Source organism: Pristiophorus japonicus, chromosome 10 (assembly GCF_044704955.1).
Source record: "Pristiophorus japonicus isolate sPriJap1 chromosome 10, sPriJap1.hap1, whole genome shotgun sequence".
Lineage (NCBI taxonomy): Eukaryota > Metazoa > Chordata > Chondrichthyes > Pristiophoridae > Pristiophorus > Pristiophorus japonicus.
Genome location: NC_091986.1, coordinates 52448281 through 52592459, shown reverse-complemented (window position 1 = coordinate 52592459; position 144179 = coordinate 52448281). Strand labels below are relative to the sequence as shown.

At 45.2% G+C, this 144179-nt stretch overlaps 2 protein-coding genes across 4 annotated transcripts in view; one reads left to right on the top strand and one right to left on the bottom strand.

Moving 5' to 3' along the window:
• The window catches only part of atp11a (ATPase phospholipid transporting 11A), a 302794-nt gene extending 282891 nt beyond the window's left edge, over positions 1-19903 (bottom strand). For all 3 annotated transcript variants that reach the window (XM_070891812.1, XM_070891813.1, XM_070891815.1), the window contains exon 1: positions 19688-19903. In XM_070891812.1, the coding sequence (XP_070747913.1) occupies positions 19688-19726 (39 nt within the window). In that variant the 5' untranslated portion in view covers positions 19727-19903. The remainder of the gene's footprint in view (positions 1-19687) is intronic.
• Positions 19904-54904: 35001 nt separating this feature from the next.
• tubgcp3 (tubulin gamma complex component 3) lies at positions 54905-132168 on the top strand. Its single transcript, XM_070891811.1, is given in 23 exon segments — positions 54905-55114; positions 57468-57575; positions 59977-60044; positions 68584-68661; positions 72814-73028; positions 76127-76296; positions 77824-77942; positions 80478-80603; positions 81143-81211; positions 96983-97115; positions 98724-98890; positions 102097-102207; positions 103463-103571; positions 104172-104361; positions 110644-110779; positions 111922-111990; positions 113491-113626; positions 121909-121997; positions 124297-124428; positions 125436-125550; positions 125553-125575; positions 129469-129585; positions 131713-132168. Coding segments are annotated over 23 exon segments (2718 nt in total). The 5' UTR covers positions 54905-55038; the 3' UTR covers positions 131875-132168.
• The last annotated feature ends 12011 nt before the right edge of the window (positions 132169-144179 follow it).

The window sequence follows — 144179 nt, the reverse complement described above, 5'->3', positions numbered from 1 at the left end:
CATACAAATTGGCCAGAAATAGCAGCGAACCCGGGGACTGGGAGAAATTTAGAACTCATCAGAGGAGGACAAAGGGTTTGATTAGGGCAGGGAAAATGGAGTACGAGAAGAAGCTTGCAGGGAACATTAAGAAGTTTCTATAGATATGTAAAGAGAAAAAGGTTAGTAAAGACAAACGTAGGTCCCCTGCAGTCAGAATCAGGGGAAGTCATAACGGGGAACAAAGAAATGGCGGACCAATTGAACAAGTACTTTGGTTCGGTATTCACTGAGGAGGACACAAACAACCTTCCGGATATAAAAGGGGTCGGAGGGTCTAGTAAGGAGGAGGAACTGAGGGAAATCCTTATTAGTCGGGAAATTGTGTTGGGGAAATTGATGGGATAGAAGGCCGATAAATCCCCAGGGCCTGATGGACTGCATCCCAGAGTACTTAAGGAGGTAGCCTTGGAAATAGTGGATGCATTGACAGTCATTTTCCAACATTCAATTGACTCTGGATCAGTTCCTATGGAGTGGAGGGTAGCCAATGTAACCCCACTTTTTAAAAAAGGAGGGAGAGAGATAACAGGGAATTATAGACCGGTCAGCCTGACATCGGTAGTGGGTAAAATGATGGAATCAATTATTAAGGATGTCATAGCAGTGCATTTGGAATGAGGTGATATGATAGGTCCAAGTCAGCATGGATTTGTGAAAGGGAAATCATGCTTGACAAATCTTCTGGAATTTTTTGAGGATGTTTCCAGTAGAGTGGACAAGGGAGAACCAGTTGATGTGGTATATTTGAACTTTCAGAAGGCTTTCGACAAGGTCCCACACAAGAGATTAATGTGCAAAGTTAAAGCACATGGGTTTGGGGGTAGTGTGCTGACATGGATTGAGAACTGGTTGTCAGACAGGAAGCAAAGAGTAGGAGTAAATGGGTACTTTTCAGAATGGCAGGCAGTGACTAGTGGGGTACCGCAAGGTTCTGTGCTGGGGCCCCAGCTGTTTACACTGTACATTAATGATTTAGACGAGGGGATTAAATATAGTATTTCCAAATTTGCGGATGACACTAAGTTGGGTGGCAGTGTGAGCTGCGAGGAGGATGCTATGAGGCTGCAGAGCGACTTGGATAGGTTAGGTGAGTGGGCAAATGCATGGCAGATGAAGTATAATGTGGATAAATGTGAGGTTATCCACTTTGGTGGTAAAAACAAAGAGACAGACTATTATCTGAATGGTGACAGATTAGGAAAAGGGGAGGTGCAAAGAGACCTGGGTGTCATGGTACATCAGTCATTGAAGGTTGGCATGCAGGTACAGCAGGCGGTTAAGAAAGCAAATGGCATGTTGGCCTTCATAGCGAGGGGATTTGAGTACAGGGTCAGGGCGGTGTTGCTACAGTTGTACAGGGCCTTGGTGAGGCCACACCTGGAGTATTGTGTACAGTTTTGGTCTCCTAACCTGAGGAAGGACATTCTTGCTATTGAGGGAGTGCAGCGAAGGTTCACCAGATTGATTCCCGGGATAGCGGGACTGACCTATCAAGAAAGACTGGATCAACTGAAGAATGAGAGGGGACCTCATAGAAACATTTAAAATTCTGACGGGGTTAGACAGGTTAATAGAAACAGAGAAAATAGGTGCAGGAGCAGGCCATTCAGCCCTTCTAGCCTGCACCGCCATTCAATGAGTTCATGGCTGAACATGAAACTTCAGTACCCCCTTCCTGCTTTCTAGCCATACCCCTTGATCCCCCGAGTAGTCAGGACTTCATCTAACTCCCTTTTGAATATATTTAGTGAATTGGCCTCAACTACTTTCTGTGGTAGAGAATTCCACAGGTTCACCAGTCTCTGGGTGAAGACGTTTCTCCTCATCTCGGTCCTAAATGGCTTACCCCTTATCCTTAGACTGTGACCCCTGGTTCTGGACTTCCCCAACATTGGGAACATTCTTCCTGCATCTAACCTGTCTAAACCCGTCAGAATTTTAAACGTTTCTATTAGGTCCCCTCTCATTCTTCTGAACTCCAGTGAATACAAGCCCAGTTGATCCAGTCTTTCTTGATAGGTCAGTCCCACCATCCCGGGAATCAGTCTGGTGAATCTTCGCTGCACTCCCTCAATAGCAAGAATGTCCTTCCTCAAGTTAGGAGACCAAAACTGTACACAATACTCCAGGTGTGGCCTCACCAAGGCCCTGTACAACTGTAGCAACACCTCCCTGCCCCTGTACTCAAATCCCCTCGCTATGAAGGCCAACATGCCATTTGCTTTCTTAACCGCCTGCTGTACCTGCATGCCAACCTTCAATGACTGATGTACCATGACACCCAGGTCTCGTTGCACCTTCCCTTTTCCTAATCTGTCACCATTCAGATAATTGTCTGTCTCTCTGTTTTTACCACCAAAGTGGATAACCTCACATTTATCCACATTATACTTCATCTGCCACGCATTTGCCCACTCACCTAACCTATCCAAGTCACTCTGCAGCCTCATAGCATCCTCCTCGCAGCTCACACTGCCACCCAACTTAGTGTCATCTGCAAATTTGGAGATACTACATTTAATCCCCTCGTCTAAATCATTAATGTACAATGTAAACAGCTGGGGCCCCAGCACAGAACCTTGCGGTACCCCACTAGTCACTGCCTGCCATTCTGAAAAGTACCCATTTACTCCTACTCTTTGCTTCCTGTCTGATAACCAGTTCTCAATCCACGTCAGCACACTACCCCCAATCCCATGTGCTTTAACTTTGCACATTAATCTCTTGTGTGGGACCTTGTCGAAAGCCTTCTGAAAGTCCAAATATACCACATCAACTGGTTCTCCTTTGTCCACTTTACTGGAAACATCCTCAAAAAATTCCAGAAGATTTGTCAAGCATGATTTCCCTTTCACAAATCCATGCTGACTTGGACCTATCATGTCACCATTTTCCAAATGCGCTGCTATGACATCCTAAATAATTGATTCCATCATTTTACCCACTACTGAGGTCAGGCTGACCGGTCTATAATTCCCTGTTTTCTCTCTCCCTCCTTTTTTAAAAAGTGGGGTTATATTGGCTACCCTCCACTCGATAGGAACTGATCCAGAGTCAATGGAATGTTGGAAAATGACTGTCAATGCATCCGCTATTTCCAAGGCCACCTCCTTAAGTACTCTGGGATGCAGTCCATCAGGCCCTGGGGATTTATCGGCCTTCAATCCCATCAATTTCCCCAACACAATTTCCCGACTAATAAAGATTTCCCTCAGTTCCTCCTCCTTACTAGACCCTCTGACCCCTTTTATATCTGGAAGGTTGTTTGTGTCCTCCTTAGTGAATACCGAACCAAAGTACTTGTTCAATTGGTCTGCCATTTCTTTGTTCCCCGTTATGACTTCCCCTGATTCTGACTGCAGGGGACTTACGTTTGTCTTTACTAACCTTTTTCTCTTTACATACCTATGGAAACTTTTGCAATCCGCCTTAATGTTCCCTGCAAGCTTCTTCTCGTACTCCATTTTCCCTGCCCTAATCAAACCCTTTGTCCTCCTCTGATGAGTTCTAAATTTCTCCCAGTCCCCGGGTTCGCTGCTATTTCTGGCCAATTTGTATGTCACTTCCTTGGCTTTAATACTATCCATTATTTCCCTAGATAGCCACGGTTGAGCCACCTTCCCTTTTTTATTTTTACGCCAGACAGGAATGTACAATTGTTGTAGTTCATCCATGCGGTCTCTAATTGTCTGCCATTGCCCATCCACAGTCAACCCCTTAAGTATCATTCGCCAATCTATCCTAGCCAATTCATGCCTCATACCTTCAAAGTTACCCTTCTTTAAGTTCTGGACCATGGTCTCTGAATTAACTGTTTCATTCTCCATCCTAATGCAGAATTCCACCATATTATGGTCACTCTTCCCCAAGGGGCCTCGCACAACGAGATTGCTAATTAATCCTCTCTCATTACACAACACCCAGTCTAAGATGGCCTCCCCTCCAGTTGGTTCCTCGACATATTGGTCTAGAAAACCATCCCTTATGCACTCCAGGAAATCCTCCTCCACCGTATTGCTTCCAGTTTGGCTAGCCCAATCTAGGTGCATATTAAAGTCACCCATTATAACTGCTGCATCTTTATTGCATGCACCCCTAATTTCCTGTTTGATGCCCTCCCCAACATCACTACTACTGTTTGGAGGTCTGTACACAACTCCCACTAATGTTTTTTGCCCTTTGGTGTTCTGCAGCTCTACCCATATAGATTCCACATCATCCAAGCTGATGTCTTTCCTAACTATTGCATTAATCTCCTCTTTAACCAGCAATGCTACCCCACCTCCTTTTCCTTTTATTCTATCCTTCCTGAATGTTGAGTACCCCTGGATGTCGAGTTCCCAGCCCTGATCATCCTGGAGCCACGTCTCCGTAATCCCAATCACATCATATTTGTTAACATCTATTTGCACAGTTAATTCATCCACCTTATTGCGGATACTCCTTGCATTAAGACACAAAGCCTTCAGGCTTGTTTTTTTAACATCCTTTGTCCTTTTAGAATTTTGCTGTACAGTGGCCCTTTTTGTTCTTTGCCTTGGGTTTCTCTGCCCTCCACTTTTCCTCATCTCCTTTCTGTCTTTTGCTTTTGCCTCCTTTTTGTCTCCCTCTGTCTCCCTGCATTGGTTCCCATCCCCCTGCCATATTAGTTTAACTCCTCCCCAACAGCACTAGCAAACACTCCCCCTAGGACATTGGTTCCGGTCCTGCCCAGGTGCAGACCGTCCGGTTTGTAATGGTCCCACCTCCCCCAGAACCGGTTCCAATGCCCCAGGAATTTGAATCCCTCCCTGCTGCACCACTGCTCAAGCCATGTATTCATCTGCGCTATCCTGCGATTCCTACTCTGACTAGCACGTGGCACTGGTAGCAATCCCGAGATTACTACTTTTGAGGTCCTACTTTTTAATTTAGCTCCTAGCTCCTTAAATTCGTTTCGTAGGACCTCATCCCTTTTTTTACTTATGTCGTTAGTACCAATGTGCACCACGACAACTGGCTGTTCTCCCTCCCATTTCAGAATGTCCTGCACCCGCTCCGAGACATCCTTGACCCTTGCACCAGGGAGGCAACATACCATCCTGGAGTCTCGGTTGCGGCCGCAGAAACGCCTATCTATTCTCCTCACCATTGAATCCCCTATCACTATCGCGCTCCCACTCTTTTTCCTGCCCTCCTGTGCAGCAGAGCCAGCCACGGTGCCATGAACTTGGCTGCTGCTGCCCTCCCCTGATGAGTCATCCCCCCCAACAGTACTCAAAGCGGTGTATCTGTTTTGCAGGGGGATGACCGCAGGGGATCCCTGCACTACCTTCCTTGCACTACTCTTCCTGCTGGTCTTCCATTCCCTATTTGGCTGTGGACCCTTCTCCTGCGGTAAGACCAACTCGCTACACATGCTACTCACGTCATTCTCAGCATCATGGATGCTCCAGAGTGAATCCACCCTCAGCTCCAATTCCGCAACAAGGACCGTCAGGAGCTCGAGGCGGATACACTTCCCGCACACGTAGTCGTCAGGGACACCGGAAGTGTCCCCGAGTTCCCACATGGTACAGGAGGAGCATAACACCCGACCGAGCTCTCCTGCCATGACTTAACCCTTAGATACACTTAAATTGGCAACAACAATGTTAAAAGTTACTGACTGATATAAAAAAGAAAAAGAAAAACGACTCACCAATCACCAGCCAATCACTTACCCCCTAGGCTGTGACGTCACCTTTCTGTTTCTTTCTATTTCTTTTTTGCCTTCTCCCTGTAGCTGCACAAGTACGCCTTTTATAGGCCTCTGCTGATCCCCGGACTCACACCTCACCAACGAACTCCCGACGCCTCTCGCGGTCTTTTATAGGCCTCTGGTCATCCCCGGACTCACGCCTCACCAACGAACTCCTGACGCCTCCCGCGGCCTTTTATAGGCCTCTGCTGATCCCCGGACTCACGCCTCACCAACGAACTCCCGACGCCTCTCGCGGCCTTTTATAGGCCTCTGCTGATCCCCGGACTCACGCCTCACCAACGAACTCCCGACGCCTCTCGCGGCCTTTTATAGGCTTCTGCTGATCCCCGGACTCACGCCTCACCAACGAACTCCCGACGCCTCTCGCGGCCTTTTATAGGCCTCTGCTGATCCCCGGACTCACGCCTCACCAGGTTAGATGCAGGAAGAATGTTCCCAATGTTTTGGGGAAGTCCAGAACCAGGGGACACAGTCTAAGGATAAGGGGTAAGCCATTTAGGACCGAGATGAGGAGGAATTTCTTCACCCAGAGAGTGGTGAACCTGTGGAATTCTCTACCACAGAAAGTTGTTAAGGCCAATTCACTAAATATATTCAAAAAGGAGTTAGAGGGTATGGTGAGAAAGCAGGAATGGGGTACTGAAGTTGCATGTTCAGCCATGAACTCATTGAATGGCAGTGCAGGCTAGAAGGGCCAAATGGCCTACTCCTGCACCTATTTTCTATGTTTCTATGTTTCTATCATTAATAATACAAAAGCAAAATACTGCAGATGTTGGAATCTGGAATAAAAACAGAAAATGCTGGAAATCTCAGCAGGTCAGGCAGCATCTGTGGAGAGAAAGTAGAGTTAATGTTTCAGGTCGATAACCTTTCGTCAGAACTGGAGAGCGTTCGGAAAGAACAGATTCTCAACAAGCACTGAAAGGGTAAGAAAGAATAGGTTGGGTCGGTTGGGTCAAAATTCTGTGTGTGGGATCCCCGAGAACAGTAACACTCTCGGGGATCTCCGAGAACACACTCTCAGGAATCCCCAGAGAACAGTCACATTCCCGGGAATCCCCTGAGAGCACACTCTCAGGAATCCATGAGAACAGTAACATATTCCCAGGGATCCCTGGAAACAATAACACACTCCCGGGGATCCCTGAAAATCCTTGGTGTCCTATTTGCCTCTGAGCGGAGTTTTCGACCCCATATTCACTCCATCACTAAGACCGCTTACTTGCACCTCCGTAATATTGCCCGACTCCACTCCTGCCTCAGCTCGTGCGCTGCTGAAACCCTCATCCATGCCTTTGTTACCTCCAGACTCGACTATTACAACTCTTTCCTGGACAGCCTCCCACCTTGCACCCTCTGTAACCTTCAACTCATTCAAAACTCTGCCTCCCGTGTCCTAACTCGCACCAAGTCCCATTCACCCATCACCCGCTGTGCTCGCTGACCTACATTGGCTTCTGGTCCATCCGACAAAGGCTCGAATTATTAAATTCCCATCCTTGTATTCAAATCCCTCTCTATCCCTGTAACCTACTCAAGCCTCACAACCCTCTGAGATATCTGCGCTCCTCTAATTCTGACCTCTTGAGCATCCCCGATTTTCATCGCTCCACCTTCAGCTGCCAAAGCCCTAAGCTCTGGAACTCCCTGCCTAAACCTCTCCTCCACCCTACCTCTCTTTCCTCCTTTAAGACGCTCCTTAAAACCTCTCTCTCTGACTAAGCTTTTGGTCATCTGCCCTAATTTCTTATGTGGCCCGGTGTCAAACTTTGTTTGATAACACTCCTATGAAACGCCTTGGGGCACGTTACTACATTAAAGGTGCTATATTAATGCAAGTTGTTGTTGAATACTGGACTGATCTTAGTTGGTGAAATGCCCGGTCATTTATATTATTGTATCCTTGGAGGTAGAGATTAAACATTTTGTATTCGAGTGAAACCCATTGTTCAGTTTCCCACTTCTAATGATATACATTTTACTTTGAATAAACTTAATTTGTAATTTATAGCCCGAATCGCCTGTTCTGACAGCGATTTTATTCTTCTGCTATGCAAAAACTCAACACAATTGATCTCATGTCAATTGAGAGAGTAACAGTAAGCACGGTTTCTGTAACACCTTATGACAAGATACTGTGTATACAACCCAAGTCATACTTGGGTTGTGGGGACCAGAGATCGCTTACAGGAGAAATATCTGCTGGAATATTAAAAACTAAACAGGACCTGCTTAGGTCATTTGCATTTCAGATATGTTCTGTTACAAAACATCTATAAAAGTATCACATTTTATACCGCAAAAGATATTTTGAGTTTCTTCAGATTTATGTGTTGAGTTCTTCACAGTTTCGAGATGGTCAAAGATCCCACGAAGGGCCTGAGGCGGAGGCTTCAGTTTTGTGCCGGGCATTCTGCTTGCTGTAGTGCACACTGCTTCTTCACACCAAGTTGGAACTGATTAAAGAAAAAAGGCTTCATCCATTATTTAGAGTAGAATATGATGCAGCTGCTAAGTGATGTGAAACTCACTTAAACCAACAGCAGGAACTGCAATAAAAAAAAAAGCAAATTACCGTTTGGCATCAAGAGATCACCCTGAACCATCCCCGGTAATTGGCAAAGGTAGCAGGCATGATGTGTGAATGTTGGAGAGAAGGGAACTCTGACTCGCTGATCAATGGAATTTGTTGCATGCAGACAAGTGGAAATGGAACTCGTTCTCTCTCCACGTACCTCAATGCAATAAATACCGTTAATTATCAGTTTGAGACAGGGCTCCTCTGAGCTTTGTTTTACAGCACAATGGACGGAGAGTCAGGACTCCACGAACTTCTATATTTATGCATTTATAGTTCAAAGCTAAAATAAGTAGAAATATTCATAATTAGCATTTAACCATTTCAGAAGTGCAACATCCACTATTACGGTCACTGTCACACTTGCCGCGGGCACAAGGTCATATCAACTCTGTCACTGTGGCTCAAACATGCCACAGCCGTTGGATTTATCACACACCCATCTTCCAAATCCCAGCCTCATGTTAAGTGAGCTCAATAGACATCATGGATCAGTCCCATTGCACTTGGTCAGAGCAGGTCTGTCTCTCCTCCCCACCTGCCACCCCTTAAAGTCTGGGAACAAAATTTAAACTAATGCACACAAGGGGCCTGCAGCTGCTTGGAACCATTCATCTTTTTTTAAATAATTCACGGGATGTGGGCGTCACAGGAACAACCAGCATTTATTGCCCATTCCCAAGAGAAGGTGGTGGTGAGCGGCCTTGACAGCAACCGAGTGGCTAGCTAGGTCATTTCAGAATCAACCACATTGTTGTGGGTCTAGAGTCTTAGATCGGCCAGACCGGGTAAGTACGGCAGATTTCCTTCCCTAAAGAACATTAGTGAACCAGATGAGTTTTTATGACAATCCAGCAGTTTCATGATCATTACTGATATTAGCTTTTTATTCAAGATTGAATTTAAATTCCCCAGCTGCCGTGATGGGATTTGAACTCACGTCTCTGGATCATTAGTCCAGGCCTATCGATTATTAGTCCATTGACATAACCACTATCCACCCGTACCTGTGAGGCATAACACTGCAGCATTTGTATTTTCAAATAAAACATTTTTACACTTTAAAAAAACTGAAGTTAAAAAATTCATCCCTCCCCCCACACAAAAGTGGAATAAATATATTTACAACATAGAAACATAGAAAATAGGTGCAGGAGTAGGCCATTCGGCCCTTCGAGCCTGCATCACCATTCAATATCATGGCTGATCATTCCCTCAGTACCCCTTTCCTGCTTTCTCTCCATACCCTTTGATCCCCTTAGTGTAAGAGCCACGTCTAACTCCCTCTTGAATATATCCAATGAACTGGCATCAACAACTCTCTGCGGCAAGGAATTACACAGGTTAACAACTCTCTGAGTGAAGAAGTTTCTCCTCATCTCAGTCCTAAATGGCCTACCCCTTATCCTTAGAATGTGACCCCTGGTTCTGGACTTCTGCAAGCCATTTAGGACCGAGATGAGATGAGATGAGATCAGCCATGATCTTATTGAATGGTGGTGCAGGCTCGAAAGGCCGAATGGCCTACTCCTGCACCTATTTTCTATGTTTCTATGTTTCATTATCTGAGCAGTTGCGGATGGAACTGAACACTGTGCAATCATCAGTGAACATCCCCACATCTGACCTTATGATGGTTGGAAGTTCATTGATGAAGCAGCTGAAGATGGTTTGGCCTAGGACACTGCCGAGGAACTCCTGTAGCGATGTCCTGGGGCTGTGATGATTGGCCTCAAAGAACCAGAGCCATCTTTCTTTGTGCTAAGTACAACTCCAGCTAGTGTAAAGTCTTCCCTCCGATTCCAATTTTACTAGAGGCCCTTGATGCCACACTCAACCAAAAGCTGCCTTGATGTTGAAGGCCGTCATTCTCAGCTCACCTCTGGAATTCAGATCTTTTGTACATGTTTGGACCAAGGCTGTAATGAGGTCTGCAGCTGAGTGGTCCTGCAGGATCCCAAACTGAGCATCGGTCAGGAGGTTATTAGTGAGCAAGTCCCGCTTGATAGCACTGTCGACGACACTTCCATCACTTTGCTGATGACTGAGAGTAGACTGATGGGGCAGTAATTGGCCAGATTGGACTTGTCCTGCTTTTTGTGGACAGCACATATCTGGGCACTTGTCCAATTTGCGACAATTTCCAATTGTCGGGTAGATAGATGCCAGTGTTGCAGCTGTATTGGAACAGCTTGGTTAGAGGTGCGGATAGCTCTGAAGCACGTCTTCAGCACAACAGCCGGGATGTTGTCGAGGCCCATAGCCTTTGCTGTATCTGGTGTGTTCAGCTGTTTCTGGGTATCACATGGAGTGAATTGAATTGGCTGAAGACTGGCTTCTGTGATGGTTGGATGATCAGGAGGAGACCGAGATGGATCATCCACTCGGCACTTCTAGCTGAAAATGATTGCCTCAGCATTGACTTTTGTACTCGCGTGCTGGGCTCCACCATCATTGATGATGGGGATCTTCATGGAGTCTCCTATTCCCGTTAGTTCTTTAATTGTCCACCACAATTCACAACTGGTCTGATCTGATCAATTGGTTGTGGTATCGCTAAGTTCTGTCTATAGCATGCTGCTTCTGCTGTTTAGCATTTATATAGTCCTGTGTTGTAGCTTCACTAGGTTGGTAGCTCATTTTTAGGTACGCCTGGTGCTGCTCCTTCTATACTCCGCATTGAATCAGGGTTGGTTCCCTGGCATGATGGTGATGGTGAGGGATATGCCGGGCCATGAGGTTACAGATTGCTGTGGAATAAAATTCTGCTGCTGCTGATGGCCCAGTTTTGAGCTGCTGGATCTGTTTTGGATATATCCCATTTAGCACGGTGGCAGTGCTACACAACGCGATGGAGGGTCTCCCGAGTATGAAGATGAGATTTCGTCTTCACAATGACTGTGCAATGGTCGCTGCTACCAATGCTATCATGGACAGATGCGACAGTTCGATTGGTAAGGAAAAGTTCGACTAGGGTTTTTCTTTGTGTTGGTTCTCTCACCAGCAGCTGCAGGTGCAGTCTGCCAGCTTCGTCAGTTGTGGTACTACCGAGCCACTCTTGGTGATGGACATTGAAGTCCCCCATCCAGAGTACATTCTGTACCCTTGCTACCCTCAATGCTTCTTCCAAGTGATGTGCAACATGGAGAAGTACTGATTCATCAGCCGAGAGACTTCATGGGGTCCGCAGTCAATGTTGAGAACTCCCAAGGCCACTTCCTCCCAGCTATAAATCACTGCGCCGCCATCTCTGGCGGGTCTGTCCTGCCGGTGGGACAGGACATACCGAGCATTATTGATGGAGGAGTCTGGGACATTGGCTGAAAGGTATGATTGTGAGTATGACTATGTTACATTGATTAGTCTGTGGGACAGCTCTTCTAATTTTTGCAGAAGTCCCCAGCGGTTAGTGAGAAGGACTTTGCAGGATGACTGGGTGCGGGTGTCTTTGTCATGTCTGAATCCGATGCCGAGGTCAATGATGGGTGGTCCGTCCAGTTTTATTCTGCTACTTTGTTGTAGCAGTTTGATACAACGGAGTGGCTTGCTAGGCCATTTCAGAGAGCAGTTAAGAGTTAACTACATTGCTGTGAGTCTGGACCTGACCAGGTAAGGACGGCAGGTTTTCTTATCTATCGGACATTACAACAACAAAGTATATTTATATAGCACTTTTAACATAGTAAAACGTCCCAAAGTGCTTCACAGGAGTGTTATAAATCAATATTTGACACCGACACACGTAAGGAGAAATGAGGGCAGGTGACCAAATGCTCGGTCAAAGAAGTAGAGGAGCATCTTAAAGGAGGAGAGAGGTCGAGAGATGGAAATGGTTAAGACAGGGAATTCTAGAGCTTAGGGAGGGCACAGCCACCATTGGTTGAGCGATTATAATCAGGGATGCTCAAGAGGGCAAAATTAGAGGAGCACAGATATCTCAGGGGTTGTGGGGCTGGAGGGGAGGAGATTACAGAGATAGGGAGGGCGATGCCATGGAGGGATTTCAAAACAAGGATGAGAATTCTGAAATCGAGTCATTGCTTAACAGCGAGCACAGTGGTGATGGATGACTGGGACTTGGTGCGTGTTAGGTCATGGGCAGACGAGTTTTGGGTCACCTCACATTTACATAGGGTAGAATGTGGGAGGCCAGTTAGGAGTGCATTGGAATAGTCAAGTCTAGAGGTAACAAAGGTATTAATGAAGGTTTCAGCAGCGGATGAGCTGAGGCAAGGAGAGTGACGGCCAATTTACGGAAGTGGAAATAGGCGGTCTTAGTTATGTTGCGGATATGAGGTCAAAAGCTCATTTCAGCGTCAAATAGTGAACCATTTGGGTTTTTACGACAATCTGGTAGTTTCATGGTCATCATTACTGATATTTGCTTTTTATTCCAGATTTATTTAATTAACTGAATTTAAATTTCCCAACTGCCGTGGTGGGATTTGAACTCATGTCACCGGATCACTGGTCCTAGTCTATAACAAAATCACTATGCTACCACACAGCCACATGGCCCAGGAACCGTTTGGGGTGGGGTGGGGTGGGAGAATAGAGAAAGACCATCAGTCTGCAAAGGGTCCATTCAGCCCGAGTGCTTCCCAATATTGCTGTGCCCATGTGACAAGAAAAACATTGGACTTCAAATTGTACCCTGGTTTGGTTATTTTATAACATGCTGAGTGGAACAGCAAAGAAAGAGTAGCGTTTAACGGTGGGGAATTCTGGAAGGGCTGTTCATTATCTGGTGATTGAGGAGGAATTCTGAATAAGCTATCCGGAACTGAGACACCTTTATATGATCAAAACCTTTTCAGTTGTTACAGAAACATTTGGTAAAATGGAAGTTACTTCCATCTTTTCAAGTTTTGGCATCTTGTGTCAAAAGCTGCCCAGTCCCATCTGCACTCTGTATCAGTAAGTAAACCTCTGTTCTGAACTTCACTCTTTGCTAAGCTAAAACAGATATTACATCAAAGGTATTAGAGCAGGAACATGTAAAACAGATTATTTAACGCTGTATCTGCAATTGAAAGAGTAAAAGCAGGAAGCCATAATCTAGCTCAAGCGCTTTTGTGTAACAGCTGGTATTCCTGGTTTGCTGAGAAATGGTCTATTTTCTTAATTGTCACCTTATTCATCCACCTGGTCTCGGTGGCAAATAAAATATATCTTTGAAACACACCCAATTAATATAGAAATACAAGCCAAAAAAAGAAAGCATACACAAGAGAGAGTGTACAAGCGAGTGGGAAAAAAACAATGTGCATTTCATTACCACCGGGTGTCCCTAAGAGTTTCATAGTCTAATTAGAATTTTTGAAGTGTTGTCACTGTTGTAATGTAGAAAATGCAGAAGACAATTTTGCGCAGAACAAGATCCCACAAACAGCAATCTGTTTTAGTGATGTCGATTGATGGATAAATATTGGCCAGAACACCGGGGATAACTCCCCTGCTCTTCTTTGAATAGTGACATGGGATCTTTTACATCAACCTGGGAGAGCAGATTAATGTCTCATCCGAAAAACGGCACCTCCTGTAGATACTGGATTCTTTTCCCTTCAATCTGTTTCAGCGAATTCACTGACACACGAACACTTTTAGTCTTAGCAACATAAGACCTTTATTCTTTTCTCCGGCCGGGACCTGTTAAGATAAAGGGAACACCCTCGATTTGAGCCTGTCCACCTCTCTCTTGACAAGTCCCGTAACAGTACAAAAGCTCAATTTTTATACATTGTTACAGCAGAACATATTTGAGTGACACTCAGTTTATACAATCATTGGTCGGCTTCCCCCATAGCATACCCAATTGCAGGCTAACAACTCTCCAAATAGGGCGGGCTCCAGGGATGTGTTTATAGTTTCGATTTTACATAGCATTTCCTTATTTTATGGCTGGTTATTAGCAGCCCCTCGTCTGTCTCATATCTGACTTTGCTTTTTCGCGTAACTCGTGTTTGACCAAAGCTCTGAGTAACCCCTTTTTATGTCGACATTGCAAATATCTCAGCTTGACATTTTCTTTTAGCCATTTTCCCATGATCCTATTCAACTGACACATTCACAACTCTTCTATTTCACATTCTCACTCCGACAGTGCAGCACTCTCTCAGTACTTCACTGAGAGTCTCAGCCCGGATTATATGCTCAAGTCTCTGAAGTGGGACTTGAACTCTTCTGACTCAGACGAGAGTGCTACCCACTGAGCCACGGCTGACTGGGAGTGCTATAAAGACCAACAAAGAGGATACAAAGAAAGTAATATTAGCTGCAAAAAGGGAATATGAAAATAAACTTGTAACAGATATAAAAACTATTCGACTTAATCTGTCTATTAAAGGGATACATAGGGAAAGGATGGGGTGGGCCAAATGACCTCTTGTGCTGTAATTTCTGTTAGTCTATGATCTGCTGCCTGGTGATGGCATTCAGTCTGGACACCATCTACTGCCAGATATGTTGATACACTGTTGTCATTGGAGGTGCCTTAACTGGGAAACTTCCTTTATACACACCTCAAGTAGTACATCCATTGCACCAGCCACAAGAGAGGAGGTAGAGTGTCGCACCCCCTACAGCCTGTGTTGTGTCTCCCCATTAGGTGTGCTATCCTGTTGTTCACCTGTCACTACTCAATAATGCATTGTTGGTTAATAGAAATTGCTTATGATCCACAGTTGTGGTAAAAATGGTGCTGCCTTAGCCACATGCACTGATTTAATTAGAAAATGCCTTACACACACACAATACAGATAAATGTATTTCACATGTGTATATTTACTTAAATATCTCCCACCATTCAGTAACCAAGGAAGTAAAACAGCCACAACCAGCAAAAATCACACACTCTCTGCTTCCTTTTGTTTTACCAACAACGCATAAAAAAGGTCAAAGCTCACATGCATGCACCATGTGGATACAAGAATTGAGATCACATGACCAAGGATGGTGTCTTTATTTATATACTAATCAGAAATGCAATTAGCCACATCTGGATTTCCCAAAAAAAGAGTTGTGGCTAGTATTAGGCCAAGGGGGCCATCAGCCGGTCCAGGCAGCGGGCGGTCGAGGGGGTCGTTCAGCCTGACTGCCTGCCTCTCTTCCGCGCCTACATCCGGGCCAGGGTGTCCCTAGAGATGGAGCACGCGGTGTCCACCGGTACGCTCGCGGCCTTCCGCGAGAGGTGGGCACCGGAGGGACTGGAATGCATTATAACCCCTGGCAACCAAATTTTAATTTGATTTTATTTATTTTACAGTTTAATTTGTTTTAATTGCCGGTTTTAGTGTCCCCCTCCCCTTTTATTAGGGGCACTTGTAAATTATATGATTTTAATGCCCAAAAAAAAAAATCACAAAAGGAAAAAAAAAAACACAAAAAAAAACACAAAAAAAAGAGGGCAGGTATAAGTGTCTGGAGTGTCCCCCAGATCGGGGGGGCACTTGATTTAATGTTTATTTTGTCTCCCCCTAAAAGAGTTGTGGCTAGTATTAGGCCAAGGGGGTCATCAGCCGGTCCAGGCAGCGGGCGGTCGAGGGGGTCGTTCAGCCCGACTGCCTGCCTCTCTTCCGCGCCTACATCCGGGCCAGGGTGTCCCTAGAGATGGAGCACGCGGTGTCCACCGGTACGCTCGCGGCCTTCCGCGAGAGGTGGGCACCGGAGGGACTGGAGTGCATTATCACCCCGGCAACCAAATTGAGCTAGCATCTATTGTTTTTTGTGGGAGAGAATTCCACACTTCTATCGTAACCCAAAGCCATAACCAGCTGTCCTGCCACATTCAAACAGGGCAAGAACTTCCTGCCACCCACAGCAAACAACAGGACAAGGACATCTGCTGAGCAGGAATGGATAATGCACAGTGTCTAGAGTTAGGAAAAGGCCAAGTGTTATGCATCCCTTTCTGCAGGTCCATCTCCCCCAAGCTCACAACTTGACCTCAGAATGTGTACATTCCCATCCAGTCACCACCAGGCTCCAGGTACCACTACAACCTGGTGGCCAATGAGAACCCTCCAACTGACGCCCCCTGAGATGTGAGCCTCCTATAACAGATCTGAACTTGCTGTCTGGAAACTGCGCCCAAGCACAATAACTGGCGAGTTGTACAGGATCCACAGTGTAACCATCTGCAACTATGTTATACAAACATCAGTCAAATCAAGGAAGCAAAATCCCAAACTTCCTGTTGCTGTCACAGCCTTGCAATAGAAATGGAGCAAGCAAGTTCTCCAATCTCATTCTTGTTGCTGCAAGGAGCTGCCAAATTGCTAGAGATTGGTGGCAAAGTCATGTTCAGGTTGCTCTCCTGTTATAACCATCTCCAAACAGCTGCAGTAAAGACATGAACAAACAAGAGACAACTGAAAATGCTGGCATTTTGTTCTTTGTAGCCAATTATCTGTAACACTGCAATCTTCAAAAGGTTTGCACAATGAAATCAATGTCAAAATTAGCAGTCAGCCAGAAAGAACAAACAGACAAACAGACTAATGCTGTCCGATTAAAGCTGCTTGTCTTAAGAGTATTAACTTCGCATTGATGGAAAATGCCAAGTAAATTTTCACCACCAGTGAGGTTTTGAGCAAAAAGACCAAGTTTGCAAGCCAGTTCAAAGCAGATTTGGTTTACTTAGTTAATAGTAAGACAAAAATAGTCAGTGGTTAACCAGACCAATAATAAATGACATGTCTTACACACTAACTCGCAGCAAGATTGTGCAGGCCCCTCAGTTAATCGCTTGTCTGATCCTGCACTAGCAATTTGTAAATTATTACATCAGTACCAGATTGGCAGCACAGGCCCTGTCAGCAGTCAGTAGCATTACATCCAACAGAGTAAAATATTGCTTTTAATCTCCAGCTGCACATCAGTCTTGTTCCACATTATCATACACTAGTAAAGTGCATCTCTTTCTGGTACTCACAAGGAGAATGATTTATCTCATCACTTTGTGCATTCAGAAATGATAAAATAGTGTCAGATTAGCTCAGTGGGTAGCACGCTCACCTGGCTCAGAAGGTTGTGGGTTCAAGCACCAGTCCAGCACCTGAGCACATGATCTAGACTGACACTTGCAGTACTGAGGGAGCGTCGCACTGTCGGAGGGGCAGTACTGAGGGAGCGTCGCACTGTCGGAGGGGCAGTACTGAGGGAGCGTCGCACTGTCGGAGGGGCAGTACTGAGGGAGAGCTGCACTGTTGGAGGGGCAGTACCGAGGGAGCACCATCTGTGCTCTGAAGTGAATGTAAAATATCCCACAGGACTATTTAAAGATGGGTAGGGGACTTCTCCTGGGTACCTTGGTCGACATTTATCTCTCGACCAACATCTCACTGCACACAACAAGATCCCCAAAACAGCAAAGTGAATGTTACTTCAAAAGTAATTAATTGGCTGCTCATCGCTTTTGGTCATCCTGAGGATGTGAAAGATGCTGTATAAAAGCAAGTTCATCCTTTCTTGGAAAGGACCATTTCACTCTTTTTTGGTTGCCGATCATATGATCGGCAACCAAAACGGCAGCCTGTATTTCCCTTACACCGCGGAAGGTTTTAGCACAGAACCTGATTACTTTGCCAGCATTAATACAACTTTTCAACTGTCACTTATTTCAAAAAGATATAAAGCTGCGGTGCCTGCTGGTCAGGTCCTCAATGTGTGCTGTGGGGAGTACTGGAATTATGCTCCAATACCACTCATCGTACATTTTGGAAAGAGATTACTGTATATTTCCTTTATTCAAAGTTATTTTTATTACTGAGTTTCAGCCACTAACCCCACCAATAATTTCATAGAATCATAGAAATTTACAGCACGAAAGGAGGCCATTTTGGCCCATTGGGTCCGTGCCGGCTGACAAAGAGCTATTCAGCCTAATTCCACTTTCCAGCTCTTGGTCCATAGCCCTGTAGGTTAAGGCACTTCAAGTGCACATCCAAGTACATTTTTAAAAAATGTGGTGAGGGTTTCTATCTCTAACACCCTTTCAGGCAATGAGTTTCAGACCCCCACCACCCTGTGAGTGAAGAAATTACCCTTCAAATACCCTCTAAACATCCTACCAATTACTTTAAATCTATGCCCTCTAGTTGTTGACCCCTCTACTAAGGGAAATAGGTCCTTCCTATCCACTCTATCGAGGCCTCTCATAAATTTTATACAGCTCCATAAGATGTATAAGAAATGTTATACAGCTCCATATTGAGGACATCCCTCAGCCTCCTCTGTTCCAAAGAAAACAAACCTAGCTTATCCAATCTTTTCTCATAGCTAAGATTATCCAGTCCAGGCAACATTCTTGTAAATCTCCTCTGTACCCTCTCCAGTGCAATCACATCTTTCCTGTAATGTGATGACCAGAACTGCACGCCGTACTCTAATACTTCCTACAGACATCGCCTATTTCTCAACTCTACCTTCACCAGATCGCTACCCACATTCAGCTAAAAAAGGGACACTCGCATAAATCTTGAAATTATTGACAACACTTTTAAGATTGTGAATTGGTCGGATTCTACTTTATTGAGCCCGGGATGAAAAGCAGTTAAGAATCTCACACTGCTGACCAACAGGATCCAGATTGTTTAATATACAATTTGTGTCACATTTAATCGGGTAGAACAGGAGGCTGGGAAAGTGGGGCAACTCGTTGGTGTGAGAAAGGCGGACGATGAAATAAGCTTATTCACTCACTGGGGGGAGATTTTTCACTGCTTTACATCCAGGGCTCAATTTACAAATCCGACCAATTCACACGAGTCGCCAAAAATTACAAGATTTCTCGGGAATATTTTTTTTCCAAGGCCATTATCAAAAATTACACAAGGCTTGCCCTCCAAGCTGTGCCTTGTGCAAAGTGTAAACAAGAAGCCATTGGTACAGAGTCCGATCCCCCACTTCACACCTTTCACACCGCCGTTCAGACAGAGCCGCGGGCGGCGACATCGCCGATGCCCGCAGCCTCTCACAACACGTTTCAACATGGGGACAAGTTTAACCAGAAAACAATCCGCAAATGCACAACAGGTCGGCGACTTTAGCAAAAGTACCTTCCCGCGGCCACACTCCCCGCTTTGGGTGTCGGTCAGAGCCGCTCCCTGAAGCTCCGACACCGGGAATGACTTCACAACCTCGAGCCAAAGCGGAATGTGGGGAAGTTGGAGGCGGATTCGAAAAGGAATAACCCCGGAGATCTAGACTGGGCTGGCAACCCCGGTGGCGGTTGGGGGGTTCCCGGTTCCCACTCCCTCCCGCTGCGGGCTGGGATTTTCCCGGGCTGGGAGTCACTGTCCCTCTAGTCGAAGGTCACTCACCCAGCGGCGGATCGCGGTTCGGAGCCCGCTCCAGTCCATCGCCGCTCCAGTTCCCGGTGCGCAGCGCTCGGCTCTAATCCGCTGCCACACGGCGCATGTCCCGGCTCCACCCGGCTCTTCCCCGCAGCCTGAAGCTGTACCTGGCCGGAGTCCCAGAGCCCCGCGGTGGGGCAGCAGTGGCGCAACAGACAGATGCTGACTGATTCGCGGCGAGAGTCCCTGGGAATCTTGAAATAAAATCTAACAAGAGGGCGGGTCTACTGCCTCTAATTATTAATATTTAATATTCGCAGCGCTGTCCTATTGCTGTTTGCAGCCAATCACAAGACCTGCTGTCTCAGAAGGGCAAAGACTATTGTGTGACACACGTTTTGGGTCAGAATTTACTGTAGAGTTACATCTATTTACAGCACAGAAACAGGTCATTGGGCCCCTGGTCCATGCCAGTGTTTTGGCTCTTCCCACCCCTCTCCATCTCATCCTATTAACATATCCTGCTATTCCTTTCTCCCTCATGTGCTTATCTCGCTTCCCCTGTAACCACCTGCCGGTTTAACTTCTTGCGGCGTTGCATTGGAACTTGCTGTCAGTGGGAAATGAAACAACGCAGCGCCCTCTACAGGGCAAGCAACTGAGTCTCTTCTTAACCAATCAGATTGAAGAATCGTTGATGAGCAGCGCTGAGACATTCACTGTTCTAGATCAGATATTCTCTCATGTTTAAGAATGCTTATAAGTGGACTTTGTGTCCGCTATGACCCGGAGTGCACCTTTACACCCTTACTTCCCAATGTCTAGTAAACAATGACGTCGGGACCGTAACATAGACATCTGCTGCATGTACTGGATGCTATGATCTCACATGTGCCACCACTTGTTCTTTCCTGTCTTTACAAAAGTTGGACTAAAAAGCACACTCGTGAGATGAGGTATCGTTATAAACCAACAAACTGATTTGAAATGAAATATACAGTATTCAGTGTGAGTTTCGATTCCCTACTATTAAGAACATAAGACCATAAGAAATAGGAGCAGGAGTAGGCCATTTGCCCCCTTGAGCCTGCTCCGCCATTCAATAAGACCATGGCTGATCTGATCATGGACTTAGCTCCACTTTCCTGCCCGCTCCCCGTAACCCTTTATTCTCTTATCACTCAAAAATCTGTCTATCTCTGCCTTAAATGATCCAGCCTCCACAGCTCTCTAGGGCAGAGAATTCCATAGATTTACAACCCTCTGAGAGAAGACATTTTTCTTCATCTCAGTTTTAAATGGGTGGCTTCTTATTCTAAGACTATGTCCCCTAGTTTTAGTTTCCCCTATGAGTGGAAGTATCCTCTCTGCATCCTCCTTGTCGAGCCCCCTCATTATTTTATAAATTTCAATAAGATCACCTCTCATTCTTCTGAACTCTAAATATTCTGTATAGGCCCAATCTACTCAACCTATCCTCATTCCATAAAAATAAATAAAATATGCATCTGTACCACTGCTCTTATCAAAACTCAGTTACAAGCTAACTGCCACTGCCTTTCAGGTAGAAAGATTGTGGATTCATCTTACTGTGCTATTGTTGAGCCTCAATGTGTCTCTGACTGATTCACACTGACCCTCTTTGTCTCTACAGCAACACTAATTGCTGTAAACTAAAACATTCTCGCTCTGAGATGGTTACAGAGTTGTTATTGTGGCTTTAAAAAATGTTAATCGAAAAGTATGACACCAGGGCGTGTTACCACAGCATAATGCAGAATCTGTACCAGAGCATCATGGACAGGAATTCTTGTACCATTTTTAATATATGAACAGTTAGTATTGATCATGGAAAGTTGTTGGACTCAGGGGTGGAGCTTTGTCTTCATTCCCTGGACTGTAATCTGATGAGTGGATTGGTTGTCTGTAATAAAACCCGCATGACTGCGATGGAATGAGCGACCGCGCAACTTGGAGAGAACGTAGCTCTCTACCTCTCCTTTCTGATGCTACTTAAAACCAACCTCTTTGGCAAGCTTTTGGTCACCTGCCCTATGGGGCTCGGTGTCAGATATTGTCTGATAACATTCCTGTGAAGCGTTTTGGGACGTTTTACTATGTTAAAGGCACTATATAAATGCAAGTTGTTGTTGGGTGGGAACCTGCTTCTGTGCGATTCTTGCCCGTTTGCAGTGGCCTTTTAAAATTTTGTGGACTAGGGGGCTAGGGGGCGGTGGGGGAGGGGATTCATGGACAGATCTGCCCAGCTCCCCATTAAACCAAGGAAGTGTGTTGGGGAGTGGGGATTCTCAGGCTTCCTAGGAATCCCATCGATTAACTCCATCGACAACTCGCCAGCAGGGAGCTGCTGTGAGTCTCACAAGAGCCTCCGAAAAAGTCGAAAACTTTCATTAAAGAAAGGGAATTGGTCCTGGAATAAATCAATTGCTTCACTCTGAGGAGAAAAAACGCAAGGAGCAAACATTCCTTTTCTGATACTTTTTCTTCTGCCAAAAATGGCCTGTGGGCGGGGATTGGTTGTGGGCGGGGTTTTTGGTTATGGGTGGGGTTTGGGCTGGGGCGGGGATCGTGCTGTTGCTGGGGTTTGGGCTGTGGGCGGGGTTTTCTGTTGTGGGCGGGATTTGTGCTGCGGTCGGGGTTTGGTTGATGGGCAGGGTTTGAACTGTGGGCGGAGTTTTATGTTGTGGGCGGGGTTTGTGCTGTGGGCAGGGTTTGGGCTGTGGGCGGGGTTTGGTTGGTGGGCAGGATTTGGGTTGTAGGCGGGATTTGGTTGGTGGGTAGGGTTTGGGTTGTGGGTGGGGTTTGTGTTGTAGGCGGGGTTTGGTTGGTGGGCAGGGTTTGGGCTGTTGGCAAGGTTTTGTTGGTGGGCATGGTTTGGGTTTCTGGGCGGGGTTTGGTTAATGTGCAGGATTTGGGCTGTGGACGAGTTTTGTTTGGTGGGCAGGGTTTGGGCTGTGGGCAGGTTTTGGTTGGTGGGCAGGGATTGGGCTGTGGGCGGAGTTTGATTGGTGAGCAGGGTTTGGGCTGTGGGCGGGGTTTGATTGGTTAGCAGGGTTTGGGTTGTGGGCGGAGTTTGTGTTGTAGGCGGGATTTGGTTGATGGGCAGTGTTTGGGTTGTGGGTGGGGTTTGTGTTGTAGGCGGGGTTTGATTGGTGAGCAGGGTTTGGGCTGTGGGCGGGGTTTGATTGGTGAGCAGGGTTTGGGCTGTGGGCGGGGTTTGATTGGTGAGCAGGGTTTGGGCTGTGGGCGGGGTTTGGTTAGTGGGCAGGGTTTGGGCTCTGGGCGGGGTTTGATTGGTGAGCAGGGTTTGGGCTGTGGGCGGGGTTTGGTTAGTGGGCAGGGTTTGGGCTCTGGGCGGGGTTTGATTGGTGAGCAGGGTTTGGGCTCTGGACGGGGTTTGATTGGTGAGCAGGGTTTGGGCTGTGGGCAGGGTTTGGTTTGTGAGCAGGGTTTGGGCTCTGGGCGGGGTTTGATTGGTGAGCAGGGTTTGGGCTATGGGCGGGGTTGATTGGTGAGCAGGGTTTGGCCTGTGGGCGGGGTTTGATTGGTGAGCAGAGTTTGGGCTGTGGGCGGGGTTTGATTGGTGAGCAGGGATTGGGCTGTGGGCGGGGTTTGATTGGTGAGCAGGGTTTGGGCTGTGGGCGGGATTTGGTTGGTGGGCGAGCCTTTGACCCTGGCTGTGTAAATTATCCCATCCCCAGGATCTCTCCTGCTGGGGCAGGAGGTTCTTTTGTGCCACACTCTCGGGTCCGCCAGTTTATCCAGCACAATCACTGTCCCAATTTTGCACAAACTCCAGCATGGTTGCTATTAGGACGCTAACGACCAGAACAACAACCAGCACCTCATGTTGCTGGTTACTGCTGGAGACTGACTTTTATTGGATTTCTTTGGGTGTGGCAGATTTCATAAATAAATAGTCAGCTGCACGAACTCTTGATTTTATTTATTTATTGCAGAGTGAGATTTTGAAAGTTATAAAAACAGCAGCCTCTTAACGTTCACAGGTTTTAAACTGAGGTAGATCGTTGTAGGAAAATGGGGAGTAAACCTAACAACATAGAATCGGGTTAAAAGTCAAATTCCTTTGAATTTGGGATTTCTTAAAAAGACGGTAATATTTATGGTATAATCTTTAACACTGAGAACCTGCCTGCCTCGAGCACCGTAATAAAAGCATCGAACCGTGCAGGCACCACATAAATTGGTTAATTCCCAAGAAAGCTTTTGAAAAACAAATCACTGACTTTCCCTTGATTTTCAATCAGTAATCCTTTACAAGGAAAGCCTTCCTGTAAGAGCATGATATGAATGTCTGAGATGAGACGATGAGACTTACATTACAATAAATGTAGCAAGGGCCTAAAAGTGTTTTGAAAGAGAATCCAAGGTAAATCATTTCTTTTGGATCCCTTTACCCGAGTTTCAGAACGACAAAGACTGAGGACATTTGGTCAGCGAGAGAAAGACTAAAGAAGATAACAATCTTGGAGCCGACAATTTCAGCCAGATAACCTGATGCGTTCATAATAAAGGATGAAACTGAGTACTGTGTACAATGAGCAAGTGTGACCTTAGCTCCTTTAATGAGACTCCAGAGTGCAGGTACCTCGTGGGCGGCCTGCTTATATACCATGTTCCCAAGGGATGCTGGGATCCCTTCGGACTCCAACAGGTAGGCCCTCTGGTGGTAGTGTAATACATGTTGCAAGGGGTTAAATACTTAACATCACTGCCCCATAAAGTCAATAGTACACTTATTTACAAGGTGAGATGATCTGGGGCTTTTCGCTCCCTTGTCGCTCGTCTCGGTACATATGCGGGTGTGGATGAGTTGGTTAGTTCTTCACCGGGCTGCTGGGGATGGTGAGTTTGGCTTCATGGTCAACCATGATGTCAGTTGCCACTTGTGTGTGTGTTAGAGGGTCAAAGTTGGTGGTGCCTTTTTCAGGTTGTTCGTAGCTGTTGGTGAACCGCAATTTGATTTGGTCCAAATGTTTTCTGCGCGTTAGTCCATTGGCCAATTTGACCTTAAGCACACTACTCCCCTCTTTGGCTATGACTATGCCAGCAAGCCATTTTGGACCATGTCCATAATTGAGTACAAACACAGGGTCCTTGACCTCAATATCGCGTGACAAATTTGCGCGGTCATGGTACACACTTTGTTAATGCCGCCTGCCCTCCACGTGATCATGGAGATCAGGGTGGACAAGAGAGAGCCTTGTTTTGAGCACCCTTTTCATGAGCAGCTCGACTGGGGGAACCCCAGTGAGTGAGTGGGATCTGGTGCGGTAGCTGAGCAGCACTCGGGATAGCTGGGTCTGCAGGGAACCTTCCGACATGCGTTTCAAGCTTTGCTTGATGGTCTGAACTGCCCGTTCTGCCTGGCCATTGGATGCGGGCTTGAACAGGGCAGATGTGACGTGCTTGATCCCATTGCGGGTCATGAATTCCTTGAATTCAGCACTGGTGAAACAAGTTCCATTGTCACTGACTGGGGCATCAGGCAGGCCATGCGTGGCAAACATGGCTCATAGGCTTTCAATAGTGGCCGTAAACGTGCTTACAGACATTATTGCACATTCAATCCATTTTGAGTAAGCATCCACGACAACCAAGAACATTTTGCCGAGAAATGGGACCGTGGATCTTCGACCACAGTTTGGAGGGCCACGACCACAAACTTAGTGGTGCCTCTCTGGGTGCATTGCTCAGCTGAGAGCAAGTGTTGCACTGGCGCACGCATCACTCTAAATCTGAGTCGATGCCGGGCCACCACACATGGGATCTGGCTATGGCTTTCATCATTACAATGCCTGGGTGAGTGCTGTGCAGTTCACAAATGAACGTATCTCTGCCTTTCTTGGACAAGACCACGCGATTGCCCCACAACAGGCAGTCCGTCTTTGCGCCTGTGGAACGGCTTAATTGCCTCCTGCATCTCCACTGGGACGCTGGACCAGCTCCCATGGAGGACACAGTTTTTTGCCAAGGACAGTAAAGGATCCTGTCTGGTCCAGGTCCTGATCTGGCAGGCCTTAACAGGGGACCTTTCATTTTCGAATGCGTCATTACCATGAGCAAGTCCGCAGGCTGTGCCATTTTCACCCCGGTGGTGGGTAATGACAGCCGACTGAGAGCATCAGCGCAGTTCTCTGTGCCCGGTCTGTGGCGGATTACATAGTTATATGCCGACAGCGTGAGCGCCCATCTTTGGATGTGGGCAAAGGCATTGGTGTTAATCCCTTTGCTCTCAGAGAACAGTGATATGAGCGGCTTGTGGTCAGTTTCAAGCTCAAACTTGAGACCAAATAAGTACTGGTGCATTTTCTTTATCCCATAAACGCCGCCAGAGCCTCTTTTTCAATCATGCTGTAGGCCCTTTCGGCCTTGGACAAACTCCTGGATGCATAAGCGACCGGTTGCAAAATCCCCGATTCGTTAGCCTGTTGTAACACACACCCGACCCATATGACGACGCATTGCAAGTTAGCGCTAATCGTTTACACGGGTTATACAGGACAAGCAGTTTGTTAGAACACAACAGATTCCTGCCTTTCTTAAAGGCAGCCGAATGTGAATTCCCCCATACCCAGTTATCTCCCTTGCGCAGTAGCACATGCAGGGGTTCCAGCAGAGTGCTTAACCCAGGTAGGATATTACCGAAATAGTTAAGGAGTCCCAGGAACGACCGCAGCTCCATCATGTTCTGTGGTCTCGGCACATTCTTGATGGTCTCCGTCTTGACGTCGGTGGGTCTGATGCCGTCTGCTGCGATTCTTCTTCCCAACAACTCGACCACCTGCGCCAGGAAAACACACTTCGAGCGTTTCAACCTGAGTCCCATGCAACTAAGAACCTCTTCCAGATTCTTCAAGTGCTCAATGGTGTCCCGACCTGTAACCAGGATGTCGTCCTGGAAAACCATGGTGCGAGAAACCGACTTTAGCAGGCTCTCCATGTTCCGTTGGAAGATTGCCGCGGCCAACCGAATCCCGAACGGGCATCTGTTATAGATGAACAGACCTTTGTGTGTGTTGATGCAGGTGAGGCCTTTCGAAGACTCCTTCAGCTCCTGCATCATGTAGGCCGAGGTCAGGTCCAGCTTGGCGAACGTCTTCCCTCCAGCCAGGGTCGCAAATAGGTCATCTGCCTTGGGTAGCGGGTACTGGTCCTGTAGCGAAAAATGGTTAGTCGTTACTTTATAGTCCCCACAAATTCTGACCGTGCCGTCCTCTTTAAATACTGGGACAATCGGACTGGCCCACTCGTTGAATTCCACTGGCGCGATGATGCCTTCTCGCTGCAGCCTGTCCAGCTCAATTTCCACTTTCTAGCGCATCATGTACGGTACCGCCTGTGCCTTGTGGTGGAGGTACCCCCGAGAAGCTTCCAATGCCTGGCTCGAACAACGATGAAAACCTGCTCAGAACCTGGGCACATGAGGCGTCGTCGATGGACGAAAGCGCTTGGATGTCGTTCCAGTTCCAGTGGATTTTTCTCGGCCAGCTTCTGCCAAACAACGTGGGGCCATTCCCTGGCACAATCCACAGTGGGAGTTCGTGTACTGCTCCATCGTAGGAGACTTTGACTTCTGCACTGCCAATTACAGGGATTAGTTCCTTGGTGTAAGTCCTTAGTTTGGTATGAATGGGGCTGAGCTTGGGCCTGTGTGCCTTGTTGCCCCACAGCCTGTCGAAGACCTTTTTACTCATTATGGACTGACTCGCACCCGTGTCCAGTTCCATAGATACTGGAATTCCGTTCAGTTCAACTTTCAACATTCTTGGTGGACATTTCGTAGTGAATGTGTGCACCCCGTACACTTCTGCCTCCCCGGTACGAGTCTCTAATTCAGCCTGATCCACAGTGGATCTATCTTCCTCTGCAATGTGGTGGTTTGCAGGGTTTGCAGGGTTTGCAGCTCACCTGCACATTCGCTGGAGGTGTCCCATTGTTTTGCAACCGTTGCATGCATAGTGCTTGAAGCGGCATTAATGGGGCCGATGATCACCTCCACAGCACCAACAAGGTGTTAACTGCCTCGCATTAATGATTGATGGCGGACTCTGGGTCATCTGAGGTCGAGCAGCAGCAGCTGGCATGTATGTTTTGCCATGTATATTCCTGCTCGAAAATGACGTTACTTTGTGCACAGTACTGGCCGAAACTTCTTTACTCTGCGAGATCTGTTTGGTGTTGTCGCTGGTGGACATAAATGCCTGGGCTATCGGTATGGTTTTACTTAGATTCGGAGTTTCAACAGTCAACAGTTTGCGAAGGTTTACCTCATGGCCAATGCCCAGTACAAAAAGGTCTCTCAGCATTTGTTCTAAGAATCCCTCAAACTCGCAATGTCCTGTGAGGCACCTTAGTTCGGCGACATAACTGGTCCTCCGACCGTTGACACGTGTAGAACCGGTATCTCGCCATCAAAACGCTTTCCTTAGGATTGAGCTGCTCACGGACCAGCGTACACAATTCTTCATAGAATTTAGCTATTTTACCGGAGCTAGGAGGTTTTACCGGAGCTAGGAGATTCTTCATGAGGCCATAGGTTGTTGGCCCATAGACAGTAAGGAGGATCGCCCTTCGTTTGGCAGCATTCTCGTCCCCTTCCAGCTCGTTGGCCACAAAGTATTGGTCGAGTCTCTCCATGAAGGCCTCCCAATCGTCCCCTTCTGAGAACTTCTCCAGGATACCAACTGTTCTTTGCATTTTCGCGTGGTTGTTCGTTACCTCATCGCCAATTGATGCGTTCATAACAAAGGATAAAACTGAATACTGTGTACAATGAGCAAGTGTGACCTTAGCTCCTTTGATGAGACTCCAGAGTATGGGTACCTCGTGGGTGGCCTGCTTATATACCGTGCTCCCAAGGGATGCTGGGATCCCTTGGGACTCTAACAGGTAGGCCCTCTGGTAGTACTGTACTACAGGTTGCAAGGGGTTAAATACATAACATAACCAATATGAGTAGGAGGAGAATCTCAGCAGTGAAAAGACCCAGTGTGGTTCAGAGAGAGGCCTCGAGAACTGTGACCAATTAGTTTGGTAATGGTTAAGATGAAACAGAAAATGTTGTCTGTCGAACTAAAACCAGTAAGAGAGGATTCCCTGAAAAAATTTCAACAGAGGGACAGCACCAGATTGGCATTGAAGAGGATTCAACGCTGACTTGATGGTCTGACCATTTCTGTCATAAGTCTTTATACTAAAACTGATATTATTTACTGATCTGTCTATTCAACTTTAATCAGAGGCGTCATCTGCCTGCTCAGATGGATGTAAAAGATCCCATGATCTTATTTGCTATATAAATGCAAGTTTGTTGTTGTTCTGCACTGTTTTCCAAACCTTCTACTTTTGTGTTATCAGCAGATTTGAGATTACATAGCATTCCATGGCTACATCACACTTACAGCACAGAAACAGGCCATTTGGCCCAACATGTCCATGCCGGTGTCTCTGCACGACACGAGCCTCCTCCCACCCATCTCCATCTAACCTCATCATCATATCAACAATAACTTATATTTATGTATTGCCTTTAACATAGTAAAACTGCTACAGAAAACAATAAGAATAAAACCGGACGGACCACCCGGCACCGACTTCATACATGATTCACCCAGCCCAGTCGACCCTGCAAAGTCCTGCTCACTAACATCTGGAGACTTGTGTCAAAATTGAGAGAACTTCACACAGACTAGTCAAGCAACATAGTCAAACTCACAGAATCATACCTTTCAGCCAATGTCACCATCCCTGGGTATATCCTATCCCACCGGCAGGACAGACCCATCAGAGGTGGCAGCACAGTGGTATACAGTCGAGAGGGAGTGGCCTTTGGAGTCCTCAACATTGACTCTGAACCCCATGAAGTCTTATGGCTTCAAGTTAAGCATGGGCAAGGAAACCTGTTGCTGATTACCAAATACCACCCTCCCTCAGCTGATGAATCAGTACTCCTCCATGTTGAACACCACTTGGAAAAAGCACTGAGGGTAGCAAGGGCACAGAATGTACTCTGGGTGGGGGACTTCAATGTCCATCACCAAGAGTGGCTCGGTATCACCACTACTGACCGAGGCCTGAAGGACATAGCTGCCAGACTGGGTCTGCAGCAGGTGGCGAGAGAACCAACACGAGGGAAAAACCGACTTGACCTCGTCCTCATCAATCTATCTGTCGCGGATGCATCTTTCCATGACACCATTGGTAGCTGTGACCACTGCACAGTCCTTGTGGAGACGAAGACCCATCTTCACACTGAGGACACCCTCCGCTGTGCTAAATGGGATTGATTCAGAACAGATCTAGCAGCTCACAACAGGGCATCCATGAGGTGCTGTGGGCCATCAGCAGCAGTCGAACTGTACTTCACCACAATCTGTAACCTCATTGCCCGGCATATCCCTCACTCTACCATTATCATCAAGCCAGGAGACCAACCCTGGTTCAATGAGGAGTGCAGAAGAGCATGCCAGGAGCAGCACCAGGCATAGCTAAAAATGAGGTGCCAACCTGGGGAAGCTGCAACACAGTGTCATGTATCTCACATTACTGTATATAACTGTATCTTACCATGCTATACATGACTGTAACTGGATATGTCCTGTAACAATAAGCATACCTCACCACCAGGGGTGCACTTGCAGGAGACACTCCATACCTGTCCCACTGAGGTATATAAAAGGAGGTCTCAGGCAAGTGCAGCAGTGGAGAGCTGTGAATTAAAGGTGCAGCTCCTGAGTGACCTTGACTTCAGCATATGTCTCGTGTAAGTCAGTACATTAGAGTCAGGACTTAACAGTGGCGACGTGTTACGGGATCACAGAATCCACAGAATGGCTACCAACAGCTCAGATGAGAAATACAATGCTGCAGACAATCGGGATGACTTTATAGAAAGGCTCCAGCAAAGCTTTGTGACGAAAGACTGGCTGCGCGACGATAAGGCAGACAAGAGAAGAGCCCATTTCTTGACCAGGTGTGGCTCGAAAACATACGCTTTAATGAAAGACCTACTGGCACCCGAGAAACCAGCAAGCAAGTCATTTGAGGAGTTGAGCACACTGGTGAGAGACCACCTGAAGCCAGCGAGCAGCCCACACATGGCCAGACACAGGTTCTACAACTACAGACGCTGGGCCAAAGCATACCTGACTTCGTGGCTGGCTAGTTCATGTGAGTTCCCCAATGAACTAAGGAGAGAAGTACTGAGAGACTTTTTTATTGAAGGAATAGGCCACGCAGGCATATTCCGAAAGCTTATAGAGACTAAGAACTTGACTCTCGAGGCAGCAGCACTGGTCGCACAGACATTCTTGGCAGGTGAAGAAGAAACGAGGTTGATCTATATTTCGGGTACGACAACCAACGAGGCATCGGAACAAGGGGTTCACATTGTGAAACAAACCGCTACCCCCACACACAGACAAAGGCAGGAGAGCAGGCCTTCAACAGCAGACAGTGGCGCCAGAAGCCATCAAAATCAAGGGCCACATGAACGGCCGATCACACCTCATCAACCCACAATGCGAGCAATCAACAACAGATTGAGAGAAGCTCAAGGGAGATTAGCCAGACGCAGCTCATCCTTCGGAAACAATGGAAACGGTCTGTGTTGGAGATGTGGGGGAAGGCACACAACCAGGGTGTGTCGATTTCAGCATGCCGTTTGCAGAAACTTCAACTACACAGGGCATCTGGCTCGCATGTGCAGAAAAACAGCAGCTCGGCTGGTATACGAATCGGAAGGGTCGGAAAGCGGACCAGAAGACGGTTGGAACAGTGCACGGGACGCCGAGGTACAGCGGGTTAATACGATCAATGTCCACTGTTCTTACACCAAGATGCCTCCAATTATGATGAGGGTTCTACTCAACGGGATACCCGTCAACATGGAACTGGACACGGGGGCCAGTCAATCCCTCATGAGCGTTCAACAATTTGAACAGCTGTGGCCGCACAAAAGCAACAGACCAAAACTCACAAAGATCGGCATCAAACTAAGGACCTATATTAACGAAATCGTCCCAGTCCTTGGCAGTGCCATGCTCTCGGTCACAGACAAAGGGATGGTGCACCGACTTTCCCTGTGGATTGTCCCCGGGGATCTCCCAACCCTGTTGAGGAGAAGCTGGCTAGCAGAACTTAATTGGAAATGGGATGATGTTCACGAAGGAACGGACCTCCTGCTCAACAGTTCTAAGCCGTTTTGAACATCTCTTTCAGCCAGGTGTGGGCACCTTCAAAGGGGCTAAAGTTAGAATCTACAACACACAGAATGCCCGACCAGTCCATCACAAGGCTAGAGCTGTGCCTTATGTGATGAGGGAAAAGATTGAAAATGAACTGGACCGGCTTCTGTGGGAAGGCATAATTTCTCCCGTGGAATTCAGCGACTGGGCAAGCCCCATTGTCCCCATCATGAAGCCTGATGGATCCGTGTGAATCTGTGGGGATTACAAGTCGACCATAAACAGAGTCTCCCTACAGGACCAATACCTGCTGCCCAGAGTGGAGGACCTATTTGCCACGTTGGCTGGAGGAAAACTTTTCTCTAAACTTGACCTCACATCTGTGTATATGACGCAAGAACTGACCGAAGAGTCTAAGCTACTCACCACCATCAACACATATCGAGGCCTTTTTGTGTACAATCGATGCCCATTCGGCATCAGGTCGGTAGCTGCTACATTCCAGCGCAACATGGAGAGTCTGCTCAAGTCCATCCCGGGGACGGTTGTGTTTCAAGATGACATACTCATCACGGGCAGGGACACCGACTCTCATCTCCGCAATCTTGAGGAAGTACTAAGTCGATTGGATCGGGTAGGCCTAAGAGTTAAGAAATCCAAGTGTCTGTTTCTCGCACCTGAGGTTGAATTTTTAGGCAGAAGGATTGCCACTGATGGAATCCACCCAACAGAATCCAAAACCGAAGCAATTCGCCTGACACCCAGGCTCCGGAATGTCTCGGAACTGCGTGCCTTTCTCGGGCTACTCAATTACTTTGGGAACTTTATGCAGAACTTGAGCACGCTGCTGGAGCCTCAGAAAGGGGTGCGATTGGTTTTGGGGGGACGCCCAAGAATGCGCCTTCACTAAGGCATGCAACCTTCTATGTTCCAAGAGTGTTTTAGCCTTTTTTGACCCAGGTAAAAAGTTAGTCCTTACGTGTGATGCATCAGCGTACGGGGTCGGGTGCATTTTACAGCATGTCAATGATGCGGGTAAATTGCAGCCCATTGCTTATGCCTCCAGGTCACTTTCACGGGCAGAGCGCGGATAAGGTATGGTTGAGAAGGAGGCACTCGCGTGCGTGTATGGTGTCAAAAAGATGCACCAATAACTTTTCGGGGCCAAGTTTGTATTAGAAACCGACCACAAATCCCTCACGTCCCTACTATCCGAGTGCAAGGCAAACAACGCCAACGCCTCGGCGCACATTCAGCGGTGGGCACTCATGCTGGCGGCTTACGACTACACGATAAGGCACAGACCAGGCACAGACAACTGTGCCGATGCCCTTAGCAGGCTACCCCTGGTGACCACAGAAGGGTCCAACGAACAGGACTGTGAGATAGTCATGGCAATTAATGCCTTTGAATCCACAGGTTCGCCCATGACGGCTCGCCAAATCAGAGCCTGGACGACCAGCGACCCCACATTATCTCCAGTTAAAAGATGCGTTTTAACCGGTGACTGGGCAGAGGCTCGTGATGCCTGCCCCGAGGAGGTCAAACCCTTCCATAGGCACATGCATGAACTTTCACGACAGGCAGACTGCCTGATGTGGGGCAGCCGAGTAGTTTAGCCCTTACGAGGCAGGGAGGCGTTTGTCCGGGAGCTCAATCCCGAGCACCCGGGGATCGTCCTTATGAAGGCCATAACCAGATCTCATGTCTGGTGGCCTAGCATTGACGCGGACTTGGAGCTCTGCGTCCGTCGGTGCACCATTTGTGCCCAACTCAGTAATGCCCCCTGGGAGGCCCCCCTAAGCCCCTGGCCCTGGCCCACCAAACCGTGGTCACAGGTGCATGTAGACTATGCGGGCCTATTCATGGGCAAAATGTTCCTTGTAGTCGTTGATGCATTTTCAAAATTTTAAACTCGAGCACCACCTCCACCACTGTGGAGAGCCTTAGAACCATGTTTGCAACGCACGGCATTCCTGACATATTGGTCAGTGATAATGGTCCGTGCTTCACCAGCGCAGAATTTCACCATTTTATAGTTGACCACGGGTATAAATCATGTTAAGACGGCATCTTTCAAGCCAATGGCCAGGCGGAGCGAGTAGTGCAGATCATTAAACAAGGCATGCTCAGAATCCAAGGTCCCACGCTGCAGAGCCGCCTGTCGTGACTGCTGCTGGCATACAGATCTCGTCTGCATTCGTTGACTGGTGTTCCCCCCGCGCAACTATTGATGAAATGAACCTTAAAGACCAGGCTCTCGTTAATCCTCCCAACATGCATGAAATTGTTGAGGCTAAGCGTCAAAAGCTAACTGAGTACCATGACCGAAATTCGAGGGGGAGGTGGAATGAGATAGGGGATAAAGTGTTTGCCTAAACTATGACCGGGGTCCCAAATGGCTTGCAGGGACAGTAAAGAGGGAAACAGGCTACTGGTTGTACAAATGGACAATGGCCAAATCTGCCAGAGGCATGTAGACCAAGTAAAAAGTAGATTCACTGATAACACTGAAGAACCATAGGCAGACTACAATGTGGAACTCACACCACACCTGGTGGACAGACAGGTGGAACAACCTGAGGAAAGGGCAGTCTCAACAGGCAACCCAGGCGAGATACCAGCAATCACACCGAACGAAACAGACAGCTCAGGCGAGATACCAGCAATCACACCGAACGAAACACAGGCACCAAGGCAAACAACTGAACCACAACTAAGACGCTCCACGTGAGAGCGCAGACCACCTGAGAGACTGAATCTATAAAGGCAATAAGACCTTGGGGGAGGGTGATGTCATGTATCTCACGTTACTGTGTATAACTGTATCTTACCATGCTATACATGACTGTAACTGGATATGACCTGTAACAATAAGCATACCTCACCACCAGGGGTGCACTTGCAGGAGACACTCCATACCTGTCCCACAGAGGTATATAAAGGGAGGTCTCAGGCAAGTGCAGCACTGGAGAGCTGTGAATTAAAGGTACAGGTCCTGAGTGACCTTGACTTCAGCATGTGTCTCGTGTAAGTCTGTACATTCGAATCAGGACTTAACACACAGGACTGCATGCATGCTAAACAGCGAAAGCAGCATGCTATAGACAAGGCTAAGCGATACCACAATCAGCGGATCAGATCAAAGCTCTGCAGTCCTGCCACATCCAGTAGTAAATGGTGGTGGACAATTAAACAAATAACGGGAGGAGGAGGCTCTATGAATATCCCTATCCTCAATGATGGTGGAGCCCAGCACATGAGTTCAAAAGACAAGACTAAAGCGTTTGCAACCTTCTTCAGCCAGAAGTGCTGAGTGGATGATCCATGTTGCCCTCCTCCTGACGTCTCCACCATCGTAGAATCCAGTCTTCAGTCAATTTGATTCACTCCACGTGATATCAAGAAACGGCTGAGCACACTGGATACAGCAAAGGCTTTGGGTCCCGACAACATTCCAGCTGTGGTGCTGAAGACTTGTGCTCCAGAACTAGCCACGCCTCCAGCCAAGCTGTTCCAGTACAGCTACAACACTGGCATCTGTGGAAAACTGCCCAGGTATGTCCTATTCACAAAAACAGGACAAATCCAATCCAGCCCCATCAGCCTACTCTCAATCATCAGCAAAGTGGTGGAAGGTGTCATCAACAGTGCTATCAAGTGGCACTTACCAATAACCTGCGCACCGATGCCCAGTTTGGGTTACGCCAGGACCACTCAGCTCCAAACATGGACAAAAGAGCTGAATTCCAGAGGTGAGGTGAGATTGACTGCCCTTGACAACGGTTCAAGGTGGCTCACCATCACCTTCTCAAGGGCAATTAGGGATGGGCAATAAATGCTGGCCTAACCAGTGACGCCCACATCCCAGGGTCGAATAAAAAAATCTAAGGGCATTTCACAGGAGCATAATCAGACAAAATTTGACAAAGACTGTAATGAATGTAATGACTCAAAAGACTTTTTACTGTAAACTGCCTCAGATGCAAACCTGATCCAACTTTATTCGCTCCCAAAGTAACCCACGTGACATGGTACCCGCGCTTATATACCAGTGACCACACACGTGCGCGTACAGCCTGATGACCTCAGACAATGGCGTCCTCTGGTGTCTGGTGACCCCAAGCATAAATACATAACAGCATCCCCTTTCAAGATCTTAATATCAGATTTTTTACAAATTAAGATGGCCTGGGACTTTCCGCTCACGAGTTGATCGTCTCAGTTCTAGGCGGGCGTTCTGGTCAGCTGTGACTGAAGGCTGAGTAATCGATCTGATGGGAGTGGTAATGACCACATCAGAGACTGGAGGTCCAGTTTCAATAATGACAGCAAAGTCCTCTGATGAATGAACATTGGTTGGTTGGTCACTGACTGCATCTTCCTCAAGCAGTTCTGTTCATCCGTGTGCCGCAGTTTTATCTGATCAACGTGTTTCCTGCATGTTTGTCCATTGTTGAGCACGCCAATAAACACTCTGTTACCCTCCTTGGCTGTAACAGTACAGGGATGTACAATTGTTGTAATTCATCCATGCGGTCTCTAAATGTCTGCCATTGCCCATCCACAGTCAACCCCTTAAGTATCATTAGCCAATCTATCTTAGCCAATTCATGCCTCATACCTTCATAGTTACCCTTCTTTAAGTTCTGGACCATGGTTTCATTCTCCATCCTAATGCAGAATTCCACCATATTATGGTCACTCTTCCCCAAGGGGCCTCGCACAATGAGATTGCTAATTAATCCTCTCTCATTACACAACACCCAGTCTAAGATGGCCTCCCCTCCAGTTGGTTCCTCGACATATTGGTCTAGAAAACCATCCCTTATGCACTCCAGGAAATCCTCCTCCATCGTATTGCTTCCAGTTTGGCTGGCCCAATCTATGTGCATATTAAAGTCACCCATTATAACTGCTGCACCTTTATTGCATGCACCCCTAATTTCCTGTTTGATGCCCTCCCCAACATCACTACTACTGTTTGGAGGTCTGTACACAACTCCCACTAACGATTTTTGCCCTTTAGTGTTCTGCAGCTCTACCCATATAGATTCCACATCATCCAAGCTAATGTCTTTCCTAACTATTGCATTAATCTCCTCTTTAACCAGCAATGCTACCCCACCTCCTTTTCCTTTTATTCTATCCTTCCTGAATGTTGAATACCCCTGGATGTTGAGTCCCAGCCCTGATCATCCTGGAGCCACGCCTCCGTAATCCCAATCACATCATATTTGTTAACATCTATTTGCACAGTTAATTCATCCACCTTATTGCGGATACTCCTTGCATTAAGACACAAAGCCTTCAGGCTTGCTTTTTTAACACCCTTTGTCCTTTTAGAATTTCGCTGTACAGTGGCCCTTTTTGTTCTTTGCCTTGGGTTTCTCTGCCCTCCACTTTTCCTCATCTCCTTTCTGTCTTTTGCTTTTGCCTCATTTTTGTCTCCCTCTGTCTCCCTGCATTGGTTCCCATCCCCCTGCAATATTAGTTTAACTCCTCCCCAACAGCACTAGCAAACACTCCCCCTAGGACATTGGTTCCGGTCCTGCCCAGGTGCAGACCGTCCGGTTTGTACTGGTCCCACCTCCCCCAGAACCGGTTCCAATGCCCCAAGAATTTGAATCCCTCCCTGCTGCACCACTGCTCAAGCCATGTATTCATCTGCGCTATCCTGCGATTCCAACTCTGACTAGCACGTGGCACTGGTAGCAATCCCGAGATAACTACTTTTGAGGTCTTACTTTTTAATTTAGCTCCTAGCTCCTTAAATTCTTTTCGTAGGACCTCATCCCTTTTTTTACCTATGTCGTTGGTACCAATGTGCACCACGACAACTGGCTGTTCTCCCTCCCATTTCAGAATGTCCTGCACCCGCTCCGAGACATCCTTGACCCTAGCACCAGGGAGGCAACATACCATCCTGGAGTCTCGGTTGCATCCGCAGAAACGCCTATCTATTCCCCTCACCATCGAATCCCCTATCACTATCGCTCTCCCACTCTTTTTCCTGCCCTTCTGTGCAGCAGAGCCACCTACGGTGCCATGAACTTGGCTGCTGCTGCCCTCCCCTGATGAGTCATCCTCCCCAACAGTACCCAAAGCGGTGTATCTGTTTTGCAGGGGGATGACCACAGGGGACCCCTGCACTATCTTTCTTGCACTGCTCTTCCTGCTGGTCTTCCATTCCCTATCTGGCTGTGGACCCTTCTCCTGCGGTAAGACCAACTCACTACACGTGATACTCACGTCATTCTCAGCATCGTGGATGCTCCAGAGTGAATCCACCCTCAGCTCCAATTCCGCAACGCGGACCGTCAAGAGCTCGAGGCGGATACACTTCCCACACACGTAGCGCCCAGGGACACCAGAAGTGTCCCCGAGTTCCCACATGGTACAGGAGGAGCATATCACATGGCCGAGCTCTCCTGCCATATCTTAACCTTAGATACCCTTAAATTGGTAATAACAATGTTACAGTTCACTTACTGATATAAAAAAGAAAAGAAAAGCTACTCACCAAACACCAGCCAATCACTTACCCCATTGGCTGTGACGTCACTTTTTGATTACTTTCTACTTCTATTTTGCTTTCTCTTCCGCTGTAGCTGCCTTTTATAGGCTGCTCCCGCGTCTCACCAACTGCCGCTGGCTCTCGATCTCCCGCTGGGCTTTTATAGGCTGCTCCCGCGTCTCACCAACTGCCGCTGGCTCTCGATCTCCCGCTGGGCCTTTTATAGGTCGCTCCCCTCTCACCAACTGCCGCTGGCTCTCGATCTCCCGCTGGGCCTTTTATAGGCTGCTCCCGCGTCTCACCAACTGTCGCTGGCTCTCGATCTCCCGCTGGGCTTTTCTAGGTCGCTCCCCTCTCACCAACTGCCGCTGGCTCTCGATCTCCCGCTGGGCCTTTTATAGGTCGCTCCCCTCTCACCAACTGCCGCTGGCTCTCGATCTCCCGCTGGGCCTTTTATAGGTCGTTCCCCTCTCACCAACTGCCGCTGGCTCTCGATCTCCCGCTGGGCCTTTTATAGGTTGTTCCCCTCTCACCAACTGCCGCTGGCTCTCAATCTCCCGCTGGGCCTTTTATAGGCTGCTCCCGTGTCTCACCAACTGCCGCTGGCTCTCGATCTCCCGCTGGCCTTTTATAGGTCGCTCCCCTCTCACCAACTGCCGCTGGCTCTCGATCTCCCGCTGGGCCTTTTATAGGTCGCTCCCCTCTCACCAACTGCCGCTGGCTCTCGATCTCCCGCTGGCCTTTTATAGGTCGCTCCCCTCTCACCAACTGCCGCTGGCTCTCGATCTCCCGCTGGGCCTTTTATAGGTCGCTCCCCTCTCACCAACTGCCGCTGGCTCTCGATCTTCCGCTGGGCCTTTTATAGGTCGCTCCCTGCTGCACCTACAAACTAACATTTTGGGATTCATGCACAAGGACCCCCAGGTCCCTCTGCACCGCAGCATGAAGCAAGATCCGTTGTCGCTCACCACAATGTCAGGCAAATCATGAGTAGCAAACATGACATGAAGACTCCAATAGCAGCTATAGATGTACTGGATGACATAATAATACACTCTATCCACTTTGAATATGCATCCACCACAACAAAAAACATCTTTCCCAGGAAAGGGCCCGCAAAATTGATGTGGACCCTCGACCATGGTTTACATGGCCACGACCAAAGACTCAGCGGAGATTCCGCTGGTACTTTACTTAGCTGAATGCAAGTAAAGCACTGATGTACACATGATTTCAGATCAGAGTCAATTCCAGGCCACCATACATGAGCCCTAGCAATGGCTTTCATCATGACAATACCAGGAAGAGTGCTTAGGTAATTCACGTACAAATTTTTCTCTACCTTTCTTTGGCATAACAACACGATTAACCCACAGTAAACAATCTGACTGAATGGACAGTTCATCTTTGCAACGGTTGTAAGGTTTGGTCTTATCACACATTTCCATTTCCAGACCAATCACCACTGAGGACACAATGTTTCACAACCGATACAATAGGGTCATGGCTGGTCCAGATCCTAACTTGTTGAGCAGTGACAGGGATTCCTTCATTCTCAAAAGCATCCATTACTAACAGTAGATCTGCAGGTTGAGGCGTCTCCACCTCAGGTGTGGGCAACGGCAGACGGCACAATTCTCAGTGTCAGGTCTATGACAAATAACATAATCATAGGCAGACAATGTCAATGGCCACCTCTGGATATCAATGCCCACCTCTGGATACGGGACAATGCATTGGTATTAATACCTTTGTTTTCCGAAAACAATGAAATGAATCGCTTGTGATCCATTTTGAGTTCAAAACAAAGACCAAACAGACATTGATGCATCTTTTTGACCTCATACACATAGGCCAAAGCTCCTTTTTCTACCATGCTGTAAGCTCTTTCCGCCTTTGACAAATTTCTCGAAGCATACGCACCAGGTTGAAGTTTACCTGACTCATTTGCTTGTTAGAGTACACAGCCAACCCCATATGATGAAGCATTACAGGCCAATACAAGACACTTACACGGATCATAATGAACAAGCAACTTGTTTGAACAGAGCAGATTCTTAGCTTTCTCAAAGGCTCTATCTTGAGACACACCCCAGACCCATTTGTCGTCTTTTCTGAGTAGCACGTGCAGTGGCTCTAACAAAGTGCTCAATCTGGGTAAGAAATTACCAAAGTAATTGAGTAGCCCAAGCATTTTTGATGGCCTTGGTTTTCAAATCAGTAGGCCTGATGCCATCAGCAGCAATCTTCCTACCCAGGAATTCAACTTTAGGTGCCATGAAGACACACTTCGAACTTTTCAGCCTGAGTCCCACTTTGTCCAGACGATGTAGGACTTCTTCAAGATTGTTCAGATATTCAGTAGTATCGCGACCTGTGACCAGAATGTCATCTTGAAACATGACAGTTCGAGGAACGGACTTCAGTAGACTCTCCATAATTCCTCTGAAATATGGCTGCAGCCGAACGAATTCCAAAAGAACACCTGTTGTAGACAAACAGTCCTTTATGGGTGTTGATGCAGGTGAGTTCCTTCGAAGTGTCGACAAGCTCCTGTGTCATATAGGCCGACGTCAGATCCAGTTTAGTGAATGACTTTCCACCAGCTAGCATGGCAAACAGGTCATCAGCCTTCGGGAACGGATACTGATCCTGTTTCGAAAATCGGTTGATCGTAACCTTGTAGTCTCCACAAATCCTGACAGTGCCATCACTGTTCAACACAGGAACAATGGGACTGGCCCACTCGTTAAACTCGATTGGTGATATAACCCCGACACGTTGGAGTCTGTCAAGCTCAATTTCAACCTTCGCTCTCATCATGGAGGGTACAGATCGAGCCTTATGATAGCTAGACCTTGCAACAGAATCCAGGTAAATCCGCACCTTAGGTCCAGTAAAATTGCAAATGCCCAGTTCAAACAAAGAAGGAAACTTCTTCAATGCTTGAGCACACGAAGTGTCATCCACCAATGACAACGTTTTGATATCATTCTAATTCCACTTGATTTTCTCAAGCCAATTCCTGCCGAACAGCATTGGACCATTACCTGGGTGATCCATAACGGTAGATCATAAACCACACCATCATATGACACCTTGACTACTGCACTGTTAATCACCAGTATGAGTCCCTTAATGTAAGTACGCAACTTGGCATTGACTAGACTCAGCTTAGGCTTCACAGCCTCAGTGTCCCACAGCTTGTCGAATGTCCTTTGGCTCATTATCGACTTACTCGCACCCGTGTCCAGCTCCATTGATACAGGCACGGCATTCAGCTTCACATTAACGATTATCGGCTGGCTCAATCCCAAGAATGAATACAGACCATACACTTTCTCCTCGGGTTGTGTATCCGGGCCAGCACTGGACTGATCATCATCAGCAATGTGATGAGCGGCAGTACATTTGCTCAGTTGTGGGCACATTCTCTGAAGATGCCCCACTTTTGAACAGCCATTACAGGCGTACTGTTTATATCAACACTGATGAGGCTGATGATTGCCCTGACAGCACCAACAGGGTGAAATCGGATTCATACCAGTTGACTTTGAGCAGCTACAGGTTTCACATAAGCAGTCGAGTAGGCCCTGCCATAAGCAGCTCTGCCTGCAGCACCTAACAGACCACATTGCGGTACTGGAGCTGCGGATGGATTTACTCTGGAGCATCCACGATGCTGAGAATGATGTGAATAGCACATTTAGTGAGTTGGCCACACCGCAGGTAAAGGGTACACAACCAGATAGGGTATGGGTGACCAACAGGAAGAGCAGTGGAAGGAAGGTAGTGCAGGGGTCCCCTGCGGTCATCCCCCTGTAAAACAGATACATCGCTTTGGGTACTGTTGAGGGGGATGACTCATCAGAAGAGAGCAGCAGCAGCCAAGTTCATGGCACCATGGGTGGCTCTGCTGCACAGGAGGGCAGGAAAAAGAAGGGGAGAGCTATAGTGATAGGGGATTCTATGGTAAGGGGAATAGATAGACGTTTCTGCGGCCGCAACTGAGACTCCAGGATGGTATATTGCCACCCTGGTGCAAGGGTCAAGGATGTCTTGGAGTGGGTGCGGACATTTTGAAGAGGGAGGGTGAACAGCCAGTTGTTGTGGTGCATATAGATACCAACAATATAGGTAAAAAATGGGATGAGGTCCTACAAGACGAATTTAGGGAGCTAGGAGCTAAATTAAAAAGTAGGACCTCAAAAGTAGTAATCTCAGGATTGCTACCAGTGCCACGTGCTAGTCAGAATAGGAATCGCAGGATAGCTCAGATGAATACGTGGGTTGAGGAGTGGTGCAAAAGGGAGGGATTAAATTCCTGGGACATTGGAACCGGTTCTGGGGGAGGTGGGACCAGTACAAACCGGACGGTCTGTACCTGGGCAGGATCGGAACCAATGTCCTAAGGGAGTGTTTGCTAGTGCTGTTGGGGAGGGGTTAAAGTAATATGGCAGGGGGATGGGAACCTATGCAGGGAGACAGAGGGAAGTAGAATGGGGGTAGAAGCAAAAGATAGAAAGAAGAAAAGTAAAAGTGGAGGGCAGAGAAACCCAAGGCAAAAAGCAAAAAGGGTCACATTACAGCAAAATTCTAAAGGGCCAAAGGGTGTTAATAAAACAAGCCTGAAGGCTCTGTGCCTCAATGCGAGAAGTATTCGGAATAAGGTGGACGAATTAACTGCACAGATAGCAGTTAGCGGATATGATGTAATTGGCATCACGGAGACATGGCTCCAGGGTGACCAAGGCTGGGTATTCAACATTTAGGAAGGACAGACAGAAAGGAAAAGGAAGTGGGGTGGCGGTGCTGGTTAAAGAGGAAATGAATGCAATAGTAAGGAAGGACATTAGCTTGGATGATGTGGAATCGGTATGGGTGGCGCAACGGAATACCAAAGGGCAGAAAACGCTAGTGGGAGTTGTGTACAGACCACCAAACAGCAGTAGTGAGGTTGGGGACAGCATCAAACAAGAAATTAGGGATGCGTGCAATAAAGGTACAGCAGTTATCATGGGCGACTTTAATCTACATATTGATTGGGCTAACCAAACTGGTAGCAATGCGGTGGAGGAGGATTTCTTGGAGTGTATTAGGGATGGTTTCCTAGACCAATACGTCGAGGAACCAACTAGAGGGCTGGCCATCCTGGACTGGGTGATGTGTAATGAGAAAGGAATAATTTACAATCTTGTTGTGCGAGGCCCCTTGGGGAAGAGTGACCATAATATGGTAGAATTCTTTATTAAGGTGGAGAGTGACACAGTTAATTCAGAGACTAGGGTCCTGAATTTAAGGAAAGGTAACTTTGATGGTACGAGACGTGAATTGGCTAGTATAGACTGGCGAGTGATACTTAAAGGGTTGATGGTGGATAGGCAATGGCAAACATTTAAAGATCACATGGATGAACTTCAACAATTGTACATCCCTGTCTGGAGTAAAAATAAAATGGGGATGGTGGCTCAACCGTGGCTAACAAGGGAAATTAAGAATAGTGTTAAAACCAAGGAAGAGGCATATAAATTGGCCAGAAAAAGCAACAAACCTGAGGACTGGGAGAATTTTGTAATACAGCAGAGGAGGACAAAGGGTTTAATTAAGAGGGGGAAAATAGAGTATGAGAGGAAGCTTGCTGGCAACATAAAAACTGACTGCAAACACTTCTATAGATATGTGAAGAGAAAAAGATTAGTGAAAACAAACGTCAGTCCCTTGCAGTCAGATTCAGGTGAATTTACAATGGGGAACAAAGAAATGGCGGACCAGTTAAACAAATACTTTGGTTCTGTTTTCACGAATAACCTTCCGGAAATACAAGGGGACCGAGGGTCTAGTGGGAAGGAGGAACTGAAGGAAATCCTTATTAGGCAGGAAATTGTGTTTGGGAAATTGATGGGATTGAAGCCTGATAAATCCCCAGGGCTTGATAGTCTGCATCCCAGAGTACTTAAGGAAGCAGCCCTAGAAATAGTGGATGCATTGGTGATCATTTTCCAATAGTCTATCGACTCTGGATCGGTTCCTATGGACTGGAGGTTTGCAAATGTAACACCACTTTTTAAGAAAGGAGGGAGAGAGAAAATGGGTAATGATAGACCAGTTAGCCTGACATTAGAAGTGGGGAAAATGTTGGAATCAATTATTGAAGATGAAATAGCAGCACATTTGGATCGTGATGGGATCGGTCCAAGTCAGCATGGATTTATGAAAGGGAAATCTTGCTTGACAAATCTTCTAGAATATTTTTAGGATGTAACTGGTAGAGTGGACAAGGGAGAACCAGTGGATGTGGTGTATTTGGACTTTCAAAAGGCTTTTGACAAGATCCCACATAAGAGATTGGTGTGCAAAATTAAAGCACATGATATTGGGGGTAATGTACTGACGTGGATAGAGAACTGGTTGGCAGACAGGAAGCAGAGAGTCGGAATAAACAGGTCCTTTTCAGAATGGCATGCAGTGACTAGTGGGGTGCCGTGGGGCTCAGTGCTGGGACCCCAGCTATTTACAATATGCATTAATGATTTGGATGAGGGAATTGAGTGTAATATCTCCAAGTTTGCAGATGACACTAAGCTGGGTGGCGGTGTGAGCTGTGAGGAGGATGCTAAAAGGCTGCAGGGTGACTTGGACAGGTTAGGTAAGTGGGTAAACGCATGGCAGTTGCAGTATAATGTGGATAAATGTGAGGTTATCCACTTTGGTGGCAAAAACATGAAGGCAGAATATTATCTGAATGGCGGCAGATTAGAAAAAGGGTAGGTGCAATGAGACCTGGGTGTCATGGTACATCAGTCATTGAAAGTTGGCATGCAGGTACAGCAGACGGTGAAGAAGGCAAATGGTATGTTCGCCTTCATAGGTAGGGGATTTGAGTATAGAAGCAGGGAGGTCTTACTGCAGTTGTACAGGGCCTTAGTGAGGCCTCACCTGGAGCATTGTGTTAGTTTTGTTCTCCTAATCTGAGAAAGGACGTTCTTGCTGTTGAGGGAGTGCAGTGGATGTTCACCAGACTGATTCCCGGGATGGCGGGACTGACATATGAGAAGAGACTAGATCGACTGGGCCTCTATTCACTGGAGTTTAGAAGGATGAGAGGGGATCTCATAGAAACTGTCATGTACGTAACCACAATGTAACACCACTGTATTACTGTATACACTCAACCTAGATGCATAACTTGACCACAAGCGGTGAACTTGTGGGAGACACTCCTTACCTGGTCACACAGCTATAAAAAGGGAAGTCCCACATCTTTGGAGTCCTGTAAATAAAGAGAGAAGGTCACAGAGTGACCCTGTCCCCAGAATCTGCCTCGTGTGTTTCATGCTGTAGAGTAAGGACTTTACATTGGCGACGAGAAATGGGAATTCACGGCCCACGAGAATGGCCACCAGTAGCACAGAGGAACGTTACTGTGTTGGGGAAGACTGGGACGATTTTGTCGAGAGGCTTCAGCAAAGCTTTGTTACGAAAGAATGGCTGGGGGATGCAGCGGCTGACAAGCGAAGGGCTCATCTTTTGACCAGCTGCGGACCAAAGACTTACGCGCTCATGAAGGACTTACCAGCACCCGAAAAGCCGGCGGACAAAACCTTTGAAGAACTTACCAAATTGATCGGGGAGCACCTCAAACCGGCGAGTAGCATATATATGGCCCGACACAGATTCTACACCCACCGACGTCGTGAAAGACAGAGCATACCAGACTTCGTAGCGGAACTCCGGCGTTTGGCCAGCCTCTGTAAGTTCACAGACGCCTGCAGGGGGAAATGCTAAGAGACTTCTTTATCGAGGGCATCGGTCATGCGGGAATTTTCCGCAAATTAATTGAGACCAAGGATTTGACCTTGGAAGCAGCGGCTCAAACTTTCATGGCGGGGGAGGAAGAGACGAAAATAATATACGCGCGCAATTCTGCCTCTAACACGGCGATGGATCAGGGAGTCAACATCATCAATGCGACTCAGAGCCCCGCAGGCAGGCAGGGGTAGTCCGACATTCCCCAGGTAGCAATAGACCCCAGAGTAGGACTTCAACAGAGACAATGGCAGGCTGAACGGACATTCACGCCATCACAGTGGACAATGCAGCCCGGGATGGGGCCATTCACACCCACTAATAGGGTAGTTAAGAGCAGTCAAAGGGACAGTCAGCGCATAATCTCTGCCCATCGTCCCTTTGTTCCCAATAATGGAAACCTTAACTCATGCTGGAGGTGTGGGGAAAAACACTCAGCTAGATCTTGCAGATTTCAACAGTTTGTCTGCAGGAATGCAATCTCAGTGGCCACTTAGCTCGAATGTGCAGGAAGTCTGCAACCAGACTAATATATGAGGCGGATGGACCAGAAGAGGGTTCTTTAAGGCAGGATGACTTTTGTGGCAAATCGATGGACGCCGAGGTTCAGCGGGTCCATGTGGCGAATATTCACAGTTCATACACCAGAACGCCACCAATGATGATGAGGGTTTTATTAAACGGTATCCCTGTATGCATGGAACTCGGCACTGGGGCCAGCCAGTCCCTCATGGGCGTTCAGCAATTTGAGAAGCTATGGCCACTTAAAGCCAGTAGGCCCAAATTAGCACGTATTGAGACACAATTACAGACTTACACTAAAGAAATCATTCCGGTGCTAGGCAGTGTTGGCTGTCACACACAATGGGTTAGTGAATTGGCTGCCACTCTGGATTGTCCCGGGCAATGGTCCCGCACTGTTGGGGAGGAGCTGATTAGTCGAGATGAACTGGGGGGATGTTCACGCAATGTCATCTGTGGAGCGAAGTTCGTGCTCACAAGTCCTACAACAATTCGATTCACTATTCCAACCTGGCATAGGGACTTTCAAAGGCACTAAAGTAGTGATACACATCATCCCGGTCGCCAGGCCAGTGCACCACAAAGCCAGCGCGGTGCCGTATGTGATGCGGGAAAAGATCGAGAGTGAATTGGACCGAGAGTGAGAGTGTTGAGAGAGGGCATCATCTCGCCTGTTGGGTTCAGCGACTGGGCGAGCCCCATCGTTCCCGTCCTAAAAGAGGATGGCTCTGTCAGGATCTGTGGCGACTACAAGGCCACCATCAATCGTTGTCCCTACAAGATCAATACCCGCTCCCGAGAGCGGAGGACCTCTTCGCTACGCTGGCAGGTGGCAAGCTGTTCACCAAGCTGGACCTCACTTCAGCCTGTATGACCCAGGAACTGGCCGCCGAATCTAAACTACTGACCACCATCACCACGCTCAAGGGACTGTTCATTTATAACAGGTGCCCGTTTGGCATTCGATCAGCGGCCGCGATTTTCCAACGAAACATGGAAAGCCTGCTTAAATCCATTCCTGGAACGATCGTATTCCTCATCACGGGTCGAGACCCCGAGGAACATCTCCACAACCTGGAGGTGGTGCTATGTCGACTGGACCGGGTAGGCCTGCAACTCAAGAAGTCTAAATATGTGTTCTTAGCTCCTGAGGTTGAGTTTCTGGGCAGGAGGGTTGCTGCAGATGGGATTCAGCCCACCAAATCCAAAACAGAGGTGATTCGACGAGCACCCAGGCCCTGCAACACATCAGAGTTGCGTTCATTCCTGGGACTGTTGAACTACTTGGGGAACTTTCTGCCAAACTTGAGCACGTTGTTAGAGCCGCTACACTTGCTCCTGCGTAAGGGTTGCGATTGGTTTTGGGGGGACTGTCAGGAACGGGCTTTTGATCGGGCGCGAAACCTATTTTGTTCAATTTTGTACAGGGGTTGTTGACCCTGTACGACCCTTGTACAAAATTGGTTCTGACATGTGATGCATCGTCCTATGGGGTTGGGTGCGTGTTGCAGCAGGGCAATGCTGAGGGTCAACTATAACCTGTGGCTTATGTCTCCAGGTCGCTCTCTCAAGCAGAACGGGGATATGGGATGGTCGAGAAGGAAGCGCTTGCATGTCTCTATGGTGTAAAAAAAATGCATTAGTACCTCTTTGGTAGGAAGTTTGAATTAGAGACGGACCACAAGCCATGAACATTCCTGTTGTCAGACAGCAAGGCTATCAATGCCAACGCATCAGCTCGCATACAGCGATGGGCTCTCACGCTGGCTGCTTATGACTACTCCATCCGGCACCGGCCCAGCACTGAAAATTCCGCTGATGTGCTCAGCAGGCTTCCACTGGCCACCACTGAGGGGGCAGCGGAGCAAAGTGCCGAGATGGTCATGGCTGTCGATGCCTTTGACAGCGCAGGCTCCCCCATCACAGCCTGCCAGATCAAAATCTGGACAAACAGAGATTCCCTCCTATCCCTGATTAAGAAATGTGTCCTGACTGGGGATTGGGCGCCTGCACACGGAGCATGCCCTGAGGAGGTCAGACCATTCTACAGACGGATGGATGAGCTCTCCATCCAAGCCGACTGCCTACTATGTGGCAGCCGGGTAGTTATGCCCCAGAAGGGCAGGGAGGCATTCATCAGGGAGCACCCAGGCATTGTGCTGATGAAGGCCATTGCCCGGTCACACATTTGGTGGCCTGGAATTGATTCAGACCTGGAATACTGTGTTCGCAGGGCCCCCAGGGAGGCCCCGCTCAGCCCGTGGCCCTGGCCCATCAGGCCATGGTCACGCATTCATGTTGACTACGCGGGCCCGTTCATGGGTAAGATGTTCCTTATTGTGGTAGATGCGTACTCGAAATGGATCGAGTGCATCATTCTGAATCCATTCACGTCATCCACCACTATTTGCGATCTTTGCAACCCATGGCTTGCCGGACATCCTGGTTAGTGATAACAGCCCATGTTTCACAAGTTACGAATTCCAAGAGTTTATGTCGTGCAATGGCATCAACCACGTCAGGACTGCGCCGTTCAATTCGGCCTCCAATGGCCAGGCAGAACGTGTGGTCCAAATCATTAAGCAAGGTATGCTCAGGATTCAAGGACCCTCCTTACAATGCCGCCTGTCGCGTCTCCTGCTGGCCTATAGATCCCGACCGCACTCGCTCACGGGTGTCCCGCCCGCAGAGCTACTAATGAAACGGACACTCAAAACTCGGTTGTCCCTCATTCACCCAGTCCTGACCGACATAGTTGATGGCAAGCGCAAGTCACAAAATGAGTACCATGCATAATTCGAGGGGAAGATGTATAGAAATAAATGATCCTGTATTCGTCCTCAATCACGCCATGGGGCCTAAATGGCTTGAGGGCACGGTAATTGACAAAGAGGGGAATAGGGTCATGGTGGTAAAACTCAACAATGGTCAGATATGCCGTAAGCATCTGGACCAAGTAAAAAAAAGGTTCAGCATCGACACGGAGGAACCTGAAGAAGACCATGAGATGGAGCTAACAACACCACCAGTGAATGAGCAACAAGAGCAATCAGAAGAATGCACAGTCCCTGCGGTCAGCCCGGACAGGCCGGAATCACCACAGGTGACAGACACTACGTAAGTGTCCAACAACCAGAGGCCCAACTGCGGCGCTCCATGAGGGAGCGTAGACCACCTGAAAGACTAAACCTATGATCCCAATAAGACTTTGGGGAGGCGGGGGGGAGGTGATGTCATGAATGTAACCACAATGTAACACCACTGTATTACTGTATACACTCAACCTAGATGCACACCTTGACCACAAGGGGTGAACTTGTGGGAGACACTCCTTACCTGATCACACAGCTATAAAAAGGGAGGTCCCACACAGGGTCATCGTCTTTGGAGTCCTGTAAATAAAGAGAGGTCACAGAGTGACCCTGTCCCCAGAATGTGCCTCGTGTGGTTTCATGCTGTAGAGTAAGGACTTTACAGAAACATATAAAATTCTGACGGGACTGGACAGGTTAGATGCAGGAAGAATGTTCCTGATGTTGGGGAAGTCCAGGACCAGGGGATATAGTCTAAGGATAAGGGGTAAGCCATTTAGGACTGAGATGAGGAGAAACTTCTTCACTCAGAGTTGTTAACCTGATGAATTACCTACCGCAGAGAGTTGTTGATGCCAGTTCATTGGATATATTCAAGAGGGAGTTAAATATAGCCCTTACAGCTAAAGGGATCAAGGGGTATGGAGAGAAAGCAGGAAAGGGGTACTGAGGTGAATGATCAGCCATGATCTTACTGAATGGTGGTGCAGGCTCGAAGGGCTGAATGGCCTTCTCCTGCACCTATGTTCTATGTTTATATGCCTGACAACGACACAATCTTGCTTACAGTACTTGCCGTGGAACTCCAACTCTTCGATGATATCTGCCTCAAATTATCATCAATCGTCATGCATGCCTGGGCAGTCGCGATGACCTTGCTTAAATCCAGCTTCTCTTCAGCCAAGAACTTCCGAAGAATCATATCATGGTTGATGCCTATCACGAAGAAATCTCGCAGCGTGCCTTCCAACACGTTCCCAAACTTACACGGCTCAGCAAGAAGTCGCAGGTCGGCGACGAGTCCGACACATCTTGGCCCTCAGCACGAACATACGTGTAAAAACGATAGGATAAGATGATGATCCCCTCTTTTGGCTTCAGATGGTCATGTACCAAAGCACACAAATCCCCATATTCTTTGTCTGTTGGACATAAAGGCGAGAGAAGATTCTTCATGAGGCCATAAATTTTTGGACCACAAACGGTGAGGAAAACCGCCCTGCGCCAAACTGCATCAACATCTCCCTCCATTTTGTTGGCCACAAAATACTGATCCAGGCGGTCGATAAAATCCATCCAATCCTCACCATCCGTGAATCTCTCCAGAATTCCAATAGTGCCCATTGTACATGCGAAGATTCTTAAGTTACCTCGTCGCCAAATTTAATGAATGTAATGACTCAAAAGACTTGTTACTGTTAACTGCCTCAGGTGCAAACCTGATCCAACTTTATGCGCGCCCAAAATAATCCGTGTGACAAGGTACCTGCGCTTATATACCAGTGGCCGCGCATGGGTGCGTACAGCCCGATGACCTCCGACAGTGGTGCCCCCCCTGGTGTCTGGTGACCCCAAGCATAAATATATAACACAGATTTACATGAGAGAAATTAGGTTGTTTTTAAGGAGCATCTTAAAGGAAAAAGAGAGAAAGAGAAGCAGAGTGGTTTAGGGAGGGAATTGCAGAGCTTAGGGCCTTGGCAGCTGAAGGCAGGGCCGCCAATGTTGAAGCAATTAAAATTGGGGATGCTCAAGAGGCCAGAATTGGAGGAACGCAGAGATCGCAGAGGGTTGTAGGGCTGGAAGAGATTACAGAGATAGGGAGGAACAAGGCCATGGAGGAATTTGAAAACAAAGATGAGAATTTAAAAATTAATGTGCTACTTAACCAGGAGCCAATGTAGATCAGTGAGCACATGATTGATGGGTGAATGGGACTTAGTGCGAGTTAGGATATGGGCAGCAGCATTTTTTGATGACCTCAACTTTACGTTCTATTCCTTTTCTCCTGCATGTGTTTATCTAGCTTCCCCATAAATGCATCTATGCTAATCGCATCAACACTCCATGTGGTAGCGGATTCCAAATTCTAACCACTCTCTGGGTAAAGATGTTCCTCCTGAATTCCTGATTGGATTTATTAGTGACTATTTTATATTTATGGCCTGCAAATGGAAACCTCTTCTCTAAGTCTACCCTATCAAACTCCTTCATAATCTTAAATATCTCTATCAGGTCTTCCATTTTCTCGAGGAAAGAGCCTGAACCTGATAGGTATATCCTCTCATTTCTGGGATCATCCCAGTAAATCTTATTTTTACCTTCTCCAGTGCCTTTATATCTTTTTTTATAATATGGAGATAAGAACTGTGCACAGTGCTACAAGAGTGGTCTAACCAAAGTTTTATACAAGTTTAACATAACTTTTCTATTTGATTCTATCCCTCTAGAAATAAACCCCAGTGCTTTGTTTGCTTTTTTATGGCCTTATTCATCTGTGTCACTACTTCGAATGATTTGTGTATCTGTACCTCCTGATCCCTCTGTTCCTCCACCTGATTTAGATACTTATTTTCCAAGGAGTGTGTAGCCTCTTTATTCTTCCTTCCAAAATGTATCGCCTCACACTTATCTATACTGAATTTGCCAATTACATGGCCATTCTGCAAGTTTATTTGAGAGATTGTTCTCCATAAGCCCAAATCCAAATGATCCAGAATAAAAGTGAATCCAGCACTGACCCTTTCTACAGCCGAGGGTGCAGCTGTCAGCACCCAGTGACTTATGCACCTAAATACTCTGCTTGCTAGTTCAGAGACAGCATAAGGTAGAGCAAGACAGAGACATAGGCCTAGATTTTCCTGAGATTGCCAGTAAAATAGCAGGGTGAGACTTCTGCCAACCCAAATGAATCCACTGGCACCTGACCATATTTTCCTTGGGCAGGGTGGGGAGCACTCATTTAATATGTAGGGAGCAAGTTCGGCAACAATCCTGATCCTGACTAGGGGTCTGTCATTTAGAGAGAAGGAAATGGTCACAACCACAACAGCTCACACAGAGGAGGAAGAGATAAAGAGAGAGCAGGAGCTGAATTTGGACATTTAAATGGCAGAGGAGGATCTCTGGGGGATCAGCAAAAACCATGGCCCCAAGATTCTCAGAAGTTGCAGTGGAGGTAATGGGGCAGAGAGAAGGTCCAGAAGACAAAGGCTCTTTGAAACCCAGGGATTTATGTTCAGGAATTGGATGTGCAATGGTGGTCAGTGCCAAAATGTTTTAATGACCTCACCAGGTTGGCCATGGTTAGTGAAGGCACAGGTGCCCATGGAGACGCTGAGTTATGGCTGGAAGCATTGCTCATCTCTACACCATTCAGGACCTCAAAGTGTCCAAAAAATTAATGAGATCCTTAGTTGGCACAAGAGATCCACATTATCCCATCTACAGGAACATCTCCTCTCCTCGCATTCCACTGTCCCATATTCATTTTACTGCAATATTTAACTGGGAAAAGAAGAAATCTGTACCCGACTATCATATTTGACAAATTTGCTGGAGTTCTTTGAGGATGTAACGAGCAGGGTGGATAAGGGGAATAAATGGATGTGGTGTATTTGGATTTCCAGACGGCATCGATAAGGTGCTATATAAAAGGTTACTGCACAAGATAAAAGTTCCCAAGCTTGGGGGTAATATATTAGCATGGCTAGAGGATTGGCTAACTAACAGAAAACAGAGAGTCGGGATAAATGGGTCATTTTCCGGTTGGAAAACAGCAACTAGTGGGGTGCCGCAGGGATCGGTGCTGGGGCCTCAACTATTTACAATCTGTATTAATGTCTTGGATGAAGGGACCGAGTGTAATGTAGCCAAGTTTGCTTATGGTACAAAGATGGGCAGAAAAACAAATTGAAGGGAGAACACAAAAAATCTGCAAAGGAATGTAGACAGGCTAAGTGAGTGGGCAAACATTTGGCAGATGGAGTATAATGTGGGAACATGTGAGATTATCTACTTTGGCAGAAAAAATAGAAAAGCAAATGATGAGAAATGAGAAAAATTGCAAAGTGCTGCAGTATAGAGGGACCTGGGGGTCCTTGTGCATGAAACACAAAACGTTAGTATGCAGGCACAGCAAGTAATCAGGATGACAAATGGAATGTTGGCCTTTATTGCAAGGGGGATAGAGTATAAAAGCACAGAAGTCCTGCTACAACTATACAGGGTATTGGTGAGGCCATACCTGGAGTACTGCATACAGTTTTGGTCTCTGTATTTAAGGAAGGATATGCTTGCATTGGAGGCTGTTCAGAGAAGGTTCACTAGGTTGATTCCAGAGATGAGGGGGTTGACATATGAAGATAGGTTGAGTAGGTTGGGCTTATACTCATTGGAGTTCAGAAGAATGAGAGGTTATCTTATCGAAACATGTAAGATAATGAGGGGCTCGACAAGGTGAATGCAGAGAGGATATTTCCACTCATAGGGGAAACTAAAACTTAGGGCATAGTCTGAGAATAAAACTGAGATGAGGAGGAATTTCTTCTCTCAAAGAGTTGTAAATCTGTGGAATTTTCTGCCCCAGAGAGCTGTGGAGGCTGGGTCATTGAATATATTTAAGGCAGAGATAGACAGATTTTTGAGCAATAAGGGAATAAAGGGTAATGGGGAGCAGGCAGGGAAGTGGATTTGAGTCCATGATCAGATCAGCCATAAACTTATTAAGTGGCGGAGCAGGCTCGAGGGGCCAAACAGCCTAATCTTGCTCCTATTTCTTATGTTCACAAGGGAGTGTCTGCAGGCACCTGGGTGGAAACACATGGTGAAACAGTTTGTAGCAGTACTCCAGGTGTGGCCTCACCAATCTCACCATGAAATTGCTGTAGTAGATGCTCAGTGTTGACAGCCAGAGGCAAAGAACTGCCACCCGTGGAGGAATGGTCAGCGCCGGCACCACTCTCAATGAGCAGGAGGAAGCCCGGCAACAACTCGGCACACCAGGGAAGCAGAGCTGGACTCTCCTCCCCTCCGCTCCGAGACCCCGCCCTCACGCTCTCAGCCGTTAGTGCCTCTGACCCGGGACTGGAAACACGCACTTCCGCTCTAGTCCCGCGGGATCTGAAATAAATGGCGCCGCCGGAATACGAAAGAAACCTGAGAGAGAGACAGAACGTGTGAGAGAGCCGAGAGCTGAGAAGGCCGCAGGCGATGGCGAGCGTGGATCACAAGTCACCGAACCTGCTGCTGCAGAGTCTGTGTTGCCGGATCCTGGGCCGCACCGAGGGTGAGTGCGGGGGAATTGGCAGAATCATTTTTTTCACAGGTGGCACATTTTAGTCGGAAGGAGGCCACACACTCATTGGAAAATAAGTCTAAATGTGTAGAGGAACAGAGGGATCTGGGGGACAGATAATCACCACTATAAATGCAGCGACGCAGGTTAAGGAGGCCAAAAAAAGCACTCGGGTTCATTTCTAGAGGGATCGCATTGCAGAGAAGTTACATTAAACCGCTCTCTTCTCTCGAAAACAGATCTGATAGAGGTCTTTAAGATTATAAAGGGGTTTGATAGAATAGACATAGAGATGTTTCCAATTGTAGTGGAGACCAGAACTACGAGACACAAATATAAGATAGTCACGAATAAATCTAATCGGGAATTCAGGAGAAACTTCTTTACCCAGATAGTACTGAGAGTGCACTGAGGCGAATAGCGTAGATGCATTTAAGGGGAGGCTGGACAAGCACATGAGGGAGAAAGGAATGGAGTGTTGTGCTGATCGGGTGAGATGAAGAAGAGGGTGGAGTGTAAACACCAGCATGGACCTGTTGGGCTGAATTGCCTGCTTATGCGCTGTAAATACTGTATAATTCTCTAAGGCAAGGGTTGCTACAATGTGCCCAGGGGTGCTATCTGGATCATTGTTTTTCATTCCATAGGATCCAGTTCTAGGAACAAAGTGGGGCAAATAATTAATGTTAGGATAGAAAACATTTTGGAAACAGCAACTGCAACATAATAACTAATCGTGTCAGCAGTGGGTAGCACTTTCACTCTAATCAGGAAATTGTGGGTTCAAGTCCAACTCCAGAAACTTGAGCACTTAATCCAGGCTAATATTTCCAGCACAGTACCGAGGGAGCGCTGCATTGTTGAAGGTGCTGTCTTTCGGGTGAGATGTTAAACTGAGATCCCATCTGCCCACTCGGGTGAACATAGAAGATCCCATGGCACTATTTGAAGAAGAACAAAGGAGTTCTCCCTGGTCTCCTAGTCAATATTTGCCCCTCAACCAACATCACTGAAACAGATTATCTGGTCATTATCTAATTGTTCTTTGTGGGACCTTGCTGTGTGGAAATTGGCTGCCGTGTTTCCTACATTATGATGGTGACTACAGAAAATGAAGGCCTTTCAATGTGTAAAGTGCTTTGGGACATTCTGAGGTGATGAAAGACACTATATAAATGCAACTCCCTTTCTGTATATAACTGATTCCGATATAAAAATTGAAGAGGAGGGATCAAGATTCTTGACTGGAAAAAGCCAATTTCAATTACACAAAAAGGAACTCGTAAGTGACAAGAAAAATTGACAAATGAACACTTGGAACCATTCAGTGATGATTGTGAGAATATATTTAGTCTCTATCCCAAAGAGTAAAGAAGGTCATCAAAATCTGGAGTTCCTTGGAGTAGAAAAATTAAACCACGATTTTAAGAAAGAAAGACTTGGATTTATACAGAGCCTTTCATACCACTGGACGTCTCATGCTTTACAGCCAATGGGGTACTATTGGAGTGTAGTCACTAACAAGAGAGAATGCAAAAAGAGAGAAGATAAATCTGTCTGATAATACAAAAGAAAATCAAATAAAATAGAGAGGAAGGGGAAAAAAAGGCTAAGCGAGTATGAGGAAATGGAAATAACAGGATTTTTATATACAAATGAAAACTAAAATAATTGAAGAAAGGGCAAGGCTGATTGGAGATATAATAGAAAATCTTACAGGATGAAAGAATGGCAGAGATGCTTGGGTGGGGGATAGTTGATGCTCACATAGAAAGTTACAGGTTAATAAAGGAGAGTCAGCATGGATTTGTAAAAGGCAAGTTGAGTCTGACGTTTATTTTAAGAGTTCTTTGAGGAAGTAACAAAGTGTATCAATAAAAGAAACGCAGTAGATACTGCATGTGGATTTTTTGAAGATGTTTGCTGAGGTACTTGATTTTAAAGGGAATGGGTCAGCATGGATGGGAAGTTGCTGAAAGAACATAGAGCAGAGAATGGTAATTAAGAGATTTTTTGGATTGGATACAATGGTGATCTCCAATAGTCTGTATTCGGACCAATATTCTAAATATAAATAAATCATCTAAATTGAATATAAATAAATCATCTAAATGGAAAAGGTCAAAATCTGCAGACCCAAAGATGGAGTGTGGTTTACTGTGAACAACTTTGAGTGGACATAGAAAATAGGAGCAGTCGTAGGCCATTTGCAGAAGATCAAGGGACTTGGACTAGGATCTTTTTTTTTTCTTTCTTGGTTTTTATGGTGAAGTTGTACTTTGATTTTAGTTTCTTGTCAGACCTGTGGACCTGAATTGTCGTCTTGTGCAATTGTGTTTTACAGCTCATGTGGCTCAACAGTTCCAGTACGCTGTGAGAGTTATTGGAAGCAATTTTGCTCCTACTGTGGAAAGGGATGAATTTCTTGTGGCTGAAAAGATCAAGAAAGAAAGTAAGTTGGCTTGTTTAACCAGCTCCGCAATGTATGAAAATTCTACTGTTGAATACAGGGAGGGAGGGAGAAGGAGGAAGGGCGAGGTTATTTCCAGGTTACTCTGAGAACTCTGGCTGCAGGAATTCCAGCAGGGTGACGAGGAGGAGGCAGCTGATCGAGGAGAAAGATTACATTGGCGAGTAGGATTTTCATCAGTTCTGCATATGTGCCACCCGGCGGCTGGGAATGGTTCTGGACAAGGGGTGGTGTTGCATAAGGGAGTCCCGGCGAACAGAGGTTCAACCTGTAATTGCTTAAGAGCTGGGTGCAAGAATAAATGTCTAATTCCTTATTCTAAGGAAGTGGGTTTGATTTTATGAAGAAAAAAGCCTCAGACTAGACTCTGGATTGAGAACTAAATATAAGAGTGGGCTCACGAGGGTGAAAGGCCTCTTCTTCTTCCGACTGTATGTATGTATGTGTGTATGGTATTTCTGTTTATCCCTTTTCATCACTGATCCAGCTTACTTTAATGAAGGCAAACTATAGAGTAGAAACATAGAAAATAGGTACAGGAGCAGGCCATTTGAGCCTGCACCACCATTCAATATGATCATGGCTGATCATGCAACTTCAGTACCCCACTCATGCCTTCTCTCCATACCCCCTGATCCCTTTAGCCGTAAGGACCACATCGAACTCCCTTTCTAATATATCCAACGAACTGGACTCGACAACTTTCTGTGGTAGAGAATTCCATAGGTTCACAATTCTCTGGGTAAAAAAGTTTCTCCTCATCTCACTCCTAGATGGTTTACCCCTTATCCTTGGACCATGACCCCTGGTTCTGGACTTCCCCAACATCGGGAACATTCTTCCTGCATCTAACCTGTTCAATCCCATCAGAATTCTATGAGATCCCCTCTCATTCTTTTAAATTCCAGTGAATATAAGCCTAGTCGATCCAGTCTTTCTTCATATGTCAGTCCTGCCATCCCGGGAATCAGTCTGGTGAACCTTCGCTGCACTCCTCTCAATCGCAAGAATGTCCTTCCTCAGTTTAGGAGACCAAAACTGCACACACTACTCAAGGTGTGGTCTCACCCATGCCCTGTACAACTGCAGTAAGACTGCCCTGCTCCTATACTCAAATCCTCGTGCTATGAAGGCCAACGTGCCATTTGCTTTCTTTATTGCCTGCTGTACCTGCATGCCTACTTTCAATGACTGAAGTACCATGACACCCAGGTCTCGTTGCACCTCCCCTTTTACTAATCTGTCAACATTCAGTTAATCTGCCGCCTTGTTTTTGCCACCAAAGTGGATAACTTCACTTAACCACATTATACTGCATCTGCCTTGCATTTGCCCACTCACCTAACCTGTCCAAGTCACCCTGCAGCCTCTTGGCATCCTCCTCACAGCTCACACTGCCACCCAGCTTAGTGTCATTTGCAAACTTGGAGATATTACATTCAATTCCTTTGTCTAAATCATTAATATATGTTGTAAATAGCTGGGGTCCCAGCACTGAACCTTGCGATACCCCACTAGTCACTGCCTGTCATTCTGAAAAGGACCTGTTTATTCCCACTCTTTGCTTCCTGTCTTCCAACCAGCTCTCTATCCACGTCAATACATTACCTCCAATACCATGTGCCTTAATTTTGCACACTAATCTCGTGTGGAACCTTGTCAAAAGCCTTTTGAAAGTCCAAATACACCACATCCACTGGTTCTCCCTTATTCACTCTACTAGTTACATCCTCAAAAAAATTCTAAGATTTGTCAAGCATGATTTCCCTTTCATAAATCCATGTTGACTGGACCGATCCTGTCACTGCTTTCCAAATGTGCTGCTATTACATCTTCAATAATTGATTCCAGCATTTTCCCCACAACAGCAGAAGAACAAAAATTGCTCGGGTTCCTGGTTTCATTGTTCTCGTGTGAGGAGATTCCAGGCTAAAACCAGACACCTCCCTGTTGTGAGGAAGAAACATTCGATTCAATATTCACTGGAGCATCCTTGCCCATCTTCTGGCGGAGCTGTCACTCTTCTCATTGTCTCCGCTGCGGGAGGTGCAAGACCCAGGGCTGGACTTGGACATGGTTAGAAAACGGTTAGCATATAAGAGGACAATTGCTTAAGTCAAATCTTCAACAAGTTCAGTGGTTTGAATGGTTGTAATGGGAATAAAGTCTGGACTATAATTCAAGCATGCCACAATGCTCCTGATCTTTCACTAAAACTTCATGGAACATACTTTTAAAATTAGTGAAACACTAGTAATCTTTGAAAATTCGAGTTTCCTGGCACTTGTGACGTGTAGAATTGAAGTGGGATGCATGGCTTTATAAACTTGTGGTTTACAGACTTTGAATATGAAATTTTAACAATGCTAATGCTCTCTTGCAGTGGTGAGGCAGAGAAGGGAGGCAGACGCTGCTTTGTTTTCGGAACTTCACCGTAAACTGCAGTCGCAGGTAAGAATGAGCAAAGTTCAGTTGTTGCATGGAAGAAAACTCATGAGATGCATTCCTTCACGCCTTCCCTGTATGCGAGTGTCCAGTCTCGGGTGCCTCTGCTTCTTCCATGTTAAAAGAAAAGAAAGATTTGGATTTATACAGCGCCTTTCATAACCACCCGATGTCTCAAAGCACTTTACAGCTCATGAAATACCTTTGGAGCGTAGTCACTGTTGTAATGTAGGAAATGTGGCAGCCAAGTTGCGCACAAGCAAGCTCTCACAGACAGCAATGTGATAATGACCAGATAATCTCTTTTTGTTATCTTGATATTGGTCAGGACACCAGAGTTATCCCATGCTCTTCGAAATAGTGCCGTGGGATCTTTTATGCCCACCTGAGAGAGCAGACGGGGCCTCGGTTTAACATCTCATCCGAAAGACAGCATCACCAACAGTGCGGCACTCCCTCAGTTTTGCACTGGAGTGTTAGCCTAGATTTTTGTGCTCAACTCCCTGGAGTGGGACGAACCCACAACCTTCTAACTCCCGAGGTGAGAGTGCCATCAACTGAGCCACAACATGTTGAGTTCTGAAACTTGCTATGTGGGGAATTGCATCTGCAGATGTGCATCCATGTTTTACATGGAATGGAAGTAAAACTAACATTTCTGTTTTGTAATCTTTTTTGAATATGGGTGCACCAGATAGCCTGTTTCCTAACAACTGGTATCTCTCTCTAGTGTTGACTGATTCCCTCAAAATGATTGCGAGCACCTCCCAAATCCTCTATAGTTTCCCTCAGTACTTTGAGATAAATAGGTCCACTTATCTGTTTTAAGCACATTTTTGATGTCCAGCACTTTCATCTCCTTTATAATTAGGCTGCTCTTATCTTTTGTGAGCACCCTATAATCCAGTATGTTATATTACTGATCCCTGGAGTTAGCCATATTTATGATATTCTTACTACATTATAACTTTCTCAATTGCTGTCTTAATATTCTTAACCAGTCTCTATGCCACTTGGTTTAGGTGCAAATATACCAGGGGATCAGTACTTTGCATCCCTTGCCTAGGCATTTTGAGGTGACCCTTGTATATGAGACTTTTAAGACCCCTATCTTCTTTGGATTGTTTGTCCATTCAAGGACTATACCTGCACCCCTACCCATCCCTTTCAGATTCCTTCTAACCGTTCTTCAATATTTACTGCCCTAGTTCTAGGTACAACACACACCCTTGTAGGTATTTTATGTATGCACTCGTGGTTTTTCACTTTCCTAGCAGAGTCCCCTATGATTAACGTCTCTGATTTAGAATCATGGAATGATACAGTACAGAAGGAGGCCATTCAGCCTATCGTGCCTATGCCAGCTCTTTGAAAGAGCTTTCTAATTCGTCCCACTCACCAACTTTTTCCTCATAGCCCTGCAAATTTTTCCTTTTCAGGTGTATATATCCAATTCTGTTTTGAAAATAACTACTGCTTCCACCACACTTTTTTTTTTCAGGCAACACATTCCAGATCATAATTTGCTGCGTAAAGATCTTTTCCTCATGTCGCCTCTGGTTCTTTTGCCAATTACTTTAAATCTGCGTCCTCTGATTACTGACCCGTCTGCCACTGGAAACAGTTTCTCCTTATTTATTGAAGATTTTGAACACCTATCGCATGTCCACTTAACTTGCTCTGCTCGAAGGAGAACAACCCCTGTTTATTTAGTTCTCCACATAACTTAAGTCTTCCATCATTGGTACCATTCCAGTAAATCTCCTCTACACCCTCTCCAAGTCCTTGATATCCTAAAGTGTGGTGCCCAGAATTGGACACAATACTCCAGCTGGGGTCTAGCCGGTGTTTGATAAAAGTTCAGCATAACTTCTTGCTTTTGTACTCTATGCCTCTATTTATAAAGCCCAGGATCCCGTCTGCCTTTTAAGAACATAAGAACATAAAAATTAGGAACAGAAGTAGGCCATCTAGCCCCTCGAGCCTGCTCCGCCATTCAATAAGATCATGGCTGATCTGGTCGTGGACTCAGCTCCACTTACCCGCCCTCTCCCTGTAACCCTTAATTCCCTTATTGGTTAAAAATCTATCTATCTTTGACTTGAAAACATTCAATGAGCTAGCCTCAACTGCTTCCTTGGGCAGAGAATTCCACAGATTCACAACCCTCTGGGAGAAGAAATTCTTTCTCAACTCAGTTTTAAATTGGCTCCTCCGTTTTTTGAGGCTGTGCCCCCTAGTTCTAGTCTCCCTTATCAGTGGAAACAACCTCTGCCTCTATCTTGTCTATCCCTGTCATGATTTTAAATGTTTCTATAAGATCACCCCTCATCCTTCTGAACTCCAATGAGTAAAGACCCAGTCTACTCAATCTATCATCATAAGGTAACCCCCTCATTTCTGGAATCAGCCTAGTGAATCGTCTCTGTACCCCTTCCAAAGCTAGTATATCCTTCCTTAAGGAAGGTGACCAAAACTGCACGCAGTACTCCAGGTGCGGCCTTACCAATACCTTATACAGTTGCAGCAAGACCTGCCTGCTTTTGTACTCCATCCCTCTCGCAATGAAGGCCAACATTCCATTTGTCTTCCTGATTACTAGCTGCACCTGCAAACTAACCTTTTGGGATTCATGCACAAGGACCCCCAGGTTCCTCTGCACCACAGCATATTGTAATTTCTCCCCATTCAAATAATATTCCCTTTTACTGTTTTTTTTTTCCCAAGGTGGATGACCTCACTTTCCGACATTGTATTGCATCTGCCAAACCTTAGCCCATTCGCTTAACCTATCCAAATCTCCTTGCAGCCTCTCGGAGTCCTCTACACAACCCGCTTTCCCACTAATCTTTGTGTCATCTGCAAATTTTGTTGCACTACACTCTGTCCCCTCTTCTTGGTCATCTATGTATATTGTAAACAGTTGTGGTCCCAGCACTGATCCCTGTGGCACACCACTAACCACTGATTTCCAACCGGAAAAGGACCCATTTATCCCGACTCTCTGCTTTCTGTTCGCCAGCCAATTCATGCTAATACATTTCCTCTGACTCCGCGTACCTTTATCTTCTGCAGTAACCTTTTGTGTGGCACCTTATCGAATGTCTTTTGGAAATCTAAATACACCACATCCATCGGTACACCTCTATCCACCATGCTCGTTATATCCTCAAAGAATTCCAGTAAGTTAGTTAAACATGATTTCCCTTTCATGAATCCATGCTGCGTCTGCTTGATTGCACTATTCCTATCTAGATGTCCCGCTATTTCTTCCTTAATAGTTTCAAGCATTTTCCCCACTACAGATGTTAAACTAACCGGCCTATAGTTACCTGCCTTTTGCCTGCCCCCTTTTTTTAAACAGAGGCGTTACATTAGCTGCTTTCCAATCCGCTGGTACCTCCCCAGAGTCCAGAGAATTTTGGTAGATTATAACGAATGCATCTGCTATAACTTCCGCCATCTCTTTTAATACCCTGGGATGCATTTCATCAGGACCAGGGGACTTGTCTACCTTCAGTCCCATTAGCCTGTCCAGCACTACTCCCCCAAGTGATAGTGATTGTCTCAAGGTCCTCCCTTCCCACATTCCTGTGGCCTGCAAATTTTGGCATGGTTTTTGTGTCTTCCACTGTGAAGACGGAAGCAAAATAATTGTTTAAGGTCTCAGCCATTTCCACATTTCCCATTATTAAATCCCCCTTTTCATCTTCTAAGGGACCAACATTTACTTTAGTCACTCTTTTCCGTTTTATATATCTGTAAAAGCTTTTACGATCTTTTTATGTTTTGCGCAAGTTTACCTTCGTAATCTATCTTCCTTTTCTTTATTGCTTTTTTAGTCATTCTTTGCTGTTGCTTAAAATTTTCCCAATCCTCTAGTTTCCCACTAACCTTGGCCACCTTATATGCATTGGTCTTTGATTTGATACTTTCCTTTATTTCCTTGGTTATCCACGGCTGGTTATCCCTTCTCTTGCCGCCCTTCTTTTTCATGGAATATATTTTTGTTGCGCACTATGAAAGAGCTCCTTAAAAGTCCTCTACTGTTCCTCAATTGTGCCACCGTTTAGTCCTTGTTTCCAGTCTACTTTAGCCAACTCTGCCCTCATCCCACTGTAGTCCCCTTTGTTTAAGCATAGTACGCTCGTTTCTGACACAACTTCCTCATCCTCAATCTGTATTACAAATTCAACCATATTGTGATCACTCATTCCGAGAGGATCTTTTACTAGGAGATCGTTTATTTTTCCGGTCTCATTACACAGGACCAGATCTAAGATGGCTTGCTCCCTTGTAGGTTCTGTTCCATATTGTTCTAAGAAACAATCCCGTATGCATTCTATGAATTCCTCCTCCAGGCTACCCCGTGCGATTTGATTTGACCAATCGATATGTAGGTTAAAATCCCCCATGACTACTGCCGTTCCTTTTTCACATGCCTCCATTATTCCCTTGATTATTGCCCGCCCCACCGTGAAGTTATTATTTGGAGGCCTATAAACTACGCTGACCAGTGACTTTTTCCCCTTACTATCTCTAATCTCCACCCACAATGATTCAACATTTTGTTCATCTTTTTAACAGCCTTCTCAACTTGTCCTGCCACCTTCAAAGATTTGTGTACTTGCACCCCAGGTCTCTCTGTTCCTGCACCCCCTTTAAAATTGTACCATTTAGTTTATATTGCTTTTCATTGTTCTTCCTATCAAAATGAATCACTTCACACTTCTCGGCATTAAATATCATCTGCAATGTGTCTGCCCATTTCACCAGTCTGTATGTCCTCCTGAAGTCAGTTACAATCCTCCCCACTCTACTGTTTACTACATTTGAGTTTTGTGTCATCTGCAAACTTTGAAATGATGCCCTGAATACACAAGTCCAGGCCATTAATATTATCAAATAGAACAGAGGTCCCAATAACGACCTGTGTGAAATATCACTGTATACTTCCCTCCGGTCTGAAAAACCACTGCTTTCTGTCCCTTAGCCAATTTCGTATCCATGCAGCCACTGTCCCACTTTTTAATCCCAGCAGGTGAGTTGTCTTCTCTGGTTTTCTAGGTACCTTTTCTGTGACCTTATTTCCTTCTACATTGTTGAACATTTCCAGTTTCTGATTGTAATCACTACACAGGGTTTCTGACCTTTCTTGCTACTTTACCCAACTTAATCCAACTGTTGGCTTCATTTCCTTGATGTTCTCGCATTCATCTATATTTCATGGTACTCGGATCCTGGGTGTACCAGTCTCCAGCTCTGATCCTTGCTGATGCACTCTCGACATCACATGCTAGCATGACCTTTTCACTGACCCATGATGACTTGCTTACTGAGGCTAGTACTATCCACTTGTCTCCTATAATCCCCTCACTTTTGTCTGCACTTGTAAGTTTCTGTACCTTCCTCTCTAAAGCCATGAGTTTTTCCTTAAGCTGAAAGGTCAAAAGACAATTCTTGCATCTTTGTCCATTTCTCATTTCATAAATATTCCACAACAAACGCACCTCATCGCCTCCATTTTCATCCTTTTGATTTAGTGCTCCCCCAGGTCTCTGTTCCTGCACCCCCTTTTAAAATTGTACCATTTAGTTTATATTGCTCATTCTCCCTACCAAAGTGAATCACTTCACATTTCTCGGCATTAAATTAAATTTGCCATGTGTCTGCACATTTCACCAGTCTGTCCACGTCCTCCTTCTGAAGTCTGTTATTATCTTCCTCACTGTTTGTTACGTATCCTCTGCAATTCTTTAAAAATAATTCTTAAAAGGCTTGACCGGGTGGATGCTTGGAGGATATTTCACCTGGCTGGGGTGTTTAGAACCAGGGGTCACAGTCTCAGGATAAGGGGTCGGCCATTTAGGTTTGCAGTGCAAAAGATAGGCCATTCAGCCCAATGTGTCTGTATGGCATTTTGCTGAAGCAATTCCAAACTAGTCCCACTGCCCTGCTTTCTTCCCCGTCGCCCTACATATTCCTCTGCTAATATTTATCCAATTGTCCCTAAAATGATGTAATGGTCTCTGCCTCAACCACTCCCTGTGGTGAAGCATTCCAAGCTTCAACAATCATTTTGGTAAAGAGATTTCTTCTCGCCTCTTCCTTTTGCTTAATGATTTTAAATTGATGATCCACTCGTCACTGATTCATCAACCAGAGGAAACAGTTTTTCTGTATTCAAAACCCTTCCTCATTTTTAATAACTTCTCCTGGCTGCCTCTGCTGTAGGGAAATAGTTCCAGTATCTCAAGTCTCACATCATAAAGTTTCTTATCCTGGTGAATCTACGCTGTACATTTTCAATGGCTTTAATGTGTTTTCTATAATGGGGCACCAGAGCTGCACACAATCTCTAACCAATTTTTGTACAAAATTATGAACACTTCTTTACTCTTGTGCTATTTATAAACAGCAAATGCTGTTGATCTTTTTAAAGCTTTATCTACCTGTGCTTGCACTTTCATGGAATTATGTATTTGAGTCTCCAGGTCTCCCTGTTCATCCACATCCTTCAGCACCTTTCCATTGAGTGTATACTTCCATGTGTTGTTTTTCCTCCCAGAGAACACTACCTCACACTGATCCACATTAAATTGTACCTGCCATCTGTTGGCCTATTCTGCTAACCTGTTTGACCAGACTTGCCTTTCAATCTGTACCTCGTATCTTTGGGTATTAATACAAACTAAAGAACACACTGCTCGTTCACATCATTGGGTTGCTATACTTACTTACCTAGATGGCCTTTCACTCTCTTCCACCATTTCTAATCTCTACACCTCCAATGAAGATGCTCAGCTTTCCCTCTTAACAAACCTGATTGTCCTTGCAGCTTCCTTTTTTTGAAAAAAGCTGGGTTCCTCTTTCTTTACCTCCCTTTGTTCACTGACCGAGTCAGAGGAGTTTCTCAACACAATGGGCATTGTCATTGCCTAAACAAGCGAATATAAATTGCTTATCCTTTAGTCTCCAGAGGGAAATCACTTCCATTTAGCATATTAACCATCTTTATCTCAGTGCCGCCTTATAAAATTTGTGAAAATACATTTTTCTTTTTATTTAAAAAAAACTTAAAAGTAATTCTCTCTTTCACATTCTTTCTATGGAAAAATGATCAATAGCTCCTGGAATGCAGCAAGGGCTTAAAGCAGTAAGTGGGAAGAGTTTGTGCAGTGATGTGCTGTGAATTCGGTTGGTCCGGTCTTGTGATGGCATTCAAATTCTGCAATGCCTCCGGTCCTGTTAAGTTTAAATTGCAGCTATTTTGGTGTCTCAGAACCCATTTGTGCTCCGCTTACTAGGGAAAACCCATTGGTGTCCAGTTAGAGTCGCTCTTTGGAAATGGTGCTCTTAGGTTTTCATCGACCTCAATGCAAATAATGTAATAAAACTGAAGTGCAACATCTGGAACTCCGAAAACCAGAATTGTCCAAAAAAACAATATTTTGCGCATGAGTTGTCCGGAATCTGGAATTGTTGTGCGAAAACCAGACATTTTTGATTTCAAACCCAAAATCTGGCACGGATTCAGTCAAGGATTCTGGATTTAATCAAGTCTGAAATCCGGGTTTTGCCAGATTTCTGACCTCATTGCTTAAAACCCGGCACTGACGGTTGAGGATTCTGAATTTTAGACTATTGATTTTCATGTCTTGAAAACTTCAAAAACCAGAACCGACTCTGTCCCAAGGATTCCAGCTTTCGGTCGCTGGATCTGTCATGCAATTTTCTGTCTGAATCTGAAAAGTAGTAAAAAGCTGTCGAGGCTACGGATCAATTGAAAATTTCAAAACAGATATTGATAAATTTTTGTGATGCAAGTGTACTCTGTAATATGGGACCAAGGCAGGGAGATTTGCTTTGTTAAAGGCGTTTTATATAAATGCAAGTTGTCGATGGAGTTAAAATACAGAGCAACCATGATTTAATTGAATGGTGGAACAGGCTTGAGGGGCTAATGGCTTCATGTTCCTATGTAACAAGCTCAAGGGGCTGAATGGGTAGTCTGTTCCTATGTTCTATGTTATTTCAGAAGTTGATCCCTCCACATTCTGATAGCTATGGAGCACTTGCAGTGTTTTTTGTGTTTTTGGGCCCTTTTTCATCACCTATTTTATTCACCGCTTGAGCCTCTTAGATTGCCTGATCTTAAGTTTCTTGCATGGAAAATTACGCCATGGTTAACTTTTGTGTCTAGATACATGGTAATTTTAAGATCCTTGTGGCATTAAATAAATTGGAGAGTTAATTAAAATACCAGAAATCCTCATTTATTGTCATCCAAACTGCGACCCCAGCTTCCATGAAGTGCTGTTGGCATATTGGCCTTATTTAGGTGACTGAATTGTGACATTGATGCGTCTTCAATGTTTGGAGAATTATCACAGATTGGCTGGAACTTATTTGCGCTTCTGCAAATAGCTACCTCTGTTTAAACATTTTCTCTCTCTTAGAGGTCTCTTCTGTTTTTTAACATTAATTCAGCAATAGATGTGAAACTATTATTTGATTTAATAGTTGTGTTCTTTTCCATGTATAGGGTATAATAAAGAACAGATGGGCTGTACTCTACCTCCTGCTAAGCCTCAGTGAGGACCCACGTAAACCACCGAGCAAGGTATCACAAAGTGTCCTCTGATCATTTTGTATCAACAATAATCCATCTGGGAGGTACTAACAATCATTCATATCTGAAGAAGTGGCTGGATTTAGATACGGGTACCTGGCTATAAAATTTATTATTGGCAAAAGTCTGCCCGTGAATTCATTGATTGTAACCATCAGATATCACAAAGTATTTACAGCACAGAAACAGGCTATGCTCCACCTTACTTCATCTCCCCCCATCAATGTATCTTTCTATTCCTTTCTCCTTTGTGTGCTGATTAAAGAAATTATCACAGCAGTGAGGAGGGGCAATATATTAGAGGGATCATCAAATGAGGCCATATGGGTTGAATTGAAAAATAAAAAGAGGGAGTGTATTATAGACCCCCAAACAGTGGGAGGGAGATGGAGGAGCAAATATGTAGACAAATTGCTGTGAAGTCCAAAAACCATAGGGTAGTAATAGTAGGGGATTTTAACTATCCAAATAGTGGGCTCAATTTTCCTCAAAACATTTTTTTGGTATACTTGAAGAGTTACGCCTGATTTTTTTTTGGGGTGGGGGGGCCCCAAGTATGCCCCAAAAAAAAAAGTGTTGTACGTTTCCCCCGTTGGATCTCTTCATTTTGGCGTGGCCCAGCCCAAGGTGGGGATCTGCGCCAAAAAGATCGGGCTGCCGTGGTAACCAGGGACACAATGTGAGCTGAGGCTGCAAAGTGAAGCATACAGCCAGCTCCCGACACATTAAAAGAATTGAAAAACACACCTAACCTGCAGCCCTGCCTGAAGGCTGTCCGGTCCCATTCTCGGTTGTCGGTTCAGGTGTGTATATGTGTATGTCCCTGTCGCAAATTTGATCCAAAATTAGCTTGGAGGTAGGAAGCAAAGGTTAATGGTTGATGGATGTTTTTGTGACTGGAAGGATGTTTCCAGTGGGGTTCCGCAGGGCTCCGTACTGGGTCCCTTGCTTTTTGTGATTATATATCAACGATTTAGATTTGAATATAGGGAGTATGATTAAGAAGTTTGCAACCGACACTAAAATTGGCTGTGTGGTTGATAATGAAGAGGAAAGTCATGGGCTGCAGGAGGATATCCATTTACTGGTTAGGTGGGCAGAGCAGTGGCAAATGGAATTTAATTCAGAGAAGTGTGAGGTGAGGGTATACACTAAGTGGTCGGCCATTTAATAGTGTAGATGAACAAAGGGACCTTGGCGTGCTTGTCCGCAGATCCCTGAAAGTAGCAGGCCAGGTGGTTGAGAAGGCATATGGAATGCTTGCTTTTATTGGCCGAGGCATAGAATACAAGAGCAAGGAGGTAATGCTTAAATTGTGTAATACTTTGGTTAGGCCACAGCTGGAGTACTGTGCGCAGCTGGTCGCCGTATTATAGGAAGGACGTGATTGCACTTGAGAGGGTGCAGAGAAGGTTTACTAGGATACTGCCTGGAATGGAGAATCTTCGTTATGAGGACAGATTGGGTAGGCTTGGTTTGTTCTCATTGGAACAGAGGAGGTTGAGAGGAGACCTCATTGAGGTGTACAAAATATTGAGGGGCCTGGACATAGTGGCTAGTAAGGGCCTATTTCCATTGGTGGAGGGGTCTATTATGATGGGGCATAGTTTTAAGATGGTTGGTGGAAGGTTTAGAGGGGATTTGGGTGCGGGGTGGGGGGGCTTCTTTACGCAGAGGATTGCGGGGATCTGGAACTCATTGCCTGGAAGAGTGGTGGATGCAGAAACCCTCACCACATTTAAAAGGTGCTTGGATGGGCGCTTGCGGGTTAAGTGGGATTAGATTGGATAACCTCTTGTCCGGCGCAGATGTGATGGTAAGTATTGCAGGGAATCAAATACGGTCAGGGTGATCTCCTGGACTTTTTTTCGATCGCTTGGATGGGTCAGGAGAATTTTCCCAGATTTTTTTTTATTACCAAATTGGCCTGTTTTTAATCTGGCTTTTGCCTCTCCCAGGAGATCACATGGCTCCGGTTGGGGTGAAGTCTAGAATGTTTCAGTGTAAGGTGTGGGGCGGACTGGTTGGGCTGGGTGCTCTTTACCTTTCCGCCATTGTTTGATGTTCATAGGTTTATATGTAACCTTCAGGGCTGCTGACTGAGGGCCGTGCGGCTCTTTGTCGGCCGGCACGGACACGATGGGCCGAAATGGCTTCCTTCTGTGCTGTAAATTTCTATGTTTCTACTTATCTTGCTTCCTCTTAAATAAATCTATGCTATTCACCTCAACTAATCCTTGTGGCAGCATGTTCCACATTCTAACCACTCCTGGGTAAAGAAGTTATTCTGAATTCTGTGTTGGATTTATTAGTGACTATCTTATTTTTGGCCCCTAGTTCTGGTCGCATCCACAAGTGGAAACATCGTCCCTGCGTCTGCCCTATCAAACCTTTTCAAATTCTTAAAGACTTCTATCAGGTCACCCCTCGGTCTTCTCTTTTTTTTTTCTAGAGAAAAGAGCCCTAACCTGTTCATTCTTTCCTGATATGTATAATCTTTACGTTCTGGTAACATTCTGATAAATCTTTTTTGCACCCTCTCCAGTGCCTCTATATCCTTTTTATAATATGACAGAACTGCGTACAGTACTTGTGTGGTCTAATCAAAGTTCTATACAAGTTTAACATAACTGCTCTGCTTTTCAATTCTACCCTTCTAGAAATGAACCGCAGTGCTTTATTTTCTTTTTTAATGGCCTTATTAACATGCATCGCTACTTTGTGATTTGTGTATCTGTAGCCCCCAGATCCCTTGTTCCTCTACATCATTTAGACACTTATTTTCCAAGGAATACGTGGTCTCTTTATTCTTCCTACCAAAATGTACTACCTCACACTTGTCCATATTGAAGTTTATTTGCCAATTGCATGCCCGTTCTGCAAGTTTATTAATGCCTTCCTGTATTTTGTCACAGTTCTCCTGTATTAACTACATCCGCAAATTTTGAAATTGTAATTCTGATTCCCGAGTCCAAATGTGAATGTGAAAACAGTGGTCCCAGCACTGATCCTTGTGGAACATCACTCCCCACCATTTGCCATCATCCATAAAGAAGTTTAACATGGAGTGATTGAGGAGAATAGCATTGATGCATTTAAGGGGAAGCTAGATAAGTACACGAGGGAGAAAGGAATAGAAGAATATTTTGATGGGGTGAGATGAAGTAAGGTAGGAGCATAAACACCGGCATGGACCAGTTGGGCTACTCCATTGCATTGAGCAAGGAAAGTGAAGAGTCTCGCTCTGGCACTCAGCCATACTTGTACTTCAGTATGTCACATTCAGTCTTCGTGTAGAAATATGTAAGCATATGCGTTCTGCCTGCTGAGGGAGGCAGAGCAGGAGGAGATCACAACATTCAGGGTACCAGTGACCGGCGCAGGTCACCTGAGAAAGTGAGGTTTGTGGTGGAGCGTTTAGGAAATGGGAACTGGGCTTAGAGCAGAGATTTCCCCCCCCCCCCCCCCCCCACATATTGAATCTTGATATGTTGACGTTTTTGCTAAACTTTGGGCTTCACTCTATGGAGACACCCCAGTATATTTGAATTCTGTTTCCGGACGATGTGTGCAGTGTCTCCACTAACTCCTTGTTTGATGTTTTAAAACTGCTGGTTAGAAGCAGCCTGGGATCAGTTATTGGTGTTGAACTTGCTGAGATGTGATGACATGAATGGCACTGGTGGACTACACAGCCACTCCCAGTCATCATGCCATGACTGTCAAACTTCAGTTCATATCTGGGACTTGTAAGCAAAGTTCCCATTCCTAAGCTGTCGAGTTGGCAATTTTAAAGCACCACCAGTGACTGTATGACATGTTTTATAACCTTTTAAGGTTGTACACATGTTCACTGCAGCAAGCTTTAAGTAGTGGACTGTATAGTGCAACTTAATAGTCCTCATACCTTTGACGTTGTTGATATTGGCTTCACCCAACCTCAACTCTTCCCCAATAATACTTCTAAAGAATTAAAAACATGTCCTAGAGATGACTGCTGTGAATTCTTTCGGCTCCACATGATCACCTTACCTCATTGAAGTTTAAATTTGCATTTTCCTTTTTTTTTAGATTTTGCTTATACAGTTTCTAATTTTATATGGTTGCTTCCTTGTCTAAAGCTCACTTATTGTGCTTTTCCAGGTTGCCAATTATGCAGCATTATTTGCTCAAGCATTGCCAAGAGATGCTCATTCTACCCCTTACTACTACTCGAGGCCCCAGAGTCTGCCACTGACTTACCCTGATAGGGCTCCTTCGTCTCAGAGTGCTGGCAGCATGGGAAGCAGTGGGGTTGGTAGCCTTGGTGTGTACGGCTTTAATGGACCAATGCCAACCCCTCAGTCTTTATTACCTGGGTAAGTAGTCTTCTGTTCTGTAACTTAAAGTAAAATATGAATGTAAAATTTGCCAGGATAATTGTGGAATAATTTCTGATGCACTGACTAGTATGCTGTGTGACTGACTGTGACCTGAGTTTGCATCATCCTGGTAGAGAGAACCAGCTGCTGTCTGGACTTTCCTCCAGCACCCCTTTACTGGGTGAAGATTGCTGACCCAGAATGGAAAGTTTTGAACCTGTGAATTGTCTGAATGTTTCTCACCATCACCTCCCACAATAAATCTGGAGGTATCAGTCTGGAGAAGTTGTATATCCTATGATTGTGTTTGTCCCCAAAAGACCATTTGATTCACTAGAACATGGTCTTACAAAGGTGCAGATGACAAGGCTGTATGCGACTCATCCTGTACCCAAATGTTACTGGAGGTTATGAGAAGGGGACAAGTTGCAATAAGTAAGGCAAACTATGATGGGCAGTACTTTCTCTCAGTATTAATAGCTGAAAATATTCATGTGAACTCAGTCCTGAATGCCATTTGAAAAGAATCCTCCAAACATGCTTGTGTTTTGGGGGCACTGTGAAAGTGAACTTGTGGTAAGCAGAGTTGCTTAGTTCTGATGGTGTCTCCTGATAAGTCTACACATTCCCTACACACACCATTTTAATGCTTCCTGCTTCAGTAAAATGTGAAGTAATAGGTTCTTATATTTTCCTTAGGGTAAGGCTCTTCCATTATGTGCCCTCTACAGATCTCCATCAGTAATCAATGTTGACTACAAGCTGTTGCAAATGTATGTTGAGCTTCTGATCAGGATTCTTAGTGACACCTCGCTCTCGTTCTTCTCATTTCACTTTTCATTTGCTCTCCTCTCTCGCCTCTTGTCAGGCTGGGCAGCTGAGCAGAGGAGCTGTGGAACATGGGTGGGCAGGAGCATCCGTCTTGCTGTGTTACAAGGGTGTGACTAAGTTGTGATAAGAAATAAACATGACAAACGAAGTCTCAAACGTTTTAATAAATATTTATGATTTGGCTACTGGCATGGGACATAATACGGAGTGGAGAGAGTTAGATACAGAAACTATACCTGCATTGACGATTACATTGCAGAGGTGGATGAAGGCAAGGGTGGAGGGGCGGCAAAGGGATATGGAAACGGGGTGGGTAAATGTGATTTAAAACTGTTTGCACATGTGGAGAGTAAACAGTGAAATGGACTGGTTGGGTTTCCATTTTGTAACATCTATGTAATTCTGTGTCCTTTCCCCTCCTTCTGGTTGCTTTGGTTCTCTTTTCTTTTTCTCTCCGTTCGTTCTTTCTTTCTCTCCCTCTCTTTCCCCCCCTTCCCCCCCCCCCCCCTTTCGAGCCATTCAACAAGATCATAGCTGATCTTTTTACCTCAACTCCACCTTTCCGCCTTCCCTTAGTCTCCAAAAATGTATCGATCTCTCTCTTGAATATATTCAACGACTGAGCATCCACAGCTCTCTGGGTTAGAGCATTCCAAATATTCACAACTGAGTGAAGAAGGTTCTCCTCATCTCGGTCTTAAATGCCTGACCCCTTATCCTGAGACTATGCCCCCTAGTTCTAAACTTCCCAGCATCTATCTTGTCGAGCCCTTTAAGAATTTTATTTGTTTCAATGAGATCTCTCCTCATTCTTCTAAACTCTCGCATATAGGTCTCGTCTACTCAGTCTTTCCTCATAGGACAATTGCTTCAACATAAGAATCAGTCTAGAAATCCTACATTGCACACCCTCTAAGGCAAGTATGTCCTTCCTTGGGTAAGGAGACCAAAATTGTACACTGGTTCATTCCCTTTCTCCCCCCTCCTCCTCCCCAGTTCATTTCTTCTTCCCCTCCTCCTCTTGCCCAATTTGTTGTCTCCCTCCCTCCTTGTATTTCCCCTTCATTCCTTCCTTTGCTATAAATTGTGTTTTCCTGATTGGATTCTGTCTCTGTCTCTGTCTCTCTGTTTGGCTCTGTCTCTCATAGAAACATAGAAAATGGGTGCAGGAGTAGGCCATTCGGTCCTTCGAGCCTGCACCACCATTCAACAAGATCATGGCTGGTTACCTACCCCAGCACCTCCCCCGAACCCCCCCCCCCCCCCCCCCCCCCCCCCGCCAGCCGCAAGGACCACATCCAACTCCCTCCCGAAAACATCCAATGAACTGGCATCAACAACTCTCTGCGGCAGGGAAGCTCACAGGCCAACAACTCCCCGAGTGAAGAAGTCTCTCCCAATCCTAGCCCCAAGCAGTCCACCACCCCATTCCAAGAGCGTGCCCCCCCCCCCCCCCTCCCAACCTGCCCTGTTCCGTCAGAATCCTCCCCAAATGCCGAACACCCCCAGATGTCGAGCCCCCAGCCCCGGCCTCGACGCCAACCACACCACATCCACCAACCGCCATCTGCGCAGTCAACCTGTTCACCCCACTCTGGACACTCCCCGCACCAAGGCACAGAGCCCCCAGGCCCGCCCCTCCAACACACTTCGCCCCCCCCCCCCCCCGCCAGACCTCCGCTGCAATGTGGCCCCTCCTGTCCCCCGCCTTGGGTTTCTCCGCTCTCCATCTCCACCACTCTCCCCTTCACCCCCCCCCCCCCCCCCCCAGCCCCTGTCTCTCCTCAACTTCCCTCTGCCTCCCCGCACAGGCTTCCATCTTGGGGGCGGTAACCTTCTGGGGCAGGGAATTTTAGCCCCCAGCGTGGAAGTCCTGCTCCTGCCGCAGAATTGGCCTTACCACCCCCCAATGGAAGCGCTGTGCAATTTCCCATACTCCACTTTCTTTGGGGGCAGTTACCGGGGCACGACTGGATGCTCCTGTGACTGTTTGAACTGGTGCTCTCCACTCTCCCGTCCTGTGACAGTTTGAACTGGTGCTCCCCTCTCTCTGTCTGGCTGTCTGTCTCTCTCAAAGTACATCTGCAAAAAGTTTTGAAACTCTGGTTGTGTGTACGGTAGGAATCCCAGAGCAGGTCTTCTGCAGCCTTGGTTCTAGTGATACTAAGTTGCACAATACTTACTGGCAAATAAGTAAAGGGTTTTAAACGGGGCCAAATTCCTGTAAAATGTAAATTCTAATGAGTGTTTTTTATCTTGATCAGACAAACATACCAAACTACAGGTACGGCAGATACAATGAGGCAGCAGTTAGGATCGCGGTTTGCATGTGCTTTGTCTGCTGCTCAACCTCCATCATTGTCTACCTCAAAGGGCCTTCCAAGCTCCGTCTCTCGCAATATGTCAAGACTGAGACGTGAAGGAGAACTCGGCTGTGAGTATTTGATAGGTTCTTAACTTGCTGCTGTGGTCAGTAGTTAGTATGTTAACATGGGAGGAAGTTTTCATAACGGTTGTCCATATTATCCGGACATTTATCTCATTGCTGTTTATAGGATCTGGCTGTGTGAAAATTGGTTGCTGCGTTTCCTACATTACAACGGTGACTACACTTCAAAAGTACTTCAGTCACTGTAAAGTGCTTTGGCAAGTTCTTTCTTTTCCTCCTTTCTTTCTTTCCTTCCTTCCAGTGATGGAGTTGTTGCTCCTATTGGGATGATGGGTGCTGCTGGTGGCAGTGAACTTGGTCATTGTGGCCTGTAACACGTTATTTCTTCCAAAAGATTTGCCCTACCTCATGCCATTCCCCACACCCTTGAGCATCTCACTAACTGTTGGACGATCTAATTCCATCCATATTGTTGACATATTCATCTTTGGTTAATTAGATCACCAGTCTAATGCAAGCTATGAGGATGTTGAGTCCTGATCAGCTTTGGATCGTGTGTGATTGCTTGCAGAGTCCTGAGCCACAATGTTCTCTGTACCCGGGAAGGTATGTGTTTGCTATGCCTCAAAGAACCCAGGAAAAAAAAACGAGCAGCTGGAGAGCTAACTGGGTAGCACAGTGCTTTCCGCAGTAGCTATACCTCGGGCACACAGCTGTTCTTTTTCAACTGCCTAGTATCTCGGCCAGGTATTTACAAATCAGCTCATGTTGGATAATGCACGGATGTTTACGCTGCCCACCTCGATAGAGCCTACCCTTTTCTGAATTAATTACTTGCATTACACTCATGCTGCATGCAGAAAGAAAGACTTGCATTTCTACAGCGCCTAAGGGTTATGGGAAGCGGGCGGGTAAGTGGAGCTGAGTCCATGGCCAGATCAGCCATGATTTTGTTGAATTGCAGAGCAGGCTCGAGGGGCTAGATGGCCTACTCCTGTTCCTAATTCTTATGTTCTTAACAGCCAATGAAGTACTTTTCTTTTTGGAAGTGTAGTCACTGTTATCATTTGCACACAGCAAGCTCCTATAAATGGCAAATGACCAGATAATATGTTGATTGAGGGATATATATTGACCAGGACACTGAAGATAACTCCTCTGTTCTCTTTTGAAATAGTGCCATGTGATCTTTTACAGCCATCTAAGAGGGTAGGCGGGGCCTTGGTTTAGCGTCTCATCCAAAACATGGCACCTGTGACAGTATGGCACTGCCCCTCTAACAGTGTGGCACTCCCTCAGTACTGCACTGTAGTATCAACCTAGAGTTTTGTGCTCAAGTCCCTGGAGTGGGACTTGAACCCACAACCTTCTGACTCGGGTGAAGGTGCTACCCACTGAGCCACAGCTGACACTGTGCTGAACACTGAGGTTCTACCTATCATCGATGCCCACCATCACATGTTGTGACCCTGTCCAGCAATCACCTCATGCTGCTTAACTGGAGACACCGCCTGTTAAAAGGAAACGATTTAAAGTCACAGTACAGTACTGATTTGTCATATTATTTTCCAGCATCTGCAGAAGTGACCGAGGCGGCACTAGTCAGAGATATTCTTTACGTCTTCCAAGGAATTGATGGCAAATGTATCAAAATGTGTAATTCTGAAAACTGCTATAAAATTGATTCCAAGGTAATCAATCTTAAATGAGTGTTTTGAATAAAAAAGAAACTCTTGCATGGTATTCACCATTTTTATATATTTGCACTGTCGTCTTTATCTTGCTTTCGCTAATGCAGTAATGAGCAGAATGTAGAATCCTGTCAAGAGTAGGGAAAGCATTCATTGGAGTGTTGAGAATGATGATTGTTTGGGCTGGGGGAGATGCCATTGTTTCTCTGTGAATGAATGTCAATAATCTAGAAATTTAGAGTGCAATTAGTCTGCTCTCTATCGCATACCGAAGAATTAGCTCAGCTATCCAGCAGGTAAATCATTGCGCCAAAGTAATTTCAGTCTAGAGGTCGTGACTTATTTTCTTTCTGGCATTCAAAATGCATTGATGCCTTGCTTTTCTCTTTGCATGGGAAGTGCTGGCTTGGATCGGAATTTTTTAAAATGTATACATTTTGTGCTTATTTTTACTCCCTCACCACCACCTCTTTTCGTCCCCTCCCACCACAACTGGTTATCTAACCCTTTTGCTCTTGGTTGGATGTAAAATAGCCCATGACACTATTCGATGAAGAGCAGGGGATTTCAATGTCCTGGCCATCATTTATCCCTCAAAAAACACTACCATTAAAAATAGATTAACTGGTTAGATATCTCATTGCTGTTGGTGGGACCTTGCTGGGTGCAAAACAACTGTGACTACAATTCAGAAGTGCTTTGAAATGTCCTGAGGATGTGAAGGGTGTTCTATAAATAAATGTTATTTCTCCCTAATGTGTTCCCTGCTGGATGAGGCCCTGCCTGTTCCTGGGAGGGGGGAGAGCAGCAGCAGTGGCTGCTCCCGATATAGTTTGCTTTGGTCTTGGTTGACGTCATTCTGCTGGTCCAATCAATTATTGTGGAAGGTTGCAAAGACTAGACTGATTGTGTAATTAGTATTGTACCATTTAATAGTACTTCTAATGGTGGCTAGTTCAGTAAGGGCAATCATCTGATTTTCAGTATATGTTTTGCAATGGTTCCACAAAAAGTTATTGATTTTAAACACTAAATAAATAAATAAATAAATAAAATAAATAAATAAATGCTGTTGTCAAAATGCATCATTGGCGCTTCGCGTTTGGTGCCAAAATACAAATATAAACTTCCCCACCTCTAGTGAGCAGGGCAAGGTTCTGGAAACAGACCTTCATACTTCTCCAATCAGCAATACTTCCACTGCCAGTACAATAGGAAATAATTGATGTACTGTTTTACTTAGTCTTTGTACACTTAAATGCTTGATTTTGATCATGTTATAAAGTGTTTTGTAAGTTGCCGGTACTCCTTCTATCCACCAGTTGATGTTTTTACAAGGTTCTTCGTTTTGCGAAGATGGGTGGCGTTCAGGACTGGTGTCAAGTGTTTTGTTGAGCTTCGTAAGATATTTTTCTGTTGGAGGATAAGCAGCCCCCGAATTGGTATAGACTGCTTACATTTTCCAGAAAATACATTGGTGCAGTTCAACCCGATGATTGTAAGGAAACGGAGTCCAAATAAACAGCTCAATGTCAGTTGATTGGTCATGTAACGTTAGGTGGAATCCCACTTGAGTTAACAGGTCAAGTAACGTGATGCTCACAGTGTTCCCTCCAGAAGCAATACCATTGGAATGTTGCAATCATTCGTCAGTTTTAATATGTAATAGAGGGTTATGGTTATCATCTTCCTCTTAATTTCCTCTGCTTGAATATATTTTAGCTTTATGCTGAGATAATGGACTGTTCAGCTCCCATCAGATAGGTTGGGCATCAATCCTAATCTAAAATTCTGTTTATAATTGTACTCTGACTGTGAGGGATATTGGTGCTGGGGAATGGAATCTGTGTCTGCATCAAGCATTCGCAGGTACAATCTAGAATAGCTACTTGCAAAGTAAGGCTCCCTCCATTTTGCCTCAATTCCAACCTCCATCATCCTTTACTGCACCGTCCCTGCAATTTTTTCATTTCCAACACCAGTGTCTTGTCTGCATCTAGGAACAGGAATCTTATGGATGATCAACCATGATCTTATTGAAGGCTCGAAGGGCTGAATAGCCTACTCCTGCACCTATTTTCTATGTTTCTATGTTATGGCTGTGCTGTTGAAACCTCTCCCTCGGTGGTACCTCTGTACAAAGCCAGATTAGTCTGGGCGAGTGGATCAGTTTTGGGGACTATTGAGTCCCGTCTCCAGATGGACTGGACTTTGTGTGAGATGGGTCTTTTTGTGTGCGTGTGGCTGGCAGGAAGGATTATGTAAGAGTTCCAGCACCCAGGCTATATTTAGATATTTTTTTTTAAATTTCAGAATTGAATTTAGTCTGACCCCTCCCACCCGTAAAACAGTTGCTTTGAGGTTCTGGTGACTGAGGAATAAGCAAACTTTAGAGAAGTGACATTATCTGGCAATGTGAACTGAGCAGTAACTGGTGGCCGTTCAGGAGGAAGGTTTCAGGAAGAAACTAGATATTGTTGTTGGCAGAACGCACAATCTAATTTCTATCAACATAAAACTTTTTGTTTCTTACAGTTGGGAATATCGAAATCCCTGAGGGATACAGCAAGTAGATTAGCAGAACTAGGCTGGCTTCATAACAAAATAAAGAAGTACACAGACCAGAGAAGTCTTGATCGTGCCTTTGGGCTTGTAGGGCAGGTATGTTGGATTCATCTTGCAGCATCCATATCACTGAACAGACGCACCATGCAGAAACCACAGAAAAAAGGTCAGAGATTGAGAAAAGGCCATTTATACTTGGAATATCCAGCTCTCGTAGCCTAGCTTCCAGATCCCCTCTGCCTGGTATCCAGTTCTATCCCCATTAACCCCCAGCTCGGCCTCTGTTGTTGGAAGTGCATTACTGTACCTGGTACATTATTCACCCGTAAAGTAAATTATTTTAAATTGTTTAGTTTTGGTGTCTTGTTTTATAGACACTTTTTTTTAAATGTCTTTGTTTGCTTGCTGTGGGAAAGCCTGGTTGGCACGTTTGGTTGCTGTGGCGAGCAGCTAATTCTGAAGCGATCAGCATTCTTTTCAAAGCTGGACATTTTTAGACCCATATAAGGTTCATCTTGACGTGCAGAAACAGTCTCTTTTTTACGTTAATTAGTAAACTAAAGCAGAGTGTGTATTTAAGGAAAAGTGAAATCATTGTTTATATCTTTCAGCCTCTAATTCTTGTATTCCCGCAGAGTTTTTGTGCTTCCTTGCATCAGGAGTTGAAGGAATATTACAGGTTACTGTCCGTTTTACATTCCCAGGTAAAAGACACTTTACTCTTCTAAAGCTCCTTTAATGCTGGGAGGGCTAAAATTAAATTTTATTGTGTATTCCTGCTAGCTCCAAAAGCTCCTTGTCTGTAGTGGATATAGTACACAGTAGCACTTGTTGGGTAAATCTAAATATCCCCATCCACCATTGCAATATCAAACTTCCCTTCCAATGCATTCTGCCTGTTAATTCCCTTATTGGATTACCTGTGTTTTTTTTCAAATGCCTGTGAATTGAAAATGTTTAGTGAAAGTGGAGCCACAATCTCATTAGTGATACAGAATTGTTAATCTTATCTCTGATGATTTTGTAAGAAACTTAAAGCCTATTTAGTAAAAGACTGCAATAAGGGCGACTATAGGTGTGTGTGACCAGACTGGTCACCTTCGAGGCAGCTGGGACTGTGAACCCCCACAGATTGTTACCTGGCCTGACTTTCAATGGCATTCTGTGTAATGACTGATTGGGTACTCATTTATTTATTTATCTCCCAATTGATACTACTGTTTTCCCGACATTGCTGACTCCGCTGGGCGGCGATCTGGTTCTCGCAAGCACTCCTCTGGAACCTTGCTGAAATAGCTAGGCTTTGTGCATCAGGATGGACAGTGAGTGTTGGGAAGCTGTTTAGCCTCAAAGGGAGACCTGTCCTTGTGCACAGACTCTCCAGCAGCAGTCACTGATTAACTGGGGATGGGAAACCGTGGCTATCATCTTCTCCCCTCGCTCGAGCAGGGCACATTCATACTAACTCAGCAGAAATTGAACCTGGAAGCTTGCTAGCCTGTGGCTCAGGTTTGAATTATGTGAACTTCCCAAAGGGGGCATCACAACTGCCAGTGAGTGGTGGGGGCTGGTAGTTCCCACAAACACACACTGCGACAGTGCACAGCCATGTTGGCAGAAAAGCCGGGCTCCTGTTTCAGATGTAAACCCCAGCTTAGCAGTGGTAAATTCCAAGTTCAATGTTGCTTCCACTTAATTTACTTTTCCTTAAAAAAACATGTTCAGAAGAGCATGCAAACATGCCCTTTTCAATGACCACCTCTGGTAACTTATTCCAAGATTGAGGGGTAATCTAATCGAGGTGTCTGAAATGACAACGGGATTTGATGGGATATATATATATAAATAAATTATTTCCTCTGGGGCATCCAGAACAAAAGGGCAGAATCTAAAAGTTAGTGAGGTCGTGAGGGTGAAATCAGGAACACTGAGCTTGATAGATTTTGTTGCGTACCCAACGACATATATCAATGTATATAATCTCTTAAAGATCTTGAATAGTATTTCCACCAAGCATTCTCTCCAGAGTAAACAATCCTAGAATCTTCACCCTCTCCTCACAGCTAGATTCTTTAAGCTCAGTATCAGTTTGTTGCCCTTTTCTGCCTGCCTGCAGTGCCAGGATATCCTTGCTGGATTACAATGCCCAGAATTGTACTCCGTGTTCCAGGTGTGGGGATACCAGGGCCCAGAAGTGTACCCAGTGGTCATGCTCCAGGTATGTGGGTACCAGGGCCCAGAATTGTACCCAGTGCTCTAGGTATGGGGTACCAGGGTCAGTACAGACTCATTACCTGGAATCTGTGTTCTATCCCCCTGATGATACATTCCAGGATGGTGTTGGTTTTCCTTACTGCTGCTACACACTGCGCTGTTAGTGATTGTGAGCTTCCATTAATCGCCCAGATCCCCCCTCCAGAGCTATGTCCTGCAGCCCAAAAATGGTTAGTTTATAGTCCCACCATTTATTTCCCTCCCTAGTGTCATTACTGTGCATTTTTCCCACATTAAGTGCCATTTACTAGTCATCAGGTACTTTCCCAACCGATCCAGATTTTTCATCCTTCTTGACCTGTCTGCAGCCTTCATCATCATAGACAGTCCCTCGGAATCGAGGAAGACTTGCTTCCACTCTTGGAATGAGTCCTTAGGTTGCTGAACAGTCCAATACGAGAGCCACAGGTGGGACAGACAGTCGTTGAGGGTAAGGGAGGGTGGGACAGGTTTGCCGCACATTCTTTCCGCTGCCTGCGCTTGTTTTCTGAATGCACTCGCCGATGAGACTTGAGGCGCTCAGCGCCATCCCGGATGCATTTCCTCCACTTGGGGCGGGCTTTGGCCAGGGACTCCCAGGTGTCGGTGGGGATGTTGCACTTTACCAGGGAGGCTTTGAGGGTGTCCTTGTAACATTTCCGCTGCCCACCTTTGGCTTATTTGCCGTGAAGGAGTTCCAAGTAGAGTGCTTGCTTTGGGTGTTTAGCGTCTGGCAAGCGGACAATGCGGCCTGCCCAGCAGAGCTGATCAAGTGTGGCTCAGAGACATGGACCATGTACAGTAGACACCGCGAGTCGCTGGAGAAATACTGCCAACGATGCCTCCAAGATCCTGTCTGCAGTCTTATGACATGGTTGACCACTCCATCCTTCCCCCAAAGCCTCTCCACTGGCGTCCAGCTGGGTGGAACAGCACTTTCCTGGGTCCATTCTTCTCTATTTAATCGTAGCCAGGGAATCAACTGCAATAGCTTCTCTTTCTGCTCTTGCATCGTTACCTCTGTTGTCTCCCAGGATCGATCCTTGGCCCCTTCCTATTTCTCATCTACATGTTGTCCCTTGGCGATATCATCCAAAAACAGTCAGTTTCCACATGTACGCTGATGACACCCAGCTCTATCTCACCACCACTTCTCTCAATCCCTCCAAGGTCTCTAAATTGTCAGACTGCTTGTCCGACATCCAGTTCTGGATGAGCAAAACTTTTCTCCACTTGAATATTGAGATGACCTAAGCCATTGTTTTTGCTTCCAATATTTTGTATCGGTCTTTATGGTAGAGGACACTAAAAATATCCCCACAGTGGATAGTCAAGAGGCTATGGGGGGGGGGGGGGGGAAGGAACTGTTCACAATTGCAAGCACTAAAGGGGTGGTACTCAGTAAGAGAATGGGACTAAAGGTAGATAAATCCCCTGGACCCGATGGCTTGCATCCTAGGGTCTTAAGAGAAGTAGCGGCAGGGATTGTGCATGCATTAGTTGTAATTTAACAAAATTCCCTGGATTCTTAGGAGGTCCCAGCAGATTGGAAAACTGCAAATGTAACGCCCCTATTTTTAAAAACAAAAAATAGGGACAAGTCCGATTGTGGCAATTACAGGGGAATCTCCCTGCTATCAGCCACTGGGAAAGTTGTCGCTAGAGTTCTCCTCAACCATCCTCTCCCTATGGCCGAGGAGTTCCTCCCGGAGTCAGTGCGGATTTCGTGCCTTATGGGGCACAACTGATGTGATCGTTGCAGCGCGACAGCGGCAGAAAAAATGCAGGGAGCAGCGCCAGCCCTTATACATAGTCTTTTTCAACCTTACAAAGGCCTTTGACACCGTCAACAGTGAGGGTCTATGGAGCGTCCTCCTCCATTTCAGATGCCCCCAAAAGTTTGTCAACATCCTTCGCCTGCTCCACGACGACATGTAGGCTGTGATCCTTACCAACGGATCCATTACGGACCGAATCCATGTCCAGACCGGGGTCAAACAGGGCTGCGTCATCGCTCCAACCCGCTTCTCAATCTTCCTCGCTGCCATGCTTCACCTCACAGTCAACAAGCTCCCCGCTGGAGTGGAACTAAACTACAGAACCAGTGGGAAGCTGTTTAACCTATGCCGGCTCCAGGCCAGGTCCAAGATCACCTCAACCTCTGACGTTGAGCTACAGTACGCGGACGACGCCTGAGTCTGTGCACATTCTGAGGCTGAATTCCAGGATATAGTCGACGTATTTACTGAAAGCATGGGCCTTGCGCTAAACATCCGTGAGACAAAGGTCCTCCACCAGCCTATCCTCACCGCACAGCACTGCCCCTCCCCCGCCCCCCCCCCCCCCCCCCCCCCCTCAGTCATCAAGATCCACGGCGCGGCCCTCGACAACGTGGACCACATCCCATACTTCTGGAGCCTCTTGTCAACAAAAGCAGACATTGATGTGGAGATTTAACACCGCTTCCAGTTTGCCAGTGCAGCCTTCAGCCGCCTGAGGAAAACATTGTTCGAAGACCAGGCCCTCAAATCTACCACCAAGCTCTTGGTCGACAGGGCTGTCGTAATACCTGCCCTCCTGTATGGCTGAGGCATCGATGATATACAGAAGACACCTCAAGTCGCTGGAGATATATCACCAACGATGTCTCCGCAAGATCCTATAAATCCCCTGGGGAGGACAGGCGCACCAACATCAGTGTTCTTGTCCAGGCTAGCATTGAAGCACTGATCACACTCAATCAGCTTCGCTGGGCAGGCCACATAGTTCGCATGCCAGACACTAGACTCCCAAAGCAAGTGCTCTATGTGGAGCACCTTCACGGCAAACGAGCCAAAGGTGGGCAACGGAAATGTTACAAGGACACCCTCAAAGCCTCCCTGAAAGTGACATCACCATTGACACCTGGGAGTCCCTGTCCAAAGACCGCCTTAAGTGGAGAGAGTGCATCTGGGAGGGTGTTGAGTACTTTGAGTCTCAACGCAGAGAGCGTGCAGAAATCAAGCGCAGGCAGCGGAAAGAGCGTGCGGCAAACCAGTCCCACCCACCCCTTCCCGCAACGACAATCTGTCCATCTGTGAGCGAGTCTTGGCTTTCGTATTGGACTGTTCAGCCACCAAAGAACTTGCTTCCGGAGTGGAAGCAAGTCTTCCTCGATTTCAAGGGACTGCCAATGATGATGATGCATTGGTTGTAATTTACCAAAATTCCCTGGATTCTCGGGAGGTCCCAACAGATTGGGAAACTGCGAATGTAATGACATTATTTATATTAAAAAAAAAAAGGCCGACAAAAAGCAGGAAACTATAGACCAGTTAGCCTAACATCTGTGGTTTGGAAACTGTTGGTGTCCATTATTAAAGAAGCAGTAGCAGGACATTTGGAAAAACATAATTCAGTCAGGCAAAGTCAGCATGGATTTATGAAGGGGAAGTCATGTTTGACAAATTTGCTGGAATTCTTTGAGGAGGTAACGAGCAGGGTGGATAAAGGGGAACCAGTGGATATGGTGTATTTGGACTTCCAGAGGCATTTGACAAGGTGCCACATAAAAGGTTACTGCACAAGATAGAAGTTCACGGGGTTGTGGGTAATATATTTAGTATGGGTAGAGGATTGGCGAACAGAGTTGGGATAAATGGTTCATTCTCGGCATGGCAATCAGTAATCAGTGGGGTGCCTCAGGGATCAGTGCTGGGACCCCAACTATTTACAATCTATATTACACTCAATTCCTTCATCCAAGTCGTAACGTAGCCAAGTTTGCTGATTATACAAAGATGGGCGGAAAAGCAATGTGTGAGGAGGAGACACAAAACCTGGAAAAGGACATAGACAGGCTAAGTGAGTGGGAAAAAATTTGGCAGATTGAGGATGTTGGAAAGTGTGAGGTTATGCACTTTGGCAGAAAAAAATTGCAGAGCAGGTTATTATTTAAATGGAGAAAAATTGCAAAGTGCTGCAGTACAGTGGGACCTGGGGGTACATGTGCATGAAACACAAAAGGTTAGTATGCAGGTACAGCAAGTGATCAGGAAGGCCAATGGAATCTTGGCCTTTATTGCAAAGGGGATGGAGTGTAAAAGCAGGTAAGTCTTGCTACAGCTATACATGGTATTGGTGAGGCCACACCTGGAATACTGTGTGCAGTTTTGGTTTCCTTATTTAAGAAAGGATATACTTGCTTTGGAGGCAGTTCAGAGAAGGTTGAGTAGGTTGGGCCTCTACTCATTTGGAATTCAGAAGAATGCGAGGTGATCTTATCGAAACGTCTAAGATTGACAAGGTGGATGCAGAGAGGATGTTTCCACTGATTGGGCAGACTAGAATTAGGGGGTAGAATCTTTGAATAAGGGGCCGCCCATTTAAAACTGAGATGAGGAGGAATTTCTTCTGAGGGTTGTAAATATGTGGAATTTGCTGCCTGAGCTGTGGAAGCTGGGTCATTGAATAAATTTTAGGCAGAGGTAAGGGGTTATGTGGAGCAGGCAGAGTAGTGGGCCGGAGTCCATGATCGGATCAGCCATGATCGTATTAAATGGCGGAGCAGGCTCAAGGGGCTGAATGGCCTACTCCTGCTCCTATTTCTTATGTTCTTGTGGTTCCCGCCACTGATTCCATCTCCCCCCTGAACATTTGTCTGAGGCAGAATCACACTGTTTGTAATTTTGGTGTCATATTTGACCTGAAATGACTTCCAACCCCATATCCACAGCATAACTAAGACCACTATTTCTACCTCCGTAACATTGCCTGTCTCTGCCCTTGCCTCACCTCATCTGCTGCCTTTTGTTACGTCTAAACTTGACTATTCCAGTCACATTCTACCCCATTCTAAACTTGAGGTGATACAAAACTCAACTGCCCATGTCCTAACTCGCACCAAGTCCCGCTCATCCATCATCCCTGTGTTCGCTGGCTTCCGGTTAAGCAACGCCTCGATTAAAAAAAATTTGCATCCTTGTTTTCAAATATTTTCCTGGCTTTGCCCTTCCCTACCTCCTGTAATCTCTTCCAACCCCCCCACCCTCCCCTGAGATATCTGCAATCGTGTAATTCTACCCTCTTGAGCATTCCTGATTATAATCACTCCACCATTGTTTTCAGCCTTCAGCTGCCTCGGCCCTACACTCTGGAATTCCCTGCCTGAACCTCTTTGCCTCTATCTCTCCTCCTTAAAACTTACCTCTTTGACCAAGGTTGTGGTCATCTGCTCTAATTTCTTCTTATATGGCCCAGTGTCAAATACTCCTGTGAAGCGCCTTGGGATGTTTTACTAAGTTAAATGTACTTGGTCTACCTATTCATTGCTGTTGAACCTCTTCCTGCAAATGGTCTTTTGCTGCCTGCAGAGCTCAGTATTTAGAAGATAAGGATTTCATTTTGTACAGTGGAAAAGAGGGAATAATGTCTCCACATAACAGGACAGTTCTTGTAAAAATGAAGCATGAATTATTTATAAGTAGAATGATAATGGATTGAAGATGCAGTAAGTCTCAGATGCATTTTCAAGCTTCAGGGTCATGATCGTTGCTTATAAGGCGGCAATGCAGCTGACAACTGGATGTTGAAAGGACCACATTATGATGCCATTAACGTTGTTTCTATGTTATCCAAATGGAAAGGTTTATTAACACCTGGTTGAAGCTATAGATAGAAGTATTCCACACTTGGTATATATTAAGGCCTTGAATTTTGTAATGTAATTTTTCAATGCCCCAAGTCCCTTGCTGCAAGGCTTAAAGTTTAAAGTGGTGAATAAATAGCTCTCGGCTTGCTTGAGATAGTGTGCTTTTACATTGTTGAATTTTCTACCCTTGGAGGCCTGCCTTATCAAATCTTTCAACAACAACTTGCATTTATATAGCACCTGTAACATAGTAAAATGTCCCAAGGTGCCTAATCATAGTATAATACAGGTTGAACTTCCCTTATCCGGAACCACCCCTCGGCCACCATGTAGTGCATGTGCAGAACTCCGACATGAACAAATTGAAGTCCTTCCTCGCTGCCGATTCCAGCAATCCAACCCTCACCCCCATGATCTCTCTGCCGCACTCACAGCCCCAAGCCAGCCCAATATCCCCATGCTCAATACCTGTACCATCCAATTTAATGTGACCACCCCTCGTCTGGAAAAATCCCTGATCCAGAACAGGCCCAATCCCAAGGTTTCTGGATAAGGGAGGTTCAACCTGTAATTAGGTTTGGGTGCATCCACATTTGAGAAATCCAAAATATCGATCTGGAGGTATAAAAGCTGGTAGAATTTAATATTCAAACTGAATCTTGTCCACCTGACTACTCTTAACATTTGATTTTTTTTTAAAGTTGAGAACTAAAGGTGAATGGTTAAGGATCGCATTGCCGAAAACCATCAGCATTGGGAAAATCAGAGTAGTAACTATAACCATTGGGCTTTAAAAAGGTGACCAGGGAGAGAATGCAAAACTTCGGAAATTGAAATCCTGGAAAAGAATGTGAAGAGTCTCTCTTTTAACAGTGAGGGAAGAGAACATACCTGACCGACAACAGGCTTTTTTTGTATCCTGCCTAGGAATGTGTGCGAGGTGGTAGAAGAGACTCTTCAGATCTGGGAGGAATGATCAAATCTTGTAAGCTTGGACTTCATAGAATATCTTTTGAGAGGAAGTATAGGATTTGACACAAAGTAAGACAATCAAGCTACTTGGAGTAAGAACAGAAAATGCTGGAAATACTCAGCGGGACAGGCAGCACCTGGAGAGAGAAACAGTTAATGTTTCAGGTCGATGACCCTTCGTCTTAACTGGAATAAGTTAGCGATGTAACAAGTTTTTAAGCAAGTGTAGGGGAAGAGGGAAGGGAGGAAAGAACAACAGGGAAGGACTGTGATTGGGTGGAAGGCAGAAGAGATTGAGACAAAAGGAATGACGGTGCAAGGCAAAAGGAGATGGTAATGGGACAAGTTAAGAAACAAAAATGAGTCTAGATGGGATGTAAATGGAGATGGCAGAATCATCATGCCATGTGAAAGAGAGAAAAAATAGCAGAGGTTGTGGTTTGAAATTGTTGATCTCTGTTGAGTCCAGAAGGCTGTGAAGTGCCTAAACAAAAGATGGGGTGCTGTCCCTTGAGCGTCATTGGAACAGTGCAAGAGACCGAGGACGGGGAGATCAGGGTGGGAGTGGAGCGGAGAATTAAAGTGACAGGCAACCGGAAGCTCAGAGTCTGCAAAGCAGTCACCCAATCTGCGTTTGGTGGTCTCAATGTTGAGACCACATTGTGAGCAACAAATACAGTATACTAAATTGAAATAAGTACAAGTAAATCACTGTTTCACCTGGAAGGGGTGTTTAGGGCACTGGGCAGTGGGAAGGGAGCAGGTAAAAGGTCAGGTGTTGCATCTCCTACGCTTGCACGGGAAGGTGTCGTGGGAGGGGGCCCTGGGGATGATGGAGTGGACCAGGGTGTTGCAGTGGGAGAGGGCCCATCGGAATGCTGGGAGGGGAGGGGAAGGTGTGTCAGGTGTGGGATGATCCATTGAAAGCAGAGGCTGATGGAGTGAAAGGTGAGGACAAGGGGGACCCTGTCGTGGTTTTGGGAGGGAGGGGAAGGGGTGAGAGAGGGCATTCCATTGGTCTTTTTGATTTATTTTCTGTCATTATTTTAATGATTTATGTACCTGGACTCCTAATTCTCTTTGGACATCCACTGCTTCTAACCTTTCACCATTTTAGAAAGTACTCTGAACTATACTTTTTAGGTCCAAAGTGACCTAAACACTTGCCTAGATTGAAATTTATTTGCCACAGTTTTGCCCATTTACCTAATCTATTAGTATCTCTTTGTAATTTTATGCTTCCATCTGCACTGCTTATAATGCTGCCTATCTTTGTCTCATCGGCAAACTTGGATACGTGGCTCTCTTCCCCAGTCATCTCATCATCATAGGCGGTCCCTCGAATGAGGATGACTTGTTTCCACATGAGTTCACCGATGTTTCAATGAAGGACCCAATGTTCCAGTCCTGAACTCCAGTTGAGGGGGTGGAAGATGCCTGTGCATGGATTTTTTTAACGTGTGGTGACTGGTGCAAATCAGACAAAGCTAGGCCTTTATCAGTGGCAAGGGTTAACCAGGATGACTGGAGACCTGCTCTGCTGCACGGCCCTAGTGCGCACACATATTGCAGTGTGGGCAGGCCCGTGTTGCCTCTGCGCCCTCGGCTCTTCTGGGCCCCATACCCTCATTCATCGCACCTCCGTCACGATCTCTCGTCACACCTCCGTTTTACCAGGGCTCGCCGATGCTCCTGCCCACACTCCAAACGGCGACCTAGGTCTTGATGATGTCACCCAGTCGCCCACCTCGAAGCCATTGCACATTTGTGTCGGCTCGCGCTGGAAACTGCAGTGGCATGATCCAGTTCTTTTTATAGCCCCGACCTGCGGAGATGTTCTCTCGCAGGTTGGGGTGGCCCACGATGTCCCAGGGTCCGGCGCTCCAGCTCTCTTTTTATAGCCCTGACCTGCGGAGATGTTCACGCAGTGAATAGTTGACGCCAATAGACATATTCTGCCAAATAGAGTACCTGTCCATTATCCCCACTGTGTCCTGCTGCTTAGCCAATTCCTTACCAGGTCAATAATTTGCCTTCAATTCCATGGCCTTCAACTTTAATCAATAGTCTCTTAAGAGGACTTTATCAAATTCCTTCTGGAAGTCCATAGACATTCCCCCATCCAATACTTGCCTCTTCAAAAAAAATTCAGGCATTGTATAATACTTTGGTTAAGGCACAGCTGGAGTACTGCGTGCAGTTCTGGTCGCCGTATTATAGGAAGGACGTGATTGCACTCGAGGGTGCAGAGGAGATTTACCAGGATGCTGCCTGGAATGGAGAATCTTAGTTATGAGGACAGATTGGATAGGCTGGGTTTGTTCTCATTGGAACAGAGGAGATTGAGGTGTACAAAATACTGAGGGGCCTTGACATAGTATAGTAAGGGTCTATTTCCATTGGTGGAGGGGTTTATTATGAGGGGGCATAGTTTTAAGGTGGTTGGTAGAAGGTTAGAAGGGGCTTCTTTACGCAGAGGGTTGTGGCGGTCTGGAACTCGCTGTCTGGAAGAGTGGTGGATGCAGAAACCCTCACCACTTTTAAGAGATGTTTGGATGCGCACTTAAAGTGCTGTAACTGCAGGGTTATGGACCTAGAACTGGTAATTGGGATTAGACTGGATGACCTTTTGTTGGACGGCGCAGATATAATAAGTATTGCAGGGAATAGAATACGGCCAGGGTGATCTCCTGGACTAGTTTCGATCGCCTGGATGGGTCGGAGAGAAACATAGAAACATAGAAAATAGGTGCAGGTGTAGGCCATTCGGCCCTTCGAGCCTGCACCACCATTCAATAAGATCATGGCTGATCATTCCCTCTGCATCCCAGAGTACTTCAGGAGGTGGCCTTGGAAATAACGGATGCATTGACAGTCATTTTCCAACATTCCATAGACTCTGGATCAGTTCCTATGGAGTGGAGGGTAGCCAATGTAACCCCACTTTTTTAAAAAAAAGGAGGGAGGGAGAGAGAAAACACGGAATTATAGACCGGTCAGCCTGACATTGATAGTGGATAAAATGATGGAATCAATTATTAAGGATGTCATAGCAGTGCATTTGGAAAGAGGTGACATGATAGGTCCAAGTCAGCATGGATTTGTGAAAGGGAAATCATGCTTGACAAATCTTCTGGAATTTTTTGAGGATGTTTCCAGTAGAGTAGACAAGGGAGAACCAGTTGATGTGGTGTATTTGAACTTTCAGAAGGCTTTCGACAAGGTCCCACACAAGAGATTAATGTGCAAAGTTAAAGCACATGGGATTGTGGATAGTGTGCTGACGTGGATTGAGAACTGGTTGGCAGACAGGAAACAAAGAGTAGGAGTAAATGGGTACTTTTCAGAATGGCAGGCAGTGACTAGTGGGTTACGCAAGGTTCTGTGCTGGGGCCCCAGCTGTTTAAATTGTACATTAATGATTTAGACGAGGGGATTAAATATAGTATCTCCAAATTTGCGGATGACACTAAGTTGGGTGGGAGTGTGGGCTGCGATGAGGATGCTATGAGGCTGCAGAGTGACTTGGATAGGTTAAGTGAGTGGGCAAATGCATGGCAGATGAAGTATAATGTGGATAAATGTGAGGTTATCCACTTTGGTGGTTAAAAACAGAGAGACAGACTATTATCTGAATGGGAAAACGGGAGGTGCAACGAGACCTGGTTGTCATGGTGCATCAGTCATTGAAGGTTGGCATGCAGGTACAGCAGGCAGTTAAGAAGCAAATGGCATGTTGGCCTTCATAGTGAGGAGATTTGAGTACAGGGGCAGGGAGGTGTTACTACAGTTGTACAGGGCCTTGGTGAGGCCACACCACGAGTATTGTGTACAGTTTTGGTCTCCTAACTTGAGGAAGGACATTCTTGCTATTGAGGGAGTTCACCGAAGATTTACCAGACTGATTCCTGGGATGGCGGGACTGACATATCAAGAAAGACTGGATCAACTGGGCTTGTATTCACTGGAGTTCAGAAGAATGAGAGGGGATCTCATAAAAACATTTAAAATTCTAACAGGTTTAGACAGGTTAGATGCAGGAAGAATGTTCCCAATGTTGGGGAAGTCCAGAAACTGGAGTCACAGTCGAAGGATAAGGGGTAAGCCATTTAGGACCGAGATGAAGAGAAACTTCTTCACCCAGAGAGTGGTGAACCTGTGGAATTCTCTACCACAGAAAGTTGTTGAGACAATTCACTAAATATATTCAAAAAGGAGTTAGATGTAGTCCTTGCTACGAGGTAGATCAAGGGGTATGGCGAGAAAGCAGGAATGGGGTACTGAAGTTGCATGTTGAGCCATGAACTCATTGAATGGCGGTGCAGGCTCGAAGGGCCGAATGTCCTACTCCTGCACCTATTTTCTATTTTTCTATGTTTACCCCTTTCCTGCTTTCTCTCCATACCCCTTGATCCCCTTAGCCGTAAGGGCCATATCTAACTCCCTCTTGAATATATCCAATGAACTGGTATCAACAACTCTGCAGCAGGAAATTCCACAGGTTAACAACTCTGAGTGAAGAAGTTTCTCCTCATCTCAGTCCTAAATGGCCTACCCCTTATCCTAAGACTGTCCTCCTGGTTCTGAACTTTACCAACATCGGGAACAATCTACCCGCATCAAACCTGTCCCGTCCATCAGAATCTTACATGTTTCTATGAGATCCCCTTTCATCCTTCTTGACTCCAATGTATAAAGGCACAGTTGATCCAGTCTCTCCTCATATGTCAGTCCAGCCATCCCGGGAATCACTCTGGTGAACCTTCGCTGCACTCCCTCAATAGCAAGAATGTCCTTCCTCAGATTAGGAGACCAAAGCTGAACAATATATTCCGGGTGTGACCTCATCAAGGCCCTGTACAACTGCAGTAATACCTCCCTACTCCTATACTCAAATCCCCTAGCTATGAAGGCCAACATACCATTTGCCGCCTTCACTGCCTGCTGTACCTGTATGCCACCTTTCACTGACTGATGAACCATGACACCCAGGTCTCGATGCACCTCCCCTTTTCTTAATCTGCCGCCATTCAAATAATCTGTCTTCGCATTTTTTCCCCCAAAGTGGATAACCTCACATTTATGCCCATTATACTGCATCTGCCATGCATTTGCCCTAACCTGTCCAAGTCACCCTGCAGTCCCACTCTCAGCTCACACCGCCACCCAGTTTAGTGTCATCTGCAAACTTGGGAGATTCCTTCAACTAAATCATTGATGTATATTGTAAAGAGCTGGGGTCCCAGCACTGAGCCCTGCGACACTCCACTAGTCACTGCCTGCCATTCTGAAAAGGACGCGTTTATCCCGACTCTCTGCTTCCTGTCTGCCAACCAGTTCTCTATCCACGTCAGTATATTACCCCCAATACCATGTGCTTTGATTTTGCACACCAATCTCTTGTGTGGGACCTTACCAAAAGCCTTTTGAAAGTTCAAATACACCACATCCACTAGCTCTCCCTTGTCCACTCAACTAGTTACATCCTCAAAAAATTCCAGAAGATTTGTCAAGCATGATTTCCACTTCATAAATCCATGCAGACTTGGACCAATCCTGTCACTGCTTTCCAAATGCGCTGTTATTTCATCCTTAATAATTGATTCCAACATTTTCCCCACTACTGATGTCAGGCTAACCGGTCTATAATTACCCGCTTTCTCTCTCCCTCCCTTTTTTGAAAAAGTGGTGTTACATTAGCTACCCTCCAGTCCATAGGGACTGATCCAGAGTTCATAGACTGTTGGAAAATGATCACCAATGCATCCACTATTTCTGGGGCCACTTCCTTAAGTACTCTGGGATGCAGACTATCAGGCTCCAGGGATTTATCGGCCTTCAATCCCATCAATTTCCACAACACAATTTCCCGCCTAATGATATCCTTCAGTTCCTCCTTCTCACTCGACCCTCGGTCCCCTAGTACTTCCAGAAGGTTATTTGTGTCTTCCTTCGTGAAGACAGAATCAAAGTATTTGTTCAATTGCTCTGCCATTTCTTTGTTCCCCATTATAAATTCACCTGAATCCGACTGCAAGGGACCCACGTTGGTCTTCACTAATCTTTTTCTCTTCACATATCTATAGAAGCTTTTGCAGTCAGTTTTTATGTTCCCAGCAAGCTTCCCCTCATACTCCTATTTTTTCCCCCCTCCTAATGAAACCCTTTGTCCTCCTCTGTTGAATTCTACATTTCTCCCAGTCCTCATGTTTGCTGCTTTTTCTGGCCAATTTATATGCCTCTTCCTTGGATTTAAACTATCCTTAATTTCCCTTGTTAGCCACGGTTGAGCCACCTTCCCCATTTTATTTTTACTCCAGACAGGGATGTATAATTGCTGAAGTTCATCCATGTGATCGTTAAATGTTTGCCATTGCCTATCCACCATCAACCCTTTAAGTATCATTTGCCAGTCTATTCTAGCCAATTCACGCCTCAAACCATCAAAGTTACCTTTCCTTAAGTTCAGGACCCTAGTTTCTGAATTAACTGTCACTCTCCATCTTAATAAAGAATTCTACCATATTATGGTCACTCTTCCCCAAGGGGCCTCTCACAACAAGATTACTAATTAGTCCTTTCTCATTACACATCACCCAGTCTAGGATGGCCAGCTCCCGAGTTGGTTCCTCGACATAGTGGTCTAGAAAACCATCCCTAATACATTCCAGGAAATCATCCTCCACTGCATTGCTACCAGTTTGGTTCGCCCAATCAATATGTAGATTAAAGTTGCCCATGATAACTGCTGTACCTTTATTGCATGCATCCCTAATTTCTTGTTCGATGCTGTCCCTAACCTCACTACTACTGAGAGGAATTTTCCCAGATTATTTCTCCCTAAATTGACTTGGATTTTTATCTGATTTTTGCCTCTGCCAGGAGATCACATGGCTCCGGTTGGGGTGGAGTGTAGAATGTTTTAGTATAAGGCTGTCGCAGTTGTGTGAGGCAGACTGGTTTGAGCTGGGTGCTCTTTGCCTTTCCGTCATTGTTCATGGGTTTATATGTAACCTTTAGGGCTGCTGATGAAGGGCTGTGCGGCTCTTTGTCGGCCAGCACGGATACGATAGGCCGAAATGGCCTCATTCTGCTTTCTTTCTGATTGTTCTATGACCTACCCTTTGCAAATTCCTGCTGGCCTTCTGATCTTGCTTAAACAAGTTATGACAGCCAACTTTGGTAAGGTACCAAGGAAGGAGCAACTTGTGGTGGGCAAGAAAGACAACAGTTGATGCTCAAGTTGCGTTTAGTAGCGATTTATATATTTATAAAAGCTACAAGCAGAGATAAAGTAGGTTGGTCAGATACATTGGGCATCATATTTACGGTAATAGGTGATTAGCAGGGCTCTGACATCTTGGGTCTGACCAGGAGCAGTGTGAGGTTATGAAACTGATTGCTCATTGGAAATAATTGCTAAATGGTTAGGTTTGTATTCTTGGGATGCATTGGGGAAAAAGTGGTTGGATTTATTAATATTTGCTGACCGCTGAACCCATTCGACACCGTAAACTCTCCTGAGTACGCATTATGTGTTGTGCCCTCCTTGTGATTTCCTGGCATTTGTATACTTGGTGTTAATATTCATTTGCCATTTTCTTTCAAATTAAAACCACAGATACAAGTAGAAGATGACCAAGGTGTAACTGTGGGACTGGAAAGTAGCTTAACGTTGCGTCGCCTGCTGATTTGGACATATGACCCCAAGATTAGACTCAAAACACTTGCAGCACTTGTTGATCATTGCCAAGGTCAGTCAGTAATTGTTTAGGTTATTGCACTGTTTGTGCATTGTGAATTAAAGTAGGATGCTCACGTTTTATGCTTTAAAATAGTCAATTGAAAGTCAAAACCAGCAACAGAAGAGATTTTACAATGTGTTAAAATTGGGTTCAGTTCATTCAGGCATATTTTACAAGTAATTGAATTGGATGTTGACTTGCAGTATATTTACCTTCATTTGCTAATGTTAATGAAAAAGTAGATTTCTCTGTTTCACGAACCTTTTATGAACTGATTACAGAGTAATAGATTTCGGCAAGGCTTTTGAATAAATGACATACCGTTGATTATTCCACAACGTGTGAAGCATTGGAATAGGAGGCAAGCTCCTGAGGTGCATTTAAAATGAGCTAAATTGCAGATTCCAAAAGGTGGCCGTGAATGAAGCTGAATCGAAATGGCAAAGGACTGTGGGGAAGGGGTGTTGCAATTGTTGTTTACAATGTACAGAAATAGTTTGGGGTTGTGGGCAGAAACAAAAACTTAAAAAAAAAAATGGGCTGGGGTGTGTTAAAATAAGAGAAAGCAAACCAAAAACTCAGGGATCTGGATAGGTTGGGGAGGTGGGCTGAGGAGTGGATAATGATGTTTAATACAGTATAATGAGACCGGCGATGGGGATTAAACCGGGGAGAATGCAAACTGTTTCTGGGCTAAAGGACACCGCTCCGGAGAGGAATCTGGGCTATTGGTGAAGAGCTCACCATCACCAACAGCGCAGTGTGTAGCAGCAGTGAGGAAAGCTAACACCATCCTGGGATAGAGCACAGATCCCAGGAGGTGATAATGAGTCTGTACAGGCACTGGTACCCCATAACTGGAGCACTGGGTGCAATTCTGGGCCCTGGTATCCCCACAGCTGGAACACTGTACAATTCTGGGCCCTGGTATCCCCACCGCTGGAGAACTGCGTACAATTCTGGGCACCGTACTACAGCAAGGATATCCTGGCACTGGAGATGCAGAAAAGGGCAACAAACTGATGAGCTTAAGGAATCTGAGCTATGAGGAGAGGCTGAAGATCCTGGGATTGTTTACTCTGGAGAAGAGGAGGATTGGGGGTAGGAGATTATTGATGGATTTAAGAGTGTGGGAATAGATAAATTGAACCTGACTTGTTTGAGATTGGCACAAACACTAGAACCAGGGACCCGTGCTTGGGCTGTGAAGAATGAGGGGGGGACACAGTTTAGATTGCAGTACTTTGTTTAAGAGAGTGGGTTAATGTGTGGAATGGACAGTCCAGGAATGGGGTGGGAGCAGATAGTGTGAGAAAATGTCCATGATAATTGGAATGATGTTTGAGGAAGTGACAGATTGACACGGATTAGTTTTCAGGACCAGTGAGATGGGCTGCAATCTTTTCCAAATTTGTACTTTGGAAAAGATGTAACCATGTATTCTGAATAAGGGATCAGTGCAACCAGATTTATTTATATGTGCAAAAGTTAAATTTTTAATGAAAACCCTTTTATAGTTTGAAGAAGATTAGAATTATATATTTAGTTTTTAACAATAGTTTTGAAAGAGTGCAGCAATTTGAATTTAAGCTGATGTTTCCATTTTGATCTATTCAGGGAGGAAAGGTGGAGAATTGGCATCTGCTGTCCATGCTTATACTAAAACAGGAGACCCATACATGAGATCACTGGTGCAGCATATTCTTAGCCTTGTATCGCACCCCATCCTTAACTTCCTCTACCGCTGGATTTATGATGGCGAGCTGGAGGATACATACCATGAGGTAAACATTTTTTGTTAGTTGTGCATCTCCCATGTGTCCCTCAAGATAAGGGGAGGATGTGGTTTATCTTGGGCAGTCCCCCGGGGTCAAGGATGACATGCTTCCCCACAAACATGAGTTCTAAGGTAACTAATTAGTCCAATGCAGGATCTACAGACTCTGTCACAGATGGTGGTTGAAGGAATGGGTGGGTGGGGTGCTTACACCGGTCACCCAAACAGCAATTGCACCAGATGGATGTGTCTCCTTCCCTCTTCCCATCTCAACAATCTTTCCCTCAGTAGTTATTCATTCTCCACTCTGCACAACAGGATATTCTTGCGCTCTTGCTGCTTGTCATGGGAAAGCAGTGAAAGGTCAGGTCATGTCCTGAGGATAGAGGAACAAACTGTTGCAGGTGGTGGGAATAGGAGGTTTAGGCACATCGATGCGCACATTTTATGCAATGACCATCTGTTTTTGGTGGTGGGGGGAGTGTGCGGTGAGTTTGATTGGACTCCAGGATGGAAGCAAATAACTGAGTAAAATGCGGACAACTTCAATATTAAATAATGAGTGGGAGGAAAATCAATCGACTCAACTATCAGCGACACAAATTAGTCATAAGATGCACAATTTTATTACCAGAATCTCAGTAAATTCTATTACTGTGTATTGATTAAAGGAGAATGTTTTCGGAGATTAGCCGACTAAAGAATATTCTCAGTAATTAGAAACTGACACTTAGCATACCTTATCCTGTCTTCAGTGGTTTAATTTGACACTTACTGAAATTTGAACAAAAATCGTAGCATTGTTGCTGTACATTTCCACAAATTACTGGGCCTGAAATCCCGGTTCTGTGCTTCCCGTGGGCTCTCGCCTGAAAATAAAGATCTGCATCTACCTTTTGCTCCTGCGCCCTCCAGCGACTCCAGTCGGAGGCCGCCTCTTCCTGTGCATGGGAGCGCATTCACGTCTTGGAGATGCGGAGGAAGACGCTTGAGTCACATCGCACTGGACAGCCAGTGAAGGTACAGTACTCTCATTCATAATAATGGGAACTCAGTAAGTATGAGTTCTCAGTATTATGAGAACCCAAACAATTTAAAAAAAACACAAGTTAATGAAATGTGTTTTTTTTTTTTTAATCACTTTTTAAACAAAAGTGTAATTAGGGTTTTAAAATAAATTTTCCTTCGTGGACAGGGTTTTTAACTTTTTAAAAAATTTTTTTTTAATGTTTTAAAACTTATGCTGGTAAAAGTAGGTTATGTGCAAGATTTTGAAGAACATTTGCTGGGCAAGAGATGGGCAAATAGCGCAATATCGCCCATTCGAATGTCCTTCTCCCGAAGATGCGGAAGATCTGTCAAGCTAAACTTAGACAGATCGGGAAAGCCGGTTTTTGGTGCATGCACATTGCACGTCGAAAACTGGCTTTTGTGATGCCTTTCCGGGTCCGTATGCATTCCGTACGGACCCAGGTGAGGCTGCAATTTCAGGGCCACGATCTTATTTTAAGCTACGCTTTTTTTAGTTGAAAGAAGAATTCTGACATTGGTAATTATTGCGGATTGATATTTAGGAATTATTATGTTGCAATTGCAAACTGCATTTACAGTTATTTGTGCTAACATAAATCGGGGCTTCTCAATCTGCTGTTTGTAATGTCCCAGAACCCTTATCTATTCATGTACATGCACAGGCTACATTTCGGCAACTGCAACAAAAGACATGTGCTGTGCCATAGACTTGCAATGCCTATTTGGGTGATGTACTGACCTAAAGCTCAGACCCGTTAGTTATATCCCAGCTATATGTCAACGCTCTCCGCTCCCTCCATGGAGGGAGCAGTGTGGCGGCATACCACTGCAAGGTCCAGCACGAGCCGGTCCGGGAGGGCGAAGGCTGTGAAGAGGGCAACTGGATTAGATGTCACCATAACCCAGGTTGGTGATGGAGTGTGGGCAGGTACAACAGGAGGTTGGGGCGAAGGAGCTGCGAGAGATTGCAGAGCCATGTGATCGGGGCCCAGAAGAGGCGAGGGCCCAGGGGCAGCACGGTCCAGCCCACATTGTGATATGTGTGCGCACTAGGTCCACGCAGCAGAGCTAGTCTCCAGTCGTTTTGGTTAACTCTTGCCACTGGACGAAGACCTAGCTCTGTCAAGCCAGAATGGTGGCTGGTGTGCAATGGCCACCCTACGTTTTTTTTTAAATCCGCGCACCGGCATCTTCCACCCTTCCATATGCAGTTCTTCGACCTGGAATATTAGGGCCTTCATTGAAATACCTGTGAAATCATTGAACTCATTCCTTTTTGGCATGGAAGCAAGTCATCCTCGATTCGAGGGACCGCCTAAGAAGAAGATATGTGAACGAAGGAAAAAGGGTTGGCAATATCTGAGCGATTATGTAAAATCGCAAGTGAACCCGAGGTAAGTGCAGGTGCCCATTGGCCTGTCTAGAAACCCATGGATTCCTCCTTCCCCATCACATCATCTGAGGAGAGCTGTAATTGTGCTCTTACTGTCCTTGGAAAGTATTTGTTTTCAAGGTTGTGTTTCATCTTTGGCCTTTTGCCACCATGCCATTACATTGTTGTTGTTTTGATTGTGTTCTGTTTCTGTGCTTTGAAATCCATTAAGGTAAAATCGAATGATCTCAAATGATTTTTTTTTAGCCAAATGTTGTTTGAATTAGAACAGTAACATTTACAGTGAACTGTAGTACTTAATGCATAATGTATAGTAATTTTGCAAATCACAGCCTGTAACAATTAACAAAAATAAAGAACAGAATTCTAAAACCATGCCGTCAGAAGTCTGTTGCCTCCGTGGCAGCCATTCTGGTCTTGCTTGACAACTGCTAAGTGGCTTCTATCAACCCTTCCTGTTGATGGGAAGACACGGAGATCTATCTTTGTATTCTAATTTTATGGATAAGATAATGAGATGATGCCTTTGAAATGAGGTTAGCTGAACTGCATTTACTCCTCTCCCCAGGACTTTTTGAATCTTGGTAAATTGCTGACTTTTGTAATTTTCCACAAATTAAAAGGGTATAGAGTGCATGTCGAGAATAATTGTGCAATTAGAGCTTTAGTAAACAGAGATTGTGAAAGTGCTTAAGCATCAGAAGTTAATGGAATGTTGCACTGCTATATATGTAGTTAGAAGTATTATCATTGCTCAGTCTGTCATGCATTCTCACTGTTGTTTGAAGTTTTTTGTAGCTTCCGATCCAACGGTGAAGGCCGACAGACTATGGCATGACAAATATAGCCTGAGAAAGTCGATGATTCCTTCCTTCATCACAATGGATAAGGCCAGAAAGGTGATTACTCAGAGACTGTTATAAAGTTTGATGCTGTAAATTTTATTTCTCCTTGGATATTTACACATTTCTGCCATTTCTGTATCCTGGCAATACAATAACACAAACAGAAAATCCTGATTAGGTGCTTTGAACACTCCCAGCCAGGGACAGTGTTCAGCTCCATCCCAGACTGTCTGTGCACATGAATGTAAAAGTTTCCACAGTATTATTTGAAGCAAGAGCTGGGATTTTCTGGTGTGCTGGCTTATTTCTCCCCTAAGCAGCATGATGAATGTACTGGTCGTTCATCTCAGTTGATAGTGGGATCTTGCTGTGTGCAAATTCCCTACAAAACCAGAATGACTGTACTTCGAAAGTAATTTTTTGGCTGTGCAATGCTTTGGATCATCCAGAAGGTGCTATGTAAATGCAAGCCCTTCCTTTCTTTCTGCCCCTCTCCGTTGCTTCTAAATTATTCTCAATATTTAAATTGAGGTCAGGCTGGTTTAATGTCCCCATTGGGGTTGAACGGTTCCGTGACGACTTTGTAAACCACTGCATGACATTTAACCTGTGTAGTGGTGTGACCCATACCTCCAGAGTTGCTTATTGTACACTATCAACTTAAACCGCCCCTGAATGTAATTCTTCAATTGCATGAAAGTGACGCTGAAGTTTCAGTTTGACTTTGTTGGTCGCACTTTCAGCTCTGAATCAGTTCATGCCTCACTCCAAGTGCAAACAGACTGAGGGAGTCTTGCATTGTGGGAGGTGCCATCTTTTGCATGAGCCATTAAACTTGAACCCAACAAAAGCACCGAGGTGGCTTGGGGTCTGTTGGGAGCCCATTTCATTAAAGAACCCTGCAGACAGGCATTTTAATTGAAATGGACTTAAACTTTGTTTTTAATCTTGTGTATAAACAATGTGTAAGGAGTCTAATGTGTTTATTGGTGGCCAATGGAGATCCATGTGCTCACTGTTGGCAATGAGCATCTGTTTTGCTGAAATATTGATTGCAGGACATTTGTAGAGGATTTCGTGAGAGGATTTTCCGGTTAGTAGGACATTTTTTATTTTGAATGAAGGCCGTGTAGTAAGTGGTTTGTACTGAAAGATGGCAACTGCAGTTGCCATCTCTAGTTATGGGAAACAGTTTAACGTGCTAACTGACAGTGTTTCTATCACTGATTTTGGAATATCTTTGAAAGCAATTGGGGTCTTTGTTTCTTAGAGATATATAAATAAAATGTTGCTTTTTTTTGTGCCTCAGGTGCTTTTGATTGGGAAATCTATCAACTTCTTGCATCAAGTGTGTCAGGACCGAACTCCGTCAGTAAAGATGATGGCTGTGACAAAATCTGCTGTTTCACCAAAAGATGGTACGGATTGTTGAACTTCGCCTGAATCTGGATTGTTTTAAAAGTACTTTGCCGCCTCGAATGCTGCATTACAGTGAATTTGAAAGTGATAACCTAGAAATTCATATCTTTTCTCTTTCATTTACCCTCCTTATACAATTACTTATATTATAAGGGAGGGAGCAGGAGACTGATATTGGATTTATATGAAGAAAAATGCCAGACTCTCTGCTAGAACATTCTATGAATCGATGGCCTATTTTCTGAGCTAGAACATTCTGTCTTGTTAACAGATGCGCAAGCTATTACAAATAATCTAGTCACTGAACAATCCAGAAACGACATGAAGATATCCCTATAACTTGGGTTCAAAATGAGCTCAGGTGGTTAGTGTGTAAAAGTGGATCATCCAGCGACCCTGTGAAGAGTCCTTTATCAGATGACACTTCAACCCAAGCTTTATTTTGGCGTTAAGGTTCCTTGTGGCTGGAACCATTGTAAACTATTATATGCAACTGGCTGATGAATTATTGGGGAACAGTAAATTTATGTTTAGTTATCAGACGCACAAATACGCTGATGTGTTTTAAGTTTATTTTTGTTTTGTTAATTCCATTCTAGCTGCTGAGCTGTTCACTGATTTGGAAGGAGCTTTTCAAGAAAAAATTGATGCAGCTTATCATGAGACCAGTAAATACTTGCTGGATGTTCTGAACCAGAATTACCATTTGCTGGAGCACATTAAGGCTGTGCGGCGTTACTTGCTCTTGGGCCAAGGAGACTTTGTTCGACATCTCATGGACTTACTGAAGTGAGTAGGGGGAAGGGGGCTGTTCAGCTCACGACTCTTGCCTCTCCAACAGGTCATAGTTTGTTGTTGTTCCAGCCTTGTTGTACATGTAAACTGAGTGCTCAGTACTGACCCTTGTGGACTAATTCCCGATGTTTTTTTACCACAACATTGGGGCAGGATCTGAGCAAAATGATGACACTTCTCAGGAAAAGGCTCGGAAATGTCTCCTGACTCCTAAATGTGATTGAACAAAAGACCTGATACTAGCGTGATATTGGTCAGTCCTGATGGACTGAGTTTGGATGATTAATTCCCAGTGGACTGGAGCTGTTCATGGTCTGTAGAATTTGATATTTGTCTGCATTTTGCATCGATAACCGTGAATCCAACTTTAAGAGAATTAAATGAAATAAGGAAGAGGCATATAAATTGGCCAGAAAAAGCAGCAAACCTGAGGACTGGGAGAAATTTAGAATTCAGCAGAGCAGGACAAAGGGTCTAATTAGGAGGGGGGGAAATAGAGTATGAGAGGAAGCTTGCCGGGAACATAAAAACTGACTGCTAAAGCTTCTAATAGATATGTGAAGAGAAAAAGATTAGTGAAGACAAACTTGGGTCCCTTGCAGTCGGATTCAGGTGAATTTATAATGGGGAACAAAGAAATGGCAGACCAATTGAACAAATACTTTGGTTCTGTCTTCACGAAGGAAGACACAAATAACCTTCCGGAAGTACTAGGGGACAGTGGGTCTAGTGAGAAGGAGGAACTGAAGGATATCTTTATTAAGCGGGAAATTGTGTTAGGGAAATTGATGGGATTGAAGGCCGATAAATCCCCGGGGCACGATAGTCTGCAACCCAGAGTACTTAAGGAAGTGACCCTAGAAATAGGGGATGCATTGGTGATCATTTTCCAACAGTCTATCAATTCTTATCAAAATGTTGGAATCAATTACTAAAGATGAAATAAAAGCACATTTGGAAAGCAGTGACAGGATCAGTCCAAGTTAACATGGATTTATGAAAGGGAAATCATGCTTGACAAATCTTCTGGAATTTTTTGAGGATGTAACTAGCAGAGTGGACAAGGGAGAACCAGTGGATGTGGTGTATTTGGACTTTCAAAAGGCTTTTGACAAGGTCCCACACGAGATTGGTTTGCAAAATTAAAGCACATGGTATTGGGGGTAATGTACTGACGTGGATAGAGAACTGGTTGGCAGACAGGAAGCAGAGAGTCGGGATAAACGGGTCCTTTTCAGAATGGCGGGCAGTGACGAGTGGGGTGCCGCAGGGCTCAATGCTGGGACCCCAGCTCTTTACAATATACATTCATGATTTTAGATGAGGGAATTGAGTGTAATATCTCCAAGTTTGCAGATGACACTAAACTGGGTGGTGGTGTGAGCTGTGAGGAGGACGCTAAGAGGCTGCAGGGTGACTCGGATAGGTTGGGTGAGTGGGCAAATGCATGGCAGATGCAGTATAATGTGGATAAATGTGAGGTTATCCACTTTGGGGGCAAAAACACGAAGGCAGAATATTATCTGAATGGTGGCAGATTAGGAAAAGGGGAGGTGCAATGAGACCTGGGTGTCCTGGTACATCAGTCATTGAAAGTTGGCATGCAGGTACAGCTGGCAGTAAAGAAGGTAAATGGTATGTTGGCCTTCATAGCTAGGGGATTTGAGTTTAGGAGCAGGGAGGTCTTACTGCAGTTGTACAGGACCTTGGTGAGGCATCACCTGGAATATTGGTTCAATTTTGGTCTCCTAATCTTGCTATTGAGGGAGTGCAGCGAAGGTTCACCAGACTGATTCCCAGGATGGTTGGACTGACCTATAAGGAGAGACTAGATCGACTGGGCCTTTATTCACTGGAGTTTCGAAGGATGAGGGGGGGATCTCATAGAAACATGTAAAATTCTGATGGGACTGGACAGGTTAGAGGCAGGAAGTATGTTCCCGATGTTGGGTAAGTCCAGAACCAGGGGACACAGTCTAAGGATAAGGGGTAGGCCATTTAGGACAGAGATGAGGAGAAACTTCTTCATTGTTAACCTGTGGAATTCCCTATCGCAGAGAGGTGTTGATGTCAGTTCGTTGGATATATTCAAGAGGGAATTAGATGTGGCCCTTATGGCTAAATGGATCAAGGGGTATGGAGAGAAAGCAGGAAAGGAGTACTGAGGTGAATTATCAGCCATGATCTTATTGAATGGTGGTGCAGGCTCAAGGGACCGAATGGCCTACTCCTGCACCTATTTTCTATGTTTGTGTTAATACAAGAAATTTTTAGGAACGTGAGCACATTTATCAAGTGCATCTATCCCTTTTCCATAAATCAATGCCACAGTTTTACTGCATTCCTCAATCCCTTCCCCTTCAGTCATCCACCCAGTCATCTGATCAACCCATTTATATTGACTTCAAAAGATTTTACAGTAGATGTTCTACGCATGTTACCCTCTGGATGAACGTGTTCTGCCTCGCTTCCTTACTACTTTCCCCCTCATTTTTAACTCTTGTCTGTGGTATTTGAATCTTCAAGCAGAGTGAAACATTTGCTTAATCAGTTTCTTAGTTGTCATCATCATCTTGCAAACTTCAAATCTGGCCACCCCAAAGTCTCCTCATGTCCACAGAAAGTCACACTAACTTATTTAGTCTTTTCCCATCATCTCAATTTCATCGCACTTTGTAACTGATGCAGATTTCCATGGTACACTTGCACTTGATTGGTAGATGGGCGAGATGAAGAGTCCAGCTAAAGAGGGAGAGATCACTGCTGTCCGAATTTAATGGACAGAGGGGAAATAGGAATTCTTTCGGAGTAAGTTTGGATTATTTTAAATACAGTCTGCTCAGATTATAATGGTTTTGGATTGCCCCACATGTGCATTAGATTACGTTAGCATATGTGAGCTGGGTTTCAACATGAACATAAGCAATACTTACACTTCTGCTGGGCAGCAAAGCAAGTTAACACACTGTCCTTTCACTCCAGGGCCTGGGTGATAAATTTACCTCTGATTAATATCAACAACAACTTGTATTTATATAGCGCCTTTTAAAGTAGAAAAGCTCCCAAAGTGCTTCGCAGAAGTGTAATCAACAGTAAATGGACACTGAGCCAAATAAGGCAATATTAGGAGGGGTAAGCAAAAGCTTCGTCAAAGAGGTGGGCTTTAAGGAGGAGGGGTTTGCGGAGCTGGCTAAAGGCACGACTGCCAATGGTGACACAAAGTAGGAGGGGTTCATAAAAGGATAGAGTTGGAGGAATGAAATGGTCACACGAGAAAAGTAAGTGGTGTTGTGAGGCTGGGGCTAATGCATGTTGCTGGAACAGGGTAAAAGGGCCATTACCTTTTGATCTAGCCTTGCTGTACTTGTATAGGGAGTGCTCACTGCTGATATTGAGGACCAAGACTGCAAACCTATTCTGTACCTCACCTTCACCTTCCATGGTGAAGCACCTAAACTACTTTTCAAAATTAACCTCTCAACAGCTGGCATTTATTGTGACTAAAATATCCAAAGGTGGTTTTCACGGGTGTGAAAGGGATACGCAGAACCAAAGCTGGAGGCTGACCAAAAGCCTGGAGAAGGAGACAGGAGTTTACGGAGGGAGTTCTAAGGTTCGAAGAAAGTAATAAAGAAAGGAAAGATAGATTACGAAAGTAAACTTGCGCAAAACATAAAAACAGATAGTAAAAGCTTTTACCGATTTATATATAAAATGGAAAAGGGTGACTAAAGTAAATTTTGGTCCCTTAGAAGATGAGAAGGGGGATTTAATAATGGGAAATGTGGAAATGGCTGAGACCTGAAACAATTATTTTGCTTCGGTCTTCACAGTGCCAAAAATTGCTGGTCATGGGAATGTGGGAAGGGAGGACCTTGAGATAACCACTATCATTAGCGGGGTAGTGCTGGATAGGCTAATGGGACTCAAGGTAGACAAGTCCCCTGGTCCTGATGAAATGCACCCCAGGGTATTAAGAGATGGCGGAAGTTATAGCACATGCATTCGTTATAATCTACCAAAATTCTCTGGACTCTGGGGAGGTACCAGCGGTTTGGAAAACAGCTTATGTCACATCTCTGTTTAAAAAGGGGGGCAGACAAAAGGCAGGTAACTATAGGCCGGTTAGTTTAACATCTGTAGCGGGGAAAATGCTTGAAGCTATCATTAAGAAGAAATAGCGGGACATCTAGATAGGAATAGTGCAATCAAGCAGACGCAACATGGATTCATGAAGGGGAAATCATGTTTAACTAATTTACTGGAATTCTTTGAGGATATAATGAGCATGGTGGATAGAGGTGTACCGATGGATGTGGCATATTTAGATTTCCAAAAGGCATTCGACAAGGTGCCACACAAAAGGTTACTGCAGAAGATAAAGGTACGCGGAGTCAGAGAAAATGTATTAGCATGGATAGAGAATTGGCTGGCTAACAGAAAGCAGAGAGTCGGGATAAATGGGTCCTTTTCCGGTTGGAAATCGGTGGTTAGTGGTGTGCCACAGGGATCGGTGCTGGGACCACAACTGTTTACAATATACATAGATGACCTGGAAGAGGGGACAGAGTGTAGTGTAACAAAATTTGCAGATGACACAAAGATTAGTGGGAAAGCGGGTTGTGTAAAGGACACAGAGAGGCTGCAAAGAGATTTAGACAGGTTAAGCGAATGGGCTAAGGTTTGGCAGATGGAATATAATGTCGGAAAATGTGAGGTCATCCACCTTGGGGGGGCGGTGGGGGAAGGGGAAAGAGGAAACAGAAAAAGGGAATATTATTTGAATGGGGAGAAATTACAACATGCTGCGGTGCAGAGGGACCTGGGTCCTTGTGCATGAATCCCAAAAAGTTAGTTTGCAGGTGCAGCAGGTAATCAGGAAGGTGAATGGATGGAGTACGAAAGCTGGGAGGTCCTGCTGCAACTGTACAGGGTATTGGTGAGGCCGCACCTGGAGTACTGTGTGCAGTTTTGGTCACCTTACTTAAGGAAGGATATACTAGCTTTGGAGGGGGTACAGAGATGATTCACTAGGCTGATTCCGGAGATGAGGGGGTTACCTTATGATAGATTGTATAGACTGGGTCTTTACTCGTTGGAGTTCAGAAGGATGAGGGGTGATCTTATAGAAACATTTAAAATAATGAAAGGGATAGACAAGATAGAGGCAAAGAGGTTGTTTCCACTGGTCGGGGAGACTAGAACTAGGGGGCACAGCCTCAAAATACGGGGGAGCCAATTTAAAACCGAGTTGAGAAGAAATTTCTTCTCCCAGAGGGTTGTGAATCTGTGGAATTTTCTGCCCAAGGAAGCAGTTGAGGCTAGCTCAGTGAATGTATTCAAATCACAGATAGATTTTTAACCAATAAGGGAATTAAGGGTTACGGGGAGCGGGCGGGTAAGTGGAGCTGAGTCCATGGCCAGATCAGCCATGATCTTGTTGAAAAGTGGAACAGGCTCGAGGGGCTAGATGGCCTACTCCTGTTCCTAATTCTTTTGTTCTTGTGTGTGGGACCCCAGCAGCTGAAGGCACGGCCCCTAGTGTTGGGGTGAAGGATTGCATGAGGCCAGAATGAAAGGAACGGAGATTTTGGGAGGGATTGTAGCACTTGAGGAGGTGACAGAGATAGGCTGTGGACGGGTGAAAGCACAAGGATGAGAATTTTAAAGTTTGAGACTTGGTGGATCCAGAGCCAGTGCAGGTCAGTGAGGATGAGGGTTATGGCCAAATAAGACTTGGTATGTAATGGGATATGGCAGAATGGTTTTGAATGAGCTGAAATTTGTGGAGGAGGAGAACATCTGAGTAGTGAATGGAGGTAAAGATGGCCGATGCGGAAACCCTCGCCAATCTTTCCTTCAACAGATGGGCTGAGGTGGATGGGAGTAGGCAGTTTTTGTGATGGAGGCGATTATGGGGTTAGAAACTTGAGGTGGAACGGGCCTCCAAGATCGCAGAGAGTTTGATTCGGCCTGAGACTAGGGAAGTTGAGAGTCGCTGGCAATAGAAGATGATGGCTTCAGTCTATTTAGCTGGACTCATCCAGGAACATGTGATCTAATCTCAGTCACAAGTATACGGCAACACATGATTTAATCTCCGTTACACATGTTTGGCAACTCTCTCTAATCTCAGTCACATGTATGTAACGTGCTTGCAGTCTAAATTCATGTGTTCTGTAAAGTTAATCAGATGAGCCACAAGGATAATTTGCATGTTTTATGAATTAAAATGATATTTTTAATGTTTATTGATATTGTACAACTGTTTTATAGGCCAGAGCTAGCGAGATCAGCCTCGACGTTGTATCAGCATAATTTGACTGGAATCCTTGAGACAGCTGTCAGAGCAACTAATGCACAGTTTGATAGTCCGGAGATCCTCAAACGTCTGGATGTTAGACTCATGGAGGTAATTAATAACATGGGTGTACATAAACATTTTCTATGTTTCTATGTTTCTAAAGGAATTATGTGCAGGGCAGGTGATGTAAGCGCCCCTTTCACTGCAGGGGCCAATGTTACAATTGAAGATGAAGACTTCTTTACTGTAATAAGTTTGCAAAGCCTTTGTTGCGAGTGGGCATGAGGCATGTTTTGGGTGATCTTGTACCCCTCGTCACATAGGCTTTGGCCAACATGCTTGGAGTATCCGTCCACAGATCCCTGAAGGTAGCAGGCCAGGTAGATAAGGTGGTTAAGAAGGCATACGGGATACTTGCCTTTATTAGCCGAGGCATAGAATACAAGAGCAGGTGGTTATGCTTGAACTATATACAGAACTAGTTCGGCACAGCTGGAGTACTGTGTGCATTTCTGGTCACCGCATTACAGGAAGGATGCGATTGCAGTAGATGGGGTAGCTTATGAGGATGTTGCCAGGACTGGAATACTTTAGCTATGAGGAAAGATTGGATAGGCTGGGGTTGTTTTCCTTGGAATACAGGAGGCTGAGGGAAGATTTAATTGAGGTGTATAAAATTATGAGGGGCCTAGATAGAGTGGATAGGAAGGACCTATTTCCCTTAGCAGAGGGGTGAATAACCAGGGGCATAGATTTAAAGTAGTTGGTAGAAGGAAACATTTCTTCACCCAGAGGGTGGTAGGAGTCTGGAACTCATTGCCTGAAAGGGATGCAGAGGCAGAAACCCTCATCCCATTCAAAAGGCACTTGGATGTGCACTTGAAGAGTTGTAATCTACAGGGCTATGGACCTAGTGCTGGAAAGTGGAATTAGGCTGGCTAACTTTTTTTCAACTGGCACAGGCATGATGGGCCGAATGGCCTTCTGTGTCATAATTTTCTATGATTCTAAGTATTTATGTTGTGATTTTCAGTGTGTGTATTTTAGTTTAAATGTTCTGTGACTGGAAGCACCTTCAGTGTGATGCCATTTTGGGTCCAAATCATAAGTCATGGTAGGAATTGCAGCACTGAAGTTCCTAATTAGTTGTAAATACAGTAACCCTTTTCCACACAGTGCTCGAATACTGCGACTGACTGGTGGTGATGCCACTTTCTCCAAACTTAGTCCTTTTTTTCCCTCCTTCCTAGATATCGGCGGGAGATACAGGCTGGGATGTCTTCAGTTTGGATTATCATGTTGATGGCCCAATTGCAACAGTAAGTCCACTTACAGCGAAGGGATAATTGTAGAAATCCTTGACATAAACCTGGATAATCCAGCATCTGGGCAATTTATTTTAAAGCTTCTGTTGTCGTGGTTTTTGAGAAGCTCCTTATTTTGTTGGCATTTATCCTGAAGTTGAATTCAGTTAATAATTTACAGGAGCTAAAAGGTTCGCAGTTTTAAAAAAAAATAATACCGGCTTTGCATTGGTGTTTTACAATGATTGTGTTCTTGCTCAGCTTAAAAATAGCTCTTGTAGATCAACACTGAATTATTGTGGCTTTTCTGTACTGTACACAAGGTCATCTGGCAACTGAAATTATTTTGTGAAAGTCCCAAATTAAGATATTTGTAGCCCTGGAGAGAGTGAGAGAGAGTGAATTAACTTTTTTTAAAGTTTTAGATATAACAAATATTGGAGATGAGGGAGAAACTTCTGTTTGACAAGACAGTTCAGGATCAGCTAATTGGGGAACAATGACTCTGATCGCTGTCCAATTGGTGTGTAATGCCAGTGACCGTGAGGCTGACCCATGGGGGCAGTGTGGGGTGAGACTGATCCATAGAGTGGGTGGGGGGGCGGCAGGAGGAGGAGAGTGTGGGGTGAGGCTGACCAATGGGGGGGGGGGGGGGTTGTGCAATGTATGCACCTGTGAGTATGATCACAGGTTGCACAGCTGTTGCTGGTTTACTGGATCGCGCCAAGTGTAAACTAAAATAGTTGTAGGCTTAGTCAGTCATGTGATGTTCACAAGACTCAATAAAACCCAAGCCAACTGGGGATCCACGATGAGGCAAGGTGGATGAACTGGTAATGTGTAGTGTGATTGGTAAATCTTTGTTAATAAACCAACTAGTTCTTAATAGCAATGAATTCTTAATCATATGGGTATGGAGAGAAAACAGGAATCTGGTACTAAAGTTGCAAAAATGATCAGCGATGATCATATTGAATGGTGGTGCAGGCTCGAATGGCCGACTCCTGCACCCATTTTCTATGTTTCTATAGAACCCATGAAGCAAATACATTATGGGGGAGGGGAGGAAAGAGAGGCAAGGAGATTGGTCTCGGGGGGGGGGGGGGGGGGGGCGCATCATGTGATGCAACCTCCTGGAATATATCCAACCAGAGTTGGCCACACGAGAGCAGAGCTGAGTAAACCGACACACCTGGAATATTAAGATTGACGCAACATTTTCTCCTCACTGTGCTTCTTGTCTCTCTGCCCCCCAACTTCCCCCCCCCCCCCTTTTCTTTCTCCCTCTGTCTCGCTCTCTGCTGTCTCACCGTACTGGGATTTGGGCTGAACACTGTTTGGCCATGAATGGGGTCGGAGGGTGGTCAGGGAACGAGGTGGGGTGTGGGGAGGGTCAGGGAACGAGGTGGGGTGTGGGGAGGGTCAGGGAGTCAAGCGGGTAGTGGGGATCGTTCACACTGCCCGAACCTCCAGGTTTGTGCGATTTGTTAATGTGTGCTGTTTGTTGTCTTTCAGGTGTTTACTCGGGAATGTATGAACCATTATTTTAGAGTGTTCAACTTTCTCTGGAGAGCAAAGCGAATGGAATACGTTCTCACCGACATCTGGAAGGGACAGATGTGTCATGCCAAAATACTGAAACAGATACCAGGTACCAGTTTAACTCCCTGCTTTCCCCCCCCCCCCCCCCCGCCTCCTCCTTTTCCCTCCTCATCAGCCTATCCTGAAGGCACCAACTCCTGCTGCAGTTTGATTCTATGACAAAGTTCACTAGGACAGCATGTGTCAACTTGGGCCATGCAGGCAAGCAATTCAACGGTGATGGTATCACAACCAAGTGATCCTACCCTCTCCTGGCACCAGGAATGAGTCACTGGACAGTGATCAGGAATTAGAATCCTGGTTGAATTTTTTTCTTTCTTTCTCCTTTCTCTGTTATTATATTGATCTGGGACTTCTGGGCTGAGCTGATTGAATGGTTGAAGTGTTGCATGGTTGAATATTTAACCTGTGTTGCCATGGGACGGTGTTGAGTCCATTCTTTGCCCTTTTTTTGCTCAATGATGTGATCACGAGACATGGTGGGAATGTGGTGCAATTAGATCGACCTACAAAGAAGGAATGACCTTTTTCTGTGCTCAAGTTTTTTTTTCTTCCGGGTGATGTAATTTCTTAATCCACCAGAGGGCAGCAGAAGACAGAAATCTCAGATTTAGCAAACAACCGAGAGCGTCTTGTTTAGTCACAGTCCCCGAGAGCGGCTCGTTCGAGACCTCCCCCCGAGCTAACAACCAGGTTTGATGCCTTTTGCTATTGAGAGGAATGGAGAGCCAGTTGGACCTTGGGCCCCCTTAACGCTCCTGCAGACCTAACTTGGTGGCATTTTTCACTTTCGTTCCCATTTCTTTTTTTTTCTGTACTTACTAAGCGGGTGGAGTGTTGTGGTGTTGGTCTACAGCTACTGTTATCAGCCATGGTACAGGTGGATTGCACAGTGCAGTCAAACATCCAGGGTTCTTGATCTGACTGGCGCTCGCTACAGGTTGGGGCTTTGGATCTGTGGATTCATTGGGTTGTGGGAACACTTCCTCCGCTCCTTCTGCACCATGCTCCGCTCCAAGGACTAGGCAGGAAGCCTGGGGTTGAGGCATTGGTGGACCACAAGTGGAGGCGGAGTGGTGCGAGTCTGTATTTGGGTCCTTAACATTGCCACCTGTAGCAGAATGCATGAAGACCAATTGGAGATTATGCATGTGTTAGATCTCTTAATTTCCAATGAAATACGAACTCCGATGGTAGTTTTAACTTTTTAATCTTGGCAGAGAGTAACAAGCTGCTGGCTGATTGCCAGTTCCTTTGTCTTACTGAAACCACATGGTCAAAATGGCTGTATTTATGCCTGGATCAATTTACAGAAAAGAACTCTCCTTCTTTGACCTTATTGGCTCAATTGAAAGTCTTTTAACGTTTTAATTGGCTCGCTACCCACGGTCCGAAAATGTCAAGTTGATTGATGGCTTAATGCAACATGCTACCACTCATGTAGCACCTCTGTCTAAATGCAGCCTGTTTGAATTCTCTATCAATCCCCCCCTTTGATTCTTTCACAAACTGAATCATAGAACTTCAGGTATCACTGTTTAACCATTCTACAAAATAATTTCATACATGTTAATAGAGTTTCCTTCTAAAATTTGTTGGTGTTTCGCCACATGTCCGGACTAGCAGCTTCCACACAAATTTACACCAACCCGAGTTCCATCGTGGCCACAATGGAAGTCTGGTTTTAGTAGGTTAATAACCTTATTCCAATTTAATCCAAATCAATATCTTAATTCAACCAGTAAACAACCTTTCCTTAAGCATAACATACTCCTGTGCCACGTACAGACGGTCTGCTGGGACCTGCAAGGTGTCTCACCTGCGGGACAGCAGCTACAGCCGCCTGGTCGCAACAACATTTAATCAACATAAACAAACAATATAAAAGTAAAACAATTACAACAAATAGAATTAAATCTTCCACCAATGAAGTTCCTATTGAACCTAGCCATTCAGTGGCTCCACTCCACAAAGTGAATGATGGGGGTTGCTTAAGTTTTTCTACCTCCTTTTGGATATGCTCCGCTAAGTGGGTAATTTCTTCGGAGCTATCTGGGATATATGTGCAACGCTCAGTTCCGAGTAGGGTGCAAGTAACTCCCTTTTCAGCCAGGATGTAATCAAGGGCCAGTCTATTCTGTAGGGCTACTGTGCGGATTGCTACCATTTCTGCATTGATTTTAACTGGGGCCTCTGAGGTGGTATTGGCTACCTGTTCCACAACGGATGCCATGTTAATGGATTCCCTTGCCAGTTTGGTGGTCCCATACCCAGGGATCAGGATGGCAAAGAACCTCTCTGTTTCTGTGATAGCTCTCTTAGGATGGTGTAAATGTTCCGACAGTGACTTTATATGATACATATAAGGCACAATGTAGGCTAAATAGCAGGATCCCATCCAATTCTGGGGCAGCCAAGGGTAGGTCTTGTGGCCACACACCCAATAGGTGCCATTATATGCAATGAATGTTAGCTGTTTCTTTGTCAACAACACTCCGGGGCCTGTCCAGGGTTTTCCATCTGTTTTATTCAGAATCCCCGTTACATTAAAAATTCCCACATCGGCCCAGTTTGGACGGTTCCGTGGCTTGATTATATTATAATTCCGGGAGCAGTTACTATACCCCATATTTTGGCCTCCTTTGATGTTTCTAATCAGATGGACCGATTCCCCCGGTCTTCCTATTCCCGTTGTATTAGTGATAACAAAAAATGGGGGCCGTTTGGAATTATTGTAGCACGGTTGGTATCCCCCTTCAAAGGTAGTCAGATTGTAACCTGCTGACTTCCATTTACGTGCCCAGTTTTCCGTATCCTGAAACGCATTGCCTGTTTTATTTTGATTAATTATCCACTCAGCCATTTCCGAGATAGTCAAGGAAACTGGCCTCAAGGGAATCCCTCCCTTTGAGTGAATAGAATATGCGTACACACCCAACAACTAGAAATTTTACCTTGTTTGGCATAAATGTATGACATATATAAAAAGGTATTTACATGTAATTCCCTTGCTACCCTACTATTTCCCTTTGGTGCAGAGGGTCGGCTAGTAAGAAGTAGGCCTATGCCTATAATACCTACAATCAATAATACAGTAAATTTATACATTTTCGCAAAAAGTAATTGTCCTTATTAGATTTCAGCTTCAGTTACGGGTGCTCGTTTAACGTGTGAAGCGTGGATCCAGGCTTTCTTTCCTCGGACTTTTAACAGCTGCCTGGGTTGTCAATAACACTTGATAAGGTCCCTCCCACTTGGCATCCAAAGGTTCTTTATGCAACTTTTTCCACATACACCCAGACTCCCGGGATGATGTCGTGTCCTCCTTCGGGTGGATTACCCCAAGCTGCCGATACCTGTCGGAAAACAGAACGAATAGCATTGGTTAAGTTCTGACAGTATGATAACAAAGTGTCACTCATTAAGTGAACATCAGCTTTCTGTAAATCGATAGTTCCTGGCAGCGACATGGGTCTTCCTGTTATAATTTCAAATGGGCTTAGACCTGTAGTTCTGTTCGGGGTTGCCCTAATGCTACATAGCACTATTGGTAGTGCCTGGGGCCATGGTGTTCCTTCAATTCTTCTTTCTTCAAAGTTCTAATTGACCATGTCACCCGACCATCCTCAAAATGCAACGATGAATCTACTTGGATTAAAACGTCCATTCCCAAAAGGGGTTGATCTACTGGGCCTATCCAGACTGGCGTGGTTAGTTCATGTGGACCCAGCCCTATAAGTACTGGTGTTGTCCTTTTAATTTCCATTTTATGGCCTCCAACTCCATAGGCTGTACCTGCCCTACCATCCAACGGCAAAAAGTCTCCATATTGTAGGGGTAAGCATGTTAATTCCGCCCATATGTCTAAAAGACAGTCCACCCTCAGTTATATATAGCCCATCTCCCCTTTGTTGTATTAGTACGAGGAGGTGGGCCAGGGTGGGCTCTAATCGTTTTTTGCTATCCCAAGTAACTCCTTCTGTTGTTGATTTGTCAGTCGCTTAAATGCTTCTATGAGGTCGTTATCTTGTGACAAGCCTGGTTTGTTGGCTGAATTGTATCCCTGGCTGCGTCCTCTTCCCCAGCCACGACCTTTCTGTTTTGCCCTGCACGTCTTGGCCCAGTGACCTTCTTTCCCACAATAATGACATTTTCCGGGTAATTTTCCTAATAACTCTTTCCATCCCATAGCCTGTACAGCTCGGATTTTAGCTCCCATATCCCGATCTAATTGGTTACATCGATCCACCAATGCTGCAAAGGTAGTTCCTCCAGCTTCCCAGTCCGGTAACACTACCTTAAGCATTTTGGACAGTTCTGGCTTTAGACCTGCCACGAAAGCTGCTTTCAGGGGTCCAAACACTTGTTCATCCATTTCCTCATCCGTATGATTCATACCCGAATGTTCTAGCCACGTGCATCTAAACTGCTCGTCATACTCCAGGACCTCCTCTGTTCCTTTCTGTTGGCAAGCTGCAATTTTTCCCCAGTCTGTCTTAGCTGGACTGAAGGCTTGCAGCCAGTGTTTAATCGCCTCCCATCCTACGTCTAATTCTTGCTCATTCTGCCCCAAAGCTTCATCTACCTTGTCGTGCAATTTTCTTCCCTGTGTTTTTGGTACCATTATGGTCAAAATTTGCACTCCATCCCAGGGATGAAGTTGATACATATTTCTTAAGCGGTCCAGTTGGTCCCACGTTTTTACTCCCCCTTTCTTTGGATTGGGCAATTCCTTGGACCATTTATCAATTTTCTCTGGGTCTGCCGGATCATGAACTAAATATTCCGCATACACCCTTTTCTTTGTTTTTTTGGTTCCGCCCTCATCCGCAGTCTCTTCTGATTTGACTACAACTTGTCTTTTTTTAAACGGGGCAAAGCGCACCCCTAATTCTTCATCATCCTCCGACACTGTATTGTCGGAGGATTCAGAAACCGTATCTATTCCTCGGTCGTGTCTTCGGGTTTGTGCTTTTAATTTATCCAAACATGGGTACCCTGGGAATTGATCAATACATTTTCCTTTTCCTATTACTGTCTCTTGACCTAATGATTTTTTCCATTCTTTAATTTCACCTTTAAGATCTTTAACTTCCACTTCCAGCTTTTCAAGTTCAAGCTTTTTCTGTCGCAGCTGTGTACAAACAGCTTGCAATTGATCCTTTGTACTGGTCAGTTCTCGATCATGTTGGGAACGCATTATAATTTCATTCCGGTTTCGAATCTGGCCCATAACCGCTAGGGACCATCTAGTTCGCTCTTTATTTTTCATACGGGTCGTTTTTCCCCAGACCCTTTTAATCTCGTCCAAGGACCATTGTCCTTTGGAGGTTCCGTACTTTTGTTCAATCTTAATACAGGTTTTAGATAAGTTGAATTGTTGCTCTATGTATTCTTTCAACTGTTCGAGAATCTCATCTGTCGAGAAACTTCAGGTGGTGCCTGCCCACCTTTAACAGTTGTAGGCAATTCTTTGCTCTCATCTCCTGCTTCTTTACTGGGGTCTCGAGTCGTAGGCTTTCTAGCCGATCAATAGGTCGGTGATTAATTAACTAACACACCGCCGAACTTAAACGTCTATGCGACCTCGAGCCGACTACCAACCGGAGGGTTCGTAAACCGGAGGCTTTCGGAATCACGTAGAAGGAGAGGCGAATTTAGACTTTTGACCGAGGACTTTTATAAAGAGGAGTCCTTACCTCAGTATGTGGGTCCGATGTCCAAAATTCAGTTTCTTTCCTCAGCGATCGTGTTCGTGATGCCAAAATTGTTAGATCTCTTAATTTCCAATGAAATACGAACTCCGATTGTAGTTTTAATGTCACTTAATCTTGGCAGAGAGTAACAAGCTGCTGGCTGATTGCCAGTTCCTTTGTCTTACTGAAACCACATGGTCAAAATGGCTGTATTTATACCTGGATCAATTTACAGAAAAGAACTTGGCTCAATTGAAAGTCTTTTAACGTTTTAATTGGCTCGCTACCCAAGGTCCGAAAATGTCAAGTTGATTGATTGCTTAATGCAACATGCTACCACTCACGTAGCATCTCTGACTTGTTGTCTCTGAATTTTCACAGCCTGTCTAAATGCAGTCTGTTTGAATTCTCTATCACATGGATGCACCCTATCCTCCAGTACTGAAGGGACTGTGGCCAGGATACCCTGCTCCACATATTCTGGTCACGGCCCAGCATCCAGCCATTCTGGACAGCAGTTTGGGAAATCACCATGAAGGATCTTGCAGTCCTATAGGATCCAGCTCACTGTTTGCTCCAGCCAACTGGAGATTGAGATGACCCAGGAATGAGCAGCTTTGAACAGAGTGTGCAGCTTCCCCAGTGAGGTATAATTCTCAGAGTGTGGCAGGTGCTCTGTACAGACATATCCCACTCTGAGACACTGATGCTTTGGGCCTCTGGAGCTGGATTTTTAAATCTTGCACAAAGTAAATGATGGCTTTGAAGGGAGTGGGGAATGGGTTGAAAGGTTCAAGTGCCGTTGGGCTGCTGTGAAGATCTTAAATATCTTCTCTTCAATGATTGCCAAACAGATGCAAAGTTCAGCAGCCACAGACAGTGAATGTTACGGGTGTAATATTGAACCCATGTGTTGAGTGGTGAATTTGGGATTTTTATATCTAAATTTGGGGCTGGATTGCTGGACTGACTATGTGATGGTTGTGGGTTTTGTCAGCTCATTTAACTCTAGCTGATGAGGTAGCAGCAGTTCTCTAGTTTTGTATTTAACCACATGCCTTTTAGAAAGGTCTCTGTCAGTGCAGGCTAGTTAACAATCAATGCGTGAAATTAATGGTAAGAAACTGCCAGCACACTTCATTGCCTTATGAAAAATTGATCCTCCCAAAAAAGGAAAATTGGTTCACAATCAAATTACTGTTTCCTGTAAGCCTCATGTCTTCAGATCTATATCTGGGGAAAATGCTTGAAACTATCATTAAGGAAGAAATAGCGGAACATCTGGATAGGAATAGTGCAATCAAGCAGACGCAGCATGGATTCATGAAGGGGAAATCATGTTTAACTAATTTACTGGAATTCTTTTGAGGATATAACGAGCGTGGTGGATAGAGGTGTACCGATGGATGTGGTGTATTTAGATTTCCAAAAGGCATTCGATAAGGTGCCACACAAAAGATTACTGCAGAAGATAAAGGTATGCGGAGTCAGAGGCAATGTATTAGCATGGATAGAGAATTGGCTGGCGAACAGAAAGCAGAGTCAGGATAAATGGGTCCTTTCGGGTTGGAAATCGGTGGTTAGTGGTGTGCCACAACTGTTTACAATATACATAGATGACCTGGAAGAGGGGACAGAATGTAGTGTAACAAAATTTGCAGATGGCACAAAGATTAGTGGGAAAGCGGGTTGTGTAGAGGACACAGAGAGGCTGCAAAGAGATTTGGATAGGTTAAGCGAATGGGCTAAGGTTTGGCAGATGGAATACAATGTCGGAAAGTGTGAGGTAATCCATCTTGGGGGGGGGGGGGGGGTGGAGAAACAGTAAAAGGGAATATTATTTGAATGGGGAGAAATTACAACATGCTGCAGTGCAGAGGGGGTCCTTGTGCATGACTCCCAAAAAGTTAGTTTGCAGGTGCAGCAGATAATCAGGAAGGCGAATGGAATGTTGGCCTTCATTGCAAGAGGGATGGAGTACAAAAGCAGGGAAGTCCTGCTGCAACTGTATAGGGTATTGGTAAGGCCGCACCTGGAGTACTGCGTGCAGTTTTGGTCACCTTACTTAAGGAAGGATATACTGGCTTTGGAGGAGATACAGAGACCATTCACTGGGCTGATTCCGGAGATGAGGGAGTTACCTTATGATGATAGATTGAGTAGACTGGGTCTTTACTCATTGGAGTTCAGAAGGATGAGGGGTGATCTTATAGAAACATTTAAAATAATGAAAGGGATAGACAAGATAGAGGCAGAGAGGTTGTTTCCACTGGTCGGGGAGACTAGAACTAGGGGGCACAGCCTCAAAATACGGGGGAGCCAATTTAAAACCGAGTTGAGAAGGAATTTCTTCTCCCAGAGGGTTGTGAATCTGTGGAATTCTCTGCCCAAGGAAGCAGTTGAGGCTAGCTCATTGAATGTATTCAAGTCACAGATAGATTTTTAACCAATAAGGGAATTAAGGGTTACGGGGAGAGGGCGGATAAGTGGAGCTGAGTCCACGGCCAGATCAGCCATGATATTGAACGGCGGAGCAGGCTCGAGGGGCTAGATGGCCTACTCCTGTTCCTAATTCTTATGTTCTTATATATGTCCTCGCACTGTTTAAGTTTATTCCTTTGCTTTGTCTTCACAGAGCTATCAGAGGTGCTCCACCAGTGTCACATCCTGGCATCACAAATGGTGCACTTTGTGCATCAGATGCAGTATTACATCACGTTTGAGGTAGGCCCGATAAGGGTCACACAACACTTGTAATTTTGTTACTGCACCAGGTTTCTGTTTAAAATGCATTCCACGTATTAATGTTTCTGCAATGACAAAGGTTTACGCCTGTTGCAAAACAAATGTGTAGGCTTAAATCTTAGCTTCAAGTTCTCTTTTATTAATGAGTAATCTCTGACCATAACTATCTATTCATTCCTCTTCTGCACACACTGTAAACATATCGCCAGCGCTACATGATGCTGTTTCCTCGTTTGTGTCACTGACACCAGCTGAAGTGAGGGTCCATTTTTCCTCCCCCCCCCCCCCCGGGTGACATCAGCTGTGATGATGGTCCATTCACCCCAACCCACACCCAGTGACATCAGCTGAAGTAAGGGTCCATTCACTCGCCCCCACACCCCTCGTGTCACCAGCTGTTGTATGGATCCGTTCAACCCCCCCCCCCCCGACCCTGTGTCACCAGCTGTAGTGAGGTCCATTCCTTCCCATGTGACACCAGCTGATGTGAGGGTTCATTTTCCTCCCCCCCCCCCCCCCCCCCCCAACCAAGTGACACCATTTGCAGCGAGGGTCTGTTCATGACACCAGCTGTATTGACGTTCCATTTGCCCCCTACACCCCCCCCTCCCACCTTGACACCAGCTGTAGTGACGGTCCATTCAACCCCCCCACCCCGTGTCACCAGCTGAAGCGAGGGCCCATTTGCCCCCTCCCACGACCCTCGACAACGTGGACCACTTCCCATGCCTCGGGAGCCTCTTATCAACGAAGGCAGACATTGATGCGAAGATTCAACATCGCCTCCAGTGGAGCCTTCGACCACCTGAGGAAAAGTGTTCGAAGACCAGGCCCTAAAATCTGCCACCAACCTCATGGTCTATAGGGCTGTAGTAATACCCCTCCTCCTGTATGGATCAGAGGTATGGACAGTGTACAGAAGATACCTCAAGTCGCTGGAGATCTATCACCAACAATGTCTCTGCAAGATCCTGCAAATCCCCTGGGAGGACGGGAGGACAGGCGCACCAACATCGGTGTCCTCGCCCAGGCCAACATCCCCGGCATTGAAGCATTGACCACATCGATCAACGTTGCTGGGCAGACCACATAGTTCGCATGCCAGACACGAGACTCCCTAAGCAATTGCTCTATGCGGAGCTCCTTCATGGCAAACGAGCCAAAGGTGGGCAGCGGAAACGTTACAAAGCCTCCCTGGTAAAGTGCGACATCACCACTGACACCTGGGAGTCCCTGGCCGAAGACCTCCCAAGGTGGAGAAAGTGCATCTGGGAGGGAATTGAGCTCTTCGAATCTCAACGCCGCGAGTGTGAAGAGGTCAGGCGCAGGCAGCGGAAGGAGTGCGCGACAAATCAGTCTTTTTCCCCCACCCTTCCCCCGACGAATGTCTGTCCCACCTGTGACAGGGTCTGTGGCTCTCACATTGGACTGTTCAGCCACCAAAGGACTCGCTTTAGGAGTGGAAGCAAGTCTTCCTCGATTCCGAGGGACTGCATATGATGATGGTCCAGTCTCCCGCTCGTGACACTAGCTAACGTGAGGTTCCATTTATACCCCCGCATCAGCAGCTGTGGCGAGTCAATTCCCCCCCAACCCCCTTGGACACCATTTTGGAGTGAGGGTCCATTCACTCCCTCGTGACTCCAGCCAGCTGTAGTGGGGGTCCATTCGTCCGCTCCCCCGTGAAGCCAGCTGAAGTGATGGTCCATTCCCCCTCCCCTCATGACGCCAGCTGATGGGAGGGTCCATTTCTTCCGTGGCCACCCCCTCCCGTGACATCAGCTGTATTGAACATCCAATCACCACCACCACCACCACATCCCCATGACACCATTTGTAGTGAGGGACCATTACTACTACCCTTGTGTCACCAGCTGTAGTGAGTCCACCCCCCCCAGTGTCACCAGCTGAAGTGAGGGTCCATTCTCTCCCTCCCCCGCCCCTCCCTGCTCCGGTGATACCCGCTGAAGTGAGGGTCAGTCCACCCCCTTTCCTTCCCCACCCCGTGACACCAGCTGTAAGGGGCTATTCACTAGGGGGAGTCACTGGGGCCTGGGGTGAGATTGACGCCTGGGGCTTGGGAGCGGGGAGAGACTGATGTCTTGGGTGGGGGGGTGTGCGGGGAGGGAAAGAGAGTGGGGGGGGGGATTAACCTAAGGGGTGACCTTTTAGAGATTAAAAATCAGTAAATCTTGGTAAAATGTAAACTTGTACACCTGGGAGTGAAGTAGCTGTGCTGTAATTGCAGGAGAGCTGAGGTTAGCTGTGTTTCTCGCAGGTGTTGGAGTGTTCCTGGGGTGAGCTTGAGAATAAGATGCAGCTGGCACAGGATCTCGATCACATCACGGCTGCTCATGAAGCTTTCCTCGACACCATAATCTCTCAGTGTCTGCTGGACAGCAACTCTGAAGTAAGTGGTATGAGTTTGGTCCTTGTTGGTCTAACTGGGGATCAGGAATTTGTGCTTGGGACGGGTCCAGGAGATGGGCTTGTTTTCTTTGGAAATTAGGAAACTTCAAGGTGAATCTAATTTAAATTTTACGGTTATGAAAAGTCGACAAATTTAAACCAGGCAAATTGTTAATTAAGGTGATGAATTTCAACCCCCAAGGACATGAGCTAAAACTGTCAGAAGTAAGTTTCTAATTTTCACTGGCAGGATGGTTGAGTTGTTGAGCAAATTGAAACAATACAAAAATAAGTTAATCAGACGAAAGGCACATGTTCTTCTATGATTCTAATTTGCTGCATTGATGCAGAGAGAGGCATTGAGGGATGTGCTCACTAGGTGGTCGTTGGGGCACCTGAAAGCAAAACAAAAGGAAGATTGAGCTTTACAGGTCTGTTGCTCAGTTATTTTCTCAAGTGCTGTTTATCCTGAGTGAGTGGGTTAACTTCCAACAACAATTTCTCATTGGGGAACTGGGGACAGTCATGTTCAGCAAATAAATGATGATTCATTTAATAGCACAAGGGGTGCCTTGGGTGGGGGGCAGGGTGTCGGCCTGTGACCCGGGGGAGGGAGGGATGGGGGTTAGGTCAGCCTGTGATGCAGGGGGTGGGTCACCAAGACTGCCGCTGCGCGCTGTCCTGTCCTGCGCATGTCTGAGACGCCCTCGTGTAGGGGTCTCTCTGACTGCTCGCACTCTAGGTCATGATTTATGAACTCCAGGGAGCTGGAGTCACTGGGTCAGGTGATCACCCTGCGGGCAGTGCAAGTCCATGAGGAAGGAGATGGGGGGGGGGGGGGGGGGGGGGGGGGGGGTAGGTGTGAAGCCGTGTCCAGCTATGATTCTAAGGCTAGTGCAGCAACACGGGCCTTAATTTGGGGATTCTGAATGGCGAGGAGCTGAAATGCTATTTATGTCTGTTGACTGAGAATTATACAATTTATGAAACTTATTTGTGTCATTCAAGGAACTTGTGACGCAGCTTCGAGCACTCTTCGATCGAATCCTGGAGTTTCAGACTGCTCAGGATGACTTGTACCGGTCAGCCCAGCAGGAGCAAGAACTCCGGAAACAGTATGCAAATTGCAAAAGGAACGGCAAGCAGAGGTATGACGGATACATTGCTGAGAGCTTTCTGCGTCCCATAGGTGTAACGGATTGATAAATACAGATTGAATCGTTTTCATTTATTTAGCACCTTTCATCTCAGGATATCCAAAAGTGCATGACAGCCAGTGAAGTATGTTGTCACTATAGTAACATAGAAACATAGAAAATAGGTGCAGGAGCAGGCCATTCGGCCCTTTGAGCCTGCACCACCATTCAATATGATCATGGCTGATCATGCAACTTCAGTACCCCACTCCTGCTTTCTCTCCATACCCCCGATCCCTTTAGCCGTAAGGGCCACATCTAACTCCCTTTTGAATATATCCAATGAACTGGACTCAACAACTTTCTGTGGTAGAGAATGCCATAGGTTCACAATTCTCTAGGTGGAAAAAGTTTCACCTCATCTCGCTCCTAGGTGGCTTACCCCTTATCCTAAGACTGTGAAACCTAGTTCTGGACTTCCTCAACATCAGGAACATTCTTCCTGCATCTAACCTATCCAGTCCTGTCAGAATTTTATATGTTTCCATAAGACCCCCCCCTCATTCTTCTAAATTCTAGTGAATATGAGCCTAGTCGATCCAGTCTTTCTTCACATGCCAGTCCTGCCATCCCAGGAGTCAGTGTGGTGAACCTTCGCTGCACTCCCTCAATAGCAAGAATGTCCTTCCTCAGATTAGGAGACCAAAACTGCACACCATACTCAAGGTGTGGTCTCACCAAGGCCCTGTACAACTGCAGCAAGACCTCCCTGTTCCTATACTCCAATCCTCTCGCTATGAAGGCCAATATGGCATTGGCTTTCTTGACTGCCTGCTATACCTGCATGCCTACTTTGAATGACTGATGTACCATGACACCCAGGTCTCGTTGCACCTCCCCTTTTATTAATCTGTCACCATTCAGATAATCTGCCTTCCTGTTTTTGCCACCAAAGTGGATAACCTCACACTTCTCCCCATTATACTGCATCTGCCATGCATTTGCCAACTCACCTAACCTGTCCAAGTCACCCTGCAGCCTCTTAGCATCCTCCTCACAGCTCTCACTGCCACCCAGCTTAGTGTCATCTGCAAACTTAGTGTCAAGTCCTTCGTCTAAATCATTAATATATATTGTAAATAGCTGGGTCCCAGCACTGAACCTTGTGGTACCCCACTGGTCACTGCCTGCCATTCTGAAAAGGATCCGTTTATTTCCATTCTTTGCTTCCTGTCTTCCAACCAGTTCTCTATCCACGTCAATACATTACCCCCAATCCCATGTGCCTTAATTTTGCACATTAATCTCTTGTTTGGGATCTTGTCAAAAGCCTTTTGAAAGTTCAAATACACCACATCTACTGGTTCTCCCTTATCCACTCTGCTAGTTACATCCTCAAAAAAAATTCTAGATTTGTCAAGCATGATTTCCCTTTCATAAATCCATGCTGACTTGGACTGATCCTGTCACTGCTTTCCAAATGCGCTGCTATTACATCTTTAATAATTGATTCCAGCATTTTCTCCACTACTGATGTCAGGCTAACCGGCCTATAATTCCTTGTTTTCTCTCCCTCCTTTTTTAAAAAGTGGGGTTACATTAGCTACCCTCCAATCCATAGGAATTATCCTTACCAGTTTGGTTAGCCCAATCTATATGTAGATTAAAGTCACCCATGATAACTGCTGTACCTTTTTATTCCTTAGTCTGCATCCCAGAGTACTTATCAGGCCCTGGGATTTATCGGTCTTCAATCCCATCAATTTCCCTAACACCATTTCCTGACTAATAAGAAGTTCCCTCAGTTCCTCTTTCTCGCTAGATCCTTGGTCCCCTAGTATTTTCAGAGGTTATTCGTGTCTACCTTAGTGAAGACAGAACCAAAGTATTTGTTCAATTTGGCTGCCATTTCCTTGTTCCCCATTATGAACTCGCCTGATTCTGACTGCACGGGTTCATGAGTCTTCACTAATTAGTCTTCACTAATCTCTTTCTCTTGACATATCTATAGAAGCTTTTTGCAGTCCGTTTTTATGTTCCCTGCAAGCTTACACTCATACTCTCTTTTCCCCCTCCTAATTAAACCGTTAGTCCTCCTCTGCTCAATTCAAAATTTCTCCCAGTCCTCAGGTTTGCTGCTTTTTCTGGTCAATTAATATGCCGCCTCCTTGGATTTAACACTATCCCTAATTTCCCTTGTTAGCCACGGTTGAGCCACCTTCCCAGTTTTATTTTTATGCCAGACAGGGATGTACAATTGTTGTAGTTCATCCATGTAATCTTTAAATATCTGCCATTGCCTATCGACCGTCTACCCTTTAAGTATCACTCACCAGTCTATCCTAGCCAATTCACGTCTCATACCATCAAAGTTACCTATAAGTTCAGGAACTTAGTCTCTGAATTAACTATGTCACTCTCCATCTTAAAGAATTCTACCATATTATGGTCACTCTTCCTCAAGAGGCCCCGCATGACAAGATTGCTAATTAATCCTCTCTCATTACACAAGACTCAGTTTAGGATGACCTGCTCTCTAGTTGGTTCCTCGACATATTGGTCTCGAAAACCATCCCTTATACACTCCAGGAAATCATCCTCCACAGTATTGTTACCAGTTTGGTTAGCCCAATCTATATGTAGATTAAAGTCACCCATGATAACTGCTGTACCTTTTTATTGCACGCATCCCTAATTTCCTGTTTGGTGCCATCCCCAACCTCACTTACTGTTTGGTGGTCTGTACACAACTTCCACTAACGTTTTCTGCCCTTTGGTGTGTCGCAGCTCTACCCATATAGATTCCACATCATCCAAGCTAATGTCCTTCCTTAATCTCTTAGCGTTAATCTCTTTAACCAGTAACGCTACCCCACCTCCTTTTCCTTTCTGTCTATCCTTCCTGAATGTTGAGCTCCCAGCCTTGGTCACCCTGGAGCCATGTCTCCGTAATCCCAGTTACATCATATCCATTGATAGCTATCTGCGCAGTTAATTCATCCATCTTATTACGAATGCTCCTCGTATTGAGACTGAGCCTTCAGACTTGTTTTTTTTAGCACTCTTTGTCCTTTTAGAATCATGTTGTTGTAATGTGGCCCTTTTTGATTTTTGCCCTTGATTTCTCTGCCCTCCACTCTTGCTTTTCTCCTTCCTGCCTTTTGCTTTTGACCCCTCTTTTTTACTTCCCTTTGCCTCCCTGCATAGATTCCCATCCCCCTGCCATATTAATTTAGCCCCCCCCCCTCCCCCCTCCCCCCTCCCCCCCCCCCCCCCCCACCCCCCCCCCCCCCACCCAAACAGCCCTAGCAAACACTCCGCCTAGGACATCGGTTCTGGTCCTGCCCAGGTGCAGACCATCCGGTTTGTACTGGTCCCACCTCCCCCAGAACCGGTTCCAATATCCCAAGAATAACCTAGCCAAATGGTAGCTAATTTATACACAATAAGGTCCTGCAAGCAACAGTAGTATAACGGCAACAATTTGTTGTTAAAGATGTTGATTGAGAGATAAATATTGGCCTGGATACCGGGGAGAAATTCCCAGGTCCTCTTCAAATAACGGCCGTGGGATCTTTTATATCCACCTGAGAGCAGGTTTAACACCTCACCCGACAGTGCGGCTCTCCCACAGCGCTGCCGCTCTTGCAGGCAGGGGGTGGCTCCGAAGGAGAAATTTACCTGCTAATTAACGTGATTCCCAGGAGCACTGTGTGGGGTACAAAGCAGAAAATTTGTGATTTGACTCTCTTCCCAATGCACTACATTCATGCTCAAGATAGTGTTGCTGCCAAAGCTTTGATTACGATGTCATTCTATCACCTGGTAAAATACTGTAATGTGCATGTCTGATTATTGGTGTCCATGTGATATGACACACTTTTTTTTTTTTTCTCCCTTTTTAGGGTAAATGGGGAACATCATCAGCTGAAGAAGAGGCAGAAAATAAAAGAATTCAAGAATTCCGGCATTTAATTCCAATATCGTGTTCCAAAATACGTGTATGCTCACTTTTCTACCAGGTACGTGCTTTCAAATTGTGTCACAATGTACTGAGTGCAATGAATGATCCACTGGAGACTCAGTGCCAGAGTCACTAATAGCTGCTTATTTGTAAAAATATTTTAATTTATACTCAACGCTAATATATTTTGTGAAAGCCCTGCATGTGAGCAACTATTTATGCAAATTTCTGCCTTAATTTGTCCACCACAATTCATAATATCTTGCATCTGATTGGTTCAAATCCAAATTTATTAATTTTGATTCCGACTGATTAATTGTAACTCACTCACATTTATATTTTTTAGGCAAATCATAAAGGTCACAGCTCGGGAGTGGGGGGTCCCTTGTACTGGTCACAGCTCGGGCGTACAGGTCAGGGTTCAGGGATCCTTGTACTCTGGGTGGATGGTTATTTTTCCTTTTTGCGGGGTAGTGTTCAGATGGTTTATTTTCAGTTTAGCTGTCAGTCTAGAAGGTGCAGGAGTCGGGAGCTTAGGTGCAGCACTGCCTGTCCGACTTGCAACAGTCCTGTGTATGCTTAGCATACTTGGCACTTAGAAAAGAATAATAGGATTGGGCAGAATTGACACGGATTTATGAAAGGGAAATCATGTTTGATAAATCTGCTAGAGTTTTTTGAGGTGGTAACTAGCAGAATAGATAAGGGGAACCAATGAATGTGGTGCATTTGGATTTTCAGAAGGTATTTGATGAGGTGCTACATAAGAGGTTTTAAACAAAATTAGGGCTCATGGGATTGAGGGTAATATACCAGCATGGATTGGTTAACAGACAGAAAAGAGAGTAGGAATAAACGGGCCATTTTTAGGTTGGCAGGCTGTAACTAGTGGGCCGCCATAAGGATCGGTGCTTGGGGCCCCAACTATTCACAATCTATATCAATGATTTGGATGAGGGGACCAAACATAATATATCCAAGTTTGCTGAAGATACAAAGCTAGGTGAGAATAGAAGTTGTGAGGAGGGTGCAGAGACACTTGAAGGGGATATAGACAGGCTAAGTGAGCGGGCAAGAACATGGCAATAGGAATATAATGTGGAGAAATGTGAAGTTATCCACTTTGGTAGGAAAAATAGAAAAGCAGAGTATTTTTTAAATGGTGAGAGATTAGGAAGGGTTGGTGTTCAGAGGGACCTGGGTGTCCTTGTACAAGAATCACAAAGTTAACATGCAGATACAGCAAGCAATTAAGAAAGCAAATGGTATGTTGGCCTTTATTACAAGAGGATTTGAGTATAAGAGTAAAGACATCTTACTGCAATTATATAGGGCCCTGGCAAGACCACACCTGAAGTATTGTGTACAGTAATGGTCTCCTTACCTAAGGAAGGGTTTACTTACCATTGTGGGAGTGCCACAAAGGTTTGCTAGATTGATTCCTGGGATGGAGGGGATTGTCCTGTGAGGGGAGATTGTGTAGACTAGGCCTATATTCTCTGAAGTTTGGAAGAATGAGAGGTGATCTCATTGCAACATACAACATTCTTACAGGACTTGACAAGGTAGATGCAGGGAGGATGTTTTCCCTGACTGGAGAGTCTAGAACTAGGGGTCACAGACTCGAATATGGGGTTGGCCATTTAGGACTGAGATGAGGAGAAACTTCTTCACTCAGTGTGGTGAGTCTTTGTAATTCTCTACCCCAGAGGGCTGTGGATGCTCAGTCTTTGACTATATTTCAGTATATTCAAGATGGAGATATAGATTTTTGGATATTCAGGAAATCAAAAGATACGGGGATAATGCAGGAAAGTGGAGTTGAGGTAGAAGATCAATCATGATCTCATTGAAAGGCAGAGCTGGCTTGAGAAGCCGAATGGTCGTCTACTGCTCCTAATTCTTAGGATTTTGTACACTATCCCCAGACCTATTGAACTAGACTACACTCCCATCTGCTCTATGGAATGCATATCATTCAGAGAGTGCAGAGCAGCCCAGAACATTTCTTCTCAGAACATTTTTGAGATCCTTTTTTGTCACATTAACTAATTTAGTGTGGAATTGCAGCTTCGAGCAAAGCTGTCCTGTGAAGGTAATTTATTTTGAATGTACAGTACCCAGAAGTTTAGAATGTGTCAACGCTGACAGATTTAATGTAATTATTCTTCCTTTCTTTTCATAGGACATTGTTCAGCAGTTCCTGGTACTATTGACAAAAAGTCCTGATGAAAGTCTCCGTTTCCTTAACTTCAGGCTAGACTTCAACGAGCATTACAAAGCGAGGGACCCTCGGCTGCGTGCCTCACTGGGCAGCACCAGGGGTAAACGCAGCTCTGCAATGTAAGCTGCTGTCCAGAGACATTTCTACCCAATATCGCTCGGGCTACAGTTACATTTACCCTGGAGCTTTCTGCTCTTTCTGCCATCCTGTTATAAACCTATGTTTGCACTGGTTGCCAGTGATGTATTGCACCACTGGGAGGGAGGGAGGGAATAATTAATCATCTGTTGCTGATAAAATGTTAAATCCTTGGAGAGAGAATTATACTCCACGTTAGTGTAAGTTATTTATAATCCATGAATGTTTTATTTGTGAATTAAACTGAAGTTTGTTGCGTTTGGCATTTCTTTAGCTTTACATGCAGCTTTGCTGACTACTTTTCAGTGTGTACAGAAAGGGTATTATTCATCGAACTAAACTCGCATTTTATTTTACTTTAAACTGCTAAAAAAGACAGTTTATTCAGTAACAAAAAATGTTTTTTTAAGAAGCACTTCCTCGTTTTCAGGTATATATCCTAGAATGGCAAGTTTGGAGTTCATTTTTAAAAACTCAGCATATACAATGATTAAAACACTCAGTTTCTACATTGTGTAGATAGTTTCAATTTTCTTTTATTGTCTGTAAAATAAGTCTGATGAACTGCGATGCTTTTAAGGGGTGAAAGAAATAACACATTTCCTCTCCCTTTTGTGTGAAGTGCTTCATCACCCCTCAATGGCCGAGTTCTAATTTTAAGGTTGCAACACTTCAATTAAATTACCCCTTAATCTTTTATACTTGAGGATAAGCCCAGTTTATGCAACTTGTCCTCATTAACCCTTTTACCCCAGGTATTATTCTGGTGACCCTGCGCTGCACCCCTTCCAAGGCCAATGTATCCTTCCTGAGGTGCAGTGCCAACATCTGGTGAGAGTCACTTGCAGCTTCTCATACACTGCCTATGGGAGCAATCCATATAAGTCCCTTAGGCTGCAGCCTTTCTGGTTGGTACCTTTGTCTCTCTTCTCCCAGTCCTCATCATCCTCTTAAAGAATAGGAACAAAGGAAATCCAAGAGTGAAATATGTTACTTCCATGAAATTTAAGTAACTTTTAAAATTGTATGTCAAGTCAAGTGGGTGGTGATTTTGTGGAAGACCTGGATACAGTTTGTACATTATTATTGACCAGACTGAGTGGTGAATGGATACAAGTGTTACAATAGAAAAGTACGGGTGATTGTAAATGCTTGGAAAGTGAATATATCAAAGACCTACACTCTCATCAACATGAATGGGTAGATGAGAAATATCTTGAATATCTTGGCTATCAACAGGCTATTGCTTTCGGCCTTTAACATCCTACAGGATCAGTATCAGCAATAGTCCCCACTGTGCTAACTCTGCCCTGGGACATTGTCCTGGTGTCTGGAAACTGACGGAGACTAAGGGGAGAGGGGTGCAGTAGAGGGTCAACTCCTGGCCTCCTTCAGCATCCAGCGGGATGGGCTCGGGTCTGGCAGGCAATTGGAGAGGATTCTGACAGCATTCTTTTGGTGCGAGGTTTCGATATCACCGTTTCTCTTTTCATACAGCTTCTGTACCATCCGAAGCCGGGGGCAGATTCACCAGGAAACTCCATCTCCTGCAATGGGTTTTGCTTTGTAGCTGTGTGAAAACTCTAACCTGTCATAAAGCACTTTATACCTGGAAGGTTAAAAGCTCCTGCTTTATCACAAGTGTGGAGAGATGAAGCCAAGATTACATTTTCCATGTTCAGTTTTCAGAGAAATGATTTCCTGATCTACTCGATTATTGACTCTGGGGCCACAACAAGTCTGTACTTGCAAAAACAGCAAACTCTGCTCTTAAAATAGACAAGTAAGAGTTTCTTTCACCCACTAGCTAACAAGAAAGGAACTAACAGTTAAATTATAAAGCTACATTTATTTCTAAAATTTTGAACAGACTATGCAATATAACTTTTTTTTAACATTTCTTGACAAGTACATTTCGATGAAGAATAAAAGCACTGGGAATCTATTTTAAATCCCTGATTTGTGCTGAACTGCTGGAGGACCTTAGCTAATGTATTATTGATATCTAGGATGATGTGCTCTGAGATAGCGCCGATCAAACGGAGTAACTAGGAAGCAGTTAAAACATCATCTCCTTCATCATACAATGAAATAACTGAGTAGCCAGATGGAAAAGAAGTAGCATCATCACTCCTGGCAGATGATGATTGGATCAGAGAGCTGGATGTACTTGCTAGATAATCTTTGCTCATGCTGCGCAATGAATGGGTGGAGGAACTCCAAGCACCCGACGAATCATCAGGACTAGTGGACGAAGGAAATATGGAAGAACTAGGCACAGGTGATAAATTTGTGGAATATTTGTATGGAAATAACGGTACAAAAGAGCGTGAAACTCGTGTAATTTTAGTAGCGTGAGTGGACTGTGACTGGCTGGAAGAATCAGATTCATCTTGTTTTATATAAGTACTTGTACTGAGTGGTTGGCTGTAAGAATGGTGTATAACTTCCTTATCTACATGGGCAAAATTGGAAGAATGTGCAAGACCGTGTACACTATTAGTATGGGTGTATATTGATCGGGTGGTAGGACGAGATGAACCTGGTACATTACCTGCCATCTGAGTAGATGGTAATTGAATGGATAAACTAGATGCAATTTGTTGACCGTCACCAACATAAGTGGATGACTTGGGGGAACACTTGGACGCACCTAGTGCATTATCACTGACCAGGCTGACTGACTGGACAGAAAAACGGGATGCAGGTATTACACTATAAAAAGCATGTGGTGACTGTGAATGCTTGGAAGGTCTGAATACATGTAATATATCTGATCTATTATCAACATGATTGGATGGATAGGAACCACCTTGTGGATTGTTTTTCATGGGACCAGAACTGGATTGGGTGTAGGAACAAGAAACACCTCGTGGATTATTGCTAACCAGATTGGACCAGAATTGGGTGGGTGAATTAGAAACACCTTGTAGATTATTACTAACGGAACTGGACTGACACTGGGTTGGTGAATAGGAACCACCTTGTAGATTATTACTAGCAGGACTGGACTGGGTTGGTGAATAGGAACCACCTTGTAGATTATTACTAGCAGGACTGGACTGGGTTGGTGAATAGGAACCACCTTGTAGATTATTACTAGCAGGACTGGACTGGGTTTGTGAATAGGAACCACCTTGTAGATTATTACTAACCGTACTGGACCTGAACTTTGTAGATGAATGAGAAATAGTTTGTGGTTTATTACTAACGCAAGTGGTTTGGGACTGGGTGAATGGATGAACATTTCTTGTGTTATCAGTATGGGTGCACAGTAATTCGGGGGAAGGAGGAGAAAGACTTTGCACGTTATCACCCACATGGGTGGATAGTGATTGGATATAATATGATGCATCTTGTACACTATTATTAACGTGAGCCGACCCTGATTGGGCAGATGAATTGAACACATCATCATAATTGGAAATCAGTGATTTGGCTGCAGCTAATGAATTATCATGGCTAGCATAAGGGATTGGTGAATGGATGTAGGGTCTGAAAATCTGTTTATCAGTAAGAGTAATGGGTGAATGAGAGCGACCTCGTACATTTTTACTAATTGGATTGGGCAATGGCCTGGTGGAAGAAGGAGCAGTTTGTGTATTATCTGCCATGTAAGCAGAAGGTGATTGGGTGGCTGGAATATAAAGAATTTGCTGACCACCAACATAAATGGATGATGACTTGGGATAAGACTTGTCTCGACCCAATATATTATCTCTGACAAAGTTGGATAGTGAGTGGTTGGAAGAATTGGATACAGTTTGCTCACTCTCTTCAGTTTCGGGCAGTGAAGGGACATTACTAGATGCTGATCTTGTATTATGATTAACAGAACCAGATGGTGAATGGATGGAAGAACTAGATGCACTATTCACACTTTCTTCAACTGTGGACCATAGTGAATGGACTATAGAACTAGATGCAGGTCCTGCACCATAATAACCATGGTGTGGTGGTGAATGAATGGAAGGTCTGGATTTACGTAATGAACCTTGTCTGTTCTCGTTCTCATCATGATCAGTTTTAACAGGCTTGAGCTGTGATTTGGTAGAAGGGCAAGCAGCAGCTTCTTTATCTTCATAGGTGAACTGCGTGGAAGATGCAATTACACCTTGAATGTCATCGTCAACATGGGTACTGAAAACTTGGTTGGTTGTGCGTGGTAAGCAGCGTAAATTATCATTAATAAGAGAGGACAGTGATGGGGTAGAATAACTTGATTCACTTAGTGCATTGGGGTCAATGTCGGTGCACGTGGAAGAATTGGATATACCTGGTGTATTATCATGGGCAAGTGTGAAAATTGATTGGGAGGAAGAATGAGAGAAGTCTCGTCTATGATCTGTTCCGCAAGTGTGCTGTGATTGCATGGATGAATTGGATTCAACTTGCTGACCATTATTAAAATAGATTGATGGTGATTTGGGGGGAGACTTGGATAGATTCCTGCTGAGAGGTGTGGTTAGTGAGTGCATGGAACGATTGGATGCAGTTCTCGCAGTGTGATTACCGTGTGAGGATGGTGAATTGACGGGAGGCCTGTCTTGTCTGTTATCAGACAGTGAATGGGTGGGAGAGAAAGATACACCTCTTGTATTATCATGAACAGGAATTGATGGTGATCTGGCAGAAGAATATGTACATTGTGCATTATCTGCCATAGGCAGATTTGATTGTCTACAAGTTGTAAGTTCATCAACATCCATGTACAGTAGTGATTTGGAGGAAGACTTAAATCCGCCGAGTGCATTATCTTTGACACGGGCAGATAGTAAATGGATGGAAGAACTGGAAATATTTTGTTCATACTCCTGCTGGGAATGGAGTAAAGAACTGGATGATCTGAATGTTTGTAACACACCTTGTCTATTTTCACCACCGGTAGATAGTGATTGGGACAGAGAACAAGAAATGCCTTGTATAATGTCATCTGCATGGGTGGACAGTGATTGAGGCAGAGAATGACGAACATCATCTGCAAGGGTGGACAGTGATTGGGGCAGAGAACGACAAGTGTCTTGTATAGTGTCATCTGCTTGGGTGAATGCTGATTGGATTGGTAAATTAGATACAGTTGGTTCAATACTGTCAACATGAGCAGACAGTGAATTTCTGGGAGGTTTGGATACAGTTCCCACACTGTCATCTACATAAGGAAGCGATGAATAGTTGGGAGAACTGGATCTACTACACTGATAATCAGTAACGTTAGAAGCTAATGGATGGGTGACCGAATCAGATACACTTTGTTTATTACTAACAACCTGAGAAGTGGAATCAATTGAAAGTCCAGTTCCACCTTGTTTGTTAGCAGCAACATTGGAAGATGGTGAATGAATGGAAGGATGCCATGGGTTTTGTGCCTCACCATCATGCGGGAGCAATGATTGGTTGGAAGAACAAGAACTAGCTATCGGGTTATTTTCGACAGGAGTGGGCAGTGATTGCGCAGGCAAGTTGGATGCACCTTGTAAAACACCATCAACCAAGATGGATGATGAATGGTTGGAAAAACTGGATATATATCCTGTGTCAGCATTGGCAGAGATGAATAGTGAATCGCTGGAAGAGTTGGGTACAATTCTTGCATTATAACAATGATCAGCTGAATAAGTGGATGCATTCCATACTTCACTTTCAAAATGGGAAGAGAGTGTATGTCTGGATACACACATGCCACTTTGGGTATTATCAATATCGGATGATTGTGACTGGGTGGAAGAATTAAATGCATGATTATCATTAATACGAATGGAAGATTCAGGTTCATTGTCACCATAATTGGTGGGCAGTGATCGAAAGGAAACATGAGATGCACCTTGTTCATTGTCATCAATGTAGATGGGCATTGATTGGTTGGAAGAATAAGGTATACCTTGTGCATTATTTTCAACACCGGTGAATCCTGATTTGGTGGTGGAATTGGATACATTTCGTACATTATCATGAAAACGAGTGGACAGTGACTGTGTGGGAGAAGATGCACATTCACTGACACGAGAGGACAGTGGCTTTGCAGGAGAATAAGATGCATGTACTTTGTCATTAGCATGAGAGCACAGTGATTGAGTGGGAGAATAAGATGAACTCTCTGTGTTGTCAAAATAGGTGCACAATGATTTAATGGATGAATCATTAATGCCAATAGACAGTAAATGGCTAGGTGACTTACTGTTTATACTATCATCCACATGGGAACATGGTGAAGAGATGGAGAAATTCACTACATGTTTTGTACTAATATCAATATGGGGAGATGGGGAACGGTTGGAAGGTCTGGATATTTGCTGTACACTACCATCAACGGGGGTAGATGGTGGAAAAATGGCAGAACCAGACATACATTTGAATATACCTTGCTCCTTACCACCAACAGCACAAGCCACTGATCTAGAGGAAGAATTAGATGTACTTTGTGCATTATGTTTAACAGGGGTGGAAGAATTAGATGCACATTGTACATCGACTACGTGGGTGAATAATGGCCGGGTGGAAGAGTTGGACGCATGCTGTGTATTATCAGCAACATGTGTCAGTGCTTCACTGTAACAGTAAGGATATATAAATTGTACATTTGACCTTGATCCAAAAGAATAGTATGGTGGGCTAATAGATCTTGTTCTGCTAGCTCTCGTATGTCTATCTGTTCCCTGGTTAACTGATAGTGATTCCGTGTAAGAGCAGGATCTTTTGTGAGGGACATGGTAGATTCGGGTCATTGGTATTTTTATTGGCTTTTGATGAGCATCATTCCTTATTGATGAGGTGTTATCTTGTACTTGATGTCCTTCAGGATTGATGTATGGCAATTGGACAGGAGAATAACACTCAGCTCGTTCATTATCAACTGGAGTATCCGGTGATCCGATGGAATAACTTGATTGTCTTTGGATATTACTAGGAACATACGGGGATGATAGTTGGATGGGTGAACCCAATGTAACTGGCTTATTGCTGTGTTGTTTGGACGATTCACTGTAACAGTAAGGGTATTCAATAGATTCTTTGAGACTTAATCTAGGTGGAAAGGGACATGATTTTTGTTGGCCAACGGATTTAGTTTCTCTCTCTCGTGTATGTCTATCTGTTCGGTGGTTAACTGATACGGATCTAATGTGAAAGGAGGCTCTTCGATCAGTAGGATGGAAGATTCGAGTTGTAGGTATTTTTATAGGCTTTTGACAATCACCCCAGTTGTGTGAGTGAACGCCATCATCTTGTGCTCTATATTGTTCACGGGTAGTCTGTGACCAAATGGAAGACCTGGCTGTGCCTTGAACTTTATCAGCAGCATGGGGGGATAATGATTGAATGAAATGCCCAGATGTGTGTGTTGCATCATCATCATCAGTGTGAGATGGCAGCGTTTGGATAGATGTAAATATACCTGGCACATTGTCATCATGAAGGGACACTAAGTCGATGGAATAATTAAATAAATCTTGTTCATTATTGCCAACTTGTGTGGATGGGGAATGTATAGGAGAACTGGAGGTACCTTGTATACTGGCATCAGCATGTGGGTACAGTGTTTGACTTGGTGAAATGGGGATCTCATCCACATCGATATCAACACGCCTGGATGGTAATGAGATGGATCCATGTACGCAATCATCAGGTTGGTTAAATGTCAATCCGATTGATGAATTGGCTATAGCTTGTACGTCATTGGCTTGGCTGGGTTCTAACTGGCTGTGATGAGGCGAATGGGAATTGATGCGAATCATTATGGGAGAGGATGGTTCTGTTGTAACTCTTCCTTTTTTTGACCTTCGGACAGAACATCCACTTGCATACAATCTGCCAATTTGTTCCATGTATTCCCTCATGTTACCTGCTTTTGAAGGCATACGTCCTGCATTATCAGAATCTTTTCTAGAACCTGTCGGATATGGTGGAAAGTGGTGTTTGGGCACAGATTGTTCCAGCGTATCTGAATGATTCCAAAACGAGTGTTCTGGGAGTGGGGGTGCAATAGGTAAGTCACCATACGAGTTCCTTCTGTCTTTCCTCCTTTCAGTAAAAATAGGCTCATTGCTCTCGTGATGTTTGCCTCTCGTGTGTATTTTGTGCTGTGGGAATTTCAAAAAAGTCACTTTGTGATTCCTTTTCATTTTCTTATGTCCATCAATTGCACCCTTCCTATCTTCAACTGGAATGTGCTGAAATAGCCCAAGAAGTGGCCTATAATTTGAGACATAAACACCTTCATGTTGACGTTTATACAAATATTTAAAGATACAGGCAACACTAAAGTGGAACTGCCACTTAGGAATATTTTAGAATTCATCGATTGAATATATTCAAATCAGGAGTATATTCACTACTTTTAATAGTGTTTCTTTCAGTTCCACAGTGTACAAGTTGGAAATATCCAGCCTGGAAACCTATATTCCTATAGCAGATGCTCACCTAGATTTAGCCCTATTCCTTCCACTTGACATGTTCTACACAATCCAATTAATACTGAGGACAAATTCTCTCTGCACTGCACTCTCAGTAAAGCATTCGGGAGATAACCAGTGTAATGTTCAGCTGGTCTCCATCTCTATATATGTTTTTTAATTCATTCTGGGATGTGGGTATCGCTGGCAAGGCAACCATTTATTGCCCATCCCTAATTGCCCTTGAGATGGTGGTGGTGAGCCGCCGCCTTCCACTGCTCAGTCCTTGTGGTGAAGGTGCTCCCACAGCGCTGTTAGGGAGGGAATTCCAGGATTTTGACCCAGCGATGATGAAGGAACGGCAATGTATTTCCAAGTCAGGATGGTGTGTAACTTGGAGGGGAACTTGCAGGTGATGGTGCTCCCATGAGCCTGCAGCCCTTGTCCTCCTTGGTGGCAGAAGTCATGGGTTTGGAAGGTACTGACGAAGAAGCCGTGGTGAGTTGCTGCAGTGCATCTTATAGATGGTACACTCTGCAGTCACGGTGCTCCAGTAGTGGAGGGGGTGCCAATCAAGCAAGTTGCTTTGTTCTGGATGGTGTCGAGCTTCTTGGGTGTTGTTGGAGCTTGGGTGTTCCAGGCAACATCACACTCCTGATTTTCACCTTGTCAATGATGGAAAGGCTTTGGGGAGTCAGGAGGTGAGACATTCGCCACAGAATACCCAACCTCTGACCCGCTCTTGTTGCCACAGTATTTATATGGCTGGTCGTTAAATTTCTGGTTAATGGTGACCCCCAGGATGTTGATGTTGGGGATACAGTGATGGTAATGCCTAAGGGTAGGTGGTTAGACTCCTGCTTGTTGGAGATGGTGATTGCCTGGCACTTGTTTGGTGTGATGTTACTTGCCGCTTATCAGCCAAAGCCTGAATGTCATCCAGGTCTTGCTGCATGCGGGCATGGATGGCTTTATTTTCTAAGGAGTAGTGAATGGAACTGAACACTGCAATCATCAGCAAACATCCCTTTATGATGGAGGGAAGGTCATTGATGAAGCAGCTGAAGATGATTAGGTCGAGGACACTGCCCGTAGGAACTCCTGCAGCAATGTCCTGGGGCTGTGATGATTGACCTCCAACCACCGCAACCATCTTCCTTTGTGCTCAGTATGATTCCAGCCAGTGGAGAGTTTTTTTTCCGTGATGCTCATTGACTTCAATTTTGCTAGGGCTCCTTGATGCCACACTCAGTCCAATGCTGCCTTGATATCAAGGGCACTCTGACCTCACCTGGAATTCAGCCCATTTGTCCATGTTTGGACCAAAGCTGTAATGAGGTCTGGAGCCGAGTGGTCCTGCCGGAACCAAACTGAGCATCAATGAGCAGATTATTGGTGAATAAGTGCCGCTTGATAACACTGTCGACGACACCTTCCATCACTTTGCTGCTGATGGGCTGTAATTAGCCGGATTGGATTTGCCCTGCTTTTTAGGGACAGGTCATACCTGGGCAATTTTCCACATTGTCAGCTAGATGCCAGTGTTGTAGCTGTACTGGAACAGCTTGGCTAGAGGCGTCGCTAGTTGTGGAGCACAAGTCTTGCAATAAAGGCCAACATTCTATTTGCCTTCCTGATTACTTGTTTTACCTGCATATTAACTTTTTGTGTTTAATGTACACTGACCCCCAGGTCCCTCTGCACTGCAGCAATTTGTAATTTTTCTCCAGTTAAATAATTTGCTTTTTCATTTTTTTTCTGCCAAAGTGGATAACCTCACACTTTCCCACATTATACTCCATCTGCCAAATTTTTGCCCACTTACGTAGCCTGCCTATATCCCTTTGCAGATTTTTTTGTGTTCTCCTCACAACTTGCTTTCCCACACATCTTTATCAGCAAACTTGGCTACATTACACTCTGTCCCTTCATCCAAATCATTAATAGTTGAGACCCCAGCACCGATCCCTGTGGCACCCCACTAGTTAATGTTTGCCAACTGGAAAATGACCCATTTATCCTGACTCTATTTTCTTAGTTAGTCAATCCTCTATCCATGCTATACTATATTACCCCCAACCCCGTGAACTTTCATCTTGTGCAGTAACCTTTTATGTGGCACCTTATCGATTGCCTTCTGGAAATCCAAATACACCACATCCATTGGTTCCCCCTTATCCACCCTGCTCATTACATCCTCAAAGAACTCCAGCAAATTTGTCAAACATGATTTCCCTTTCCTAAAATGAAATTATGCTTTTCCAAATGTCCTGCTACAGCTTCCTTAATAATGGACTCCAGCATTTTCCAGACAGATGTTGAGCTAACTGGTCTATAGTTTCCTGCTTTCTATCTGCCTCCTTTTTTTTAAAATAGGAGTGTTACATTTGCAGTTTTCCAATCCGCTGGGACCTCTCCAGAATTGAGGGAATTTTAGTAGATTACAAGCAATGCATCCACTATCTGTGCAGTCTGAGGGAGGGCGGTAGGTGGTAATCAGCAGGAGGTTTCATGAGCTGTGAGACTTCATGGGGTCCAGAGTCAATGTTGAGGATTCCCAGGGCCACTCACTCCCGATTGCATTCCACTGTGCCGCCACCTCGGGTGCATATGTTGTGTCTCAATGCCTGAGATGGTGATGGAGGAGTCGAGGACATTAGCTGAAAGGTATGATTCTGTGAGTATGACTGTCAGGCTGTTGCTTGACTAGTCTGTGGGACAGCTCTCCCAATTTTGGCACCCAGATGTTAGTGAGGACTTTGCAGGGTCAACTGGGCTGGGTCGTTGTCGTGTCTGAAGGTCAATCCGGTTTTATTATTATTTCTTATAGCGGTTTGTTACAACTGAATGGCAGTTAAAAGTCAACCACATTGTGGGTCTGGAGTCAGAGGCCAGATCAGGATGGCAGATTTCCTTCCCTAAAGGACATTAGTGAAGCAGATGGGTTTTTAATGATAATCCAGTTTCATGGTCACCATTATTGACACTAGCTTTTTATTCCAGATTTATTTAATGAACTGAATTATAATTCCATTGCCGTGATGAGATTTGAACTCGCGTCTCCGGATTGTTAGTTCAGGCTTCTGGATTACTAGTCCCGCAGCTTAACCAGTATGCTACCGCTACCGGTAATTTGTAATATTCATCCAGCATTGTTACACATTATTCCACATCTCTACCCAAATTCTTTCCTTGACATGGATTTTCTATTGCTTCATTGTGTCAGAAAACATAATGAACCCAACTTTAATATTGTAAAATGTGAGGAATGCCCATTTTTCATTCTAATGAACCTTGAACAATATGGCTTTTTGAGAATGCTTAGTTAAGCAATAAAGGAGAACTAAATCCAATCACATTGAAACTTTGCCAAGCAGCTAGGAGTCACTTGGCATCTGATATAAGAGTTAAGTGGTATGAATATTGAAAAGATTGTTAATTCAGCTGTGGACTGCACAATATGTGTGGAAAAATCCCAATTTAACTCAGAGCCTGCATGAGCTGTTATGGATAAACATGAGCAGATTTTGACATGGGGGAGATCAGCTCCAAATATGCTAAGGAGGCATCAAAGTACATCCACACAATATGAGGAGGCCTTGGCTGGATAGCTGATAAAAGTTGCACAACTTAAGGAAGTACACCGAGGCAAGGTAAGGGTTGTAATGTAACAGCACAAGACACACCGACAAAGGAAAGTAGCCAGGGGCAGTTTAGGGCCATTGTTACAGATTACTGGAAATCAGGGCAAAAACAAAGCAGGTGACCAATCTAAAGCCAGTGACACAAGTCACAAGAAACAAAGAGAAAGGTGAAGAGAGCTGAGCGGGATTATGGGGGGGAGAAAGCTTGCAGCCACCGTAAAGGGAATTGGGAAAGATAATTAAATATGTGTGAAGCCAC